Here is a 144,179-nt window from a genome sequence, read left to right as displayed (position 1 = left end):
GCCGGGTGGAGATTATAACAGAACATGGCCAAGATGTTCAAATGTTCATAAATGACCAGCATGGTCGAATAATAATAAGGCAGAACAGTTGAAACTGGAGCAGCAGCACGGCCAGGTGGACTGGGGACAGCAAGGAGTCATCATGTCAGGTAGTCCTGGGGCATGGTCCTAGGGCTCAGGTCCTCCGAGAGAGAGAAAGAAAGAGAGAAGGAGATAATTAGAGAATGCACACTTAGATTCACACAGGACACCGAATAGGACAGGAGAAGTACTCCAGATATAACAAACTGACCCTAGCCCCCCGACACATAAACTACTGCAGCATAAATACTGGAGGCTGAGACAGGAGGGGTCAGGAGACACTGTGGCCCCATCCGAGGACACCCCCGGACAGGGCCAAACAGGAAGGATATAACCCCACCCACTTTGCCAAAGCACAGCCCCCACAACACTAGAGGGATATCTTCAACCACCAACTTACCATCCTGAGACAAGGCTGAGTATAGCCCACAAAGATCTCCGCCATGGCACAACCCAAGGGGGGGCACCAACCCAGACAGGATGACCACAGGCCCTCTCTCTCTTCACTAGGACAATGAACCAAGGCCCCCTCTCTCTCTTTCCACTAGGACATTGAACCAAGGCCCTCGCTCTCTCTCCACTAGGACAATGAACCAAGGCCCTCTCTCTCTTCACCAGGACAATGAACCAAGGCCCTCTCTCTCTCCACTAGGACAATGAACCAAGGCCCTCTCTCTCTTCACTAGGACAATGACCCAAGGCCCTCTCTCTCTCCACTAGGACAATGAACCAAGGCCATCTCTCTCTCCACTAGGACAATGAACCAAGGCCCTCTCTCTCTCCACTAGGACAATGAACCAAGGCCCTCTCTCTCTCTCCACTAGGACAATGAACCAAGGCCCTCTCTCTCTCCACTAGGACAATGAACCAAGGCCCTCTCTCTCTTCACTAGGACAATGACCCAAGGCCCTCTCTCTCTCCACTAGGACAATGACCCAAGGCCCTCTCTCTCTCCACTAGGACAATGACCCAAGGCCCTCTCTCTCTCCACTAGGACAATGAACCAAGGCCCTCTCTCTCTCCACTAGGACAATGAACCAAGGCCCTCTCTCTCTCCACTAGGACAATGAACCAAGGCCCTCTCTCTCTCTCCACTAGGACAATGAATCAAGGCCCTCTCTCTCTCTCCACTAGGACAATGAACCAAGGCCTGTATCGAGGAGAACACCCCAAAGTCAGGTGAAAACTAAACAATCTTTACGACCGTAGATCATCATCCAACCAGTCTGGTTCCTACAAAAACAGATCTGTGGGCTTTCCATCTCTGTTACTAGAGAGATTCCTTCCTGTAGGTTTACATCAGGGCTTTCCATCTCTGTTACTGGTGAGATTCCTTCCTGTATAGGTTTACATCAGGGCTATCCATCTCTGTTGCTGGAGAGATTCGCTCCTGTAGGTTTACATCAGGGCTTTCCATCTCTGTTGCTGGAGAGATTCGCTCCTGTAGGTTTACATCAGGGCTTTCCATCTCTGTTGCTGGAGAGATTCCCTCCTGTAGGTTTACATCAGGGTTGTCCATCTCTGTTGCTGGAGAGATTCCTTCCTGTAGGTTTACATCAGGGCTTTCCATCTCTGTTGCTGGAGAGATTCATTCCTGTAGGTTTACATCAGGGCTTTCCATCTCTGTTGCTGGAGAGATTCCTTCCTGTAGATTTACATCAGGGCTTTCCATCTCTGTTCCTGGAGAGTTACCCTCCTGTAGGGATTTTGCTCCAACCCCAGTTGTAACTAACCTGGTTCATCTTATCAACCAGGTAATTATTTGACTCAGGTTCACTGGGTTAGGATTGGAGTGAAAACCTACAGGACGGTATCTCTCCAGGAACAGGGTTGGAGTTAAAACCTACAGGACGGTATCTCTACAGGAACAGGGTTGGAGTTAAAACCTACAGGAGGGTATCTCTCCAGGAACAGGGTTGGAGTTAAAACCTACAGGACGGTATCTCTCCAGGAACAGGGTTGGAGTTAAAACCTACAGGAGGGTATCTCTACAGGAACAGGGTTGGAGTTAAAACCTACAGGAGGGTCTCTCTCCAGGAACAGGGTTGGAGTTAAAACCTACAGGAGGGTATCTCTCCAGGAACAGGGTTGGAGTTAAAACCGACAGGAGGGTAGCTCTCCAGGAACAGGGTTGGAGTTAAAACCTACAGGAGGGTATCTCTACAGGAACAGGGTTGGAGTTAAAACCTACAGGACGGTATCTCTCCAGGAACAGGGTTGGAGTTAAAACCTACAGGAGGGTATCTCTCCAGGAACAGGGTTGAAGTTAAAACCGACAGGAGGGTAGCTCTCCAGGAAAATGGTGGAAAGCCCTGGTAGACTAATTAGTAGCCTGACACTTCCCCCTGCTGGTGACTGGCTGGTATTACATGAGTTATCTTACCTACGTCTCAGTGTGTCATACTTAATGAAAGTATCGAAGGCAAGAGAACAGCTTTACCATGTTACATTTTCACACTCTTACTTTGTAAGTATGTACGGTTGTTTTATTGGTGTTTCATAGGGTGTGTTATCAGCTACCTCAGAACTCTCTCTGTGTGTGTGTTTATCTCTGACCAGGGCAGAGGGAACGATGGTACAGGACATCTCTGAGACGGCACATTTCTTCTGTACGCGTCTAGATGTCGCTGATATACAAGACAAAAAATATCATAATCAACACATACAGTACTAGTGTGTAGTATTTGAATAGAGGAAATTAAACTGTGTGTGAGAAGAGAGAGAGAGAGAGAGAGAGAGAGGCATAAAGACAACCTTATGGGTTTTCCCTTTAACATTAACATTTTGATTGTTACATCATCGATCGTGTTGTTGTCATAGAAACACATGTGTTTAAATGTAAACACATTCCCTTTAACATTAACATATTGATTGTTACATCATCGATCGTGTTGTTGTCATAGAAACACATGTGTTTAAATGTAAACACATTCCCTTTAACATTAACATATTGATTGTTACATCATCGATCGTGTTGTTGTCATAGAAACACATGTGTTTAAATGTAAACACATTCCCATTAACATATTGATTGTTACATCATCGATCGTGTATGTATCATAGAAACACATGTGTTTAAATGTAAACACATTCCCATTAACATATTGATTGTTAAATCATCTATCGTGTTGTTGTCATAGAAACACATGTGTTTAAATGTAAACACGTTACCTTTAACATTAACATATTGATTGTTACATCATCGATCGTGTTGTTATCATAGAAACACATGTATTTAAATGTAAACACGTTACCTTTAACATTAACATATTGATTGTTACATCATCGATCGTGTTGGTATCATAGCAACACATTTATTTATTGATGTATCTGCTTGTTTGGCATATCGGTGGTATAACACAGAGGCTGTAGTTCTTGGGGCACCACCAACCTGATCAGGCAGGGCCTGGTGACTGATGCTTTCTGGGTCACTACCAGAACTCACAGGCCCAGTCCCAGTCTCTCTGCTCTGGGTCTGGCTCAGCTTCTTCCTCCAATGCTGCTGCTGAGGCCTGTCTGCATTCTCTGCCTGTCAAAGAGTCAAAGCACACAGAGGTTGGCTGGAAACAAGGGGGACTGGGGACTGTCTGTCTCAAGTCAAAACACACAGAGGTTGGCTGGAAACAAGGGGGACGGGGGACTGTCTGTCTCAAGTCAAAACACACAGAGGTTGGCTGGAAACAAGGGGGACTGGGGACTGTCTGTCTCAAGTCAAAAGACACAGAGGTTGGCTGGAAACAAGGGGGACGGGGGACTGTCTGTCTCAAGTCAAAACACACAGAGGTTGGCTGGAAACAAGGGGGACATATTTTCTGCCTATCAACTAGTCAAAACACAGGCATACGGCATGTCAGCACACAGACATTCACAGAGACGGACATAAAGCACGTCATAAACATTCCATACATACGGTTGGATGGAAACGAGTGTCTGTCCCAAACGCCTGGTTTATTTAGGGCATCAGTATGGACACAAAGACAATGGACTGATTTAGTAATCAAATCAAATCAAATGTTATTTGTCACATGGGCCTGTTGTTGGTTAAGGCCCATGTGACACATAACATTTGATTTGATTTGATTACTAAATCAGTCCATTGTCTTTATATACAGGGGGTACTGGTACAGAGTCAATGTGGAGGCTATATACAGGGGGTACCGGTACAGAGTCAATGTGGAGGCTATATACAGGGGGTACCGGTACAGAGTCAATGTGGAGGCTATATACAGGGGGGTACCGGTACAGAGTCAATGTGGAGGCTATATACAGGGGGTACCGGTACAGAGTCAATGTGGAGGCTATATACAGGGGGTACCAGTACAGAGTCAATGTGGAGGCTATATACAGGGTATTACGGTACAGAGTCAATGTGGAGGCTATATACAGGGGATACCGGTACAGAGTCAATGTGGAGGCTATATACAGGGGGTACCGGTACAGAGTCAATGTGGAGGCTATATACAGGGGGTACCGGTACAGAGTCAATGTGGAGGCTATATACAGGGTATTACGGTACAGAGTCAATGTGGAGGCTATATACAGGGGGTACCAGTACAGAGTCAATGTGGAGGCTATATACAGGGGGTACCGGTACAGAGTCAATGTGGAGGCTATATACAGGGTGTTACGGTACAGAGTCAATGTGGAGGCTATATACAGGGTGTTACGGTACCGAGTCAATGTGGAGGCTATATACAGGGTGTTACGGTACAGAGTCAATGTGGAGGCTATATACAGGGTGTTACGGTACAGAATCAATGTGGAGGCTATATACAGGGTGTTACGGTACAGAATCAATGTGGAGGCTATATACAGGGGGTACCGGTACAGAGTCAATGTGGAGGCTATATACAGGGTGTTACGGTACAGAGTCAATGTGGAGGCTATATACAGGGTGTACCGGTACAGAGTCAATGTGGAGGCTATATACAGGGGGTACCAGTACAGAGTCAATGTGGAGGCTATATACAGGGGGTACCAGTACAGAGTCAATGTGGAGGCTATATACAGGTGGTACCGGTACAGAGTCAATGTGGAGACTATATACAGGGGGTACCAGTACAGAGTCAATGTGGAGACTATATACAGGGGGTACCAGTACAGAGTCAATGTGGAGGCTATATACAGGGGGTACCAGTACAGAGTCAATGTGGAGACTATATACAGGGGGTACCGGTACAGAGTCAATGTGGAGGCTATATACAGGGGGTACCGGTACAGAGTCAATGTGGAGGCTATATACAGGGTGTACTGGTACAGAGTCAATGTGGAGGCTATATACAGGTGGTACCGGTACAGAGTCAATGTGGAGACTATATACAGGGGGTACCAGTACAGAGTCAATGTGGAGACTATATACAGGGGGTACCAGTACAGAGTCAATGTGGAGGCTATATACAGGGTGTACTGGTACAGAGTCAATGTGGAGGCTATATACAGGTGGTACCGGTACAGAGTCAATGTGGAGGCTATATACAGGGTGTTACGGTACAGAGTCAATGTGGAGGCTATATACAGGGTGTTACGGTACAGAATCAATGTGGAGGCTATATACAGGGTGTTACGGTACAGAATCAATGTGGAGGCTATATACAGGGGGTACCGGTACAGAATCAATGTGGAGGCTATTTACAGGGGGTACCGGTACAGAGTCAATGTGGAGGCTATATACAGGGTGTTACGGTACAGAGTCAATGTGGAGGCTATATACAGGGTGTTACGGTACAGAATCAATGTGGAGGCTATATACAGGGTGTTACGGTACAGAGTCAATGTGGAGGCTATATACAGGGGGTACCGGTACAGAGTCAATGTGGAGGCTATATACAGGGTGTTACGGTACAGAGTCAATGTGGAGGCTATATACAGGGTGTACCGGTACAGAGTCAATGTGGAGGCTATATACAGGGGGTACCAGTACAGAGTCAATGTGGAGGCTATATACAGGGGGTACCAGTACAGAGTCAATGTGGAGGCTATATACAGGGGGTACCGGTACAGAGTCAATGTGGAGGTTATATACAGGGTGTACTGGTACAGAGTCAATGTGGAGGCTATATACAGGTGGTACCGGTACAGAGTCAATGTGGAGACTATATACAGGGGGTACCAGTACAGAGTCAATGTGGAGACTATATACAGGGGGTACCAGTACAGAGTCAATGTGGAGGCTATATACAGGGGGTACCAGTACAGAGTCAATGTGGAGACAATATACAGGGGGTACCGGTACAGAGTCAATGTGGAGGCTATATACAGGGGGTACCGGTACAGAGTCAATGTGGAGGCTATATACAGGGGGTACCGGTACAGAGTCAATGTGGAGGCTATATACAGGGTGTACTGGTACAGAGTCAATGTGGAGGCTATATACAGGTGGTACCGGTACAGAGTCAATGTGGAGGCTATATACAGGGTGTTACGGTACAGAGTCAATGTGGAGGCTATATACAGGGGGTACCGGTACAGAGTCAATGTGGAGGCTATATACAGGGGGTACCAGTACAGAGTCAATGTGGAGGCTATATACAGGGGGTACCGGTACAGAGTCAATGTGGAGACTATATACAGGGTATTACGGTACAGAGTCAATGTGGAGGCTATATACAGGGGGTACCAGTACAGAGTCAATGTGGAGGCTATATACAGGGTATTACGGTACAGAGTCAATGTGGAGACTATATACAGGGGGTACCGGTACAGAGTCAATGTGGAGGCTATATACAGGGTGTTACGGTACAGAGTCAATGTGGAGGCTATATACAGGGTATTACGGTACAGAGTCAATGTGGAGGCTATATACAGGGGGTACCGGTACAGAGTCAATGTGGAGGCTATATACAGGGTGTTACGGTACAGAGTCAATGTGGAGGCTATATACAGGGGGTACCGGTACAGAGTCAATGTGGAGGCTATATACATGGGGTACTGGTACAGAGTCAATGTGGAGGCTATATACAGGGGGTACCGGTACAGAGTCAATGTGGAGGCTATATACAGGGGGTACCGGTACAGAGTCAATGTGGAGGCTATATACAAGGGGTACCGGTACAGAGTCAATGTGGAGGCTATATACAGGGGGTACCAGTACAGAGTCAATGTGGAGGCTATATACAGGGTGTTACGGTACAGAGTCAATGTGGAGGCTATATACAGGGGGTACCGGTACAGAGTCAATGTGGAGGCTATATACAGGTGGTACCGGTACAGAGTCAATGTGGAGGCTATATACAGGGGGTACCGGTACAGAGTCAATGTGGAGGCTATATACAGGGGGTACCGGTACAGAGTCAATGTGGAGGCTATATACAGGGGGTACCGGTACAGAGTCAATGTGGAGGCTATATAGCAGGTTTTCCTACTTACAAAGCATGTAATCAAAGCATGTCTGTAATTTTTATGATAGGTACACTTCAACTGTGAGAGACGGAATCTAAAACAAAAATCCAGAAAATCACATTGTATGATTTTTAAGTATTTAATTAGCATTTCGGCTCTCACAGACCTTTAAGAAGCCCTCCTGTTCTCCACTCATTACCTGTATTAACTGCACTTGTTTGAACTCGTTACCTGTATAAAATACACCTGTCCACACACTCAATCAAACAGATTCCAACCTTTCCACAAAGGCCAAGACCAGAAGGCTGTGTAAGGACATCAGGGATAGAATTGTAGACCTGCACAAGGCTGGGATGGGCTACAGGACAATAGGCAAGCAGCTTGGTCAGAAGGCAACAACTGTTGGCGCAATTATTAGAAAATTGAAGAAGTTCAAGATTCTCAACAGGCTTTGACTTGGGCGGGAGGTCCTTGATGATCTTCTAGGTGGTAGCGGGATGAACAGGCCGTGGCTCGGGTGGCTGAGGTCCTTGATGATCTTCTAGATGGTAGTGGGTTAAACAGGCCGTGGCTCGGGTGGCTGAGGTCTTTGATGATCTTCTAGGTGGTAGCGGGGTGAACAGGCCGTGACTTGGGTAGCTGAGGTTCTTATTGATCTTCTTGGCCTTCCTGTGACACTGGGTGATGTAGATGTCCTGGAGGGCAGGCAGTGTTCCCCCGATGATGCGTTGGGCTGACCTCACCACAGGATGCTCTCAATGGTGCATTTGTAGAAGTTTGTGAGGGTCTTACCCCACATTACTACTGGCTGTTACTGAATACCCCACATTACTACTGACTGTTACTGAATACCTCACATTACTACTGGCTGTTACTGAATACCTCACAGTACTACTGGCTGTTACTGAATACCCCACATTACTACTGGCTGTTACTGAATACCTCACATTACTACTGGCTGTTACTGGATACCCCACATTACTACTGACTGTTACTGAATACCCCACATTACTACTGGCTGTTACTGAATACCCCACATTACTACTGGCTGTTACTGAATACCTCACATTACTACTGACTGTTACTGAATACCCCACATTACTACTGGCTGTTACTGAATACCCCACATTACTACTGACTGTTACTGAATACCCCACATTACTACTGGCTGTTACTGAATATCCCACATTACTACTGGCTGTTACTGAATACCCCACATTACTACTGACTGTTACTGAATACCCCACATTACTGAATACCCCACATTACTACTGACTGTTACTGCATACCTCAGATTACTACTGGCTGTTACTGAATGCCTCACATTACTACTGGCTGTTACTGAATACCCCACATTACTACTGGCTGTTACTGAATACCTCACATTACTACTGGCTGTTACTGAATACCCCACATTACTACTGACTGTTACTGAATACCCCACATTACTACTGGCTGTTACTGAATATCCCACATTACTACTGGCTGTTACTGAATACCTCACATTACTACTGACTGTTACTGAATACCCCACATTACTACTGGCTGTTACTAATGGCCTTGGTGAGGGGAGTCAGAGGGGATGGGCGGGAAGAGACGGAGAGGTGAGGGGAGGGGCGGGAAGAGGCGGAGAGGTGAGGGGAGGGGCGGGAAGAGACGGAGAGGTGAGGGGAGGGGCGGGAAGAGGCGGAGAGGTGAGGGGAGGGGAGGGGCGGAGAGGTGAGGGGATGGGCGGGAAGAGGCGGAGAGGTGAGGGGAGGGGCGGAGAGGTGAGGGGAGGGGCGGGAAGAGGCGGAGAGGTGAGGGGAGGGGCGGGAAGAGGCGGAGAGGTGAGGGGAGGGGCGGAGAGGTGAGGGGATGGGCGGGAAGAGGCGGAGAGGTGAGGGGAGGGGAGGGGCGGGAAGAGACGGAGAGGTGAGGGGAGGGGCGGAGAGGTGAGGGGAGGTGCGGGAAGAGGCGGAGAGGTGAGGGGAGGGGCGGGAAGAGGCGGAGAGGTGAGGGGATGGGCGGGAAGAGGCAGAGAGGTGAGGGGAGGGGCGGGAAGAGGCGGAGAGGTGAGGGGAGGGGCGGGAAGAGGCGGAGAGGGGCGGGGAGGGGCGGGAAGAGGCGGAGAGGTGCGGGAAGGGGAGGAGAGAGGCGGGGAGGGGAGGAGAGAGGCGGAGAGGTGCGGTTAGAGGAGGAGAGAGGCGGGGAGGGGAGGAGAGAGGCGGGGAGGGGAGGAGAGAGGCGGAGAGGTGCGGGGAGGGGAGGAGAGAGGCGGAGAGGTGCGGGGAGGGGAGGAGAGAGGCGGGGAGGGGAGGAGAGAGGCGGAGAGTTGCGGGGAGGGGAGGAGAGAGGCGGGGAGGGGAGGAGAGAGGCGGGGAGGGGAGGAGAGATTCGGGGAGGGGAGGAGAGAGGCGGAGAGGTGCGGGGAGGGGAGGAGAGGTGCAGGGAGGGGAGGAGAGGTGCGGGGAGGGGAGGAGAGAGGCGGGGAGGGGAGGGGAGGAGAGAGGCGGGGAGGGGAGGAGAGAGGCGGGAGGGGAGGGGAGGAGAGAGGCGGGGAGGGGAGGGGAGGAGAGAGGCGGGGAGGGGAGGAGAGAGGCGGGGAGGGGAGGGGAGGAGAGAGGCGGGGAGGCGAGGGGAGGAGAGAGGCGGGGAGGGGAGGGGAGGAGAGAGGCGGGGAGGGGAGGGGAGGAGAGAGGCGGGGAGGGGAGGAGAGAGGCGGGTCATGGTAAACAATACCATGATTGAGATTTCACAATGGAGTTACAGTTAGAACCTTGATGTCATTCTAAATGTCACCCTGTTCCCTCTATAGTTCATTACTATTGCCCAATGCCCTATTGGCCTGGTCAAGAGCAGTGTGCTTCATAGGGAATAGGGTGCCATTTGTTCCTCTGTACCGGACTGGCAGCATCATGTCATTGCAGATACTGTACAGTACAATAGAGAGAAAACTAAGGCTTGGTACACAAATGTGCGCACATACACACGCACACACACACACACACACACACACACACACACATACACACAGCTGGCTTGGTACAGACAGGACACTCTGCTAGCCATGACGCCATATCTGATAAATTACTTCCATTCGAGGATTTCATTATCAGACCCAAACTCCTCCCCCTCTATCCTGAACAGCATGTTGTTATGAGTCCATAGGCTAGGGTTTACACTCCCCCACCCTGAACAGCATGTTGTTATGAGTCCATAGGCTAGGGTTTACACTCCCGCCCCCCCTCTCTATCCTGAACAGCATGTTGTTATGAGTCCATAGGCTAGGGTTAACACTCCCCCCCGCCCCCCCTCTCTATCCTGAACAGCATGTTGTTATGAGTCCATAGGCTAGGGTTTACACTCCCCCCCCCCCACCCTGAACAGCATGTTGTTATGAGTCCATAGGCTAGGGTTTAGACTCCCCCCCCCTCTCTATCCTGAACAGCATGTTGTTATGAGTCCATAGGCTAGGGTTTACACTCCCCCACCCCCACCCTGAACAGCATGTTGTTATGAGTCCATAGGCTAGGGTTTACACTCCCCCCCTCTCTATCCTGAACAGCATGTTGTTATGAGTCCATAGGCTAGGGTTTACACTCCCCCACCCCCCCTCTATCCTGAACAGCATGTTGTTATGAGTCCATAGGCTAGGGTTTACACTCCCCCCCCCCCCCACCCTGAACAGCATGTTGTTATGAGTCCATAGGCTAGGGTTTACACTCCCCCCCGCCCCCGATCTCTATCCTGAACAGCAAGTTGTTATGAGTCCATAGGCTAGGGTTTACACTCCTCCCCCTCTACCCTGAACAGCAAGTTGTTATGAGTCCATAGGCTAGGGTTTACACTCCCCCCCCCTCTCTACCCTGAACAGCATGTTGTTATGAGTCCATAGGCTAGGGTTTACACTCCCCCCCCCCTCTCTACCCTGAACAGCATGTTGTTATGAGTCCATAGGCTAGGGTTAACACTCCCCCCCGCCCCCCCTCTCTATCCTGAACAGCAAGTTGTTATGAGTCCATAGGCTAGGTTTTACATCCCCCCCGCCCCCCCTCTCTATCCTGAACAGCAAGTTGTTATGAGTCCATAGGCTAGGGTTTACACTCCTCCCCCTCTACCCTGAACAGCAAGTTGTTATGAGTCCATAGGCTAGGGTTAACACTCCCCCCCCCCCACCCTGAACAGCATGTTGTTATGAGTCCATAGGCTAGGGTTAACACTCCCCCCCGCCCCCCCTCTCTATCCTGAACAGCAAGTTGTTATGAGTCCATAGGCTAGGGTTTACACTCCTCCCCCTCTACCCTGAACAGCAAGTTGTTATGAGTCCATAGGCTAGGGTTTACACTCCCCCCCCCCTCTCTACCCTGAACAGCAAGTTGTTATGAGTCCATAGGCTAGGGTTTACACTCCCCCCCCCCCCCACCCTGAACAGCATGTTGTTATGAGTCCATAGGCTAGGGTTTACACTCCCCCCCGCCCCCGATCTCTATCCTGAACAGCAAGTTGTTATGAGTCCATAGGCTAGGGTTTACACTCCTCCCCCTCTACCCTGAACAGCAAGTTGTTATGAGTCCATAGGCTAGGGTTTACACTCCCCCCCCCCTCTCTACCCTGAACAGCATGTTGTTATGAGTCCATAGGCTAGGGTTTACACTCCCCCCCCCTCTCTACCCTGAACAGCATGTTGTTATGAGTCCATAGGCTAGGGTTAACACTCCCCCCCGCCCCCCCTCTCTATCCTGAACAGCAAGTTGTTATGAGTCCATAGGCTAGGTTTTACATCCCCCCCGCCCCCCCTCTCTATCCTGAACAGCAAGTTGTTATGAGTCCATAGGCTAGGGTTTACACTCCTCCCCCTCTACCCTGAACAGCAAGTTGTTATGAGTCCATAGGCTAGGGTTAACACTCCCCCCCCCCCCCCACCCTGAACAGCATGTTGTTATGAGTCCATAGGCTAGGGTTAACACTCCCCCCCGCCCCCCCTCTCTATCCTGAACAGCAAGTTGTTATGAGTCCATAGGCTAGGTTTTACATCCCCCCCGCCCCCCCTCTCTATCCTGAACAGCAAGTTGTTATGAGTCCATAGGCTAGGGTTTACACTCCCCCCCTCAATAAAACTCTATGGTTACGTAATATATATTTTCTATTGTGTTATTGACTGTACGTTTGTTTATTTCATGTGTAACTCTGTTGTTGTTGTTGTTTTGTGTCGCACTGCTTTGCTTTATTCTTGGCCAGGTCGCAGTTGTAAATGAGAACTTGTTCTCAACTAGCCTACCTGGTTAAATAAAGGTGTTCTCTACTAGCCTACCTGGTTAAATAAAGATGTTCTCTACTAGCCTACCTGGTTAAATAAAGGTGTTCTCAACTAGCCTACCTGGTTAAATAAAGGTGAAATAAAAAAAAGACAACTTATTAAAAAAAATAAATGTAACCTTTCAGCCGAACCAAATCGAGGTCTGACCGGCTGTAAAGATTGAATTAGCTGAAGTGTTGATGGGGAAAAAAACGGTACTTTCTGTTCATTTATTTTCTTATGAAAGGAAAGGATTCATTGTTTTTACTTTTCTAATTTAACTAGGCAAGTCAGTTGAGAACACATTCTTATTTACCATGGACTATGCCTATCTATTGTACCCTGATAACTCACTCCGTTCTTCTGCTGCTCTGCCCGTTCGCTACATAGGCCTGTGGTAAGGAGGCGAAAGTTGTTTGCGGTAACGAGGGGCACGAGGGGTTGTCACTAGTTACCACAGACACAAAGTCAAAATGGGCTATACAGTCTATGCGCCGAATACAACAACCTTACCATGAATGGCTTACTTACAAACCCAACAGTGATTTAAGAAGTTAAGAAAAAATGAGGGGGAAAAAGTGTTAAGAAATAGTAGAAAAATTAAATCAAAGTAAGCAATAATTAAACCGCAGCAGTAAAATAACAAGCGAGACTGGGGCACCGGTTAGTTGAGGAAATATGTACATATGAGTTAAATATGAGTTAAAGTGACTATGCATAGATGATAACAACAGAGAGTAGCAGCAGTATAAAATAGGGGTCTGGGTAGCCATTTGATGAGCTGTTCAGGAGTCTTATGGCTTCGGGGTAGAAGCTGTTTAGAAGCCTTTTGGACCTCGACTTGGCGCTCCGGTACCGCATGCCGTGCGGTAGCAGAGAGAACAGTCTATGACTAGGGTGGCTGGAGTCTTAGTCTGTAGTGCCTTGCGGTCGGAGGCAGAGCAGTTGCCATGCCAGGCGGTGATGCAACCAGTCAGGATGCTCTCGATGGTGCAGCTGTAGAACTTTTTGAGGATCTGAGGACCCATGCCAAAGCTTTTCAGTCCCTTGAGGGGGAATAGGCATTGTCGTTCCCTCTTCACGACTGTCTTGGGGTGCTTGGACCATGTTAGTTTGTTGGTGATGTGGACACCAAGGAACTTGGAGCTCTCAACCTGCTCCACTGCAGCCCCGTCGATGAGAATGGGGACGTGCTCGGTCCTCCTTTTCCTGTAGTCTGCGATCAGCTCCTTTGTCTTTCTCACGTTGAGGGGGAGGTTGTTGTCCTGGCACCACACGGCCAGATCTATGACCTCCTTTCTATAGGCTGTCTCGTCGTTGTCGGTGATCAGGCCTACCACGGTTGTGTCATCGGCAAACTTGATGATGGTGTCGGAGTCGTGCCTGTTCTCATTCGGTGAAGGGTCGGGGCAGGTATTCAGATCCAGACTCGTTGTGGAGAAGATAGAAACATCCGTGGGCGTGGCTTAGCGTTTGGAAGGAGCAAGGAGTCTGGGTAGCCAGGCAATATCTATTGATGTTAATTTGCATAATGACTTCTTCAATTCTAGCTGCCCTATACGTATTCTATTATCTAATCAGCCTAGGCTACTTCTTGAGGCAGGATGGGCATTTATTTGTATTTATTTTTTACATTAGCAGATATTACAGTCTAACAACAATGTGCGGAAAAACGTACTTTCTCTCTCAGGAATTTAACAAATCAGAGTCGTAAACATATGAAGAAATGCCTTTTTGACGATTATATTATCCTGAATCAGCATTCAGTGTGACATTACACAACTGTCCTTATAGCAAAAACCGGGGATAACTGGTCTGTTTAATGTCTGTGTTTAAAGAGTAGTTGCCATGATACCAATAGACCCTACTCAATTGTTTTGACTAGATGGTATACAGCTACTGTCAGAAGATACTTTTTGTAGCAGGTTAGGAGTATTAATGTAGCAGATTATGAGAATTTACGCAGCAGGTTATGAGAATTAATGTAGCAGATTATGAGAATTAATGTAGCAGATTATGAGAATTAATGTAGCAGATTATGAGAATTAATGTAGCAGATTATGATAATTAATGTAGCAGGTTATGAGAATTAATGTAGCAGATTATGAGAATTTACGCAGCAGGTTATGAGAATTAATGTAGCAGATTATGACAATTAATGTAGCAGGTTATGAGAATTTACGCAGCAGATGATGAGAATTTACGTAGCATATTACGGTTAGGAAAAGGGTTGGGGTTAGGGTTAGCTAAAGTGCAAACATTCTCCCCAACGTGACTCGCTTTGACACAAACTGTATTCCGTCTAGCCATGACCCTACTCAATAGGCCATATTCAACAAGCTCCTCCTGAGTGGCCCTTCTCTCTTGCCAACAGCAGGCCCACACAAATCCCCTCTCTCTCGCCATCCGACCAGTTCTACAACACCATCGGCTGGCTACATGATTTTGGCCCGATGGCTTAATGTCAGTAATGGGGTGATGTATCCGATATGATAGCATTAAAATACATTTTGTTCAGCTGAAAACATGTTGATTGACACTAAAAGCCTTTGTAAGCTATATATTGACTGAATCAATGGCTTATAGGCCTAATAGCATTATTGCATGTACTGCACAGCAATGGTTTGGCAGTTTGACAGCGAGGTGCTGTGCAACGAAAGCTCTCTGACAACTCTGATTAACGCTCAGTCTAGTAAAGGCTACGTTTTACACAGTCAGCCAAATTCAGATATTTTTTTTCACTTAATTGGTCTTTTGACCAATCAGATCAACTCTGAAAAAGATCTGACGTATAATAATCGGATGTGATTGGTCAAAATACCAATTAGTGGAAATCATCATAATTGGACAGCTTGTGCAAACGCTGCCTTTGAATCTTATTTTCTTCTACACATGCATTGCTTCCTGTTTGGGGGTTTTAGGCTGGGTTTCTGTACAGCACTTTGTGACATCGGTTGATGTAAAAAGGGCTTTATAAATACATTTGATTGATTGATATTTAATTAGAGCCCAAATGACTCAAGGTAGGATATACAAGTCACTCTGTGAAACCTAAGCTTTCAATGACACCTGAGTCTTGTCGTTCTCGACCTTTGACCCAGGACAGGGGCTAAGAATAGCCCATAGAAATAAGGTTAATGAAAAACACATATATACACTATACACACACACACACACACACACACACACACACACACACACACACACACACACACACACACACACACACACACACACACACACACACACACACACACACACACACACACACACACAGGCTATCTCTGAAACTCACTTAGATTAACTCCTTTGGGGTGCTGCTATAGTCAGTATTTGGATAATATGTGTGCAAAATGCTTGTTAACAGTGAGATCTATTTTCTGGGTGACCTAAACATTGATTGGTTAGCAACTAGCTGTCCTTTCGAGGGGAAGCTTCTAACTGTGACTAATAGAAGCATATCAATGATTCAGGTTATATCCATCAACCAATAAGAGTGTAAACCAATAGCTTTGGATCTGTGACATCCACTTGTATTGATCGTATCTTCACTAATGCTGCAGAGATTTGTTCCAAAGCCTCATCAGTTCTCATTGGCTGTAGTGACCATAACGTTGTGGCAATAACAAGGACCGCCAAAAAGTGCCAAAGGTTGAGCTTAAAGTCAAACAAAATAAATAAATACAAATTCAGGACTCTTTTTGTTGAAGATGTAAAGAAGAAAGAAGAAGAAAAGGAAGTGAATCCAAAAGCAGGATGTTGTAAATTGAGACGTTTTGTGACTAAACTTAACAAAAAATGTAAATAAATTATATTACCAAACCGTGATAAATGACATAGAACACAATGGGAAAAGACTGGAGTAGATTATTATAATAATTTTTTAGTACATTTATGCGCACACTAATAATTTGATATTAAACTGATTATGGCAGTGTTACCACTGATAAATCCACTATCATTGAGAATTTCTCTACGGCTGGCCATGTTTTCCACCTGGCTACCCCTACCCCGGTCAACAACCTGGCACCCTCCACAGTAACTCGCCCAACCCTTCCCCATTTCTCCTTCACCCAAATCCAGTCAGCTGATGTTCTGAAAGAGCTGCAAAATCTGGACCCCTACAAATCAGCCGGGCTAGACAATCTAGACCCTCTCTTTTTAAAATGATCTGCTGAAATTGTTGCAACCCATATTACCAGTCTGTTCAACCTCTCTCACCGTACCTATGCAATCTGGTTTCAGAGCTGGTCATGGGTGGTCATGGGTGCACCTCAGCCACGCTCAAGGTCCTAAACGATATCATAACCGCCATCGATAAGAGACATTACTGTGCAGCCGTATTCATCGACCTGGCCAAGGCTTTCGACTATGTCAATCACCACATTCTTATTGGCAGACTCGGCAGCCTTGGTTTCTCAAATGATTGCCTCGCCTGGTTTACCAACTACTTCTCTGATAGAGTTCAGTGTGTCAAATCGGAGGGCCTGTTGTCCGGACCTCTGGCAGTCTCTATGGGGGTGCCACAGGGTTCAATTCTCGGGCCGACTCTCTTCTCTGTATACATCAATGATATCGCTCTTGCTGCTGGTGATTCTCTGATCCGCCTCTATGCAGACGACACCATTCTGTATACTTCTGGCCCCTCTTTGGACACTGTGTTAACTAACCTCCAGACGAGCTTCAAAGCCATTACAACTCTCCTTCCGTGGACTCCAACTGCTCTTAAATACAAGTAAAACTAAATGCATGCTATTCAATCGATCACTGCCTGCATCACTACTCTGGACAGCTCTGACAACTACAAATACCTAGGTGTCTGGTGAGACAGTAAACTCTCCTTCCAGACACACATTAAGCATCCAATCCAAAATTAAATCTAGAATTGGCTTCCTATATCGCAACAAAGCATCCTTCTCTCATGCTACCAAACATACCCTCGTAAAACTGACCATTCTACCGATCCTCCACTTCGGCAATGTCATCTATAATATAGCCTCCAACACTCTAGTCAACAAATTGGATGCAGTCTATCACAGTGCCATCCGTTTTGTCACCAAAGCCCCATATACTACCCACCACTGCGACCTGTATGCTCTTGTTGGTTGGCCCTCGCTTCATACTCGTCGCCAAACCCACTGGCTCCAGGTCATCTACAAGTCTCTGCTAGGTAAAGCCCCGCCTTATCTCAGCTCACTGGTCACCATAGCGGCACCCACTCGTAGCACACGCTCCAGCAGGTATATCTCACTGGTCACCCCCAAAGCCAATTCCTCCTTTGGTCGCCTTTCCTTCCAGTTCTCTGCTGCCAATGATTTGAACGAACTGCAAAAATCACTGAAGCTGGAGACTCATATCTCCCTCACTAACTTTAAGCACCAGCTGTCAGAGCAGCTCACAGATCACTGCACCTGTACATAGCCCATCTGTAAACAGCCCATCCAACTACTTCATCCCCATACTGTATTTATTTATTTATCTTGCTCCTTTGCACCCCGGTATCTCTACTTGCACATTCATCTTCTGCACATCTACCATTTCAGTGTTTAATTGCTATATTGTAATTACTTCGCCACCATGGCCTATTTATTGCCTTAAATCCCTCACTACCTCATTTGCACTCGCTGTATATAGACTTTTTGTTTTCTTTTGTTCTACTGTATTATTGACTCTATGTTTCCATATTTTGCAGGAGTGAAATGATTTGGGAAAAACTGAAAGAATTCATCTTAAAAAATAGTTTTCACATACAAACTTTATACTGTATGTCTAAACTCAGAATGAAATAGCTTTCACAAAAATAACATGGTTGCCGTGGTTAAAGCCTCTATTTTGAATGGTGATTTCCTGCATTTATCAAAGTCCCATCAGGCAGCTTGATTTCAGATGTGTCCATGGAAACAGGATTGTTAGGGAAAATCGGTCTTCTTGCAAAGCATGTAAACGTTTAAATGTAACTACAATATTAATCTGACGAATCACAATCGTTGTATTATTGTGTGCATGTAACCGTACTCCATGATATCATGGGCGGAAAACACAATTCATCTCCGTCTTTCATTGATGTTTATGGGTCATTTATAACAAAACCTTTCAATAAAGTCAATAATTCCCACGACTGTTTCGCCAGTAAAGTGGAAAAACTCAGAAGAGAAATGACAACATTGAACAGTATGAAAGACCTAATCATGAAAGAGAGGGATTTTGCTGTTTTGCATTTGGTCAAGTTAGTGTGGGAAGAGAGTGTAAAAACTATTGTTATCCATCAATAATGATAAGCCACCAGGTATAGACAACCTATATTTCGAAAACTATTGAGCATAGTAGCAGACTGTATTGCCACACCCCGTTTGTCAGGTATTTAACCAAAGCCTAAAGGAGAGTGTGTCCCCACAGGCGTGGAAGGAAGCTAAAGTAATTCCACATCCTAAACATAGTAAAGCACCCTTTTTGTTGGCTCTAACAGCCGCCCAATCAGTTTGTAGCCTGTTCTTAGTATACTGTTGGAGAATTTGTTGATCAAATACAATGCTATTTTTCAGAAAACAAGTTAACTACTGACTTTCAGTATGCATATTGGATAACAGGATGACAGTTGGAGCTGTAGTGTTAGATTTCAGTGCAGTCTTTTATGTTACTGATCATACATTGTTATTCGGAAAAACTCACTTGCTATGACTTTACATCACCTGCCATCACATGGTTGGAGAGTTACTTATCCAACACAACTCAGAGACTGTTCTTCAATGGAAGCTTCTCTAACATCAGATATGTACAGTGCAGTGCGGTGTCCCTCTGGGCAGTTGCCTCGGGCCGTTACTCTTCAACATTTTGTTACAAATTATTTGGTCACTGGTCTTACATGAAGCTACAATGACCGTGTATGAAGATGATTCCACGCTCTACATGTCAGCACCCGAAGCCAGTGACATCACTGACGTTCTAAAGGAAGTTACAGTCAGTGTCAGAACGAATGATCAATAATAAACTTAAATACATCTACAACTAAAAACATTTTATTTGGTTCAAAACATTCTCTAAGACCTAAACCAGAGTCGTACATAAAGGGTGTGACCAGTAGGCATGTTGAGGAAGCTAAGTTCATAGGTATAACATTAGATGGTCAATTATAATGTTCAAGTCACATTGACAAAGTTATTGTGAAGATGAGGAGGGCTATGTCTGTTATTTTAAAAAAAAGACGTTCTGCGTTTTTGACACAGAAATTGTTAATATGTACGGATGTCAGATAACATGTTAATATGTAAGGTAACATGTTAATATGTAAGGTAACATGTTAATATGTAAGGTAACATGTTAATATGTAAGGTAACATGTTAATATGTACGGTAACATGTTAATATGTAAGGTAACATGTTAATATGTACGGTAACATGTTAATATGTACGGTAACATGTTAATATGTCAGATAACATGTTAATATGTCAGATAACATGTTAATATGTACGGTAACATGTTAATATGTACGGTAACATGTTAATATGTAAGGTAACATGTTAATATGTACGGTAACATGTTAATATGTAAGGTAACATGTTAATATGTACGGTAACATGTTAATATGTACGGTAACATGTTAATATGCAAGGTAACATGTTAATAAGTAAGGTAACATGTTAATATGTAAGGTAACATGTTAATATGTACGGTAACATGTTAATATGTACGGTAACATGTTAATATGTAAGGTAACATGTTAATATGTAAGGTAACATGTTAATATGTAAGGTAACATGTTAATATGTCAGATAACATGTTAATATGTACGGTAACATGTTAATATGTAAGTTAACATGTTAATATGTAAGGTAACATGTTAATATGTAAGGTAACATGTTAATATGCAAGGTAACATGTTAATATGTAAGGTAACATGTTAATATGTAAGATACCATGTTAATATGTAAGGTAACATGTTAATATGTAAGGTACAGGATCGCATAGAACTCAATTCCATCTCCTATTACTGAAGCAAACAGCAAAATGACCTTTAAATATACGGATTAGACAACAAGTAGGAGCTGCTTCTAAAAATAAAAAGCTAATGGGGATCCTAATAAACAAAACAGAGACTTGTTGATGGAGCAGAATCAATTTGGTTACAGTTGTCATAGCAACAGACCTTCATTCAAGTAATTGTATACAGGAGGATATTGCTATCATTTGGATAAGCCTGTAGATGGTGTACTAGACACTGCATTCATGTCTAATTCCTGCCATACAGGACCTCCATACCAGGCGGCGTCAGAGGAAGGCGCACATGTTTTGGGGGTCAAAGACTCCAGCCACCCTAGTCATAGACTGTTCTCTCTGCTACCGCACGGCACTACAGACTAAGATTCCAGCCACCCTAGTCATAGACTGTTTTCTCTGCTACCGCACGGCACGGCACTACAGACTAAGACTCCAGCCACCCTAGTCATAGACTGTTCCCTCTGCTACCGCACGGCACTACAGACTAAGACTCCAGACACCCTAGTCATAGACTGTTCTCTCTGCTACCGCACGGCACTACAGACTAAGACTCCAGCCACCCTAGTCATAGACTGTTCCCTCTGCTACCGCACGGCACTACAGACTAAGACTCCAGCCACCCTAGTCATAGACTGTTCTCTCTGCTACCGCATGGCAAGTGGTACCGGAGCGCCAGGTCTAGGTTCAAAATGCTTCTAAAAAGCTTCTACCCCCAAGCCATAAGACTCCTGAACAGGTAATCAAATGGTTACCCAGACGATTGATATTGCCCCCCCCCCTACCCCACACACATTTTACGCTGTTTCTACTCTCTGTTTATTATCTACGCATAGTCACTTTAACTCTACCTACATGTACATATTACCTCGACTAACCTGTGCCCCCGCACATTGACTCTGTACCAGTACCCCCTGTATATAGCCTCCACATTGACTCTGTACCGGTACCCCCTGTATATAGCCTCCACATTGACTCTGTACCGGTACCCTCTGTATATAGCCTCCACATTGACTCTGTACCGGTACCCCCTGTATATAGCCTCCACATTGACTCTGTACCGGTACCCCCTGTATATAGCCTCCACATTGACTCTGTACCAGTACACCCTGTATATAGCCTCCACATTGACTCTGTACCGGTACCCCCTGTATATAGCCTCCACATTGACTCTGTACCGGTACCCCCTGTATATAGCCTCCACATTGACTCTGTACCGGTACCACCTGTATATAGCCTCCACATTGACTCTGTACCGGTACCCCCTGTATATAGCCTCCACATTGACTCTGTACTGGTACCCCCTGTATATAGCCTCCACATTGACTCTGTACCGGTACCCCCTGTATATAGTCTCCACATTGACTCTGTACCGGTACCCCCTGTATATAGCCTCATTATTGTTATTTTATTGTTGCTCTTTAATTATTTGTTATTATTCTATTTTATTTTTATCTTTTTTTTTAACTTCAGTTTATTTTAGTAAATACTTTAACACTTATTTTTCTTAAAACTGCACTGTTGGTTAAGGGCTTGTAAGTAAGCATTTCACTGTAAGGTCTACCTACACCTGTTGGTTAAGGGCTTGTAAGTAAGCATTTCACTGTAAGGTCTACCTACACCTGTTGGTTAAGGGCTTGTAAGTAAGCATTTTCACTGTAAGGTCTACCTACACCTGTTGGTTAAGGGCTTGTAAGTAAGCATTTCACTGTAAGGTCTACTACACCTGTTGTGACAAAGCACATGAAGCATGTGACATATAAAATACAATTGGATTTATTTTGATTTTGTATTGTGTTTCTTAATCACATAACTGTCAGAGGTCATTTCTATACTAATGAAATAAATCAAATGTTTATTGGTAGTGAATGTAGATTGCATAAGAAATATCCAAGTAGAAGGAAACATTTGAGTGGATACAAACATAACCCCTGTCCCTCATAATAAATACTGTACAAATCTGATCCACCATTAAAACATGTTTTACTTTACTTTTCCAGACAATGCAACAACAAAAAACAACATTTGCCTCTTCTGAGAGGGTAAAATAAAAATAGAAACGGTCATTTATTTATATAAATGCACAAAGTAACCCTGTCGTCGCAGTTGACAGCTATTGTTCTTGGACACAAAGGAACTGGGTCCATGGATCGCAGGCCGCTCATTCAGACCATTCCGTCAGATCCCATAACCACCCAACCAACGAATAAAAACGCCTCAATAAAATAAAATAAAAAACACGTGCAAAAGAAGAGAACACAGGATTCTGCCCGTGTCAACATTAAAAGGGTATTCAATTCTGCCATTAGAAATAGACTCGTAAAAAACAGCATTCCCATTGGTGTGGAAAGTGTTCGCCGTGCGTAACGGTGAGCTGTGTCAGTGGACAGGCTACAAATTGATCCATGTCCTTTGTGTAGGCGACAATGTGTAATGTTCATAGCTTTTCATATCACATCATATCACAAGTCCTATAATATCACAAGCGGTAGTCAGCAGCTTTTTAGGTGCGGAAGGGCAGATATTTTGTCCACTTTTACAAAAGCAGAGGCGCTTTCAACTCCTTTCAGCCATTCTTTGCATTTCCTCACCACCGTCTCATCCACATTTCCATCTTCTTCTTCATATTCCACGTCATCGTATTTATATTGATCGTTTAGTAAAGAGATTTTTACTATGGATGTAATGTCCTTTGCGTGTTGCAGATTGGCGACGGGAATGGTCGAGCTTTTGGAACCACCTTGAGTGCGTTTGGATGGAAAGACTCGCCTGTGCCGAAAGTCCACGGACGCACAACACTTCTGCTGTTTGGCTAGTATCTGTTTTTCTAAACTGCGCTTTTGAATAACGAGAATGGCCTCCGGTGTGAGGCTCAGAGAGAATTTAATCTCTCTTTCTTCTCCTGCCTCGTCCTTTCCCACGGAACTCCGCGAGGACTGCTTACTCCTGTCCGGGTGAGGGGTGGCTTCCACCGAACTGGAACGCGGAACGCTCTTGCACGAGTCCTGAGATTGTTTGGGTAAAGTTAGAAGGTCTAAAGAACTCCTGGCTGTCTCCTGAATCGGGAGTTTGCATTTCTGTTGCTGGGGTTTTCGCCCCAAATTCCTCAGATTGGCTGTAGTCCAAGACCTCGACATCTTTTCCTTCTCCGAGTCTTTTTCCTCCGTCTGTTTCTTTTTCCGGAACAGCTCTCTGCCAGGAGACGAGATTCGTTGGAGATTTATCGGTGGAAAAGGCATTATTGGGATTTAAGTGATCCGAAGACAACAACAACGTCGCCTTTTAATAGACAAAATAAGAATACACTCGTAGACTGTGAATAAATATACTGTATTCTAATTGCATTATCTGATTCCCCCCAAAATATTATATGTCTCTAGATCATTAGAAGCACCTTTGCTGTAGGCCGTTCTGTAATTCAACTGGCGTGAAGGCGAAAAGCTGCCTGTTGTCTGGAATTTATACAGCTCGTCGGTGGGAGGCGTGGCCGTGGTGAGACCGGCGAGCAGCAGCACGCGGCTAAACAAAGACCGTATAAAAACAGCTCCTGCGGCTGCATCTATGATAGTGATGTCATCGATACAGTCCTTCAGATGTAACGGTACGCCTGTTCTTGTTGAATGCATAAAGAGAAAACGGACCAATGACATGTTAGGCTTACACCTAACGTAGACGTATTTATAGGGCTATAGTAGTTTTGTTTATGGGGGACTGTTAAAATAGGGACGAGGTCACCCCTAATTGGAATTCCAGTGGAAGAATGGTCACATTTTTGTTCATTCTTGAACAGGAAATTCAGTTCATCCACAAACAAACTAAAATAAATGAAAGACATTTAGAGGTCATATGAAATAGCACGTTTTTCTTTCTTCAATGCTCCATAGACATTGTTATGTCAGGCGTCTCTATAAACATTGTATTTAAGTACAATACAATTGTATTGGTCGCATACACATGTTTAGCAGATGTTATTGCGGTTGTAGCGAAATGCTTGTGCAAAGTTGCTTAGGAGCCTGAAACAAGGCGGTCATGTCTATCTGCATCATCTTAGACACAAAATGTATCTAAACTATATATTGTATATATATATACACACACTATACATATATACACACACTATATATATATATACACACACTATATATATATACATATATATACATACACTATATATATATATACACACACTATATTTACATATGTATATATACATACACTATATATATATATACATACACTATATATATATATACACACACTATATATATATATACACACACTATATATATATATATATATATATACATACATACATACTATATATATATATATATATATATATACACACACACACACACACTTGTGTGTGGACACCCCTTCAAATCAGTGGATTCGGCAATTTTAGCCACCCCCGTTGCTGACAGGTGTATAAATATCGAGCACACAGCCATGCAATCTCCATAAACAAACGTTGGCAGTGGAATGGCCCGTACTGAAGAGCTCAGTGACTTTCTGCCCTGCTAGAGCTGCCCCCGGTCAACTGTAAGTGATGTTATTGTGAAGTGGAAATGTCTAGGAGCAACAACAGCTCAGCACTTGAAGTGGTAGGCCACACAAGCTCAAAGAACGGGACCGCCGAGTGCTGATGTGCGTAACAAGTAAAAAATCGCCTGTCCTCGGTTGCAACCCTCACTACCGAGTTCCAAACTGCCTCTGGAAGCAACGTCAGCAACAAGAACTGTTCGTCGGGAGCTTCATGAAATGGGTTTCCATGGCCGGGCAGCCTCACACAAGCCTAAGATCAGCATCTGGCAGTCCGACGGATGAATCTGGGTTTGGTGGATGCCAGAAGTGCTTCCAACTTTGTGGCAACAGTTTGGGGAAGGCCCTTTCCTGTTTCAGCATGACAATGCCTCCGTACACAAAGCGAGGTCAATACAGAAATGGTTTGTTAAGATTAGTGTAGAAGAACTTGACTGGCCTGCACAGAGCACTGACCTTAACCCCATCGAACACCTTTGGGATGAATTGGAACGCCGACTGCGAGCCAGGCCTAATCGCCCAACATTAGTACTCAACCTCACTAATGCTCTTGTGGCTGAATGGAAGCAAATCCCCGCAGCAATGTTCCAACATCTAGCGGAAAAGCCTTCCCAGAAGAGTGGAGGCTGTTATAGCAGCAATGTTCCAACATCTAGTGGAAAGCCTTCCCAGAAGAGTGGAAGCTGTTATAGCAGCAATGTTCCAACATCTAGTGGAAAGCCTTCCCAGAAGAGTGAAGGCTGTTATAGCAGCAATGTTCCAACATCTAGTGGAAAAGCCTTCCCAGAAGAGTGGAGGCTGTTATAGCAGCAATGTTCCAACATCTAGTGGAAAAGCCTTCCCAGAAGAGTGGAGGCTGTTATAGCAGCAATGTTCCAACATCTAGTGGAAAGCATTCCCAGAAGAGTGGAGGGGGGCTGTTATAGCAGCAAAGGTGGGACCAACTCCATATTAATGCCCATGATTTTGGAATGAGATGTTCGACGAGCAGGTGTCCACATACGTTTGGTAATGCAGTGTAACTGAACTAAATGATTATAGCTTCACTTCTGTTACTTAAGGATCATATCACCGCCACCTTACCCAACCCACTGCAATTTGTATACCGCCCCAATAGGTCCACGAATGACGCAATCGCCATCGCACTGCACAATGCCCCATCCCATCTGGACAAGAGAAATACCTATGTAAGAATGCTGTCCATTGACTACAGCTCAGCCTTCAACACCATAGCTTTATGATTAAGCTCAGGGACCTGGGTCTGAACCCCGCCCTGTGCAACTGGGTCCTGGACTTCCTGACAGGCCGCCCCCAGGTGGTGAAGGTAGGAAACAACACCTCCACTTCGCTGATCCTTAACACAGGGGCCCCACAAGGGTGCATGCTCAGCCCCCTCCTGTACTTCCTGTTCACCCATGACTGCGCGGCCACGCCTGTCTCCAACTCAATCATCAAGTTTGCAGACAACACAACAGTAGTGGGCTTGATTACCAACAATGACGAGACAGCCTACAGGGAGGAGGTGACAGCCCTGGTGGAGTGGTTGCCAGGAAAATACCCCCTCCCTCAATGTCAACAAAACAAATGAGCTGATCGTGGACTTCCGGAGACAGCAGAGGGAGCACGCCCCTATCACATTGACAGGGTCGTAGTAGAGAAGGTGAAAGCTTCAAGTTCCTTGGCGTACACATCATTGACAATCTGAAACGGTTCACCCACACAGCGTCTCTTCAACCTCAAAGACGCTGAAGAAGTTCAGCTTGGCCCCCTAAGATCCTCACAAACTTGTACAGATGCATCATTGAGAGCATCCTGTCAGGCTGTATCACCGCCTGGTACGGCAACTGCACCGTCCAGAATTGCAGAGCTCGTCAAGAGGGTGGTATGGTCTGCACAACGCGTCACTGGGGGCAAACTGATTGCCCTCCAGCACATCTACAGCTCCCGGTGTCACAGGAAGGCCAAGTGGTGGCCAGGTGCATAAATGCTAGGACAGAGACTGAAAAACAGCTTCTATCTCAAGGCTGTCAAGACTGTTAAATAGTCACCACTAGCCTGCCCTTAACTTTAGTCACTGTCACTAGCCAGCAACCACCAGGTTACTCCACCCTGCACCTTAGAGGCTGCTGCCCTATATAGACATGTAACACTGGTCATTTTAATAATGGAACGCTGGTCACTTTAATAATGGAACACTGGTCACTTTAATAATGGAACACTGGTCACTATAATAATGGAACACTGGCCACTTTAATAATGGAACACTGGTCACTTTAATAATGGAACGCTGGTCACTTTAATAATGGAACACTGGTCACTTTAATAATGTTTACATACTGATTTACTCTATTCTAGTCAAGGTCATCCTATTCAACTATTGCTGTACATATACTATTCTTCAGATATACTAAATATTATATCCATATAAACTCAGCAAAAAAAAAGAAACATCCTCTCACTGTCAACTGCATTTATTTTCAGCAAACTTAACAACAACAGACAAACTGAACAAGTTCCACAGACATGTGACTAACAGAAATTGAATAATGTGTCCCTGAACAAAGGGGGGGGGGTCAAAATCAATAGTAACAGTCAGTGTCTGGTGTGGCCACCAGCTGCATTAAGTACTGCAGTGCATCTCCTCCTCATGGGTTGTACCAGATTTGTCAGTTCTTGCTGTGAGATGTTACCCCACTATTCCACCAAGGCACCTGAAAGTTCCCAGACATTTCTGTGGGGAATGGCCCTAGCCCTCACCCTCCGATCCAACAGGTCCCAGACATGCTCAATGGGATTGAGATCCGGGCTTTTCGCTGGCCATGGCAGGACACTGACATTCCTGTCTTGCAGGAAATCCCGCACAGAATGAGCAGTATGGCTGGTGGCATTGTCGCGCTAGAGGGTCATGTCACCATGAGCCTGCAGGAAGGGTACAACATGAGGGAGGATGATGTCTTCACTGTAACGCACAGCATTGAGATTGCCTGCAATGACAACAAGCTCAGTACGATGATGCTGTGACACACCGCCCCAGACCATGACGGACCCTCCACCTCCAAATCGATCCTGGTCCAGAGTACAGGCCTCGGTGTAACGCTCATTCCTTTGACAATAAACGCGAACCCGACCATCACCCCTGGTGAGACAAAACCGTGACTCGTCAGTGAAGAGCACTTTCTACTAGTCCTGTCTGGTCCAGCAATGGTGGGTTTGTGCCCATAGGCGACGTTGTTGCCGGTGATGTCTGGTGAGGACCTGCCTTACAACAGGCCTACAAGCTCTCAGTCCAGCCTCTCTCAGCCTATTGCGGACAGTCTGAGCACTGATGGAGGGATTGTGCATTCCTGGTATAACTCAAACAGTTGTTGTTGCATCCTGTACCTGTCCCGCAGGTGTGATGTTCGGATGTACCAATCCTGTGCAGGTGTTGCTACACGTGGTCTTCCACTGCGAGGACGATCAGCTGTCCGTCCTGTCTCCCTGTAGCGCTGTCTTAGGCGTCTCACAGTACGGATATTGCAGTTTATTTCCCTGGCCACATCTGCAGTCCTCATGCCTCCTTGCAGCATGCCTAAGGCACGTTCACGCAGATGAGTAGAGACTGGGCATCTTTCTTTTGGTGTTTTTCAGAGTCAGTAGAAAGGCCTCTTTAGTGTCCTATGTTTTCATAACTGTGACCTTAATTGCCTACCGTCTGTAAACTGTTAGTGTCTTAACGACCGTTCCATAGGTGCATGTTCATTAATTGTTGATGGTTCATTGAACAAGCATGGGAAACAGTGTTTAAACCCTTTACAACGAAGATCTGTGAAGTTATTTGGATTTTTACAAATTATCTTTGAAAGACAGGGTCCTGAAAAAGGGCCTTTTTTTTACTGAGTTTAGTCTATACATCCCATCCCAGCCCACACACACACACATTGCTCATCCAAATATTTCTATATTTCTCAATTCCACGATTTTACTTTTTAGATGTGTGTATTGTAAGATATTACTGAACTGTTGGAACTAGGAACACAAGCATTTCACTACACCCGCAATAACATCTGATAAATATGTGTATTCCGACCAATACAATTTTAATTGATTTCATTAGTTAAATACGCTTATTGTGACAATGACCATAGAAGTTGCGAAGACAACACAAACAGATCTGGGACCAGGCTAATATTAAAAATGTCACGCGGTAGTATAGTATGTTAGTAGGTAATGTCCAGATTACAAGAAGCAGAATGAGCCAGAAGGACTCAACTGCATCTCAATTAGAGAAACAAAGAGAGCTCATTTTACAGGCAATTGGGCTTTGAGCTTTAAGGGGTAAGAGGGGACATTTTGTATGTCACTCACTGCACACATGCGGATCTGGGTCATGTTCAATGAGCACCAAATAGAAGAAAATGGACGGAAATAGAGAGGGATTACAGGGTTATATCCAATAAGAACTGTAGATTTTTCCTCATTGCAACACATTTTTTTTAATTTTTTTTAAATGTGTTGCTAAAGTGTGCCCTAATGAACACAACCTACTGGTACAGTAGCTCCTTTCTCTTTGTTGTCTTTGGCTGAGAAAAGGGAAGAGTGATCGTCTGTCTCCCCCAGGCAGAGATCTGGGTTTATTGTGGTGTGATGTCTGTCTGTCTCCCCAGGCAGGGATCTGGGTTTAATGTGGTGTGATGTCTGTCTCCCCAGGCTGGGATCTGGGTTTAATGTGGTGTGATGTCTGTCTCCCCAGGCAGGGATCTGGGTTTAATGTGATGTCTGTCTGTCTCCCCAGGCAGAGATCTGGGTTTATTGTGGTGTGATGTCTGTCTGTCTCCCCAGGCAGGGATCTGGGTTTAATGTGATGTCTGTCTGTCTCCCCAGGCAGGGATCTGGGTTTAATGTGATGTCGGTCTGTCTCCCCAGGCAGGGATCTGGGTTTAATGTGATGTCTGTCTGTCTCCCCAGGCAGGGATCTGGGTTTAATGTGGTGTGATGTCTGTCTGTCTCCCCAGGCAGGGATCTGGGTTTAATGTGGTGTGATGTCTGTCTGTCTCCCCAGGCAGAGATCTGGGTTTAATGTGATGTCTGTCTGTCTCCCCAGGCAGGGATCTGGGTTTAATGTGATGTCGGTCTGTCTCCCCAGGCAGGGATCTGGGTTTAATGTGATGTCTGTCTGTCTCCCCAGGCAGGGATCTGGGTTTAATGTGATGTCTGTCTGTCTCCCCAGGCAGGGATCTGGGTTTAATGTGATGTCTGTCTGTCTCCCCAGGCAGTGCACGGTGGGGTACTGTAGTTTATTAATTTAGTAACATAACTCACTGTGACTGGCTATCAGCCATATTACTTCCACATCACTGACTTAGACACGTGAGGTAAGGAGATTCAATTATGTTTTAAGGAATCCCTTACATAAGCATGCTCGCACGTGCAAAGACAGATGTGTCTGCTTCTACATTTTAGGAAATTCTCTCTTTCTCTCACACACACACACACACGCGCCTCTGCTCCTAGAAAATGATAAGCATGCCGCCAACATTTGAGGGTGAACTAAGTTAGTTTACTGAAAGGAGCGCAGTTTCAAAATGAAATGAAAACGGTTAATGATGTCATTCATCAAAAATAGTCTTCCCGTTCTTGTAAAGTCTCAGCAAGTCTGATTTTCATTGGACAAAATCCAAAAGCAGAAAAGGCATTGAGTTGTATTCTCAGATTTACAGGCATCACACTGTGAATGTCTATAGGCTTTAGCCTGCTCTGAAAGAACAAGATAGGACATTATATATTTATTTGAGGGTTGGTGTCAATTCAAATTTAAAAGCAGAAAAACAAAAATTCCAATTCAATAATTGAACAAATGTAATCTATTTGAATGACTTTTCCATTAACAACCATAAAAGCTATTTATTTCGAGAGTTTTTTTATTTATTTGAAATCTAAATAACTTCTGGAACAGACCTGCCTTCAATTCTAATTGACCCCAACCCTGTCTTCATGAATATTTTAATTTCATCTCTCACTTTCACCAGAAGCACTTAAAAAAAACAACAGACAGAATTTGAGTGTAAAAATATGAGATTTTGCAGATGAGAGCATCAAGCAGGTTCAATTCCATTTCAACTCAAGTCAATTCAGGAAGTAAACTGAAATCTCGTCAATGTTTCTCAATGAAGAACAATAGAACTAGAATTTTAGTCAACTTCCTGAATTAAATACATTTCAAATGGAATTGACCCCAACCCTGGTAAGCATAATATGAACACTTTAGTTTCAGATACCCGTTATACAATTATTGGAAATATTAATGATTCATAGTATGAAACAGCAATGAAAATATATATTAGAAAATAAAATGGAAAAACAATTCCAAAAACAAAATATTTGACATATATCCACTCTGTCCACTTTTACATGAGAAGACAAGTATGCAGTCTGGAAACATTAGACCTGGGTTTAAATACAATTCGAAATTTTTCAAATACCTAGACAAATTGCTCCAGCTTTCCTGGAGTGTTAAGTGGGTGGGGTTTGCAGTTGTGCAATTTTCTATTGGTTCCATCACGCCAGGCATGCTCAATCAAGCTTAGCTAAACTGATCTCAAATAGTGTTTGAACCCACGTCTGTTCTCCTAACTCAGACAGCTGGTGAAGACCTTCATCACGGCGTCCCTGGAGAAGAAGGGACAACAGAAGTGTTAGGAGAATCGGTGATAAATGACAACAGACTTCATGAAGGGTGTTTACATGAACAATCCAGTAGGCTTTATTTATCTGAAAATCAGAAGAACAAAAACGTAAAAAAATAACGAGGAAAGCAATAGTGGATAACACAGTGATTTCTTTCTCGTTCTATCTAGTATTTTAAATAATTTTTGGGTACCCACCACAGACATTTTACCCTTTCTTGATAACAATTACAGTATATCACCCGAAAGGTACTTTACAGCATTGTGATTGCGTTTTTTTGTTGTTGTTATAGGTGTGGCTCACGCATATTTAAATTACGTTTTGGCGGGAAAGCAGCACAGTGATGCCCCTCCCCCTTCCACACTCCAGGTATTGGAATGATGCATCACAACCAGAAGTTACCACAGCAACAGCAAAACAAGGTCACTCTTCCATCTTAATTCTCTCTCTTCCGCTCTTCCTGCATCCCCCTCATTCTTTCTTTCTCTCCATCAACCGCTCTCTCTCTCTCTCTCTATCCATGTGTTGCTAGGCAGACTTTCCTTGGCTGCCAGCCTCAACACCTACTGATGGAGCTGTGAAGCTGAACCAGTAAAGGGTTAAAAGAGGGCGGGATGGAGGGAGGAGACAGAGAGAGAGGAAGTACGAGGGGGTTGGTGGAAAAGACTGGTGACTCTCCTGCTTCTCTGACTTGCAGTGAGCTCACCCACTTCACATAAAGGCGTGCGCGCGCACACACACACACACACACACACACACACCTTTCCTCTATCCTTATTGGCTCTACGCTGGAGGCAACAGACTGCTATTTTAACAACCGGCTTCCTAAAACACACCACATAAATAAATGATAATTGACTGAAATGATGACACCCAAGTCTATTCTAGGAAACCCGAGATAAGGTATGTCTCAAAGGGCACCCTATTCCCTATGAAGTGCACTAACTTCGACCAGAGCCCTATGGGCCTTGGTCAAAAGTAGTGCACTTTATTAGGGAAGAGGGTGCCGTTTAGGACACAACAATAGTTCCCTGAGCTGTCATTTAAAAAGAGCAGATACAGGTTCAACCAGGGACTGGGGGAGAGCAGATACAGGTTCAACCAGGGACTGGGGGAGAGCAGATACAGGTTCAACCAGGGACTGGGGGAGAGCAGATACAGGTTCCACCAGGGACTGGGGGAGAGCAGATACAGGTTCAACCAGGGACTGGGGGAGAGCAGATACAGGTTCAACCAGGGACTGGGGGAGAGCAGATACAGGTTCAACCAGGGACTGGGGGAGAGCAGATACAGGTTCAACCAGGGACTGGGGGAGAGCAGATACAGGTTCCACCAGGGACTGGGGGAGAGCAGATACAGGTTCAACCAGGGACTGGGGGAGAGCAGATACAGGTTCAACCAGGGACTGGGGGAGAGCAGATACAGGTTCAACCCCAGGGACTGGGGGAGAGCAGATACAGGTTCAACCCCAGGGACTGGGGGAGAGCAGATACTGGTTCAACCCCAGGGACGGGGTGAGAGCAGATACAGGTTCAACCAGGGACTGGGGGAGAGCAGATACAGGTTCAACCAGGGACTGGGGGAGAGCAGATACAGGTTCAACCAGGGACTGGGGGAGAGCAGATACAGGTTCAACCAGGGACTGGGGGAGAGAAGATACAGGTTCAACCAGGGACTGGGGGAGAGCAGATACAGGTTCAACCAGGGACTGGGGGAGAGCAGATACAGGTTCAACCAGGGACTGGGGGAGAGCAGATACAGGTTCAACCAGGGACTGGGGGAGAGCGGATACAGGTTCAACCAGGGACTGGGGGAGAGAGGATACAGGTTCAACCAGGGACTGGGGGAGAGCGGCAGGTTCAACCAGGGACTGGGGGAGAGCAGATACAGGTTCAACCAGGGACTGGGGGAGAGCAGATACAGGTTCAACCAGGGACTGGGGAGAACTGGGAGAGCGAGACGGCCTATATATAGTATCAACAGAGTAAAACACATTAAAGGATTAGCTTGGTCTACAGTAGTCTGGGGGAGTGATGTCCTCAGCCTGGTCTACAGTAGTCTGGGAGTGACGTCCTCAGCTTGGTCTACAGTAGTCTGGGGTAGTGATGTCCTCAGTCTGGTCTACAGTAGTCTGGGGGAGTGATGTCCTCAGTCTGGTCTACAGTAGTCTGGGGGAGTAATGTCCTCAGTCTGGTCTACAGTAGTCTGGGGGAGTGATGTCCTCAGTCTGGTCTACAGTAGTCTGGGGGGAGTGACGTCCTCAGTCTGGTCTACAGTAGTCTGGGGGAGTGATAGTCTGGGGGAGTGATGTCCTCAGCCTGGTCTACAGTAGTCTGGGGGAGTGATAGTCTGGGGGAGTGATGTCCTCAGTCTGGTCTACAGTAGTCTGGGGGGAGTGATGTCCTCAGTCTGGTCTACAGTAGTCTGGGGGGAGTGACGTCCTCAGTCTGGTCTACAGTAGTCTGGGGGGAGTGACGTCCTCAGTCTGGTCTACAGTAGTCTGGGGGGAGTGACGTCCTCAGTCTGGTCTACAGTAGTCTGGGGGGAGTGACGTCCTCAGTCTGGTCTACAGTAGTCTGGGGGGAGTGACGTCCTCAGTCTGGTCTACAGTAGTCTGGGGGGAGTGACGTCCTCAGTCTGGTCTACAGTAGTCTGGGGAGTGACGTCCTCAGTCTGGTCTACAGTAGTCTGGGGAGTGACGTCCTCAGTCTGGTCTACAGTAGTCTGGGGGAGTGATGTCCTCAGTCTGGTCTACAGTAGTCTGGGGGAGTGATGTCCTCAGTCTGGTCTACAGTAGTCTGGGGGAGTAATGTCCTCAGTCTGGTCTACAGTAGTCTGGGGGAGTGATGTCCTCAGTCTGGTCTACAGTAGTCTGGGGGGAGTGACGTCCTCAGTCTGGTCTACAGTAGTCTGGGGGAGTGATAGTCTGGGGGAGTGATGTCCTCAGCCTGGTCTACAGTAGTCTGGGGGGAGTGACGTCCTCAGTCTGGTCTACAGTAGTCTGGGGGAGTGATAGTCTGGGGGAGTGATGTCCTCAGCCTGGTCTACAGTAGTCTGGGGGAGTGATGTCCTCAGTCTGGTCTACAGTAGTCTGGGGGGAGTGATGTCCTCAGTCTGGTCTACAGTAGTCTGGGGGGAGTGATGTCCTCAGTCTGGTCTACAGTAGTCTGGGGGGAGTGACGTCCTCAGTCTGGTCTACAGTAGTCTGGGGGGAGTGACGTCCTCAGTCTGGTCTACAGTAGTCTGGGGGGAGTGACGTCCTCAGTCTGGTCTACAGTAGTCTGGGGGGAGTGACGTCCTCAGTCTGGTCTACAGTAGTCTGGGGGGAGTGACGTCCTCAGTCTGGTCTACAGTAGTCTGGGGGGAGTGACGTCCTCAGTCTGGTCTACAGTAGTCTGGGGGGAGTGACGTCCTCAGTCTGGTCTACAGTAGTCTGGGGGGAGTGACGTCCTCAGCTTGGTCTACAGTAGTCTAGGGAGTGATGTCCTCAGTCTGGTCTACAGTAGTCTGGGGGAGTGATGTCCTCAGTCTGGTCTACAGTAGTCTGGGGGAGTGACGTCCTCAGTCTGGTCTACAGTAGTCTGGGGGAGTGATGTCCTCAGTCTGGTCTACAGTAGTCTGGGGGAGTGACGTCCTCAGTCTGGTCTACAGTAGACTGGGGAGTGACGTCCTCAGCCTGGTCTACAGTAGTCTGGGGGAGTGATGTCCTCAGTCTGGTCTACAGTAGTCTGGGGAGTGACATCCTCAGTCTGGTCTACAGTAGTCTGGGGAGTGACATCCTCAGTCTGGTCTACAGTAGTCTGGGGGAGTGATGGCCTCAGCCTGGTCTACATGTGGTCTGGGAGAGTGACGTTCTCAGTCTGGTCTACAGTAGTCTGGGGAGTGACGTTCTCAGTCTGGTCTACAGTAGTCTGGGGGAGTGACGTCCTCAGTCTGGTCTACAGTAGTCTGGGGGAGTGATGTCCTCAGTCTGGTCTACAGTAGTCTGGGGGAGTGACGTCCTCAGTCTGGTCTACAGTAGTCTGGGGAGTGATGTCCTCAGTCTGGTCTACAGTAGTCTGGGGGAGTGACATCCTCAGTCTGGTCTACAGTAGTCTGGGGGAGTCATGGCCTCAGTCTGGTCTACATGTGGTCTGGGAGAGTGATGTCCTCAGTCTGGTCTACAGTAGTCTGGGGAGTGACGTCCTCAGTCTGGTCTACAGTAGTCTGGGGAGTGACGTCCTCAGTCTGGTCTACAGTAGTCTGGGGAGTGACGTCCTCAGTCTGGTCTACAGTAGTCTGGGGGAGTGACGTCCTCAGTCTGGTCTACAGTAGTCTGGGGGAGTGACGTCCTCAGTCTGGTCTACAGTAGTCTGGGGAGTAATGATGTGACGAACACAGATCAACACCAAAGTTAGCGTGACGGACCATAGTGACTGTAGAGTGGCTGGAGTGGAGAGGGGAGGTACTTCTGTAGGAGTCAGGGTTAATAATTGTAAATAACCATTTTTCTTGGTTAAATAAAATAAATAATGCCTGTATGATGTGATTCAAAAGAGAAACGGCTCCATACTATAGTTAGGATGTTGATTAACCCTGGCTGTCAATGTAAATAAGAATGTGTTGTTAACGGACTCAACTTGGTTAAATGTTATGCTCTAAGGAAAACTATAATCATTTCAGAATTGAAATATTACTCAGGCCGCGTGATAAAACAATAGAGGGCCAAATAAATAATAAAATGTCTACGAAATGAAAATGCATTTACATTCGACTTCATTCATTCACTGATATGTACTTTGGATGGCGTCCATATTGAGCTTTGCCCTGCTTGCAAATATCTGGGCATCTGGATAGATGAAAAGTCATCTTTAAAAAAACACATACTGCTGAGTTAATTAAGAAGTTGAGAATAAAACATTTTTAAAAAGGGGCTTCTTCTATAGAAATAGGTCAAGCCTCACTAAATGGTAGAAATAATATCATTCAGTCAACGTTCCTTCCTGTCCTAGACTATGGCAACATCATTTATATGAACACAGCTGCCACTTCATTGCAGCCGTTAGATGCGGTTGATCATAAGTACTCACCACCGCATTCTCTACCAGAATGTTGGCGGGTCCTCTGTGACGTCATCACCACATTCTCTACCAGAATGTTGGCGGGCCCTCTGTGACGTCACCACCGCATTCTCTACCAGAATGTTGGCGGGCCCTCTGTCATGTCATCACCGCATTCTCTACCAGAATGTTGGCGGGCCCTCTGTGACGTCATCACCGCATTCTCTACCAGAATGTTGGTGGGCCCTCTGTGACGTCATCACCGCATTCTCTACCAGAATGTTGGCGGGCCCTCTGTGACGTCACCACCACATTCTCTACCAGAATGTTGGCGGGCCCTCTGTGACGTCATCACCGCATTCTCTACCAGAATGTTGGTGGGCCCTCTGTGACGTCATCACCGCATTCTCTACCAGAATGTTGGCGGGCCCTCTGTGACGTCACCACCGCATTCTCTACCAGAATGTTGGCGGGCCCTCTGTGATGTCATCACCGCATTCTCTACCAGAATGTTGGCGGGTCCTCTGTGACGTCATCACCACATTCTCTACCAGAATGTTGGCGGGCCCTCTGTGACGTCACCACCGCATTCTCAACCAGAATGTTGGCGGGCCCTCTGTCATGTCATCACCGCATTCTCTACCAGAATGTTGGTGGGTCCTCTGTGACGTCATCACCACATTCTCTACCAGAATGTTGGCGGGCCCTCTGTGACGTCACCACCGCATTCTCTACCAGAATGTTGGCGGGCCCTCTGTCATGTCATCACCGCATTCTCTACCAGAATGTTGGCGGGCCCTCTGTGACGTCATCATCGCATTCTCTACCAGAATGTTGGTGGGCCCTCTGTCATGTCATCACCGCATTCTCTACCAGAATGTTGGCGGGTCCTCTGTGACGTCATCACCGCATTCTCTACCAGAATGTTGGCGGGCCCTCTGTGACGTCACCACCGCATTCTCTGCCAGAATGTTGGCGGGCCCTCTGTGACGTCATCACCGCATTCTCTACCAGAATGTTGGCGGGTCCTCTGTGACGTCATCACCACATTCTCTACCAGAATGTTGGCGGGCCCTCTGTCATGTCATCACCGCATTCTCTACCAGAATGTTGGCGGGTCCTCTGTGACGTCATCACCGCATTCTCTACCAGAATGTTGGCGGGCCCTCTGTGATGTCATCACCGCATTCTCTACCAGAAAGTTGGTGGGCCCTCTGTGATGTCAAGTAGGTTGATACATTGCTATGTTTTCATTTATTAAACCCTTTTACAAATATCTCCACTGTGACATGACGACGACGTGAGGAGCTCTTTCTAGCCATGACGACGACGTGAGGAGCTCTTTCTAGCCATGACGACGACGTGAGGAGCTCTTTCTAGCCATGACGATGACGTGAGGAGCTCTTTCTAGCCATGACGATGACGTGAGGAGCTCTTTCTAGCCATGACGACGACGTGAGGAGCTCTTTCTAGCCATGACGACGACGTGAGGAGCTCTTTCTAGCCATGACGACGACGTGAGGAGCTCTTTCTAGCCATGACGACGACGTGAGGAGCTCTTTCTAGCCATGACGACGTGAGGAGCGTTTTGTAGCCTCGACGACGTGAGGAGCGTTTTGTAGCCTCGACGACGTGAGGAGCGTTTTGTAGCCATGACGACGTGAGGAGCGTTTTGTAGCCACGACGACGTGAGGAGTGTTTTGTAGCCTCGACGACGTGAGGAGCGTTTTGTAGCCATGACGACGTGAGGAGCGTTTTGTAGCCATGACGACGTGAGGAGCGTTTTGTAGCCATGACGACGTGAGGAGCGTTTTGTAGCCATGACGACGTGAGGAGCGTTTTGTAGCCACGACGAAAGATTTCAAAAGATGCATACCTCCTTTTACTAACTTTAAAGCATTTGTTTCAGTTTGTATCTTTCACTTTGCGTTGATTGGAACCGATTAGTGGTCATTTTGTGATAACTACACTGATTAAAATTTTGTAAAAATGTTATGTTTATTTAAACCTTCTTCGGGTTGAAACATTTTTTTTCTTCCTTCGAAACATTAACAATTCCAAATGTCATTTAAAACGTTTCCACCCATAGGGTCCTCTGGGTCGAGGTATGGGGTGGGGGAGGAGGGGGGTGAGACAGGCATAAAACGTTTCCACCCATAGGGTCCTCTGGGTCGAGGTATGGGGTGGGGGAGGAGGGGGGTGAGACAGGCATAAAACGTTTACACCCATAGGGCCCTCTGCTTGTCAGGGGTCGAGGTATGGGCTGGGGGAGGAGGGGGGGGGGTGAGACAGGCAGATCAGATGTAGACGCTGTTACTCTTCCATATGGGAATATTTCACATCACCATTGTGTTGTACAGAGATGAATGCAGGGGGAGACCCATTTGAGCTGATTTTATGACCCATTTTTAGAGGGAGAGAAATCCCACTAAAGTGAAAAACAAGGGAGAGAAATCCCTGACTCAGTCACAGCTGGGCAGAACAAGCCATGCCTTTGGGGCTGAGGATTGGGGGGGGCTCAGATTGCATGTGTTTAATCCTCCCAGAACTTCAGAGAGAGGGAATCCAAGACAGAAATCACCACAACAATCCCCCAAAAGCCAACTTGCAGGGCGGTCAATCAGAGGTTATCACTGATAATAACATGAATACTACACAACAACAACAAAAACGACATATTAGCAAGTTTTCAAAAACTGGAAGCCTGGAGCAGGGAAGGGTGGGTGAGAACAAACCAATAGCTGGCCACCTTGACTATTTACATTGACCCCCTTCTTTTGTTTTTACACTGCTCGCTGTTTATCATCTACGCAGTCACTTTTCAAATTACCTCGACTAACCTGTACCCCCAGGTACCTCGACTAACCTGTACCCCAGGTACCTCGACTAACCTGTACCCCAGGTACCTCGACTAACCTGTACCCCAGCACAATGACTCGGTACCGGTACCCCCTGTATATAGTCTTGTTGTCGTTGTCGTTGTTATTATTATTATTATTATTGTCATTTTCTTGTGTCACTTTCTGATTACATTTTTTGGATTACTTTAGATTATTTATTCAATATTTAGCAAACTATTTCTTGAACTGCATTGTTGGTTAATTAAAGGCTTGTAAGTAAGTCATTTCACAGTAAGGTCTACACCTGACAAATAACATTTGATTTGGAGAGGGCGGGGTGGGTGAGCTGCCATTTGCATGGCTCTGTATGGTGAGCTCCGTAAGGGTTAGGGCTTTGGGCTGTGTTCAAAATGGCACCCTATTCCCTATATAGTGCACTACTTTTGACCAGGGCCCATAAGCCAGGCCCATGAGGTTACTGGTCTAAAGTAGTGCACGATGTAGAGAATAGACTTCCGTTTGGGACACCTCCTAGAGGGGATTAGGCAACATATGGTGGAACCAAACAGCGGGGTGTTTAGAAGTAAATAAAAACATGTTTTCATTCAGGGACCAGTGTGTGTGTGTGTGTGTGTGTGTGTGTGTGTGTGTGTGTGTGTGTGTGTGTGTACTTAGTTCAGTTGGCACTCTGCCATTTGTCGATGGACCACTGCTGCTCTCAAAGATATAAATCTGTGCGTGTCTCTGAGATTGTCATTATTCCTTAAAAAGGGCGACTGCACTTCCTTATTTCGGCGGCCTCATTTTGAAGATGGGCTAAAACTGCTTCTCCAATAGAAATCTCAGATCACTCTTGTAGGCGATGTCATGGCGACGTTGGCCAGCTAAGCGTACGCGTAGAAACACGTCGTCGTGACTATCGGTTGTCTGGCGCCAAACTGCAGCTCTGGGTTTAGAAACTGAATGAACATTAAGAAATGCTTAGCAGCAGCAGCAGCAGCAGCAGCAAGGCCCCCCCCCCCACCCCCCCACCCCCATCGATGCCACAATGAACCAACTTCTCTGTTTTTAAACGGCTTAAGGGGCAGTTGACCTTTAACCTTGTCCATGAGGTTTGTGTCAACTAAAGAACGTGCCAACTGAAATCTCACACAGACACACACACACACACACACACACTAGAACATAGAACCCAGGGCTCTAAAGTGCGACCAATGTGGTCGCATCAAAATATTTTGCTGTGCGACCATTAGTTTTATTTTTGGAGCCCTGTGAGCCAAAACAAATCTAGTACTGATAAAGCGTCGTTGTACCGTTGTTTCCCCGGTGTCCTGGAGAAAGTAGTGAGTGCAGATTCAATAGCGCCATTGGTTGGACCATTACTACAGCGGTTTCCTTCCCTTAGTACAGGCTCACCATTACTAGAGCGGTTTCCTTCCCTTAGTACAGGCTCACCATTACTACAACGACTTCCTTCCCTTAGTACAGGCTCACCATTACTACAACGACCTCCTTCCCTTAGTACAGGCTCACCATTACTACAACGACTTCCTTCCCTTAGTACAGGCTCACCATTACTACAACAACTTCCTTCTATAGATCTGACCCATAGCACAGGCTCACCATTACTACAGCGACTTCCTTCCCTTAGTACAGGCTCACCATTACTACAGAGACTTCCTCCCTTAGTACAGGCTCACCATTAATACAGCGACTTCCTTCCCTTAGTACAGGCTCACCATTACTACAACGACCTCCTCCCTTAGTACAGGCTCACCATTAATACAGTGACTTCCTTCCCTTAGCACAGGCTCACCATTACTAGAGCGACTTCCTTCCCTTAGTACAGGCTCACCATTAATACAGCGACTTCCTTCCCTTAGTACAGGCTCACCATTACTACAGAGACTTCCTCCCTTAGTACAGGCTCACCATTACTACAGAGACTTCCTCCCTTAGTACAGGCTCACCATTACTACAGAGACTTCCTCCCTTAGTACAGGCTCACCATTACTACAGAGACTTCCTCCCTTAGTACAGGCTCACCATTAATACAGCGACTTCCTTCCCTTAGTACAGGCTCACCATTACTACAACGACCTCCTCCCTTAGTACAGGCTCACCATTAATACAGCGACTTCCTTCCCTTAGTACAGGCTCACCATTACTACAGAGACTTCCTCCCTTAGTACAGGCTCACCATTAATACAGCGACTTCCTTCCCTTAGTACAGGCTCACCATTACTACAACGACCTCCTCCCTTAGTACAGGCTCACCATTAATACAGCGACTTCCTTCCCTTAGTACAGGCTCACCATTACTACAACGACCTCCTCCCTTAGTACAGGCTCACCATTACTAGAACGGCTTCCTTCCCTTAGCACAGGCTCACCATTAATACAGCGACTTCCTTCCCTTAGCACAGGCTCACCATTACTAGAGCGACTTCCTTCCCTTAGTACAGGCTCACCATTACTACAACAACTTCCTTCTATAGATCTGACCCATAGCACATTTTTTTCTTCCAATAGCGGATCAGCCAGGAACCAGATTTGACATTCATAAACATTGCCGTGGGCCGTTCTAAAACGACTTGTTATTTTGATGTTAACAAACTGGTAACTTTAACCACTATATTCACACGTCTGGAAGCAGAGAAGGAAAGGACAGGGGGAATCTCCTTCAGGAAGTCGACGATCACACGAATGAATGAACCACAGATCTCTTGCACGACATCGTCACAAACCTGACTTTTTTTTTTTTTTTACAGTGTTACAATGTTCAATGTAATGCATCTCAATAGGAAAAATAGTGATTTTACACAATGTAGAAACCTAATATCTATGACAGCTTTTATAAATCAACTAAAAAATGTCTTCAGTGTTACATTTCAGTTTCTCGGGCATACCATGTGCTTCAAAAGCAGCTAGAATTCATATGGGCCCCAATACAGGCTGTATATCAGTCAATTTATACAATCTTAACCTCATGTGGTGCTCCTAACTTATTTTTATTTATTTTTTTTAACTTAGGAGCACCACTTGCTATAAATTAGAGGCCTGGGTGCACCTTAGGTACGGAGCGTTGACTGAAATCACACCAACAGACAGTGTGATCAGACAGAGGAATAAAGGGACACTGAACGTTAAGTTGCTCTTCTACCTGTGAAGTAAGACACTAATAAACAAAATGTGATTATTACAGTTATATACTTTGTTATTTTTTTTTTTTTTTTTTTTTTTTTTTTTTTTTTTTTACCTTTATTTAGCCAGGCAAGTCAGTTAAGAACAAATTCTTATATATACACACATACCAATGTTGTGAAGTTACAACCCCCCCCCCCATTGATCCAAACCTAGCCCATAGGGCACAGGGTGGTGGCAGTCAAGGCCCTGGGTTCCACAAATAACACCAGATAAGGTTAAGTTGGTTAGACTCATTAGGTTGAGTTGGTTAGACTCATTAGGTTGAGTTGGTTAGACTCATTAGGTTGAGTTGGTTAGACTCATTAGGTTGAGTTGGTTAGACTCATTAGGTTGAGTTGGTTAGACTCATTAGGTTGAGTTGGTTAGACTCATTAGGTTGAGTTGGTTAGACTCATTAGGTTGAGTTGGTTAGACTCATTAGGTTGAGTTGGTTAGACTCATTAGGTTGAGTTGGTTAGACTCATTAGGTTGAGTTGGTTAGACTCATTAGGTTGAGTTGGTTAGACTCATTAGGTTGAGTTGGTCAGACTCATTAGGTTGAGTTGGTCAGACTCATTAGGTTGAGTTGGTCAGACTCATTAGGTTGAGTTGGTCAGACTCATTAGGTTGAGTTGGTCAGACTCATTAGGTTGAGTTGGTCAGACTCATTAGGTTGAGTTGGTCAGACTCATTAGGTTGAGTTGGTCAGACTCATTAGGTTGAGTTGGTCAGACTCATTAGGTTGAGTTGGTCAGACTCATTAGGTTACGTTGGTCAGACTCATTGGGTTACGTTGGTCAGACTCATTAGGTTACGTTGGTCAGACTCATTAGGTTACGTTGGTCAGACTCATTAGGTTACGTTGGTCAGACTCATTAGGTAACGTTGGTCAGACTCATTAGGTTACGTTGGTCAGACTCATTAGGTTACGTTGGTCAGACTCATTAGGTTACGTTGGTCAGACTCATTAGGTTACGTTGGTCAGACTCATTAGGTTACGTTGGTCAGACTCATTAGGTTACGTTGGTCAGACTCATTAGGTTACGTTGGTCAGACTCATTAGGTTACGTTGGTTAGACTCATTAGGTTAAGTTAGACTCATTAGGTTACGTTGGTCAGACTCATTAGGTTACGTTGGTCAGACTCATTAGGTTACGTTGGTCAGACTCATTAGGTTACGTTGGTTAGACTCATTAGGTTACGTTGGTTAGACTCATTAGGTTACGTTGGTTAGACTCATTAGGTTACGTTGGTTAGACTCATTAGGTTACGTTGGTTAGACTCATTAGGTTAAGTTAGACTCATTAGGTTACGTTGGTTAGACTCATTAGGTTAAGTTAGACTCATTAGGTTACGTTGGTTAGACTCATTAGGTTACGTTGGTTAGACTCATTAGGTTACGTTGGTTAGACTCATTAGGTTACGTTGGTCAGACTAACTGGATCCACAAAAGGGTTAATGTCCTGTAGTTTGAAACAATCCTCTTACCTGGCAAATGGAATGTAAGAGATGCTGTACCTGAAAGAGAAAACAAGAAAAACAGACTGAGTATAAACACCATACAGGTGAACCATCCAAGTATAGTACATTATCAGGTAGCGTAATATTATACAGGTACATTATCAGGTAACCTATATCATAATATACAGGTATAGTATCAGGTAGCCTATATTATAACATACAGGTATACTATCAGGTAACCTATATTATAATATATTATAATATACAGGTATACTATATTATACAGGTATACTATCAGGTAACCTATATTATAATATACAGGTATAGTATCAGGTAGCCTATATTATAACATACAGGTATACTATCAGGTAACCTATATTATAATATACAGGTATAATATATTATAATATACAGGTATACTATTTATACAGGTATACTTTCAGGTAACCTATATTATAATATACAGGTATAATATATTATAATATACAGGTATACTATATTATACAGGTATACTATCAGGTAACCTATATTATAATATACAGGTATAGTATCAGGTAACCTATATTATAATATACAGGTATAGTATCAGGTAACCTATATTATAGGCCTAGGCTCATGGAGTGCAAGTGAGGATACCCGAGGTAGGATAACAAAGACTTAACAACGTGCTGCTGCTCCCGAGACCAGCAAGTCAATCTGGAGACCGATTGAGTTAGTCTGTAATAATCCATGTTAACGTCATCGCTACATTTATCCAGAAGTGTGATCAGTATTATACAGATTATGTTGTGAAGCATGACGAGAGGAATTTAAAAATCGGCATGAAAATGTTAGAAAATTAATCTTCCATAAATGGGAGTCTTTCCTGTGACATAGATAAAATAGGTGGAGTCAATGTAAATATTATATCCATATAAACTCAGCAAAAACAAAAAGAAATGTCCTCTCAATGTCAACTGCGTTTATTTTCAGCAAACTTAACACGTGTAAATATTTATATGAACATAACAAGATTCAACAACTGAGACATAAACTGAACAAGTTCCACAGACGTGTGACTAACAGTGTTTAAACGATGTAAGCTGTTAGTGTCTTAACGACCGTTCCACAGGTGCATGTTCATTAATTGTTTATGGTTCATTGAACAAGCATGGGAAACCGTGTTTAAACGAAGATCTGTGAAGTTATTTTGATTTTTTGTCCCTGAACAAAGGGGGGGTCAAAATCAAAAGTAACAGTCAGTATCTGGTGTGGCCACCAGCTGCATTAAGTACTGCAGTGCATCTCCTCGTCATGGACTGCACCAGATTTGACAGTTCTTGCTGTGAGATGTTACCCCACTCTTCCACCAAGGCACCTGCAAGTTCCCGGACATTTCTGGGGGGGAATGGCCCTAGCCCTCACCCTCCGACCCAACAGGTCCCAGACGTGCTCAATGGGATTGAGATCCGGGCTCTTTGCTGGCCATGGCAGAACACTGACATTCCTGTCTGCAGGAAATCACGTACAGAACGAACAGTATGGCTGGTGGCATTGTCATGCTGGAGGGTCATGTCAGGATGAGCCTGCAGGAAGGGTACCACATGAGGGAGGAGGATGTCTTCCCTGTAACGCACAGTGATGAGATTGCCTGCAATGACAACAAGCTCAGTCCGATGATGCTGTGACACACCGCCCCAGATCATGACGGACTCTCCACCTCCAAATCGATCCCGCTCCAGAGTACAGGCCTCGGTGTAACGCTTATTCCATCGACCATAAACGCAAATCCGATCATCACCCCTGGTGAGACAAAACCGCGTCTCGTCAGTGAAGAGCACTTGCCGCCAGTCCTGTCTGGTCCAGCGACGGTGGGTCTGTGCCCATAAGCGACGTTGTTGCCAGTGATGTCTGGTGAGGACCTGCCTTACAACAGGCCTACAAGCCCTCAGTCCAGCCTCTCTCAGCCTATTGCGGACAGTCTGAGCACTGAGAGCTGAGAGACTATACAACACAGCGAGTGTCTGTCCAGCTGACAGACTATACAACACAGCGAGTGTCTGTCCAGCTGACAGACTATACAACACAGCGAGTGTCTGTCCAGCTGAGAGAGACTATACAACACAGCGAGTGTCTGTCCAGCTGAGAGACTATACAACACAGCGAGTGTCTGTCCAGCTGACAGACTATACAACACAGCGAGTGTCTGTCCAGCTGACAGACTATACAACACAGCGAGTGTCTGTCCAGCTGACAGACTATACAACACAGTGAGTGTCCAGCTGACAGACATACACAACACAGTGAGTGTCCAGCTGACAGACTATACAACACAGTGAGTGTCCAGCTGACAGACATACACAACACAGTGAGTGTCCAGCTGACAGACTATACAACACAGTGAGTGTCCAGCTGACAGACATACACAACACAGTGAGTGTCCAGCTGAGAGACTATACAACGACATCCTAATCAGAGTAGTATTGAGAAGACCATACATCTAATGAAGTATAAGAGCTCTGTCCATCTATCCCCATCTCCTCCTGATAAGAATATCACAGCATATACTATAATAACAGTGTTTCATCTATAAAAAATGATTTTGGTCTGTAAACAAAACAAAACATTCTTACGATGGCCAAATTGAACATAAAATCGTCGATGAAACTGTAGGATGTAGGCGGAGTTAGAGAAATAAGATAGTAACAGCTGGTCTTCTACTTTGTAGTGGCTGAGCTCAACTCAAAAAAGGATAACAGTCAATGATCCAGGGCAGCCAGGTGGTATCCAGGGCAGCCAGGTGGCATCCAGGGCAGTCAGGTGGCATCCAGGGCAGTCAGGTGGCATCCAGGGCAGTCAGGTGGCATCCAGGGCAGTCAGGTGGCATCCAGGGCAGTCAGGTGGCATCCAGGGCAGTCAGGTGGCATCCAGGGCAGTCAGGTGGCATCCAGGGCAGTCAGGTGGCATCCAGGGCAGTCAGGTGGCATCCAGGGCAGTCAGGTGGCATCCAGGGCAGTCAGGTGGTATCCAGGGCAGTCAGGTGGTATCCAGGGCAGTCAGGTGGTATCCAGGGCAGTCAGGTGGTATCCAGGGCAGTCAGGTGGTATCCAGGGCAGTCAGGTGGTATCCAGGGCAGTCAGGTGGTATCCAGGGCAGTCAGGTGGTATCCAGGGCAGTCAGGTGGTAAAGGACTAATAGAATACAGGTGTGTGGGGATGTTATGACATCATGCAAATGTACTAAGGCATTTGGCCGTAAACACCCCCCCCCCCCCCCCCCAAACAAAAGAGCCATGCCTTGTGGCATATATAGTAATACGAGCAACAACAACAAAAAATATACATCGCCATTCGTAACGTCCGATTGAAACGACATACACGGATTGAATCTAGGCCTAAATTGCACTGTAAGTGGAGTGTTTACCTACCATGTCATAGCCAAGAACTGTAGAATGTAAGTGGAGTGTTTACCTACCATGTCATAGCCAAGAACTGTAGAATGCAGAAGATGATGGCCAACCCCTTCTTTCCCCACTACAGAGAACAGAGAGAACTGTGTTGTAAATTTGTTATAGCGCATTAGGCCAGTGTGTCGTCCCCCCCCCCCCCCCCCAACTCAGTCCTGGGGTTCCCCAAGGAGTGCACATTTTGGGGGGGGGGGGTAGTAGTACTACACAGATGATTTAAATAAATCAATTCATCGTCGAGCTTTAATTTACAAGCATTTCGCTACACTACGCTACACTGCATTAACATCTGTTAACCACGTGTATGTGACAAATACAATTTGATTTGGATCAGCTGTGTAGTGCTACGGCAACAACAAATAATATATATATATATATATAAACACATTTCTGCCCCCCAGTGGGGACCCCTAAAAATGAGTTTGGGGAAACGCTGCCATAAGGTCACGATGTAGGCTACTGTTTCAGAGGCTTTCAGATACTTACCCAGAAAACTGCACAAAGAGTCAAAATGAGACAGAGCTGGAGGCAGAAAGAGGAAAAAATAAATTAAAACAACTTTAAAAAAATATTGATTAAATTAATGAATTATCTGATTAATCTTCTGTGGAGGGATTTACTTCAGATTACCACTCAGCTTTGTGCCTTAAAGGCAGATTAACTTTAAAAGATTGAAATCCGCTTTAGTGAAAACGCCGCCCCCAAAAAAAGATGCAATGTAATATTTAACAGACACATTGTTGTTGTGTCATTTAAAATAATATTTATCAATTCATTTTTGACAAATACAGACTAACTTAAGAAATGCCTAGCGCTTAGCAACATCGATCCAGCCACATCCCTCAGTTATGGGACTACTTGCAATGATTGTGATACGTGTGGTTGTTTAACTTACATTAGTTGACTAGGACGTTAGAGTACAGTAGGTAGTTACCAGCATAACACAGGTGGCTATCAGTCTGGTGGGCTCAAACATTCTCCTGGTTGTTTAATTTACATTAGTTGACTAGGACGTTAGAGTACAGTAGGTAGTTACCAGCATAACACAGGTGGCTATCAGTCTGGTGGGCTCAAACATTCTCCTGGTTGTTTAATTTACATTAGTTGACTAGGACGTTAGAGTACAGTAGGTAGTTACCAGCATAACACAGGTGGCTATCAGTCTGGTGGGCTCAAACATTCTCCTGGTTGTTTAATTTACATTAGTTGACTAGGACGTTAGAGTACAGTAGGTAGTTACCAGCATAACACAGGTGGCTATCAGTCTGGTGGGCTCAAACATTCTCCTGGTTGTTTAATTTACATTAGTTGACTAGGACGTTAGAGTACGGTAGGTAGTTACCAGCATAACACAGGTGGCTATCAGTCTGGTGGGCTCAAACATTCTCCTGGTTGTTTAATTTACATTAGTTGACTAGGACGTTAGAGTACAGTAGGTAGTTACCAGCATAACACAGGTGGCTATCAGTCTGGTGGGCTCAAACATTCTCCTGGTTGTTTAATTTACATTAGTTGACTAGGACGTTAGAGTACAGTAGGTAGTTACCAGCATAACACAGGTGGCTATCAGTCTGGTGGGCTCAAACATTCTCCTCAGCTGCTTCAGAGGTCCCATCAGGAAACAGGTGCTGTAGACACACGAAGGGAAAACACACCGAGTTTTAAAAAAATAATTTTTTATCGTAGAAATAATGTCACATGGATTTGAATATCTATGATTTATAAAAGTTGTAAAAACGACTACGTACTGATCAAAAGAGCCTGGGGAAATTAAAAAAAACATTTTGTTGTTGCAGATATTAAAATTGATATGAGAGACCTTGACAAAGATAAAATAGACCAGCACAAATAACACCTTCTCATTTCAAATGAGGGTTTCTGTGGCTGGCATTATATAATAAGCCATGTATACTGGAAAAAAATATATCTAAAAAACACGCAAACATGCAACCACAAATGATACCGAGTTACAGCTCATAGGAGGAAATTAGTCAATTTAAATACATTAATTAGGCCCTAATCTATGGATTTCACATGACTAGGTAGGGGAGTAGACATGGTTGGCCCAGCCACTGGGGAGCCAGCCACAGCCACTGGGGAGCCAGGCCCAGCCACTTAGAATGAGTTTTTCCCCACAAAAATACTCCTCAGTTTCATCAGCTGTCTGGGTGGCTGGTCTCAGACGATCCCGCAGGTAAAGAAGCCGTTGGTGGAGAATGGGCAGTCTCTGTACTGGGATCAGTTTATACACTGGCCACCGTCACACTCTCTTTTCGAGGTCAGGAGACTAACGTCTATCTCATAATGCTACATCATCACTAACAGATACACAACGTATATATATATACACGGTTTGTTTGTTTGTTTGTTTGTTTGTTTGTTTGTTTGTTTGTTTGTTTGTTTGTTTGTTTGTTTGTGTGTGTGTGTGAGTGAGTGAGTGAGAGAGAGAGAGACATTCCAGGGTCGTTTAATTAAGTTTCAGGAAAATACGAATCACAGACGCATTTTGTTCTTATGATTAACTTGATCAAAATGTATTAATTTTCTAATAAAGTTCAACACATTTTTTGAATTACGTTTTAATGTCTGGATTCCGTGATTCTGTCTGCAACACAGGTCTTACCAGAGCCCTGCTGGTAGGCCTAGGATATTTATATACCCTCACACAGTACCAGTCAACAGTTGACACCTAAACCTACTCATTCAGGGGTTTTTCTTTATTTTTACTATTTTCTACATTGTAGAATAATATCGAACATCAAAACTATGAAATAACACATATGGAATCATGTAGTAACCAAAATAATGTTAAACAAAATCTAAATATTTGTTAGATTATGTTGAAGTCAGAAGTTGACACACACTGAGGTTGGAGTCATTAAAACTCTTTTTTTCTTCCACTCCACAAATGTCTTGTCAACAAACTATAGTTTTGGCAAGTCGGTTAGGACATCTACGCTGTGCATGACACAAGTCATTTTTCCTTGAAAATAAAAAGAGAGCCGCACACTCTAGGAGCTCAGATGCAAAAATTGAATTTCTAACATTTCGACAGCCAAGCTGTCTTCATCAGGGTATAAGGGTACAATAAATTGTTTCACTTATAATTCACTGTATCACAATTCCAGTGGGTCAAAAGTTTACATACACTACATTGACTGTGCCTTTAAAAAACTTGGAAAATTCCAGAAAATTATGTCATGGATTTAGAAGCTTCTGATAGGCTAATTGACACCATTTGAGTCAATTGGAGGTGTACCTATGGATGTATTTCAAGGCCTACCTTCAAACTCTGTGCCTCTTTGCTTGACATCATGGGATAATCAAAAGAAATCAGCTAAGACCAGAGAAAATAAATTGTAGACCTCCACAAGTCTGGTTCATCCTTGGGAGCACTTTCAAAATGCCTGAAGGTACCACGTTCATCTGTACAAACAATAGTACGCAAGTATAAACACCATGGGACCACGCAGCTGTCATAATGCTCAGGAATTAGACACATTCTGTCTCCTAGAGATGAACGTACTTTTGTGCGAAAAGTGCAAATCAATCCCAGAACAACAGCAAAGGACCTTGTGAAGATGCTGGTGGAAACAGGTACAAAAGTATCTATATCCACAGTAAAACAAGTCCTATATCGACATAACCTGAAAGGCTGCTCAGCAAGGAAGAAGCCACTGCTCCAAAACTGCCATAGAAAAGCCAGACTGTGGTTTGAAACTGCACATGGGGACAAAGATTGTACTTTTTAGAGAAATGTCCTCTGGTCTGATGAAACAAAAATAGAACTGTTTAGCCATAATGACCATCGTTATGTTTGGAGGATAAAGAGGGAGGCTTGCAAGCCGAAGAACACCATCCCAACAGGGAAGCACAGGAGTGGCAGCATCATGTTGTGGGGGTGCTTTGCTGTAGGAGGGACTGGTGCACTTCATAAAATAGATTGCATCATGAGGAAAGAAAATTATGTGGATATATTGAAGCAACATCTCAAGACAGGAAGTTAAAACTTGGTCACAAATGGGTCTTCCAAATGGACAATGACCCCAATACATCCAAAGTTGTGGCAAAATGGCTTAAGGACAACAAAGTCAAGGTATTGGATTGGCCATCATAAAGCCCTGACCTCAATCCCATAGATAATGTGTGGGCAGAATTGAAAAAGCGTGTGCGAGCAAGGAGGCCTACAAACCTGACTCAGTTACACCAGCTCTGTCAGGAGGAATGGGCCAAAATTCACCCAACTTATTGTGGGAAGCTTGTGGAAGGTTACCTGAAACATTTGACCCAAGTTAATCAATTTAAAAAGGCAATACTACCAAATACTAATTGAGTGCATGGAAATGTCTGACCCACTGGGAATGTGACAAAATAAATAAATTGTTCTCTACTATTATTCTGATATTTAAATTACTTAAATAAAGTGGTGATCCTAACTGACCAAAGACAGGGAATTTTTACTAGGATTAAACATCAGGAATTGTGAAAAACTGAGTATAAATGTATTCAGCTAAGGTTTATGTAAACTTCTGATTTCAACTGTATACGTGTCATGACGTTGCCCTCTTTGGGTACAGCGAGCACCCTCCCCCTCTCTCTGCACCATCTCCCTCTCTCTCTTCCCCCGACACCAGGCTCTGTTAGGCAGGTCATAAATTCCTGGAGGAGATTCTTCCTCATGGCCAGACAGTATAGAGAGAGAGAGTGAGTTTTCATAGAGGAAGGAACCTCACAGAACTTGAGAACTGAAAAATATTAATGTTCTGGAGAAAGTATACACGGTCGGTGAAGTAGCCAGCTAAGAACTGGTCCGTTTGGTACAATTTGGTGAAACTCATGAGACATAATACAGCCACATTACCATAACCCGGTTTATACAAGAGTCTCAGTTTTGAGGCTTGCATCTAATTGTTGTATAAAATTAATGAGTAAAGATGAAACTATGCAAAAAATATTTAATGTGATTTTAAACTGTTTAATGAAGGAAACTCCAATTCCCTTTGGAGTTGAATTAAATCATAGGCCCACCCCATGAGCACAGACATTGATCTGGCGTCGTGGGACAGCCCCTTTCTGCTCTTCCAAATATTCCCACCGTGGGAATTTATCTTCAGACCATGCTTCTCTCAATTATGAGCGGGCTAAGGTTAAAGTAGAGACCAAGCTTACCTCAATTACGAGAGGGCTAAGGTTTGAGCCCATTGCTGAATTCTTAACCATACCACGTGGTTCAACTCTGAGATTATCGAACCGACAGAATAAGAACAAGTCTTTGATATTAATTACTTGTCTGCAGCTAGGAATTCGGTATCATTGAACGCGAAGACCGACAACCGCCGAAACACCTATTCTATAACAACATCGCTGAATGTTACTCTGAACTATCTATTCTAACCACGGCAGAGAGAGAGAGAGAGAGAGAGAGAGAGGGCGGACAAACTCTCCAACAGAAACAAACTTTCCAACAGAGATCACGACGACAAACTGAGCGTAAATATATATATATTGATTGCAATTATTCCCGAATGACTGAGCATTCATGTGCAAAGGATTAGCATTTCAATTGTTATAATTATCAACTTTGTCGTGTCTCATCTCAGTCGACCCACACTTCCCTTTTGTCCACCAAGCCGCCATGCCGGTTTTGCCCCACTAGGGCACATTCCCCTATCATTTCTTGTAACCATATTTACTTGTTTGTTTGTGTGCATTTCTGTGATTGATTATTTAGTTAGTAATTAAATGATTTAAGACAATTGATGTATGGATGACTCATAGTGAAGACTGAGTTCGTGCAGATAACCAACAATTTACGCCGTTTGGAATGAGACTAACGTGAGGCAAAATAATAATTCATTAATTAGAAGACTAATTGATCAGATATTAAAATATCTGAAAGTTATATTAGGAAAATTATAACTTTGTAATCTGAATATTTTCCTTGGTGGCCCGACTTCCTAGTTAATTACAGTTGCATGATTAAGTTTGTTTAAATCACATAATAATAATTACAGAGAATTTATTTGAAAAATAGGTCTTCAGTTTAATGATGCCAAAGACAGGACACATGTATTTGTATAATGGTTTTATAGGGACCGGCTGGTGGGCCTTGGTATAGATTATGCAACATGAAACGCATGGTTACTTATACACCTGCCTACCTGAATATACGACCTCAAATTAAAATATGACGGTCTGAGCACTTCAAGTTACTGTGTGGACAAAAGCCCTTGTCTGCATTACAAATGGAACACTATTCCCTACGTAGTGTACAATAGGCCCTAGTCAAAAGTAGTGCACTACATAGGGAATAAGGTGCCATTTGGGGGAAAAGGCCCAGTGTAAACATGACACTACTGTTTGTGGTTCAGAACAGTAACCAGGAGTTAGGACACACTGAACCAGTTTCTTTCTTTCGCTGTGGGAACACAGGACGACACAAAGAGATGTCACAGTTCACCGTCCGGTAGGAAAATGATAGCGTGTCAAAAGACAGCCACACAAGGTTGTGACGACGCGACACCTGTCTGTGATAACCAATCAAATTCATTTCAGCAAGTAGAAACACACTGGCATGGAAACACTCCCAAATAAGGAGAGAAAAAAAATAAAGAGAGAGAGGAGGAACCAGGCAAGAAGTGTTGGTCCCATGTTTCATGAGTTGAATCACAAAAAGCTTATTTCTCTCAACTTTTGAACACAAATATGTTTACATCCCTGTTTTGTGAGCATTTCTCCTTTGCCAAGACAATCCATCCACCTGACAAGTGTGGCATATCAATAAGCTGATTAACCAGCATGATCATTACACAGGTGCACCTTGTGCTGGGGACAAGAAAAAAGGCACTCTAAAATGTGCAGTTTGGTCACAACAACACAATGCCACAGATGTCTCAAGTTGAGGGAGCATGCAATTGGCATGCTGACTGCAGGAATATCCTGACGAATATTTCTGTCTGTAATTGAGTTTTTCCTCACAAAAGGGCTCTTTCTGATTGGCTAGGCCTGGCTCCCCAGTGGGTGTGCCTGGCTGCCAAGTGGGTGGTCCCCATGGCTACACCCCTGCCAGTCATGTAAAATCCATAGATTAGGGCCTAAAACTTAAAGAGAGAGGGTACCTCATGATAAAATGTAGACCACACGATCTACCAATCAATCTCCTTTATGCTGAGTGCCAAGCAAGGCATTGGGTCCCATTTTTAGAGTCATATATATATATATATATATATACACATACTCGAATCTTGGAGAGAGTCACGTGTAATGCATTTATCTGACAGCTCAAGCCGCTCTTGATTCTTAGATGGAGAACTAAACCCTCTTGATTCCTAGATAGAGAACTAAACCCAACAGACCTGTTCCATCATCAGGAATTCAATCAAAAGACATTACTGAACTGTGCAAAAACGTCCTGAACCATAGAAACCCTATACCACAATGAATCATAGACAGCTGTACATTGTGTCCAAAGCAACTTACTTACAGTACAGTGAGTGCATGGGGACAAAAAAAATGGTGTGTGTGTGATCCCTGTGGGAAATGAACCTATGACCTTGGTGCTTGTTAGTGTCTTACCTGCTGAACCACACAGGACTACTACACCAAGCTCAATGGGGAACCCGTCCACCGTGCTTCTGTTCTATCTCAACATTTAAAACAACTACTGCATAGTATGACAGACAAACCAAGTGGTCTTACTGACACCTGAAACATAGAAATAGAACCGCTGGGAACAGGGAAAGAATTCTGAATCTAGAACAGAAGTCTAATTCTAGAACAGGGACAGAATTCTAATTCTAGAACAGGGACAGAATTATAATTCTAGAACAGGGACAGAAGTCTAATTCTAGAACAGGGACAGAAGTCTAATTCTAGAACAGGGAAAGAATTCTAATTCTAAATTCCGTGACTTGGAACAGCCCTCGACAATGAACTGAAATGAGACTTTGGCAGCTACTTTACGGACTGCTACTGAGCACACTCCAAGCTGAGCGACGGGGACAGGAGATCAATAATTGATAGGTCATTTGTAAAGTGTGGACAAAAAAAAGGTCAGGCTCCCCATCAATCACGTTAGCGGAGTAGTATTTACCATTCACATCGACACACAGGTGTTAGAAAACACCAACAACTCCATGTGTCTGTAAATGGATAGGAGGGAACTTACAGTGAAATAACCTCACAATAAATTAGAATTGAAGTGTAATGTAATTTTAAAAATGTAAAAAGTATGAAATAAGTATGCATTTAGTATAGCTTAATTCCTGAATTTCTTGTACTGGAAATAGCTTTGTCGCTAGCTCTGGTAGTAACAACGGTATTGGTAGCAGACCATGAACAAAATGAGTGACTAGACTCACCTGGAGAGTGCAGCAAGGTTACCTAGTGTGTAGAACACAGCAAACAGCTTGGTGCCGTTGGGTAAGAACAGCAGTGCAGTGCCCTTGTTAAAACACACAAAAATGAAATTATTACTACGTCCATCTAGGCATCATCCTACCATCAGTTTGTATGAGCAGTCTGATCAGCTATAAAACTCCTGGAAGACAAGAGGAGAGGTACGCTAGATCAATGTTACCTGGAATTAGGCTATTGGGTAAATAAATATCAGGGAAGTCTAATCATTTAAAATTATAATATTTGTATTGCTTTTGTTGTTTATTTTGAACAAGAACGATCTGTGGGCCTAAGGAAAAGGGTTCCCTGAAATGTTACACGTACAATGTTACATGATCGCCACCTAGTGGTGAAACACCATATCACTTTCTACACATGGACATGCTGGTTCAGAAAAACAGGATCTTTGACTCATTTAGCAATTAATTTTTTTTAAAGTTGATCATATAGTCCAGGGCTCTCCAACCCTGTTCCTGGAGAGGGACCCTCCTGTAGGTTTATATCAGGGCTCTCCAACCCTGTTCCTGGAGAGGGACCCTCCTGTAGGAACAGGGTTGGAGAGCCCTGATGTAAACCTACAGGAGGGTACCTCTCCAGGAACAGGGTTGGAGAGCCCTGATATAAACCTACAGGAGGGTTCCTCTCCAGGAACAGGGTTGGAGAGCCCTGATATAAACCTACAGGAGGGTACCTCTCCAGGAACAGGGTTGGAGAGCCCTGATGTAAACCTACAGGAGGGTCCCTCTCCAGGAACAGGGTTGGAGAGCCCTGATGTAAACCTACAGGAGGGTTCCTCTCCAGGAACAGGGTTGGAGAGCCCTGATGTAAACCTACAGGAGGGTACCTCTCCAGGAACAGGGTTGGAGAGCCCTGATGTAAACCTACAGGAGGGTACCTCTCCAGGAACAGGGTTGGAGAGCCCTGATGTAAACCTACAGGAGGGTTCCTCTCCAGGAACAGGGTTGGAGAGCCCTGCTGCAGGCTATTAGATAAAGGCTCTGTTCTTGTGGAATTAACCCATGGTGTTTAACACCAACCTGACCTGATCCATCTCCTAATGAAAGACTAATGGTGAATACAGATACATGATTCATGTTAGAACATTCCTGAACTAGTAGAATCAATGATGAACAAAAGGGAAATATATATATATATTAGAACAGGGATAGAGATATATATATATATATATGGCCTCTTATGAATGGCTGTTACCAGTTTTGTTAACACGGTGTGAATAATCAGTCTCCAGAGTTGTTATCAGTACAATCCTTCTGTAGGCCAGCCCATAACCACACTAACAGAGGAGACAACTGTTCTGTAGGCAGGCCAGCCCATAACCACACTAACAGAGGGGTAAGTTGCAGATACAGTGTGGGCAGCACTGTCCACTGTGAGTAAGGTTTTACTTTCGTTTCTCTGACACAGAGACTGAATTCATGGACCTACTCACATGGGGGTGAGATCACCCACAGAAATAAGAAAAGGTAAACAAATCACGTCAACCAGCTGTCCAAACAACGGTGGGAATGGACTCTAGAACAAGCTCCAGGTTAACTTGGTTGGACAAGGAAATGCTGAATAACCTTATGGCTTGATAGAGGACACTGCTGTGGTTTACTGTAGAGTACAGTCATCACTGGTATCATGATGTGGTTTACTGTAGAGTACAGTCATCACTGGTATCATGATGTGGTTTACTGCAGAGTACAGTCATCACTGGTATCATGCTGTGGTTTACTGTAGAGTACAGTCATCACTGGTATCATGATGTGGTTTACTGTAGAGTACAGTCATCACTGGTATCATGATGTGGTTTACTGCAGAGTACAGTCATCACTGGTATCATGCTGTGGTTTACTGCAGAGTACAGTCATCACTGGTATCATGATGTGGTTTACTGCAGAGTACAGTCATCACTGGTATCATGCTGTGGTTTACTGCAGAGTACAGTCATCACTGGTATCATGATGTGGACAGATACTTGTTTGTTGAGGTGGATGGCAGAAGTAGAATACTGTAGTGTGCACGAGGAAGAAAATCTGATAAGAAAGTGCTTTGTGGACGGAAACAGCCGTGGGCATTGGAAGGGAAAGGGGGGGGGGGGGGGGGAATGTGCAACCAAACATTACAGAAAGTGAAACAATAATAACTATTTTCTAGAACAAAGTTGCTTTACTAAAAAAAAAATGTCAACAACACACAAACTCACGAAACTAGCGCCGTGGTTCAGACAGACAAGCCAGGAGGGCCTGTAAAACAGTCTCAGAGTAGTATTGATCTCTGATCAGTTTGGCCTTTTAGATTAGAATTTATGCGGTTATATGGACGGGGGGGGGGGGGGCTCCTATAGGCTGGTTAGCTGACGTCGTCACCAAAATGATGCGTGCCAAAGCGGCAGAAGACCGTGTGTGTTGTTATGGTTCCGGATGGCCAGATAGCTAGCAACAATAACAAAGACGCTGTCATGTTGGGAATGGTAAGTGATCTCCTTCCAGCTAGTCTTGTTCTTGATGCCATGTCTTGTTTTGAATGATGTCACGTCTAAGCTAATATGGCTAAAAATTAGCTAGCTAGTCAACTACTGTAACAATGTATTTGTTAAAGACAAGTAGTCATTGTCTAACTTTATGTTTTCAATAAAAACATTAGAAATTAAATAGTTTAAATTGGGGGCGGCAGATAGCCTAGTGGTTAGAGCGTTGGACTAGTAAACGGAAAGTTGATGGATCGAATCCCCGAGCTGACAAGGTTAAAGATCTGTCGTTCTGCCCCTGAACAAGGCAGCTAACCCACTGTTCCTAGGCCGTCATTGACTGATTTGCTTAGTTAAACAAATAAAAAAAATATACCATCAATAATCTAAGCCAAACCCCTGTCTCTTTTGTCCCACGCATCAGTTTTGTTGCTAAACAACCAACCCATCTACAGGTCTATAGAGTACAGGCCAGGTCAAAAATTGTGCACTATATTAGGGAAAAGGGCACCGTTACAGACTCACAGTAACACTGAAATCTCACCAGTATGGAGCACAGGATGCCTGACGCGAAGCATATGACGAACCACTTCACCCGGGTGCTGTAGCTGAGCGTCGAGGCATCCAGAACCTGAGGAGAGAACAATGGCAGGATGTCACAAGACAAGACGGGCAACGACCCAAAGCACAGACCCAGGGTCTCTCTTCCTACTGATTGTTCTACCATGCTGACCAGTGGCAAAGGAGATAAAGTTAGTTAAAGTAAGGGCCATTTTTGTACACACAAAAACATCCAATTACACAAACAGTTACACAAAAACAACATAGTTAAAAAACAAACAAGGGTCGTAGGTTAATTTCTATGACACCAGCGCTAATCAATATTTGTTTCAAGACATCGGATAACACAAGACAGGAAAAGGAAAGCTGTGGTTTTAATGTAAATCAGTGGAGTAGCATTGTTTTTTGAACCAATGTACTGTTTTTGAAGTGTGCATTACTAGTAAGGGGAAATAAACACAATGTCTGCACGTCTTCAACTAAGTGTATCACTAAGTGAATGAATTAGATACAGCCGGTCTTCTTGTGGACGAAAACCAGTGTTCCAACACAAACCTTACCTCATCTGATCCACCATCTCCTTATGAAAGCATGTAAAGGAGCAGTGATGCATACAAATACACAGGATTAACGAGAAGACATTATTAGTTGTCAAAGCCACACAATTCATTAAGATCTCTAAGGTCAAACCTCTAGTTTTCACCTGAGCAGCATCGGCGCATGCGCGGCTTTACTCCTACTACCTAGTCACCAAACTATTTCAGCACAGTCGACATACACTCAACATAATGTGTATCAATTATGACAAGGTATAGTGTTAGTTTAAATACTCGTGGCGACTAAGAACAAGAAAAGTATGCCTTTTATATCGTCCACGGAAATACACCGCTCGACTCATATGTCAAAGCCAATGTTTCGCATTTAGCAAGTTAGATAGCTAGCAAGCTAATGTAAACTTAGATAAAGTACAACAACATGCTGTGTTACCTGCGCCGTGAGCCCTGCTTCCTCGTTGTCTTCTCGTCCCCCTATCATACTACGAAGCTTGTCCATCGTTGACAATAAATATGTATAAGTGTATTATATTGTTTGGAGCTAAATGAGATAGCTAACTAACTTCCGGAGACTTCCCGATTGGGCGTGTCTATGTGTTACCACCTGACAGGAAGCGCGTCCAGCAAAACAGACCGGTTCTTATTTTACCGCAGTGAGCCTTACCAGTCTTGGTTTTATTGTCTATATGCTGTCACGAAAAGTGGCCTCTGCATTTTACACTGATCCAAGACTGGCAGTGGTGAATCGGAAACGTGAAAGTGACATCGTTGCGACGTCCAATTCTGACGTCTGCCTGTTTAAGTTGACGTTTAAATCCGTAGGGAAAGAGTTACGGGACCGGGACATATTTTTTTTTTCACGCCACTTCGATGAAGAGTGATTTTCGTAGCACGTTATTAGATAATTTTCGCTAAACCTAACCTCAGTCTCCTAACCTGCTACTTTAACTGTACTATCCTTCGGCGTAAATTCTCCTAACTTGCTACGAAAAAGAGTGTTTTCCATTTATGGTTAAGGCAGAGAGGAAGAGGTGTATGGAAGCATTTAGGTGCTTATTGATAATTCCAATTTCCTTTCATCTTGTCAAGGCTGGAGGAGGGCACTGTATGGGGGGTTCAGAATTTTCCCGCTGGAGGACGCAGTATGGCGTCTGAGCAGATCATCATTAACTTAATCCGGTTACATCAACCAATACAATAAAAAAAATACGCCTTTTTATTGGTGTGGGCATAATTCACAAAAACCTCTTTTCCTGCTTACTGAAAGGCAAATGTAGAAAAGGCATAATGGCGAGGATACTACATGAATTGACATGACAAATGGCCTACTTTTCTTAATGTATACCTACCGCCTTTCAGGGGAGCTGATGATCAATGATGCAGAGAAAGTCTGATATTACTTGATGTTGGAACTTGAAGCTTAAAGCCCATTTCCAGTTGGGTTGGGCTCAGTAAAACACACCAATCCCTGTCCTAATTTCAACAATGGGTACAAATGTGGTATATTTTGTATTTTTTTGTAGTAAATCTCACTAATTTGTGAGATTGGAAACAGGTCATATATATATATATTTTTTAACACCTTTCCAACTTCAATATCCAAAATGTTCTGGCTGCTCCCATAGGATATAGTAGTTTCAAAAATGTATAACTCTGAAAGTAGGGCTTTGGTGTTTGTCATTATAATTTTGGTGAGCACTATGCTGGCCAGCCCAAAGGTTCCATGGCCACAATCAAGCTACCTTATGAATCAGAATGTCATGGGAATTTTCTACCACAATTAATATGACCAAGAAAAGAGGACCGACTGCCAGATGCGTCTGGAGATAGAGAAGATATTGGCTCAACACTCACCAGCCCAATGAGTAGGTGCAGGAGGTTTAGACTTGAGATCCAAAAGCCTTGAATTCACACAAAATGTGCCTCTAATCCAGTGTTTCCCCAAACTCGGTCCTCTGGACCCCAAGGGCTGCACATTTTATTTTTTTGCCCTAGCACTACAAAGCTGATTCAAATAATCAAGCTTTGATAATTTATCAACTGAGTAGTTGGTTAATTGGTTAAGAACAACTTCTTCTTCTTACAATGACTGTCAAAACCAGACGACACTGGGCCAATTGTCTGCCACCCTATGGGACTCCCAATCACGGCCAGCTGTGATGCAGCCTGGATTCGAACCAGGGGATGCAGTGATACCTCTTGGAGCCGCAGTGCCTTAGACCACTGCGCAACTCGCCACTTAAGACAAACACCAAAACATGCACCCCTTGGACTGAGTTTGGGAAGCACTGCTTTATCCATATGGAGCAGCACAAGAGCCATTTACTAAGTGTTGAAGTCTTTAAACCCGCAGCTTGAGGGCCATTTACTAAGTGTTGAAGTCATTAAACCCACAGCTTGAGGGCCATTTACTAAGTGTTGAAGTCATTAAACCCACTGCTTGAACTGCCATTACTCAGTGTTGAAGTCATTAAACCCACATGCCTGAAACATTTTACCTGCTGTGCTCAGTTCACTATACTATCAACCTGAAGTGCAGCACATCCTCCTGTTTTGTAAAAATAAGTTTGAACGCTGAGCAGTTTACAAGCTACATGTAAAATATAACACCAGAATTGGATGATATAAAATCGACACAAAAATAACAAAACACTATAGAACTGGAGAAAAGGTGACTTTGACAAATGAGAAGTCAGTATGTAAACCTGCGTTGGAAACACTTCATTAATCATAACAGATAGGCATTGCACCATTCTACACTGTATCTACAAGTGATATCAATGCGTTGACAATACAACAGAATGTACTGTCAAAGAAAGCAGAGAGAGAGAGAAATAGAGACAGAGACAGAGAGAGAGAGGGAGAGAGAGAGAGACAGAGAGAGAGAGACGGAGACAGAGAGACAGAGAGAGACAGAGACCGATTGAGAGAGAGAGAGAGAGACAGATTGAGAGAGAGCGAGAGAGAGACAGATTGAGAGAGAGAGACAGAGAGAGAGACTACTGAAGATGCAGCTTCATCCAACTCACTGTAGTTAGCCAGTAGGTTACCTTGTGCTGCTGTTGTTTCAAAGCTTTTATACTCTATGAAACATGGTTTGAAGTTGAACTGTGGTACAATACTGTACCGAGTCCACCGTCATATGGAATAAGGGTCTATTAGACATACATGGAGTAAGTCATGGTCAGAGCTGACAGGTCACCACTGAACAACGCATGTCATTTTGTTAATCTGCGAGTGATGTCACAGAGCTTGTCACAAGTTGGAAATCTAAAAATTCAACAATGAGTGGTTTGAAAGGAATCAGTGGCTAACTGCAAGCACTGCAAAGCAATCATTAGCCTGCTATTCAGTGGAGTGGCTGTGTGGTCCCAAATCTAAGATTAAGGGACTCTTTTTTTCCAAGTTTAAAAGGATAAACATTCAGCATTGGCCATGTTGTCAATGAAGCATGATTTGTGCCTCGCTCAAAACAACTTAACTCGGAACTGCAAAATCGGACTTTAGTGAGTTCAAGATAACTGGGAACTCGGGAAAAATGAGCTACGGCTGGGAAAATACGCTTTGAACTTTCATCCAACTCGGATTTGTAAAATCGGGAACTCGGGCTTCTCTAGAGCTACAACCTGAAGATCACTGACGTCATCATGATTCAACCCCCCCCCCCCCCCACCCCACAGAGTTCCCAGTTGTCTTGAAAGCACCATAAATCCAGAGAATGCCAGACATTGATGACAACATTTGCCAATGTAGGACCGCCGTGCAACCTTCCTGTTCAAGCGAGCTTAGCACGAGGTGAGTCCAAAAATGTATTGTATGCTGCTGCATAAATGATGTAATATGCCAGGGAGATATGTATACTGTAGCTAAGAAAGTAATACTAAGTATATGTTGTGTAGTAAGATGTTAATAGCCCATGTGCCTCACCCTAATAATTTGGTCTATTTTCACCTATTAATTTTGCCTACTGTTCTGACTCGGTCGTGCACATGTTGTCTATAACCTGATTTTAGAGAAATGTAGTCATTGAATATTGTAAGAGCTTTCATTGTCTGCTTATATGCCCCCTTTAGTTATCCTGCGGTTCTGACTTGGTGTACAGGCTGTAAGAACGACCCATGTTCTAAATTCTGTCTCTGTACAAAAGTGCAGAACAAATAGTATTATTGACTACGTCCATCCTAGCTCGCTCATTAATGTCTTAACCAAAATTACGGATAGCCTCTTATCTGCTTATGCCATAGTTAGTACATCTCAATTGTCAAATAGAAACCACACGTTTAAGCAAGTCATCCATATCAGCTGTTTTTTTTTAAAGGCTGAATTAACTTTCTCGTTGCCACACAAGGCTCCACTGATAGCCAGGTGTAGCAGTGGTAAAGTGTTGGGACTCTGGTGTTGGGACAGCTTTATCTAGGCCCTAACAGTTTGTGGGCACCGTTTGTCACCGATATAGTGCAGTTAATGTGTTGTTTATTGTTGTGTAGTGGATTATTTTCAGTTTTTCACAACTCAGTTTTTCCTGACATTTAATCCTAGTAAATATTCCCTGTCTTAGGTCAGTTAGGATCACCACTTTATTTTAAAAATGTGAAATGTCAGAATAATAGTAGAGAGAATGATTTATTTCAGCTTTTATTTATTTCATCACATTCCCAGTTGGTCAGAAGTTTACATACACTCAATTAGTATTTGGTAGCATTGCCTTTAAATTGTTTAACTTGGGTCAAATGTTTCAGGTAGCCTTCTACAAGATTCCCACAATAAGTTGGGTGAATTTTGGCCCATTCCTCCTGACAGAGCTGGTGTAACTGAGTCAGGTTTGTAGGCCTCCTTGCTCGCACACGCCTTTTCAGTTCTGCCCACACATTTTCTATGGGATTGAGGTCAGAGTTTTCTGATGGCCATTCCAATACCTTGACTTTGTTGTCCTTGTCAGGATGTGGCCACTAGGTGCCCCCATTGTGCTTTTTTGACCCTTTTGTTTTTCCCTTGTTCTAGTTATTAGTTGCACCTGTGCCTCATTTCCCTTGATTGTATTTAAACCCTTAGTGTTACTCAGTTCTTTGCCCTGTGTTTGTATTTTAGCACCCAGCAATGCTGTGAACTTTTGTTTCTCTAGTTGGATTTTCTTGAGGTACTCTGGTTTTGTTCTTGTTTATTTTTGATTATTCTTTTGAGGTTTGTTTTTTTTCCCTGCTGTTCCTACCACTTTGTGGATTTTCCTTGGGTGTGGCTTTTGACTGTGCACTAGTTACCATAAAATGAAGCTATCGTCATGTTTGGAGGAAAAAGAGGGAGGCTTGCAAGCCGAAGAACACCATCCCAACCGTGAAGCTTGGTTGGGAACCGGGTCCTGACAGTCCTTAAGCCTTGTGTCTTGGAGGATATACATTTTTTCTCTTGGAATTACTTTTGACGTTGTGGATTTATATTTTTGCCTGAAGATCCTTTTCCTTTTTTCTTTATTAAATCACCGTCTCTAGTACTGCTGTGCCTGCCTCATCTTCTGGGTTCTGCCTCATCTTCTGGGTTCTGCCTCATCTTCTGGGTTCTGCCTCATCTTCTGGGTTCTGCCTCATCTTCTGGGTTCTGCCTCATCTTCTGGGTTCTGCCTCATCTTCTGGGTTCTGCCTCATCTTCTGGGTTCTGCCGACTATTAGTGGCTCAGTTTACTAAGTGACTGTTTCTCACACCGGAGACCCGAGTTGGTAACCGGGTCCTGACAGTCCTTAAGCCATTTTGCCACAACTTTGGAAGTATGCTTGGGGTCATTGTCCATTTGGAAGATCCATTTGCGACCAAGCTTTAACTTCCTGACTGATGTCTTGTGATGTTGCTTCAATATATCCACATAAATTTCCTCGCATCATAGGGCTTTTGGTTCCTCACATCTATTTTGTGAAGTGCACCAGTCCCTCCTGCAGCAAAGCACCCCCACAACAGGATGCTGCCACCCCTGTGCTTCACGGTTGGGATGGTGTTCTTCGGCTTGCAAGCCTCCCTATTTTTCCTCCAAACATAACGATGGCTTCCTTTTATGGTAACTAGTGCCCAGTCAATAGCCACGCCCAAGTGAATAGACATTGGTTGGAAATGATGAGCCAACCCCTTTTCCACTCTCAAATAAAAGCCTTAGTTCCAAATACAGTGAGGAGTCATGTTTAAAAAGGGCTAATTCTAATTTCAACTGTACAGGCCAGAAAATGTGAGAGCTTGCGCCACACGTAAAATGGTATGAAATCTGGACTATTGATCACTCAAAAAGAAGTGAGTCCTAGTAAGAACATTGACCAACGCAGAAAACTGTACATCTCACTGCCACAACGACCCGGAAGAATCTACAAAGGACAATGGCAACCTCGACTGGGCAAACCAGAGCCTCACACCACCAGCTCAACTATCGACGCTAAGCTCCACGTAAATACAATGCATTACCTTTCTCAGAACGAGTGATCATTAGTGGCATATGTATTTATGTGAGAATAGCTTTCCATGCCCGATAGAGACCCATGTTCCTTAGTCTTCCTTCCAACCCCCCCCCCCCCCCCCCCCCCCTCTAAATCTATCATGTTATAACCAAACTGTTTTTGTTTAGTCCACTAGGGACCGTATCTACTGTATAATGTTATGCATTTTGTATTCTGTAATTGTTTAATTAGTTAGTAAATAAATAATTGAGCCAATTGGTGTATGGGTGATTCATAGTAAAGGCTGGGTTCGTGCAGATAACCAAGAATTTTGAGACGTTCAGATGAGACTGATATTAGGTAAAGAATAATGAATGACTGACTGCTATTGATATAAAAGATCTTCAGATCTTTAAGAGTGGATTCGGGAGATAGCCGCTCTATATAAACTAACTCTTCCGTGGTGCCCCAGGTTATTAACGAGTTAATTGTTGAATGGTTTCGTTCCAATCACGTAATCAATCAAATAATAGGCAAATCGATTTGACAAAATAGCTTGTCATCACATTAAATAAGTCAGAGACACGACACGATGTATGCTTGGAATCAGCATAAAAGGGCTGTTGACAACAACTCATCAATGTTAGAAGTCATAAATGAGGATCGGAAAAAGAAAGTGGAGGAAAACTGTATTTACATTAAAACAATTGCAGATGTGCTCCTATTAACTGCCAGTCAAAACATAGCGCAGAGAGGTGATCTAGAGTCTGATGCGCAGAGAGGTGATCTAGAGTCTGATGAGCAGAGAGGTGATCTAGAGTCTGATGAGCAGAGAGGTGATCTAGAGTCCGATGAGCAGAGAGGTGATCTAGAGTCTGATGAGCAGAGAGGTGATCTAGAGTCTGATGAGCAGAGAGGTGATCTAGAGTCTGATGAGCAGAGAGGTGATCTAGAGTCTGATGAGCAGAGAGGTGATCTAGAGTCTGATGAGCAGAGAGGTGATCTAGAGTCCGATGAGCAGAGAGGTGATCTAGAGTCTGATGAGCAGAGAGGTGATCTAGAGTCCGATGAGCAGAGAGGTGATCTAGAGTCTGATGAGCAGAGAGGTGATCTAGAGTCCGATGAGCAGAGAGGTGATCTAGAGTCTGATGAGCAGAGAGGTGATCTAGAGTCCGATGAGCAGAGAGGTGATCTAGAGTCTGATGAGCAGAGAGGTGATCTAGAGTCTGATGAGCAGAGAGGTGATCTAGAGTCTGATGAGCAGAGAGGTGATCTAGAGTCTGTTGACTCTCCTAACAAAGGGTAAAAAAATGTTTTTACAATCTTAGAAGAAATAGCAAAGCATGACCCTCTCATAGAGAAAAAGATAAATTAATGTGGTAATGCTAAGTAGACAAGCCACCAAATCAAGAAGGAAGTTCTTGAAGGGTTTAGCTGAGATGGTACAAAGTGAACTAATAAGAGAAGTAAAATAAAGTGAAGTTTTTAGTGTAATTGAAACCAATGTCTTTAGTTGTGAGGTACTATTACAACAGAGTTTTTTTTACACTTTTCATTCATCTGAAAGCTTGGATATACAGCAGGTCTCAGAAAAATTATAATTGATTGCCTTGAAAAACATGGTCTGGACTACAGAAATAATCTGGTGGGGCAAGGTGGTGACGGTGCATCCGTCATGAGCGGAAAGCATTCTGGTGTGTCTGCACGGATTTAAAAACAGTGCAAGATTGGCATTTTTATGTGCACTGTAATACACATTGTTTGAATTTGGTTCTTTTCGATGCTGTAAAATCACTTTTTATTGCTCTCCTGTAGAAGCTTTATAAAACTTTGTATCTGGCTTGTACGTTCATCTCAAGTGGCTTGCAGTTCGGAAAGAGCTGTATTCACAGCAGCAGCCCGGGGAACTACGGAGACTTACGTAGTAAGGTGTGCATGCAGATACATGGCATGCCGTAATCTGAGGGACAGGCTTCCAGCAGTTCAGAGAGTGCTACAGGATATCACACTTGAAAAGAGTGGTGATAGATCCGTGGAGGCATGGGGCCTTCTTTCTCAGATAAATGTACATTTCATAGGGCCTTTGGTTACCTTTTGTAAAGTGCTTGGTGATGCCAAATGTCTTTCTGACATGCTCCAATCAAGCTCTCTTGACCAAGCAATGGCTGTGGGTCTAGTAGGTGTCCTACAGACACATTACAGGACTACAGAAGTGAGGGTTACTATGGAGAACTATGGGAAGGGGTTGAAGAGATTGCAGAGCTTTGTGAAATAAGTGTACAAACAGTGTGTAAAAGACAGCCTAAAACAAGCTTAAGATTCCAAGACTCATTGATAAACACTGTAGGACAGAAACATAGTGACCAAAGTGATGGTGAGAGCTTCCATAGAGCTGTCTTTTATCAGGTGCTTGACAGTCTCACAGTTTAGCTGCAGAGGCGTTTTTCAAAGAAGAATTGTGAGATAATGCATGGGGTCCAGTCTCACCACAACCCAGAGAGTACAACATTCTTCAATGAGGAGCCTCTGTTTGCCTTTGCTCAGACCTTTGAGGTTCATCAAGGTGGAAGGGACAGACCGTCTCCTCTCCTAGACTTTGTTGTGTTTCTGGAACCTTCTAAAGAGGTCTTCCATGAGCTATTTCGACTTTGTAAGATTTCTGTTGCTACACCAGTCAGCAGTGCTTCCTGCGAGAGAAGCTTCTCAGCTTTAAAACTGATTAAAACCCACCTTAGGACAACAATGGTTGACGACAGGTTGTCACCTCTGAATTCTCAGTGTTGAGTCAAGGAGGGCACGCTCCCTCAACATGGATGAGGTTGTGAAACATTTTGCCAATTTAAATCTACCTAAAAATAATTTGGCACTTATGCGCTTTCCCTCTAGAGATGATTAACACCTGCAACAGTGTACTAGCTAATACACAGACATCTTAAAATGATAAATCCAAAGGGTATCATGTCACACAGATTTAGTTTGGTCTTAAATAAAGGCCAATTCCAAAATGTTTCTTTGCTATTACTTAACATAATACAAATGAGTATAAATATGATACTGTAAGTTTGTAATATTGACGGGCGCCCAAATTATTTTGATTTTTCAAGTCCATTTCTGCTTGATACCCGGTATGTCAAATTGCAGTGGTTTGTTTTGTAAATAAACTATACATTTTATCTTATCTCCTTGGTGCTTGAGCTTTATTTTCTGAAAATATTTTGGGATGTTCAACACTTATAGACCCAGATTAAATATTTATAAAAACAGAGTGACCTAAGTCTCTCCCGTATGTGAGTACAGTGTGTGTGTGTGTGTGTGTGTGTGTGTGAGAGAAATGGAGCTGCAGTTCGGAGGTAGAGACACTGACTATTCATAGTATGTTAAAGAATTCTAGTGAAGTAACCCTTATGGACCTCACTATCTGGCACATTGAATTCTAGTGTAGTAACCCTTATGGACCTCACTATCTGCCACATTGAATTCTAGTGTAGTAACCCTTATGGACCTCACTATCTGGCACATTGAATTCTAGTGCAGTAACCCTTATGGACCTCACTATCTGTCACATTGAATTCTAGTGAAGTAACCCTTATGGACCTCACTATCTGGCACATTGGATTCTAGTGTAGTAATCCTTATGGACCTCACTATCTGCCTCATTGAAGAACTCCGGGTTTCAGTGAATTATCACTTCTACCTCTATTCAGCAATCAAAGGATTCATTCATGCTCCTTAGATGCCAGGTTAGGGTTACACACACATTTTCTGTCATGGTCTATGGGGCCCCTGAAGTAGCCCTGGCCACCCCATGTAGAAAACTAGTTCCACCATTGCTTCCTATGTTCTGGCCTTTCTAGGGAGTTTTTCCTAGCCACCGTGCTTCTACACCTGCATTGCTTGCTGTTTGTTTTTTTTGGCTGGGTTTCTGTACAGCACTTTGTAACATCAGCTGATGTAAAAAGGGGCTTTATAAATACATTTGATTTGATTGAGATATCAACATAAAAAAATGGTAGGTGCGTGGGGTCAGAAAACCAATCAGTGTCGGGTGTGACCATGATTTAGCCAGCAGCATACCACCCTGCATACCACTGCTGGCTTGCTTCTGAAGCTAAGCAGCGTTGGTCCTGGTCAGTTCCTGGATGGGAGACCAGATGCTGCTGGAAGTGGTGTTGGAGGGCCAGTAGGAGGCACTCTTTCCTCTGGTCTAAAAAATATCCCAATATCCCAGGGCAGTGATTGGGGACATTGCCCTGTGTAGGGTGCCATCTTTCAGATGGGACATTAAATGGGTGTCCTGACTCTCTGAGGTCTTTAAAGATCCCATGGCACTTATTGTAAGAGTATGGGTGTTAACCCTGGTGTCCTGGCTAAATTCCCAATCTGGCCCTCAAACCATCATGGTCACCTAATAATCCCCAGTTTACAATTGGCTCATTCATCCCCCTCCTCTCCCCTGTAACTATTCCCCAGGTTGTTGCTGTAAATGAGAACGTGTTCTCAGTCGACTTCTCCATTGCATAAAGTTGATCAGGCTGTTAACTGTGGAATGTTGTCCCACTCCTTTTCAATGATTGTGTGAAGTTGATGCACTTTGGGGGAAACTGGAACACCATGTCGTACATGTTGATCCAGAATAAAAAAATGTATTTCAATGGGTGACATGTCTGGTGAGTATGCAGGCCATGGAAGAACTGGGACATGTTCAGCTTCCAGGAATTGTGTACAGATCCTTGTGACATGGGGCTGTTCATTATCATGCTGAAACATGAGGTGATGGCGGAGGATGAATGGCACGACAATGGGGCCTCAGGATCACATCACAGTATCTCTGTGTACTCAAATTTCCAACTATAAAATGCAATTGTGTTCGTTGTTCGTAGCTTATGCCTGCCCATACCCTAGCCCCACCACGGGGCACTCTGTTCACAACGTTGATATCAGCAAACCCGCTCACCCACACAACGCCATATACGTGGTCTGCCATCAGGCCGGTACAGTTAAAACCGGGATTCCTCCGTGAAGAGCACACTTCTCCAGCGTGCCAGTGGCCATCAAAGGTGAGCATTTACCCACTGAAGTCAGTTACGACACCGAACTGCAGTCAGGTCAAGACCCTGGTCAGGATGACGAGTACGTAGGTAACTGAGGGATACAATATTGAAAGCATGACGTGCTTCTACACAGGAAGTTGCAGACACTTGTAGAATCTATGCTAAAGCGCATTGAAACTTTTCTGGCAGCTCAATTAAGATCCAATCAAATTGTATTGGTCACATGCGCCGAATACAACAGGTGTAGTAGACCTCACAGTGAAATGCTGACTTACAAACACTTAACCAACAATGCAGTTTAAAAAAAATGTTTATGGTAAAAATAATAAATAAAAGTTAAACAAGTAATTAAAGAGCAGTAAAAATAACAATAGCGAGACTATATACAAGGGGTGTACCGGTACAGAGTCAATGTGCGGGGGCACCGGTTAGTTGAGGTAATATGTACATGCAGGTAGAGTTATTAAAGTGACTATGATGATAACAACAGAGAGTGGCAGTGGTGTAAAAATGGGGGAGGGGGGGGCAATGCAAATAGTCTGGGTAGCCATTTGATTAGGTGTTCATGAGTCTTATGGCTTGGGGGTAGAAGCTGTTTAGAAGCCTCTTGGACCTAGACTTGGCGCTCCGGTACCGCTTGCCTTGCGGTAGCAAAGAGAACAGTCTATGAGTAGGGTGGATTGAGTCTTGATATTTTTTAGGGCCTTCCTCTGACACCGCCTGGTATAGAGGTCCTGGATGGCAGGAAGCCTGGCCTCAGTGATGTACTGGGTCGTTCGCACTACCCTCTGTAGTGCCTTGCAGTCAGAGGCCGAGCAGTTGCCATACCAGGCAGTGATACAACCTTTTGAGGATCTGAGGACCCATGCCAAATCTTTTCAGTCTCCTGAGGGGGAATAGGCTTTGTCGTGCCCTCTTCACAACTGTCTTGGTGTGCTTGGACCATGATAGTTTGTTGTTGATGTGGACACCAAGGAACTTGAAGCTCTCAACCTGCTCCACTGCAGCCCCGTCGATGAGAATGGGGGCATGCTCGGTCCTCCTTTTCCTGTAGTCCACAATCATCTCCTTTGTCTTGATCACATTGAGGGAGAGGTTGTTGTCCTAGCACCACACGGCCAGGTCTCTGACCTCCTCTCTAAGACTTTCACTTGGTGTTTATTTTGGCTGTTACCTGTAGCAGCAGGCTACACAGAGAATGGAACAGCTGTATTGTTGGAAACCGCTTGAGTCTCGGAATATAAAAAGGAATATAACATTGCAGATAAAGTTTTGAATGAGACAATTGGTGTGTACAACATTGAAAGGTCTGCATCACTATACTGAGAGCTTTGGTGTTTGTCCGATGGGCATTATGATCTGGTTGCATGCAGATGTGCACTGAATTTAGGATTTTTTGGGTTCTGCCAGCTGTGGCCATGTGGTCAGGATTAAACCCAAGGTAAACAGTTACTGCATGGTACCCTTCATTCTGTGATGTATAATTTTTTCCTATAATCTCACCAATGAGATTTGACAAATTACAATACTTACACTTTATTGTCAATTTTAACACTAAAATAAATGTTTCTCGCTCATATCGATTCCATATAGCCCATTTTCTAAATGAAAAGTAGCTTTTTAGGGGCAGTCGCTCCAGGGTCCTAAAACTTAACTCTGGACCTCAAAGCTCGATCCACTATGTTTTTTCCTTTCCCCCCTCTAACCAGGGACTGATTTAGACCTGGGACACCAGGTGGGTGATTCACCTCTAATCAGGGACTGGTTTAGACCTGGGACACCAGATGGGTGATTCCCCTCTAATCAGGGACTGATTTAGACCTGAGACACCAGGTGGGTGATTCCCCTCTAATTAGGGACTGATTTAGACCTGGGACACCAGGTGGGTGATTCCCCTCTAATCAGGGACTGATTTAGACCTGGGACACCAGGTGGGTGATTCCCCTCTAATCAGGGACTGATTTAGACCTGAGACACCAGGTGGGTGATTCCCCTCTAATCAGGGCCTGGTTTAGACCTGGGACACCAGGTGGGTGATTCCCCTCTAATCAGGGACTGATTTAGACCTGGGACACCAGGTGGGTGATTCCCCTCTAATCAGGGACTGGTTTAGACCTGAGACACCAGGTGGGTGGTTCCCCTCTAATCAGGGACTGATTTAGACCTGGGACACCAGGTGGGTGATTCCCCTCTAATCAGGGACTGGTTTAGACCTGAGACACCAGGTGGGTGATTCCCCTCTAATCAGGGACTGATTTAGACCTGGGACACCAGGTGGGTGATTCCCCTCTAATCAGGGACTGGTTTAGACCTGAGACACCAGGTGGGTGATTCCCCTCTGATTAGGGACTGTTTTAGACCTGGGACACCAGGTGGGTGCAACGAATTATCAGGTAAAACAGAAAACCAGCAGGCTCCGGGCCTCGTAGGGTAAGAGTTGAATTCCCCTGCTCTAGGGTAGGGCTCTCCAACCCTGTTCCTGGAGAGCTACAGTGCATGTTTTCACTCCAACCCCAGTTGTAACTAACCTGATTCAGCTTATCAACCAGCTAATTATTAAAATCAGGTGTAGTAGAGTGTTGGAGTGAAGAGCTACCGTCCTGTAGGTTTCAAAGAACAGGGTTGGAGCCCAGCTGGTTTAGGGGTTAGTTAGCGACGTCCCAAGGATTCCATAAAGCACTAACTTTTGTGAATCACTACCACATACATGTAATCTCTCTTTGCATAATCCTAGCTCCCTTTCCTCCTCTCCTTAGCTTTCCTAGAACCATTTCCTCATATCCTTGTGTAACAGTATAACTTTAGACCGTCCCTCGCCCATACCCGGGCGCGAACCAGGGACCCTCTGCACACATCAACAACAGTCACCCACAAAGCATCGTTACCCATCGCTCCACAAAAGCTGCAGATCTTGCAGAGCAAGGGGAACCACTACTTCAAGGTCTCAGAGCAAGTGACGTCACCGATTTAAACGCTATTTAGCGCCCACCACTAACTAGCTAGCCGTTTCACATCCGTTACACTTGGCCTTCCTAGCTCGTGTTCGTATCTTAATTTCTAGCCTCCTTTCTTTTATCCCTCCCCCCCACCCTACCCTTTGCTCCTAGCTCTAATTTTTTCTAACACCCTTTCCTTTCCTCATATTCTAGTTTCCTTTCCTTCTTCACTTGCTCCCTTCCCTAACTGTATTTTCTCTTCTCCTTCCCTTTCCTAGATCTCAATTCAAGATTGATTTAAAAGGAAAAAATTATATTAAAAAAATATCGTGTTGATGCAGAGATTGAAGTCAATCATAGGAATGTGGGCGTATGGATAATATAATATTCAGAAATACATAGCTATCACACAAAATCACTAGATGCAAAGGTTTGTTTGAAACAGAATCAATATTTGACAGCGTCTTCTATGAGCACTTCCGGTTAAAAACAAATCAGTGAGATCAGTCTCCCGATTGGTCGAATTTAAAAATGAGACCGGGACAGTTTTGGACGACAACAGAAGACGGAATTTCGTTGCGAAACAAAAAAAGGTCTGTCACGTAAGTAGACATTAAAAACCCTAATATCATTTTTTCCCCATAATGATTAGAATATATTTGGGTAAGTTAGTGGTTTACATGTCTCTTCATTATGTTACAAAAAAAAAAGATTAACACCGCTACCTAGTTAAGTTAGCTATGTTGCCGTGGCAATAGTGGTTTAGCCAACGTTAACTAGCTGTCAGTGTAGTTACCAATTTGTTTCGTTCAAGCCGACAAAACATGTTCTACTCCGCCTGTTTTAGTGCTGTGATCTGCTTACGGTTTATTAATGTCGAAGGTGATTTGTTAGCTAGCGAGTTGCTAATGTGCGTTGGTAACTAACTAACTTATAGCCAGTGTTTTTGCTCAACACCCTGTTTCTTTGTCCCCACCACATTATATGACACCAGGATGATAGAATCAGGTTGTCACAGCACATTGGAAAACGCAGAGGAGAGAGAAATTAACGTCGACGACCTGAGGAAAGACCTTTTATCAGAGTTTCACTCACAGGAGTCGTGCCTAGGAGAGAACGAGCACTTGCAGGTGTACCTCCGCATTCGACCGTTCGCATCAACTGAAAGAGAAAATGGCGAATCGCAGGTAATTTGAACACACTGCTCTGGCTTGAAATAGTTTTCACAAGAAGCACACACGTCAGGTAACAAGAGCCTTGGATAATAACTGTTGACCAAAAGTTTTTAAATTGACCATTGACTTGTTGACCTTTGCTGTACAAATTCAAGGACTGCGTTTCCATTGAGCCCCCAGACAAGGTGCTCCTCAAGGCTCCAAGGACTTCCCTCTCAGCAAGGCTTAGTGACAAATCAGTCCCTCAGACAGCTCAACGGTTCCAGTTCTCACAGGTCATTCAGCAGGGCCTGTCAGTGCCATCCAGGGACTATATATATATATATTTTGCCTGCCAACTAAATCTGACACATTTACAGTAATGTTTATTTTAATGTGTACTGTCCCAGTATAAAACACATTTTAACAAAGTAGAACAAAAACTCACAAGAAAATAAATAAATAACCACAATCCTTATAAGGAACAGAAGATGGATCTTCTAACAACACTGTTAATTTATTTTGGTCCTCAGGTGTTGGGGCCAGAAACCTCTCAGAGGGAGATGTTTGATGGCACAGTGAGAAGTCTGGTCAAGGATGTTTTGGAAGGTGGAAATTCTCTGGTTTTCACATATGGAGTCACAAATGCGGGAAAGACATTCACATTTCTAGGTTTGATTTTCTAGATTTTTCTTTCTTGCCTTGCAGCTGTTTTGTCCTAACATCCTACTTGTACACGAGGGCTGGCCTGAGTTAGCTGTTGCACAGATTCACTGTTTGAATGACACTGAAACGCAAAACCTTTTTTAAAGTCAAATCATATGTTGACCCTTCAACCCCTTGCTCTTTATGGCCAACTCCCATTAAAAAATACACTAAGACGACATGATTCACACATTAACAAATCTTCAACACCTGTTGTTTTTTTTTAAGGTCCAGAGACCAACGCAGGGATCCTCCCCAGGTCTTTGAATGTCATCTTCAACAGCATTGAGGGCCGTGTTTACGACCAGATGACTATCAAGCCACAGCGATGCAGAGAGTTCATCAGGCTCACTAAAGACCAGCAGAGTGAAGAGGCCACTAACAAGCGAAATCTCTTCAGGCTCCTCAAGGAGGTACAGGGTTGATTTATTAACCCAAATTCATTTTTAAAAAAATAATATTTTTTTAATTTTTTTAAGCCATTGCATTACTTAACAAGTTTTTCTTTGGGTTTAATAATTTATATTATATCATTGCTCTTCCCCCATAGAGTGATAACCCGAAAAGCTCCACCAGCCAGACAAGCTCCACCAGCCAGACAAGCAAGACAACCCTGCAAGGCAAGGAGATTCATCATTTATGTGGTCTTACATCACCATGCATGTTCATGTTTTGCATTTATACATAACTGTCACCTCTCTCTCTCTCTCTCTCTCTCTCTCGTAGTTTGGTGCATTGTTTGTCATCACAATAGACCTCTATCCAACAAGAGGGTTTGTAAACAGGCTAACCCCGCCACTTGTTTCTCTGACAGGGTCCACACTAATGGACATCGAGAGGACTGTGACCGAAGACTCTTTCAGTCTGGTTGTTGACGCACACACCAAGTTCTCCGTCTGGGTGTCCTTCTGTGAAATCTACAACGAGAATATTCACGACTTGCTGGAGCCCGTACCGATCGGGGCCCTGAAGAGATCCACGCTGCGGCTATCACAGGATGTCAAAGGCAACTCCTTTGTAAAAGGTAACAGATGCATTGGAGGTGTAAAACACACACACACACACATATATATATATATATATTGCTGTATAACAAGTTCTTTATATATCTATCCCGGGAATCGGACCCACAATCCTGTTGGAGAAGCACCATGCTCTACCAACTGAGCTGCAAACACAAGTTCTTTATATATCTATCCCGGGAATCGGACCCACAATCCTGTTGGAGAAGCACCATGCTCTACCAACTGAGCTGCACAGGACCAAATGTTCCTGTGTGTGATTTTTCAGATCTGAAGTGGATACAGGTGAACAATGCGGAGGAAGCCTACAAGGTGATGAAGCTAGGGAAGAAGAACCAGAGCTTTGCCAGCACAAAGCTCAACCTCCTCTCAAGCAGGAGGTATGAGCGTTTAAAGCACGTCCGTTTCCTTTTTCAATTATTCATTTGAATGTTTCTTTGAGCTGTTCCTCACTTGCGTGAGCCAAGTTCACACAGTAGAGTAGATTGACCGCTGAGCTCTTATAAAAATCTGTTCCTATGCTCAGCCACAGCATATTTTCTGTTCGTATCCTGCGGATTGAAGATGCTCGGATTCCGCGCGTTAACTCTGTCAGCGAGTAAGTGAAATGCATATTTCATTCATTTTTTTTTTGCGCAGAGTAAATATCTTATATGAGCCCCGTGCAGTACTTGTGGGTGTCTAAAGGCAAGGCTGTTTTTGTCGTTCTGTTCAGGCTGTCCCTGTGTGACCTGGCTGGGTCAGAGCGGTGTGCTAAAACGCAGAATAAAGGGGAGCGTTTGAAAGAGGCCGGGAACATCAACACTTCGCTGATGACGCTGGGCAAGTGTATCAACGCCTTACGTCAAAGCCAGCAATCCAAGTGAGCCTTGTCTGCTTTTTGACATATGTAAAAGAGTCTACAAAACATTAGGAACGCCTTCCTAATATTGGGGGGGCATACGTAATCTTTTAGCTGAATCTTCAACTCATTTCCCAGTGCTCTGAGAAGTGTGGTTTTGTTGTACATCGTCCCTGTCCAAACGTAATAAATACAATTTATTTTCTGACCTGCCCCTTGTTGCTAGGCTACCACAGCACATCCCTTTCAGGGAGAGCAAGCTCACCCACTACCTGCAGGGCTTCTTCTGTGGGTGGGGCAAAGCCTGCATGGTCGTCAACATCAACCAGTGTGCCTCCATGTACGACGAGACGATCAACGTGCTCAAGTTCTCCGCCGTGGCTCAGAAGGTGGTGGTGCTGACATCCAAGACCGTCGTCCCCCATCTCGCCACCAAGACGTCGGCCCGGGAACTGTCCATGATCGTCGACCACGCAGACAGGAAGAACCTGTTGGGTCGGCGGAGAAGGAGCTCCCTGGTTGGCTGGGAGACCAGTCTGGAGGATGTGCAGGAGGATGTTGATGACATGGAAGAGGAGAGCACGGCAGAGGACAGCGTGATTGAGGAGACCATGCAAGAAGTGGACGATGACAAGTTTCTCATCGATAAAGATGCTTATGAGGTAAGGCTCTCCCCCTAGCTACTAGAGCTGAGTGTTGCCAGGGATGTCATTACACCGGGCCTCATTACCCCAGGCCTCAATACACCATATTGAGGGATCTCATTACCCCAGGCCTCATTACACCATATTGAGGGATCTCATTACCCCAGGCCTCATTACACCATATTGAGGGATCTCATTACCCCAGGCCTCATTACACCATATTGAGGGATCTCATTACCCCAGGCCTCATTACACCATATTGAGGGATCTCATTACCCCAGGCCTCATTACACCATATTGAGGGATCTCATTACCCCAGGCCTCATTACACCATATTGAGGGACCTCATTACCCCAGGCCTCATTACACCATATTGAGGGACCTCATTACCCCAGGCCTCATTACACCATATTGAGGGATCTCATTACCCCAGGCCTCATTACACCATATTGAGGGATCTCATTACCCCAGGCCTCATTACACCATATTGAGGGATCTCATTACCCCAGGCCTCATTACACCATATTGAGGGATCTCATTACCCCAGGCCTCATTACATCAAATTGAGGGATCTCATTACCCCAGGCCTCATTACACCATATTGAGGGATCTCATTACCCCAGGCCTCATTACACCATATTGAGGGATCTCATTACCCCAGGCCTCATTACACCAAATTGAGGGATCTCATTACCCCAGGCCTCATTACACCATATTGAGGGACCTCATTACCCCATGCCTCATTACACCATATTGAGGGATCTCATTACCCCAGGCCTCATTACACCAAATTGAGGGATCTCATTACCCCAGGCCTCATTACACCATATTGAGGGATCTCATTACCCCAGGCCTCATTACACCATATTGAGGGATCTCATTACCCCAGGCCTCATTACACCATATTGAGGGATCTCATTACCCCAGGCCTCATTACACCATATTGAGGGATCTCATTACCCCAGGCCTCATTACACCATATTGAGGGATCTCATTACCCCAGGCCTCATTACACCATATTGAGGGATCTCATTACACCAGACTGAGGGGGCCTCACCGTACCATATTATCACCATACTGAGGGGCCTCATTACACCATACTGAGGGACCTCACCGTACCATATTGTCACCATACTGAGGTGCCATTACAATATGTATTGCGATTTGGTACTGTTGTTCTCTTGCGTTCAGAACATATTGCTCTCTGCTGCAGAGGGACGAGAGGGAGTCATGATAACTAGTTTTGATCCGTTGTGGAAATAAGTGCTGAAAACAAATTGGCTCCCTATTTTTAAAAAGTGGAGAACAAGCTATGAAGGAAAAAATAGTTTTTGTGCAGGGACAGCCAACTAGCGCAAAAATAATAGCGACATTGTCAAAAAGACACAATATATTGTCAAAAATAATATCCCAATTATGTAACCAGATTGATTTGTTCCCCCATCACTACTAACCTCTGTTTAGTAGTCACCTACATTACCAGGCCCTGATTTGATTGTTCTGAAATTTGAGGAAGATTCAGGCCTACTAATAGTCTTGTAAAGAGACCAGACTTTTGCCTGATCAGGTCACGCTTTATTTAAAATAAAATGTAAAAAAATATATATAAGTCTGTCCACAAGAGAGAAATGTGAAGTAAGTATTTTAATGTCTGTTAACCCTTTCAGAGCCAACTCCTCCAGTTGAAGGAGCTCCGGGAACAGCTCCAGAAAGAGAGGTCTGAAAACCTGGCTCTGGAATCTCGGATCCGGGACGAGGTCACCAAGGAGTTCTCGGAGCTCTTCTCTGAAATGCAGACCGACTACAAGTGAGCTCTTCTCTGCCTGTTTGGTTTTAAGTAATCATTTTTGTAGGGCTGCTTTTTAAATAATAATAGATTGAATTTATATATTGCTTTTCTATCAACTTAGGTACTCAAAGCTTTACATTAGTAAGGGGGGTTTAAAGGTAAATGTTTTTGAAATGCATAAAACTGAACAAGCTGTAGCTATAATAACTTGATTTCTTTGTCTTTTTTAAAGGGAACGTCTGGCCAAAGAGAAGGAGATTGTCGAGGAGAGAGCGGAGAGGCGTCTAGAGATCCTGAAGAATCTAGTGAACAAGAACACCAGTCAAGAGGAGCTGGAAAGAACCGATGAAGAACTGGACAGAACAGAGCGAGCCACGGTAATACGGCCAAACTAGACACGTTAGCCGTCAAGCAGTGTCAACCTCCATCATAAATAGCCTTGTCTCTTCCTTCACCCGACACTGACTTTGCTGATAACTACTCTATTGAGGAATCACGTACTGACTATGACATGTGGTCTCACCTAGCGATCTTAAGATGAATGTACGTCGCTCTGGATAAGAGCTTCTGCTGAATTACTAAAAATGTGTATTGTCTCGTGTAGAAGGACAGCTCGTCGTTGGGAGGCATGTTTGACTCCATGTGCAGTGACCTGGCAGGCATAAAGATGGCGGCTGAGACGTGCAAGACATGTCTGGTGGTCGCCCACCCAAGTAGTGACACCGTCTCCAACCTCTCAGAGCAGCTGCCTGTCAAAACCAATGGTAACCAACTGGCCGGTCGCTTTATTTTAGCACGACACAATGGAGTCCACTAAGCGAAGGCTTGACGATGATTTTGAATGGGGTGTGTAATGTTAAAAACCAAGATGTTGCACCCTTTTTTGGGTCCTCGGGACCAGGATTAGGAAACACTGGTGCACTCTGTCACATTCACCTTTCAGTAGAACTCTGTCAGCAATAAACTGTTAATCAGCAGTTTTCACTATCCATCAATGACAGAAGCAGACCGGTTAACCTGATTTTATTTTTTTCAGTGTCTGTGATGGAACGTGCGCGGTTTCCTTCTGGTTGATTAGTCCGTTGTCTTCCGTTGATTTTCAGAACTGGAAAATTATTGCAGACGAGCACCGCAATCAAACGAACAGCTTGACGAGGCTAGAAAGGTACTGTCAAATGTATTTTTTTTATTTTGGATGGGGGTATTTTGCAGCAATGTGACTTATTTTTTGATTCTAACTAGTCAATCGTGGACAGACTACGTATACCACATGATGATGCTGCAGTTTTCGTTCTGTGTTAACTGAGAGTCGTACTGACAAACCTTTTTTTTTGTGTGTTTTCTCTTGTAGACTCTGGAGTCTCAGGAGCTGAAGTTCTCCGACCTCGTGGAGGTGTGTCATGAGAAGGATGAGATGATCTCCTCGCTTCGGAACACTGTGGACCAGCAGGTCAAAGACACTATCGAGGATGTAAGTTCATTTTAAATGACAAGCCATCAGCCTGTTTCATAGTCTACTGATTCTCAAGGGGGGGGGGGACCCCTTTTGTGATAGAAAATTCATCAGGGACCACCCTCATCACAACACATCAAATGTTACTGGTCACATACACATGGTTAGCAGATGTTATTGGTCACATGCACATGGTTAGCAGATGTTAATGGTCACATGCACATGGTTAGCAGATGTTAATGGTCACATGCACATGGTTAGCAGATGTTAATGGTCACATGCACATGGTTAGCAGATGTTATTGGTCACATGAACGTGGTTAGCAGATGTTATTGGTCACATGCACATGGTTAGCAGATGTTATTGGTCACATGCACGTGGTTAGCAGATGTTATTGGTCACATGCACGTGGTTAGCAGATGTTATTGGTCACATGCACGTGGTTAGCAGATGTTATTGGTCACATGCACGTGGTTAGCAGATGTTAATGCGAGTGTAGTGAAATTCTTGTGCTTCTAGTTCCGACAGTACCGTAATATCTAACAATTCCACCACAACTACCTAATACACACATCTAAGTAAAGGAATGGAATAAGAATATATAGATATATCGATGAGCCATGCAGAGCGACAGAGGCTAGATGGTATGGATGGTATGGATGGTATGGATGGTATGGAGGGTATGTAATGTACAGTTGAAGTTGGAAGTTTTACATACACCTCTGCCAAATATGTTTAAACTCTGTTTTTCACAATTCCTGACATTTGATCCTAGTAAAAATCCCTGTCTTGTTCACAACTTTTATTTTAAGATTGTGAAATGTCAGAATAATAGTAGAGAATGATTTATTTCAGCTTTTATTTCTTTCATCACATTCCCAGTTGGTCAGAAGTTTACTCAATTACACATACTCAATTAGTATTTGGTAGCATTGCCTTTAAATTGTTTAACTTGGGTCAAATGTTTCGGGTAGCCTTCCACAAGCTTCCCACAATAAGTTGGGTGAATTTTGGCCCATTCCTCCTGACAGAGCTGGTGTAACTGAGTCAGGTTTTTAGGCCTCCTTGCTCGCACATGATCTTTCAGTTCTGCCCACACATTATCTATGGGATTGAGGTCAGGGTTTTGTGATGGCCACTCCAATACCTTGACTTTGTTGTCCTTAAGCCATTTTGCCACAACTTTGGAAGTATGCTTGGGGTCATTGTCCATTTGGAAGACCCATTTGCGACCAAGCTTTAACTTCCTGACTGATGTCTTGAGATGTTGCTTTAATATAGCCACATAATTTTCCATCCTCATGATGCCATCTATTTTGTGAAGTGCACCGGTCTCTCCTGCAGCAAAGCACCCCCACAACATGATGCTGCCACCCCCGTGCTTCATGGTTGGTATGGTGTTCTTCGGCTTGCAAGCCTCCCCCTTTTTCCTCTAAACATAACGATGGTCATTATGGAAAACAGTTCTATTTTTGCTTCATCAGACCAGAGGATATTTCTCCAAAAAGTACGATCTTTGTCCCCGTGTGCAGTTGCAAACCGTAGTCTGGCTTTTTTAAGGTGGTTTTGGAGCAGTGGCTTCTTCCATGCTGAGCGGCCTTTCAGGTTATGTCGATATAGAACTCGTTCTACTGTGGATATAGATACTTTTGTACCTGTTTCCTCCAGCATCTTCACAAGGTCCTTTTCTGTTGTTCTGGGATTGATTTGCACTTTTCGCACCAAAGTACATTAATCTCTAGGAGACAGAACGCGTCTACTTCCTGAGCGGTATGACGGCTGCGTGGTCCCATGGTGCTTATACTTAGGCACTATTGTTTGTACAGATGAACGTGGTACCTTCAGGTATTTGGAAATTGCTCCCAAGGATGAACCAGACTTCTGGAGGTCTACAATGTTTTTCTGAGGTCTTGGCTGATTTCTTTTGATTTTCCCCATGATGTCAAGCAAAGAGGCACTGAGTTTGAAGGTAGGCCTTGAAATACATCCACAGGTACACCTCCAATTGACTTTATCAGAAGCTTCTGAAGCCATGACATAATTTTCTGGAGTTTTCCAAGCTATTTAAAGGCAGTCATCTTAGTGTATGTGAACTTCTGACCTACTGGAATTGTGATCAGTGATTTATAAGTGAAATAATCTGTAAACATTTGTTGGAAAAATGACTTGTCATGCACAGCGTAGATGTCCTAACTGACTTGCCAAAACTATAGTTTGTTAACAAGACATTTGTGGAGTGGTTGAAAAACTAGTGTTAATGACTCCAACCTATGTGTATGTCAACTTCTGACTTCAACTGCACATGTGAGATGTGTAATGCAAGATATGTAAACATTAAAGTGACTAGTGATCCATTTTATTGAAGTGGCCAATGATTTCAAGTTTGTATGTAGGCAGCAGCCTCTTTCTGTTAGTGATGAACATAACTGCATATGAGTTCTGCTCTGACGTTTTGCAGTGCGTCATGGCTGGACGAACCAAGTCTGACCCTGGGAAGCAACATTTTTAAAAAGCCCATGTCTTGGCATCTGAGAGAATATTGCAATGCGACACATTTTGTCACGGGGCAGAGTTTAAAAAATGTACTGTGGATACCAATATCCCTGTGAGCTGCCCAGGCCTGTGTCACTCAGGGTTAAGAATATACATTGTAAATGAATGATATTGTATTATAACCTCTTAACTTATTCCACGGATGTGTTGTCCAAAACTGTGTTTAATCTCTTAGTAGTATTCATAAACAATGTATTATATTTTGAAATCTGACCACCTGCGGTACCTAGCCGACCCCACTTTGAGTACCCCTGTCACACTGTGTGTTTGACAATACCTCTCCCATTTTTATAGCTTACTGGTGCCAATTTCCCATCCAAATGTCACTTTTTTTTTTAATGAATGCTCATATCCAGAATGTAACTGATTTTTATTCCAGCTTGAGTAGGCCATGCTAGATGTTTTAACACTGTTTTTTGGGGTTTCCCTTGTCAGAAGACTACATTCGACAGCATCAAGGATGAGCTCCGGCGTCTGAAGAGCAGTTGCACTTGCTCCGGAGGGGGGAAGCGCAGCTCTCGCACAGAGAGCCGTAAACGGCTGGTGGACCTCCAGCCGGACCTGGAGGAACAGCCCCCTAGCAAGAAAGGTATGGGTTCGGCTCCTCCCACTGCCGGGATGTCCCTGTGGGGGGGAGAGAGTAATGCCGGAGGTCGCAAAAACATCCGCTCGAAAAGGCGGCTGTCTGCGCTCCAGAAGTCATGCTGCCTCAGACTTCCTTATGTATAAATGCTTCTATTTGCCATTTGTGGGGTTAAAAAAAAAAAGTGGTTGTCGTATTCATGATTTTAAACAATAATAAATCGTTCTTTTGTTTGGTTTTCTGTACTCAGAGAGATATATATATATTTAACATTGTACAGCTGTGGAAGGTATTATTGAGGCGTCGTATCATTAGTCGAGACACCATGTTCTGAGAAATGATCTTCACTAACCATACTCACTAATATGGGCTTAGAAATGTTTATTTTTCATTATCATTTGCTGTTTAGCAAACCTCTAGCCCTAATCCCATTCCACTGGCTAAAGCTTAAGGACAGAACACCAGATTCATTCAGTTATATACTGTTAAGCATCCCATTAACCCAAACTAACATCCCACCATACTGCCGATGATTCTATTATAATATACTTTGTTTGCAATGCCTTTTTTTTTAAAAACATTTTGAAGAGATGACTCATCAGATGTCCTGTTCTTTGTTAGGATTCCATGGGGAGGGTAGTGGAGAGGAAGAGGCGAAGATGGACAGATTGCGCTGGGAGCAGGAAGTGAAATCCTCAGAAGTGGCGCGACTAGTAGACACTCTGCAGCTTGATCGGGTAGCACACGGAGAGGGTGACTGGAAAGTGCAGGAGAAGAATATCTCCTGTATGGAGGAGCTGAAAGCTGAGCTGGAGGCGCAGACGCGTGCTCACGAGGAGGCCCTGTCCGCGGTGGTGGAGGAGGAAGCGTGGAGGGAGAATGCCAGGCTACTCCAGGAACGGGGAGACTTGCAGCGGGAGATGAGCACACTCCGAGGGGAATCCCAGGATCTAACTGGGAAGCTGCAGGCCATGGAGAGGGAGGTCAGTCTGCAGACAGCCAGAGCAGAAAAAGCTGCCGAGGACCTCCAGGCCACGCATGACCACGAGCTCAGAGAGAAAACTGCCCTGATTGACTCCCTGAAACAGGAAGTGGCACGCCTAGGGCAGGAAGTCGTGGCCTCTCAAGCTGCGTCGGGAGTACAAAGGGACAGCAGGCTTCTCAGAGACAAGATGGCGGAACTGAAGAGGGAATGCTCAGAGGCCCTGGAGGAGAGGCTCCTGCTGAAAGAGAAACTGGCCCAACAGCAGATCTCAGAACAGGAGTTGGAGGAGCTGAAAGAGAAACTAGCCCAACATCAGATCTCAGAACAGGAGTTGGGGGAACTGAAAGAGAAACTGGCCCAACAGCAGATCATAGAACAGGAGCTGAAAGAGAAACTGGCCCAACAGCAGATCTCAGAACAGGAGTTGGGGGAACTGAAAGAGAAACTGGCCCAACAGCAGATCATAGAACAAGAGCTGAAAGAGAAACTGGCCCAACAGCAGATCTCAGAACAGGAGTTGGGGGAGCTGAAAGAGAAACTGGCCCAACAGCAGATCATAGAACAAGAGCTGAAAGAGAAACTAGCCCAACAGCAGATCTCAGAACAGGAGTTGGGGGAGCTGAAAGAGAAACTGGCCCAACAGCAGATCATAGAACAAGAGCTGAAAGAGAAACTAGCCCAACAGCAGATCTCAGAACAGGAGTTGGGGGAGCTGAAAGAGAAACTGGCCGAACAGCAGATCTCAGAACAGGAGTTGGAGGAGCTGAAAAAGAAACTAGCCCAACAGCAGATCTCAGAACAGGAGTTGGAGGAGCTGAAAGAGAAACTAGCCCAACAGCAGATCTCAGAACAGGAGTTGGAGGAGCTGAAAGAGAAACTAGCCCAACAGCAGATCTCAGAACAGGAGTTGGAGGAGCTGAAAAAGAAACTAGCCCAACAGCAGATCTCAGAACAGGAGTTGGAGGAGCTGAAAGAGAAACTAGCCCAACAGCAGATCTCAGAACAGGAGTTGGAGGAGCTGAAAGAGAAACTGGCCCAACAGGAACTGACCTTGGAGCAGCTTAAGGCGGAAATGGAGGCTAAAGAAGAGGCCCACGTTGACAGCAAAAACTCTGTAGCTGAGGGGCTGAGGAAACTAAACTCTAATCTGGAGGCTGAGGTTGCAACCTTGAAGGGAAAGCTGGCCTATCTGGAGGAAGAGGAGCGCACACGCCAAACAGAGAGGGAGGTGGCTGTAACCGTGTCCCAAACGGAGAGAGTGACAGAGTTGGAGAAGATACTGTTCGACAAGGAGGCGGAGGTGTCGGGCCTGCAGCGGAGCCTGAGGGAGGCGCAGGAGAGGTGGGAGGATGAGGAGACCGCTGCGGTGCAGGAGGCTCGTAGGAGGGAGGTGGAGAGGAGGAGGGAGCTGCTGGCCGTGGCTGAAGAGGCCATCGCTCAGAAGGACGCTGAGCTGAAGAAGAGAGCCCAGGACATCACCAGGTTAGTGGGCTGGCTGGCATCGTTCACTCTGACTAGTGGGGAGGCCTACGGGCCAATCCCAAATCATCCTCTAAACCCTATGCACGTGTGGAGATCTGAGAGGATATGATTGGTGTAGGCTAGGTGGAACTGTCACCGTACTGCCTTTTAGAGGGCAAGGTGCAGCTATTACAAGATTGATTACATGTGTCTTCTCAGATCTCTACAAGTGTACAGGGCACCGGGTTTAGCGTTGTTTTTAAATGAATCTCATGTGTTTGTGACCACAGATTGAAGGAGACCATTAAACTTGACTCGGACAAAGTGAAGAGTTTGAGCCTGGACCTTGAGAGGAAAGAAGATGAAGTTTCTGATCTCAAAGAGAAGTTGTCCGACTCTAAAAAACAGATACAGCAAGTTCAAAAGGAGGTAAAGGCTGAAAAGATTTATATTTTTCATTGTGGCGGCAGGGTAGCCTAGTGGTTAGAGTGTAGAGGTGGCAGCGTAGCCTAGTGGTTAGAGCGTAGAGGCGGCAGCGTAGCCTAGTGGTTAGAGCGTAGGGGCGGCAGCGTAGCCTAGTGGTTAGAGCGTTGGACTAGTAACCGAAAGGTTGCAAGATCAAATCCCCAAGCTGACAAGGTACAAAATCTGTCGTTCTGCCCCTGAACAAGGCAGTTGTTCAGGGGCCGTCATTGAAAATAAGCATTCTACTGTCAATGTCTGTCTATGGAGATTGCATGGTTGTGTGCTTGATTTTTACATTTTTTATACACTTGTCAGCAATGAGTGTGGCTGAAATGGCAAAAATCCACTCATTTGAACAGGTGTCCACATACTTTTGCAATGTAGTTGGTGAATAATTCTACACACAATCACTATTTCAATAACATATTAAACACTAGTAATACAATATGAATAACGCATTAAACACTTAATGACGTATTGAAGACTTGATAACATGTGTGACCCTTTTTTGTTATCCCTACCCAAGATCGTCTTGGAGAAATCTCTCAAACTGAAACTGCTGGACTTGGAGAAAGTGAGGAAACAGCAGCAGGCAGACTTGGCCAACAAAGACCGGACCATACAACAACTGAAATCTGTATGTTGTGTACTCTCTGGGTTATTTTCATTCTAATATATATATATATATATATATATATATATGCATGCCCTTGTTGTTGACCGGCTCGGCTCTTCCTCTATCCAGGAACATTCTGCTGACTCGAAGTCTGCGGAGAACCTAAAGCTGTATCAGAACGCCTGCAAAGGTACCCATTGCTCCGTACTGTTCTACCCTGTGTGTCTGTCTTCCATACATCAGTTTGTGTTTTGAACTCTCTTCCTCGACCACTTAGTAAAACTGTGGATTAATCACACTATAGAACACACTGTTCTAAAAAAATGTATTCCGTTTAGCAGCAAATATCAACATATGAGACTCACGCATACTGAGAAAATGCAGCGTCACTCACGCATACTGAGAATGCAGCGTCACTCACGCATACTGAGAATGCAGCGTCACTCACGCATACTGAGAATGCAGCGTCACTCACGCATACTGAGAATGCAGCGTCACTCACGCATACTGAGAATGCAGCGTCACTCACGCATACTGAGAATGCAGCGTCGCTCACGCATACTGAGAATGCAGCGTCGCTCACGCATACTGAGAATGCAGCGTCGCTCACGCATACTGAGAATGCAGCGTCGCTCACGCATACTGAGAATGCAGCGTCGCTCACGCATACTGAGAATGCAGCGTCACTCACGCATACTGAGAATGCAGCGTCACTCACGCATACTGCGAATGCAGTGTCACTCACGCATACTGAGAAAATGCAGCGTCACTCACGCATACTGAGAAAATGCAGCGTCACTCACGCATACTGAGAAAATGCAGCGTCACTCACGCATACTGAGAAAATGCAGCGTCACTCACGCATACTGAGAAAATGCAGCGTCACTCACGCATACTGAGAAAATGCAGCGTCACTCACGCATACTGAGAAAATGCAGCGTCACTCACGCATACTGAGAAAATGCAGCGTCACTCACGCATACTGAGAGAATGCAGCGTCACTCACGCATACTGAGAAAATGCAGCGTCACTCACGCATACTGAGAAAATGCAGCGTCACTCACGCATACTGAGAGAATGCAGCGTCACTCACGCATACTGAGAGAATGCAGCGTCACTCACGCATACTGAGAAAATGCAGCGTCACTCACGCATACTGGGGCGGCAGTATGGGGGCGGCAGGGTAGCCTAGTGGTTAGAACGTTGGACTAGTAACTGGAAGGTTGCAAGTTCAAACCCCCGAGCTGAGGTACAAATCTGTCGTTCTGCCCCTGAACAGGCAGTTAACCCACTGTTCCTAGGCAGTCATTGAAAATAAGAATTTGTTCTTAACTGACTTGCCTACTGAGAACACATCATTTAATGCAGTGTGTGTGTTTGTGTTTCCCCCAACAGCACACATTTTATTGTAGATCCGGACAAACTCGCCTGATTCAACTCATTGAGGGCCTGATGATGATTAGTTGACAAGTTGAATCAGGTGTGTTTATCTGGGGTTACGATAAAATGTGTACTGTTTGGGAGTACTGGAGTTGGGAAACACTGATTTAATGCGCAATTGCGTGTTTTCCTGTCGTTTGTTTTTGGTACAGCCGTTCCCTTTATCTGATTATTAGACACACGTGGATCTGAAAAGGTGCTCTTCCTCCATTAGCATCCAGAGAATTATATTACTGTGGATAAAAGTCAAAATGAGTTTGACATCCTGGCATTTTTAAAGCATTTACTTTTAAGTTTCAAAATTGCACATACCAGAGAACGTTCTATTTCCACATAACCAAAATGGCCACTATTTAGAATGCAAGTACAAGTATTGGAACACGGTCATAGTGTTGACTACACACGGTAGTTCAGCTATTGTGACACAGCCGTAGTGTTTTGACAGTACACACGGTAGTCTATTCCCATATGCTCTTCTCTGTGTGTCTCTGTCTTGTATTCATGGGGTTCATTGTGCTTCCTCAGACCTTCAGGCTAAGGAGCGTTTGATTGAGGACATGCGTCTGGCTCTGACTGAGCAGGAGGACACCCAGACCCAACAGGAGCAGGTGCTGGAGGCCAAACTGGAAGAGATTGATGCCCTCACAGAAGGTGGGATTATCAAATCACTATTTAAAGTGCATTTAAACACGTGTCAATACACTTAACAAAACTAATATATATATTAAAAATGAATAATAACAATATAATATTTAAATATAGCTGCAAACACAAGCAGCAATGAACGGGGTTCACAGGATGACAAAAGAAACAAGATCAGTCTTTGTGTAATCAGTGAAAGCATTGCCATGTTAATAAAAAATGTAATGAGTAAATACAAAATCTGGAGTGTATCTGAAGTTCATGAGGAGAAACTGATTGTAGCTGATTTTGAGAACTAATGTTACATTATGCAAAGAATAAATTGTTAGACATTTCCTTTTTTTTTAAAATTATTTTTAGATATCAATACTAAATTCAGTGTAGTTCATTTTAGGGATGTCCGTGATAGCAATGACGTGTTTTCAAATTGATAGGCCACTGGAGTGGATTTACAGTGGTTTAAAATGGACACTTAAAATCAGATTTTTATTTATCAATAACTCAGCCATCTTTTGACCAATCCCTTGGCATTTCTCCATGAGAAGATTTTTTTTTAAATGTATATTTTAGCAGTAGAGTTACATAGTCAAATAAGTGAATTGTAAATAGTTTCTTAAAGATATCAATGGCAAACTTAACATGGTTCATCGTATTAATGTCTTTGATGACACTGAACAGTTTCATAGGCCATTGTTGAGTGGTACAAAGGATTTAAATGGAAACGTAAAATCTAATTTCCTGTTGTTTTTTTTTGTATCAGTAACTCGGCCATCTCTTAACTTAGTTTGAGAAAAGCTAAGGGATTGGTTAAGAGGTGTACAATGAGCCTAGATGTCCCAAGATGGAGGAAAACAACCTATCCTGATTGGACCTTATGGGCCCTTGAGACACATTTGTTCAGCGTGAGGAAAGACGTCAACATACACCGTTTCAAGTCGCTAGGTCAAATGGGGCGGCGATATAAGCGTTTAAGTGAGACCCCTTATAACATCGCCACCTACTGGCCAATCAGTGCCATTATTATTTTGACCAAATTACTCATGACCTCTGTTTCTTTTTCTTTGTCAAATTTAGAAAAAAAATAGATTACAGGTTGGCTGTGAACCCCTAAAAAAGACGTATTTTTCCATTCAGATTTCAGCTCTTTATATTTGGTAACAAACAGTACTCAAGTGTTTTGTTGTTGTCATTTTCAGAGGTGGAGAAAGTGAAAGGACTGTTACGCTACCAGGAAAATAGAAAAGACACTGCGGCCCTGAGAGACGGCCAATCGGACGAAGCCAAATTAGCCAAACAGGAAGCCGTTCAGGCTCAAGTGACCTTGAAGGTGGGCGTCTACATGTTTAGTTGATAATGCATATTTCTGTCCCGTATTTTTTTTAGATTGGATTAAACCTCGTTTGTACGTGTTTTTCCCCCAAGTAATCATATGAGTTGGGATTATACAACCAAAAAATGACCGTGACGACTGAACAGACCTCTTATCGAGGACGTCTTTACTGATCTCGATAATTAGGATAAATAGTCTACAGCCTTCTAAATGTGATGTTTGACGGGAAATAAGTCTGCTAGTGTGGCTGGTTGGTAACGGGACAATTGCTAGCTGCAACGTTCAAACTAGAAGTAGGCGTTTTGTAAGGGTCATGTAAAAAGTAATTGAGGGGCACATTGTTAGAAATCAATCATTATTGCGTATTTTTGTCTACATTGTGTGTGTTTTCTAGCTGTGCACTGAGAAGCACCAGGCTGACAGGAGGAAGTGGCTTGAGGAGAAGATGGTTCTGATCCGGCAGGCCAAGGAGGCCGAGGACAAGAGGAACCAGGAGATGAGGAAGTTCGCAGACGGCCGTGAGCGACACGCCAAACAGCAAACCCAAGTGGTAATAGAACTCCCCCCCCCCCCCCCCCCCAGCCGTTCCGTGTATCTGAACTATTCCACAACCATCACATTTACACCTGATTTCAACTTGTCAACTAATCATCAAGCACTTAAATAGCTGAATCAAGTGGGCTACAACAAAATGGTGAAACGTCTCGGGGTCCCCGAGGAGAGGTTTTTAAAACCCCTGCCCTTGAGTTCAGCCGCAAAACAGACGGCGCCTGCTAAGGAGCCCCTCTTGTCTGTCTGTGACCCTGTAGGAAGATCTCGTGGCCCAGCTCGGTGAGAAGGAGCAGGACCTAGTCAAGTGGAGGAAAGAAAGGGACTCCCTGGTGACCGCTCTGGAGGTCCAGCTAACCAAACTCGTCTCCAACATCGCAGACAAGGATGAACAGATAGCCAGTCTCCGCTGCCACGCCACCTCTCAGCCAGCAGAGGTCAGTTCAAGCACACGCATGATGGGACTGTTAGGTTGGTTGGGGCTGTCGGAGAATGTTCTCATTTGGGATGGTACATATTAGCACTATTAAGGTTGGCTGCAGGGTTGTTGGTCATTTTCCATTTTAACTTTGCATACAGAAGAAGTGATTTGGAGTTTGCACTGTTTAGAAAACCCTTCTTTTTTTTTAAATTGTAATAGTTGGCACTGATTTTATGCACATTGAGTGTGGAAATTGCTCTCTACAAAGGTATTGTTACTGTAGGTTAATTTATTATCTATCATTTTGAAATGGAATTGTTTCAAACTCTGTCTGGATTGGGCACAGTTCACATTCCATTACGTTTTGTGGTACCTTAACAGCACGAAAATGAACACAACTTTGTACCATGAGGCTGGATGGGAGTTAATTGGTCCATTTATATCCTAATGGGTGGTTGTGTTGGTGGTGTTTGTCCTTCCTCAGAGACACCATGGCCAGGTGGAGGTTGAGGAGCTGCAGAGCCTTCTGTCTGAGAGAGACGCTGAGATCCTTCAGCTGAAGGAACAACTGATGGCTGTAGCCAAAGCAAGTGGCAACGTCTCATCCGTGCCTCCCACTAAGCTCAGAGAGACCGCCACTCTGGTGAGAGAGCCGTCTCCTTTATGAGAAATCCAAGTGTATGGGTCACGTGTACAGGATACAGGGTGTAAAAATGCTTTACTTGCGAGCTCTCTACAGTACACATTGAATAAAGTTATATTTATGCTCATCTCCCATCTATATTTTGTAAGTTGGTCTTGTTGATACAAAGGATGATGTCGGTCACTCTCTCTCATTCTCTCTCTCTCATTCTCTCTCACTCTCTCTCTCTCTCTCTCTCTCTCTCTCACAGACTAAAGCAGAGGAGTGCCCTCCCCAAGTCAGTGAGAGAACTCTCCACGACGACAACAGTGAACTAGTACATGGAGTGAAGACTGAGAAGAGGACCAGTCAGGTAACCAGTTGTCTCTCTAGACATGCGGGTTTCCTCCCCACAATGTTTCCCATGCCTTAACACGTCTGTCTGTACGTAACAGAACATCAGTTTGGCATAGAGGAAGTACGTTATCGCCTTATCTGACCTGTTGCCCCCCCCCCCAGAATGGTAGTTATCAAGATGAAGAGATCACTGAGGAGTGCATTTCTCAAGTTTAGTCTAGTTTGCATCAACTATCTTCACTAAAACCGCTGCGAAGGTTTAGCCTGCAAACCATTTTTTTTTTGACTCGCTACGTTTTGTCATGTCTGTCTTGTGATTGGTTGGGAGTAGCTGCAGTTGTCCGGTGGTAATCATGGACATTGCATCAGACAGAGCAGACAGCCAGAGATGGTGCTGAGGTGAAGGTTAACGAATGGACACAAGGTTATGTGAGCTATTGAATCAATCCAATATGGTATCCTTCCGCGCGCCAGGAGACACTCCGAGTAAAGGCTTTTCAGTTCTAAAAAAATATTCTCTCAAGGTATTGGCCTCATTCTGGTCCACGCTCATTATTTGAAGTGCGTTTTCTACTATTTTTCATGTGTCAATTTTAAACACTTCTGAACGAAGAGCTGTTTGGGGAGCCAAATTAACGTCTCTTTTTAGGTGAACATTAGTCTAGCATTGTCTTGCATTAGGAGGAACCCAGGGCCAACCGCACCAGCATATGGTCTCACAAGGGGTCTGAGGATCTCATCTCGGCGTCTCCAGACTGTCACGTCTGTCACATGTGCTCAGTGTGAACCTGCTTTCATCTGTGAAGAGCACAGGGCGCCAGTGGCGAATTTGCCAATCTTGGTGTTCTCTGGCAAATGAAAAACGTCCTGCACGGTGTTGGGCTGTAAGCAAACCCCCACCTGTGGACGTCGGGCCCTCATACCACCCTCATGGAGTCTGCTCAAACGGTCAGAAACAGACACATGCACATTTGTGGCCTGCTGGAGGTCATTTTGCAGGGCTCTGGCAGTGCTCCTCCTGCTCCTCCTTGCACAAAGGCGGAGGTAGCGGTCCTGCTGCTGGGTTGTTGCCCTCCTACGGCCTCCTCCACGTCTCCTGATGTACTGGCCTGTCTCCTGGTAGCGCCTCCATGCTCTGGACACTACGCTGACAGACACAGCAAACCTTCTTGCCACAGCTCGCATTGATGTGCCATCCTGGATGAGCTGCACTACCTGAGCCACTTGTGTGGGTTGTATACTCTGTCTCATGCTACCACTAGAGTGAAAGCTCCGCCATCATTCAAAAGTGACCAAAACATCAGCCAGGAAGCATAGGAACTGAGAAGTGGTCTGTGGTCCCCACCTGCAGAACCACTCCTTTATTGGGGGTGTCATGCTAATTGCCTATAATTTCCACCTGTTGTCTATTCCATTTGCCCAACAGCATGTGACATTTATTGTCAATCAGTGTTGCTTCCAAAGTGGACAGTTTGATTTCACAGAAGTGTGATTGACTTGGAGTTACATTGTGTTGTTTAAGTGTTCCCTTTATTTTTTTGAGCAGTGTATTTAAAAAAAATAAAAATAAATGTGTTCCATGATTTTGTAGTAGAGATTGCTTCTGGCAACGCGTGTCGCTTTAGAATCTGTCAGAACATCATGCTGAAGGATAACCCAACTGACTAGACGCTCCTGAAGGATAACCCGACTGACTAGACGCTCCTGTAGGGTTAACCCAACTGACTAGGTGCTCCTGAAGGGTTAACCCAACTGACTAGACGCTCCTGAAGGATAACCCGACTGACTAGACGCTCCTGAAGGTTAACCCGACTGACTAGGCGCTCCTGAAGGGTTAACCCAACTGACTAGACGCTCCTGAAGGATAACCCGACTGACTAGATGCTCCTGTAGGGTTAACCCAACTGACTAGGTGCTCCTGAAGGGTTAACCCAACTGACTAGACGCTCCTGAAGGATAACCCGACTGACTAGACGCTCCTGAAGGTTAACCCGACTGACTAGGCGCTCCTGAAGGGTTAACCCAACTGACTAGACGCTCCTGAAGGATAACCCAACTGACTAGGTGCTCCTGAAGGGTTAACCCAACTGACTAGACGCTCCTGAAGGGTTAACCCGACTGACTAGTAGGTTAACCCGACTGACTAGACGCTCCTGAAGGATAACCCAACTGACTAGACGCTCCTGAAGGATAACCCAACTGACTAGGTGCTCCTGAAGGGTTAACCCAACTGACTAGACGCTCCTGAAGGATAACCCAACTGACTAGGCGCTCCTGAAGGATAACCCAACTGACTAGATGCTCCTGAAGGGTTAACCCAACTGACTAGTAGGTTAACCCGACTGACTAGTAGGTTAACCCGACTGACTAGGCGCTCCTGAAGGGTTAACCCAACTGACTAGACGCTCCTGAAGGGTTAACCCGACTGACTAGGCGCTCCTGAAGGGTTAACCCGACTGACTAGGCGCTCCTGAAGGGTTAACCCGACTGACTAGTAGGTTAACCCGACTGACTAGTAGGTTAACCCGACTGACTGGTTAACCCGACTGACTAGTAGGTTAACCCGACTGACTAGTAGGTTAACCCGACTGACTAGGCGCTCCTGAAGGGTTAACCCAACTGACTAGACGCTCCTGAAGGGTTAACCCGACTGACTAGGCGCTCCTGAAGGGTTAACCCGACTGACTAGACGCTCCTGAAGGATAACCCGACTGACTAGGCGCTCCTGAAGGTTAACCCGACTGACTAGTAGGTTAACCCAACTGACTAGGCGCTCCTGAAGGTTAACCCAACTGACTAGTAGGTTGACCCGACTGACTAGTAGGTTGACCCGAATGACTAGGTGCTCCTGAAGGTTAACCCGCCCTCACTGTCATACTGTGTACCCTTGTCTTTTTAGGGGTCTGGGGGCTACCCGTCGGTGCTAGACTCCTCAGAGATCATAACGGAGGGAGGCAGGACCAGCCGCTTCCCCAAGCCTGAGCTCGAGATCTCCTTCAGCCCGCTGCAGCCCAACAGGATGGCCCTGAAACGCCAGGGAGAGGACGTGGTCAACGTCAAAATCACCCGCAAGAGGAAGAGCTCAGAGATCGACAAGGTAGACCGTGTTAAAGGCATCGTTCTCCCCCCCCCCCCCCCCCCCCCCCCCCAAATTACAGAATGACATTTTTAGTTTCCTTTACCCAGTAAGAGCTGTTTGGATATGAGCATGCTATTGCTCCCATGACTTGAATGGGATTTGTGCCACAAATGCTAAAACGTTAGCATTTGCAAACCGTGCCAGAGTAACTGAACCAAAGCATGGGTTGCTGCCATACCTTGTCCATACACTGCTTACAGGGTAAGCAAACCAATGTCATTTAGGTGAACTGTCCTGTTTTTTTTTTTTTTAAACTTTCAGCGAGGGATTGGATGTTCAGTCCGGTGTACAACTGTGCGGTCCTCCTGCCACAGCACGCCTGTAGCGTGAGTACTGTGAGTGAAGGCTGTGGGGCAGTGACGTAGGAGTGAGTGAAGGCTGTGGGGCAGTGACGTAGGAGTGAGTGAAGGCTATGGGGCAGTGACGTAGGAGTGAGTGAAGGCTGTGGGGCAGTGACGTAGGAGTGAGTGAAGGCTATGGGGCAGTGACGTAGGAGTGAGTGAAGGCTATGGGGCAGTGACGTAGGAGTGAGTGAAGGCTATGGGGCAGTGACGTAGGAGTGAGTGAAGGCTATGGGGCAGTGACGTAGGAGTGAGTGAAGGCTATGGGGCAGTGACGTAGGAGTGAGTGAAGGCTATGGGGCAGTGACGTAGGAGTGAGTGAAGGCTGTGGGGCAGTGACGTAGGAGTGAGTGAAGGCTATGGGGCAGTGACGTAGGAGTGAGTGAAGGCTGTGGGGCAGTGACGTAGGAGTGAGTGAAGGCTGTGGGGCAGTGACGTAGGAGTGAGTGAAGGCTATGGGGCAGTGACGTAGGAGTGAGTGAAGGCTATGGGGCAGTGACGTAGGAGTGAGTGAAGGCTGTGGGGCAGTGACGTAGGAGTGAGTGAAGGCTGTGGGGCAGTGATGTAGGAGTGAGTGAAGGCTGTGGGGCAGTGACGTAGGAGTGAGTGAAGGCTATGGGGCAGTGACGTAGGAGTGAGTGAAGGCTATGGGGCAGTGACGTAGGAGTGAGTGAAGGCTGTGGGGCAGTGACGTAGGAGTGAGTGAAGGCTGTGGGGCAGTGACGAGTGAGTGAAGGCTATGGGGCAGTGATGTAGGAGTGAGTGAAGGCTGTGCGGCAGTATGGGTCTCTGCTGCAGTGACGTAGGAGTGAGTGAAGGCTATGGGGCAGTGATGTAGGCATTAGTGAAGGCTATGGGGCAGTATGGGTCTACTGCAGTGACGTAGGAGTGAGTGAAGGCTATGGGGCAGTATGGCCTCCATATAGGAGGAGTATTTCTGAGGTTTAAACCTCTGCAGTTAGAGACTCCAGTAATTCACTAATGATTTCCCTGCTCACTGTCCCAGTTGTATGATAGAGAGGGGAGGAGAGTGAGACTCGGGGTGAATGTCAATTGTATTTCCTTGATTCCTCACATCCTTACCTCCCTCTCAAAATGGGTTGGTGAAGGAAGTTCGAGGGGAGGAACCTCATATCTTCTACTCCAATGTGCTTTGAGAATGAAACTGGGAGAGGAAACGAGGAGACATTCAACTGAGGACTTGGGGAAAGTGATTGCTGACAGCACATAGGCAGCCTCTGCAGAGGCTTTTGGTCAAAAGACACTACCTTTACACCTGTAGCCTTGATCCAGAACAGCTCATAGAACAGGAGCCCATCACCTGTTTCTGTAGTGAGGCAGCTTGATGTACCAGTACACCTCCTGGATAGGACACTAGTCACTAGTCTAGCTCCTCAGTACACCCCCTGGACAGGACACTAGAATACCTCCTCAGTACACCCCCTGGACAGGACACTAGAATATCTCCTCAGTACACCTCCTGGACAGGACACTAGAATATCTCCTCGGTACACCTCCTGGACAGGACACTAGAATATCTCCTCAGTACACCTCCTGGACAGGACACTAGAATATCTCCTCGGTACACCTCCTGGACAGGACACTAGAATATCTCCTCGGTACACCTCCTGGACAGGACACTAGAATATCTCCTCAGTACACCCCCTGGACAGGACACTAGTCTATTGCAGGGTCTTACCTCCAATCTATCTCCTTAATGCTGAGTGCCAAGCAGTCCCATTTTTTTTTTTCCCCCAGTCTGGTATGACACTGAGTAGGCCTTTTTAGACTTGTCCTTTACTTACCAACAGGGGAACTATTGTAACTAAAGCCCACACAGCCCAGCGGGGGAGCCCCTGGGAGCTCTGAGGTTCCTAGTCCTATTTTCTGTTATTCAGCCCCTCTGTTACATGACTCATTCACCTTTTTTTTGGGACACAAAAACAAGACTGTTTTCCTTGTGTCTTATCACATTTGACTCCCCATTGCTGGGAATAAAATCACACACATGTTGTTTGTTGAGGAGGGCGGGCGCACAGACATGAAGGCGGGCGCACCCGATAGGAGTGCGGGCACACCGACAAACCTGACCAGTGAGAGTCCAGACCCGGGTAACTGCCAAAATAAAGGAAACGCCAACATAGTGCTTTTTATTTTTAATAGGCTGTTGGTCGACCACGAGCTGACAGAACAACTTCAGTGTTCCTTATCAGATTGTCTGGAACTCTATTGGAGGGATGTGAGAAATTCCATCATTTGGTGTTTTGATGACGGTGGTAGAAAACACTGTCCTCAGTTGGGTTGAGATCTGGTGACCTTGAGACCCCTCCTTTTTTATAAATCATTGATCTCTTCTAGCCATGGTAGCCAAAATAATGTACAACTGGGCATTTTGAAACATGACCCTAAGCATGATGGGATGTTAATTGTTTAATAAACTCCAGAACCTGTGTGGAAGCACCTACTTTCAATATACTTTTGTGTCCATAATTTAGTGTTTCCTTTTTATTGTTGACGGTTACCTGTATCTTTAACAACATTGTCTATTTAGTCAAACTTTTTATTGTTGACGGTTACCTGTATCTTTAACAACATTCTCTATTTAGTCAGACACTTTTTATTGTTGACGGTTACCTGTATCTTTAACAACATTCTCTATTTAGTCAGACACTTTTTATTGTTGACGGTTACCTGTATCTTTAACAACATTCTCTATTTAGTCAGACACTTTTTATTGTTGACGGTTACCTGTATCTTTAACAACATTCTCTATTTAGTCAGACACTTTTTATTGTTGACGGTTACCTGTATCTTTAACAACATAGTATTAAGGATGAATGCATCTGAAGCACACGAGCCTTCGGTGTAGACGACTCAGGTTATTCTTCTTCCTGATGGAAGTCTTGTTGATTTCTGCCTTAAGGCGTCTTTGTATAAATGTTGTTGTTAATCCTCGCTGCCAACTGTTTCTCAGTTACTTCAGAAGGGGTTTCTTATTGTTTCCCACCACGTCTAACACCTCTTCTCTTTTCTCTAAAGAAGAAAGGTTGGCACCGTAGGGCTAAACAGAGAGCAACACATGAGCTCTCATCTCAGGTATTCAAACCAGTCAGACCCATGTCTGTTCTCATCAGTCCCATCGTACCATTTCAGCCATCTTGGGGGGTTCCATTTTTACCCTTCTTCATGACATGTTTGGTGATCGTGCATGTTACTCCGTCCATCGTCATTCTTCTCCATTTTTGTTTTGTTTGTTGTATTACTTTGTTCAGGAATGTTTAGGTTGGCGTAAATGGCAAAACTATGTAAGTTCTCTGAGAGACGATCTTGAAGGTTTGGTCGTGATTTTGAAACGCCAATTGTTTCAGCGCTGGGTATTTCCTGCTTTTGTGGTAATTTCTATAAATTAATATGTACCCTTTTGATTTCTGGATGACTTATAACTTATAAAATGCAGAAACACAAACTCCAGAGATTGTGGATAGTTTGAAACATGCTCAATGATTTTAATATCTTTATGTAAAATAAACCTATAGCAAATTTAGCACCTGTTATAGCAGATGTTATCGCGGGTGATGCGAAATGCTTGTACTTCTAGCTCCATCAGTGCAGTAATATATCTAACAATAAACACAATCTAAAATGAAGGAATGGAATTTAAGAATATAATATATATATATATATATATATATATATAAATATATGGACGAGCAATGTCCGAGTGGCATAGACGAAGATGCAGTAGGCTAGAGTGTCTATACATATGAGATGAGTAATGCCAAATATGTAAACATGATTAAAGTGACTAGTGTTTCATTTTTTATTAAAGTTGCCAGTAATTTCAAGTCTGTAAATACTGATATAATGTTGGACAGTTGTTACCAATTCACTTATTGAAGATACTTTTATTTTGGAATACACATTTATTTTTTTTATTTTTTAGATTAGGTTAACTTTTGCCATGAGTTTCTGAACTTTTCAGGCTAGATTTGTGTCGGATAGTCTTCACTGGAGCTGTGAACCATGCATTTGTTAATCTACATCAATAATTGGAAACCTACTAACTTATTTCATCTGCTATTGCATGAGACTCTTGAAATGTTTGGCATTTCTTAATTGTATTTGTTCAATTGATCTTTTGAAAATCTATACATTCATGAAATTAAATGAATATGTCCTATCTAATCCCGATCATTAGAAGGGGGAAAACTCCCTAGGCTGTTTGTTGCCTACATGTTAGATTCAATTTGACTTTGTTTTTGGCTCATACTTACGTAGCGTAATGTAGCTTTAAAAAAACCCACAGCATATGCATTTTAAATTTCTCTTCCTGGTCTGTCTCATCTCTCTCCCTCTCTGACATGTGCTGGTGTTTCTCAGGATGAGGTGAACAACGAGAACCGAAGGAACACCAGAACCCGGATGCATTCTAAACTGGCTGTACATCAAGAGGAGGTGAGGGAGACACTTTTTTTTAAATGACTGCCCCCCCCAACTCGTTTTAAACACGACCTATGTGGCATCTCTAAAGATGCATCGGCATGGTGCTTGCAACGCCAAGATTGTGAGTTCGGGCTCCCGTGGGTCAACCATACATCACATTTGGTGTTTTGTTAGGATCCCTGCTGGCTGTTGGTGTATCTTGGTGTTTTGTTAGGATCCCTGCTGGCTGTTGGTGTATCTTGGTGTTTTGTTAGGATCCCCGCTGGCTGTTGGTGTATCTTGGTGTTTTGTTAGGATCCCTGCTGGCTGTTGGGGTATCTTGGTGTTTTGTTAGGATCCCCGCTGGCTGTTGGTGTATCTTGGTGTTTTGTTAGGATCCCTGCTGGCTGTTGGTGTATCTTGGTGTTTTGTTAGGATCCCTGCTGGCTGTTGGGGTATCTTGGTGTTTTGTTAGGATCCCCGCTGGCTGTTGGGGTATCTTGGTGTTTTGTTAGGATCCCCGCTGGCTGTTGGTGTATCTTGGTGTTTTGTTAGGATCCCTGCTGGCTGTTGGGGTATCTTGGTGTTTTGTTAGGATCCCCGCTGGCTGTTGGGGTATCTTGGTGTTTTGTTAGGATCCCCGCTGGCTGTTGGTGTATCTTGGTGTTTTGTTAGGATCCCCGCTGGCTGTTGGTGTATCTTGGTGTTTTGTTAGGATCCCCGCTGGCTGTTGGTGTATCTTGGTGTTTTGTTAGGATCCCTGCTGGCTGTTGGGGTATCTTGGTGTTTTGTTAGGATCCCTGCTGGCTGTTGGTGTATCTTGGTGTTTTGTTAGGATCCCCGCTGGCTGTTGGTGTATCTTGGTGTTTTGTTAGGATCCCCGCTGGCTGTTGGTGTATCTTGGTGTTTTGTTAGGATCCCCGTTCAGCTACTCTTCCTGTGGTCCACATGACATAATACAGAGCATGAATAGACAAGAAACAGCTCAAGGACAGAACGTTTTTTTTTTTTTCTTTTCTTAAGGCACACGTAGCCTACATACACAAACTATCTAGGTCGAACAGGGGAGAGGCGTTGTGCCGTAAGGTGTTGCTTTATCTGTTTTTTGATATGAGATGGAAGGAGGTTCCATGCAGTAAGGGCTCTATATAATACTGTACGTTTTCTTGAATTTGTCCTGGATTTCGGGCTGAAAATACCCCTGACGGGGTTGTGTGTGTGTGTGTGTGTGTGTACAGTTGTTCCTCCTTTTAAAAGTTGTGTGCTTACACCGCGGGACTGAGGTACCCAGTGTCACCACTTCATTACTCCAGACCACCACAAGGGGGCGTTAGAGCACTCATTATGCATTTGGGTCCCAGGGTTTTTATTTAACCAATCGTATCGATCCCTGTTAACTTCAGCAAAGATGGCTGACAAAACATTACGGGGAAACAGATGTAATTATAACGTCATAACGAGTCAAACAAAAACATGTATAATTGAGTGGAACATATTAGTTAATGTAGAGACAAATGATTGTACATATTTTTGGTTTGTGTCATAAAGTACATTTTACAAAAATCTCCTATTTAGCCAGGCTTTTTCTCCCAGCCACATCCAATACCAGGTTTATCAAACTCACTCATTATACACTTCAACAGTGTTTACCACTCCTGCTCCTGGGACATCAGTGATTTACACATTGTAACTATGCAATAGACTGGAAACATAATTTAAGTAAAGGCTGATTTTGAAATTCATATATATACCGAATAAAAAGAACAGTTCATCCTGCCAGCACGCCCACAAGAGAGCCACTCAGGCAGAGAATGACGTGTGGAGAGGAGCGAGAAGCGAGATGAGAATAACAATCCAGGCTATTTGCTCTGAGACCGGCATTATAATGTAATGAAACGAGCAGGTTTCAAACCCTCAATATTCTAGCTTGAGGTCCAAATTTATTAATTGGGGTTGGGGACGATTTTGTGGCTAAAAACATTTTTATCAATTGGAATCTTTAACATGTGGAAAGAGGGAGAAAGTATTACTGTTAGGTTTTCACAAACCTTGCAGGATGGGCTATTAGCTGAACAATAGACCATTCAACCTTTACTAGTGTAGCAGGATGGGCTATTAGCTGAACAATAGACCATTCAACCTTTACTAGTGTAGCAGGATGGGCTATTAGCTGAACAATAGACCATTCAACCTTTACTAGTGTAGCAGGATGGGCTGTTAGCTGAACAGTAGACCATTCAACCTTTACTAGTGTAGCAGGATGGGCTATTAGCTGAACAATAGACCATTCAACCTTTACTAGTGTAGCAGGATGGGCTATTAGCTGAACAATAGACCATTCAACCTTTACTAGTGTAGCAGGATGGGCTATTAGCTGAACAATAGACCATTCAACCTTTACTAGTGTAGCAGGATGGGCTATTAGCTGAACAATAGACCATTCAACCTTTACTAGTGTAGCAGGATGGGCTATTAGCTGAACAATAGACCATTCAACCTTTACTAGTGTAGCACGATGGGCTGTTAGCTGAACAATAGACCATTCAACCTTTACTAGAGAATTTACTAAAGAATTGTTATTAATAGCTGAGCTAGGTGTGAACCCCGCCCGCCCAACTTGCAACAAATCATTTTCAGGACTACTGTATCTAGAAAAGGCAGCAACAATGGGTTTCTAAGAAGAGGCTATTCTCCACAATGTGTGGATGAAGCTCTTAATTTGGTGTTGGGGGGGGGGAAACCCGAGATGAACAGCCAGCCACAAAGATATCAGCCAGGCTCTTTTACACCCTCTTCCAAATGGTAGCATAAAGGCAGAGGATGTGCACTATGTAACAATATGATGAAGTGTGAACATTTCTGCCACCCACATACAGGAAAACGCTTCCAAATAAATGACATTATTACGTATTCCAACACCCATGTTATCTACATGATTAAAATGTCCATGCGGGCTCTGCTATGTAGGTAAAAACCTCTCGTTCTCTCAAACAGAGAATCAGTGAACATAAAAGTTCAATCAGGAGAAACGACAGGGATTATCTAGTCGCACAACATCTTAATGACCTGAAGCATGACATTTCTACCTTTAAAAAATAAAATAAAAAGATTTTGTGGCATAGAGAAAGTTAAGATATCAGAAAGGGGGAGGTGATATCAATAACACACTGAGTTAAAGGGAATGTTTTGGGGATTTTCACCCTCCAGACATTATTTCCTAAAGGTCTTAATGATGAGATGCCGATGTATGTTATGTTGTGAATTTGAACGTGAATTATGCCCCTATTTCAGATTACTCACAACAGCTCTGACGAAGGCCTTGAGGCCGATACGTAAAGCTTATTAAAGATCAGTGATACGATCAAGAGAAATGTGCGGACTCCTTCTTCGTTTTCCTCATCTTATCCGGCTGTTGCCGTGCACCTGCAAAAAAAAGAGCTCAGATGTGTGTGTGTGTGCGTGCCTTTTTTGAATTTACAAACAACGAGAGGGCTTCATTGGAGTCTATTTCTTCAGAGCCTAGGCCTATATAAAATAACTGAACTGGCTGAGGTCGGCGATGAGGTTTAACAGGCTAATAGAAGGATTTGTTTTTATTAGGTCTACTTACAATTGCACCTGATCAAAAATGTAGCATCTTACATAAAACATTCATTTCATGAGAAAAAAAAGTATTTCGAACTAAAACAATGTAACTAAAAAATAATGTGCACATTTGTAATTCCCAAACTCTAAAAGTAATTGGAAAGGTAGATGCATATTATGTGTGACATTGTGGTTACAATACAGAATGTAGCCCACCATGCAAATGTTTCCTATTAGCAGGACACTAGACTTTACTGTTGTGAAAATCCCTCAACTTGCATTGTATTTGATGCTTAAGTACTCAAGGGTTACATTTCTAACTCAAAACAGCATTTTCTTCATCAACATCTTTCGTTAATCTTCTGGATCTTCTTCCCGGTTGATTCGTCTGTGAAGATGACGTTTTTGAAAGGTCTCGTCAGCTTTTGATCCATGCCTGGGCCTGCAGAACGCAAAGTTCTGTTGTTTGTCAGACGAATCATTGGGTCGACACTACAGAACAGTACAAAACAAGCGAACACGCATGGTTAATGTTCTCCTATTCCAAGGATGTGTAACCGGAGAGAGAGAGAGTGGGTATAGAATACAATACCTTCCCGTTGCGGCCGTCTATTTCCGCACCGTTTCGCGCTGCTCTGACACCAAAATGTTCAAATATATTCCATGATATTCTTAAGATATGTGTTGACTGAATATAAGCAAATTATGTTTGCTCAATAATCAAGTTAGGTTTCTCCAGATATAAATTAATTCTAAATAACTGGCTTTATTTCCCAAAAAATAGTGAGAATGCCTCACCCCATGTTCAGGAATTTGACTTTTTTTCTCGCTCACTCTAGTTTAAATGAAAAACGAAATCTTCAAAATATTGTAACTTTTTTAAAACAAAATTAATTAATTTAGAATGATTTTAAAAGCCCCTTAGAATATATAATGGAAAATGCCCCTTAGATATGAATATAGTCCTCTAATCCTCTAAATGTAATTATAGGCGGAGAGTCAAGTCATTGGGGGGAAAATGCATATTTTTCGAGATACTGTAGGCCTACCATAGGTGAAATGAGTCTCACTAGTGTTGAGTAACGTGCTGTTAAAAATGGTGAGGGACTTTATTTATTTAAAGAGCATATAAAAGTTAGAAACAAAAGCCTACCACTATTTTAGCACTGTTTCGCGCTGCTCTGAGACGAGCATGGGGTCTGGTCTTGATAAATCAATGATATTTTTATATTCACTTAATCTCCATGTGGGTATTAATTAGGCAATAATTAGACAATTAGGGTGTAGAAATGTTATGCTCTTAGTGTAACCTTTTTTATTTAACTACGCAAATCAGTTAAGAACAAATTCTTATTTAGAAGGAGGGCCTACTCCTTCCTCGTAAATAGCCCAGTACTGTACTGCCGACCGTCATTTTCCGTCCCAGTCAAAAGTCTGGACACACCTACTCATTCCAGGATTTTTATGTATTTTTACAATTTTCCACATTGTAGAATAATAGTGAAGACATCACAACTATGAAATAAAACACATGGAATCAGTTAAGAAAAATGTCATATTTACAAGGACAGCGTACTCCTTCCTCCCCAAGGGGATTTGAAACACGGTCTCCTGCGTGCCCCGCATTCTGTATTACAGATGGCCTGCTCTCCCTTCTGTAAGGAATTAGGCAATTTCACATGTTTACTACAGTATGTATGGTGGACTGCACAGAAATATCTGATTTACAGAAATATTGGAACAAAGTTGTCAAATGAAGACAAACAATTTAGAATCCTCCAATCCTGTAGCCTACTGTCACGTTGTACAGCGCCATATTTTCCATTCCATCCGTTTTTTTCTGAATAGAAACACCATAATATTAAGCCCATATACTATGTTATTACAAAAAAGGTTTTAATGGTAATGCCAATACAGAATATCATCAAATGCTTCTCAAAGATGCCCTCTGGTGGTCAAACTAGAAATAACTTGCAGTAACAGAAAAAATGTTGCTGACAATTAGATAACGTGCCACAGAATGCTGCAGCAGCACGCAGGGTGTACCGCAGTATGACGCAACTTTTAAAGAAGCCAACAATAAGTTGACTATGCAAACAATTTGGGATTTACATGTTTCTTGTAAAAAAAAAACAAGTGAAGTCATCTCTCCTCAACTCTTAACCAAGAGAGACTGGCAGCATAGTATTTATATCAGTCCTCTGATTACAACTAAGAGCAAAACGTGCCGCTCTGTTCTGTTCTCGCAGTCGGCGTTTTCATTTCATCCCAAAGGTGTTCGATGAGGTTGAGGTCAGGTCTCTGTGCAGGCCAGTCAAGTTTTTCCACATCGATCTCGACAAACCGTTTCTGTATGGACCTCGCTTTGTGCACGGGGGGGCGTTGTCATGCTGAAACAACAGGAAAGAGCCAAACTGTTTTGTACTTCCACAAAGTTCGAAGTACAGAATCGTCTTGAATGTCATTGTATGCTGTAGTGTTAAGATTTATCTTCAATGAAACCATGAAAAACAGCGCCGGACCGTTATTCCTCCTCCACCAAACTTTACAGTTGGCACTATGCATTGGGTCAGGTAGCGTTCTCCTGGCATCCGCCAAGCCCAGATTTGTCTGGTGGACTGCCAGATGGTGCGGTGGGATTCATCACACCAGAGAACGTGTTTCCAGAGTCCAATGGTGGCGAGCTTTACACGACTCCAGCCGACGCTTGGCATTGCGCACGGTGATCTTAGGCTTGTGTGCGGCTGCTCGGCCACGGACAACAATTTCATGAAGCTCCCGACGATCAGTTCTTGTGCTGACGTTGCTTCCTGAGGCAGTTTGGAACTCGGTAGTGAATGTTGCAGCTGATTTTTACGTGAGTCCGCACTCGTCTGTCCCGTTCTGTGAGCGTGTGTGCCCTACCACTTCGTGGCTGAGCCGTTGTTGCTCCTAGGCCTTTGTGACCAACCGACTCAAATCTGTCTTATGTAGCAAAATTTGAAATTGTGTTTATTTTTTTACATTGGATAGTAGACTCGGAGCTACAACATGGTCTATCATATACTACAGTTGAGGAACATTGAGGAAAGTAATTCTGCTTTTCAAAGTAGATAATTATCTTGTAACCTCACTTTTGAGAAAAGGGCCTTTTGAATGTTTTGGTACCTACTGAAGAGCTCTCCTGTCTACACCCATTCAGCATTGTTCCCACCCACTTAAGCTTTAGCCCCACCCATCTCTTGTGCGGTCATGTGCTAAACAGTGAGTTGTGTAGTATAGTTTAAGACTTAAAGTGGTAGTAGCCTACATTAAGGAACATTTCCAGGTAAACAAAGTGTCCAGATAAAAGTATTTTATAGATGACTCTTACCCAGACACACTTGTCTAAATTGATGGGTCATGTGAAATAATTTTTCCGCTTCACAATAACAGCACTTACAATTGACCGGGGAAGCTCTAGCAGGGCAGACATTTTACAAACCGACTTGTTGGAAAGGTAGCATCCTATGACGGTGCCACGTTGAATGTCACTGAGCTCTTCATTACGGGCCATTCTCCTGCCAGTGTTTGTCTATGGAGATTGCATGGCTGTATGCTCGAATTCAGCAACGGTTGTTTTGAAGGGGTGTACACATACTTATTATTATTATTATTATTATTATTATTATTATTATTATTATAAACTGTCTGGTTTGAGCCCTGTATGCTGATTGGCTGAAAGCCATGGTGTATACCACGGGTATGACAAAACCATTTTATTTTTACTGCTCTAATTACATTGGTAACCAGTTTTTATAAAAACAATAAGGCACCTCTGGTTTGTTTATATGGCCAGTATACCGCGGCTAAGGGCTGCGTCAGCGTTGTGTCGTGCCTAAGAACAGTCCTTAGCCGCGGTATATTGGCCATTATACCACACCACCCTCGGGCCTTATTACTTAATTATATTCATGGTTTCGTAGACCTCTCCGGCGAGGGGCAGTAAAGACCCGGACTCCATTAAGCCCCAGGACTCCCAGTCCAGCCTTCGGAGCAGGAAAGAAGGAACGATGCAGAAGATCGGCGACTTCCTCCAGAGGTCCCCAACGTTTTTCGGTAGCAAGGGTAAGAGTTGACACTAACAGTAGCACAGAATGTGCTGGATACTCTATAGCTAGATTACATCATCAGACCAAAGAGCCAGAAACACAGAAACCACACTGGAGCCAAAGTACCATTTGTACCACAGTCTCTCTATCTGTCCATCCACAGTCTCTCTATCTGTCCATCCACAGTCTCTCTATCTGTCCGTCCATCCACAGTCTCTCTGTCCGTCCATCCACAGTCTCTCTGTCCGTCCGTCCACAGTCTCTCTGTCCGTCCGTCCACAGTCTCTCTATCCGTCCGTCCATCCACAGTCTCTCTATCCGTCCGTCCATCCACAGTCTCTCTCTCTGTCCGTCCATCCACAGTCTCTCTCTCTGTCCGTCCATCCACAGTCTCTCTCTCTGTCCGTCCATCCACAGTCTCTCTCTCTGTCCGTCCATCCACAGTCTCTCTCTCTGTCCGTCCATCCATCCACAGTCTCTCTCTCTCTGTCCGTCCATCCACAGTCTGTCTGTCTGGCCTCGCCTGGCCCCAGAGCTCTTTGTGCTTTTACCTACTCCATAGTCCTTGTCAAGCATGGCAATTCCATAATAATCTTGCAATAGAAGGGAAACAGACTGGAATCCCAGGCGTATTGTTTCTGGCCCACAGTAATGGCTTGCTCTGGCTTGACCCTTTTAGTGGCCTATGCTGCTCATCTTTTTTTAAAAGCCCTTACGTCCCTCTTTCTCTTTGCAGCTAAAAAGATAATGGGATTGGTGAGTGGGAAATCCCCAGAGACGGAGGAGGGCGGGGCCTCCATGAACTTCAGACCCAAGAAGTCCAAGAGGAAGCTTTACAGACCAGAGATCTCCTCCCCCATGGACTTCCCCTCCCACCCGGTGAGAACCCACCGCCAGCTGCCGTATGATTAGGCTTGGGCGACATGGCCACAACATAATAGCACAATGTTTATAATTTTAAAATAAAACAACAAAAAAATCTGAATAGTAGACTTTTTAAATATGTTTTATTGGTAGTGCAGGACGTTAGGATGGCTACAAATTAATTCCAAGTGGTTTTAATGGGCTTTATTCATTCTGAGTGATATTCAACCAAAACTTGACAGAGAAGTAGTCCAATTTGTTTTAACTTTTCATTTATGTCATATCACTGGATGAACAAATCGTTTGTCGAAGGTATTGTAATAAGTCCCCAGCTGGATGTGTGTGTATCCATCCATACGATATGTGGCTGCTCCAAACCGGGGCCAACACTGATTTATTGGGACAGTAGGGCTTCCTGTTTAGAGTTATTCACCACCCAGGGTGCTTAATCAAATCAAATCAAAGTATTTAATTTTGGCTATGTTTTATCCCAGTGTGGAAGGTGTGTGACCACATAGGAAGGTACAGACAACCCTATCAGTTCAGGTCTGATGCTGGGCAGCCTTGCTCTATGGGTAATGATTCCCATTTATATGGTGGGTGTCATGTAATGAAACGGCCCCTCGACCTTCTAGTCCGAAGTCCAGCGCGCTAAAAGCTCGTGCTCGTGCGGCAGAGTCAATATCCTCTCTTATAAACCCAGGGTCGTTTTTTTTTTTTTTTTTTTTTTAGAAGGTTTTTGTATAATTTCAGCCACTTGTTTTAAAAGTAGCGCTCGCCTGCCAAAATCGGGATGCCGAAAATGATGCACAATTTGTGTACAACGTAGATCGTTCATTCACTGCTCAAGAATGTAGTGAAGAACGGGTCAATTCAAGAGGGTGCTACTAAATCAACGTCTAAACCTATTTTTTTTTTTTATTTGCCCTATGGCATTATGAGTCGCATTCAATGAATCATTTAGATTGTTCTCTACAATATTACAACTTTAACGCACTTTTGTAGTTGACCGCGTTGATGAAATAAGAACGTTAATTTGTAGTTTACGTAGTTTACGTGCCTGTACGTGCCTGTATGACCTCCCTACAACGCCTGAGCATGCTCCCGATGAGGTGGTGGATGGTCTCCTGAGGGATCTCCTCCCAGACCTGGACTAAAGCATCCGCCAACTCCTGGACAGTCTGTGGTGCAGCGTGGCGTTGGTGGATGGAGCGAGACATGATGTCCCAGATGTGCTCAATTGGATTCAGGTCTGGGGAACGGGCGGGCCAGTCCATAGCATCAATGCCTTCCTCTTGCAGGAACTGCTGACACACTCCAGGCACATGAGGTCTAGCATTGTCTTGCATTAGGAGGAACCCAGGGCCAATCGCACCAGCATATGGTCTCACAAGGGGTCTGAGGATCTCATCTCGGTACCTAATGGCAGTCAGGCTACCTCTGGTGAGCACATGGAGGGCTGTGCAGCCCCCCCAAAGAAATGCCACCCCACACCATGACTGACCCACTGCCAAACCGATCATGCTGGAGGATGTTGCAGGCAGCAGAACGTTCTCCACGGCGTCTCCAGACTGTCACGTCTGTCACATGTGCTCTGTTGAACCTGCTTTCATCTGTGAAGAGCACAGGGCACCAGTGGCAAATTTGCCATTCTTGGTGTTCTCTGGCAAATGCCAAACGTCCTGCACGGTGTTGGGCTGTAAGCACAACCCCCACCTGTGGACGTCGGGCCCTCATACCACCCTCATGGAGTCTGTTTCTGACCGTTTGAGCAGACACATGCACATTTGTGGCCTGCTGGAGGTCATTTTACAGGGCTCTGGCAGTGCTCCTCCTGCTCCTCCTTGCACAAAGGCGGAGGTAGCGGTCCTGCTGCTGGGTTGTTGCCCTCCTACGGCCTCCTCCACGTCTCCTGATGTACTGGCCTGTCTCCTGGTAGCGCCTCCATGCTCTGGACACTACGCTGACAGACACAGCAAACCTTCTTGCCACATCTCGCATTGATGTGCCATCCTGGATGAGCTGCACTACCTGAGCCACTTGTGTGGGTTGTAGACTCTGTCTCATGCTACCACTAGAGTGAAAGCACCGCCAGCATTCAAAAGTGACCAAAACATCAGCCAGGAAGCATAGGAACTGAGAAGTGGTCTGTGGTCCCCACCTGCAGAACCACACCTTTATTGGGTGTGTCTTGCTAATTGCCTATCATTTCCACGTGTTGTCTATTCCATTTGCACAACAGCATGTGAAATTTATTGTCAATCAGTGTTGCTTCCTAAGTGGACAGTTTGATTTCACAGACGTGTGATTGACTTGGAGTTACATTGTGTTGTTTAAGTGTTCCCTTTATTTTTTTGAGCTGTGTGTGTGTGTGTGTGTGTGTGTATGTATATATTTATATATATGTATATATTTGTATATATTTATATATATATATTTATATATATATATTTATATATATATATTTATATATATATATTTATATATATATATTTATATATATATTTATATATATATTTATATATATTTATATTTATAAATATATATATTTATATATATATAAATATATATATATATATATATATATATATATATATATATATATATATATATATATATATATATATATATATATATATATAATTTTTGCACGCCCAATGTTTCAGTTTTTGATTTGTTAAAAAAGTTTGAAATATCCAATAAATGTCGTTCCACTTCATGATTGTGTCCCACTTGTTGTTGATTCTTCACAAAAAAATACAGTTTTATATCTTTATGTTTGAAGCCTGAAATGTGGCAAAAGGTCGCAAAGTTCAAGGGGGCCGAATACTTTCGCAAGGCACTGTATATATTATATATATTTATATTTATTTATATATATTTATATATATATATATATATATATTTATATATATATATATATTTATATTATATGTGTATATATATGTATATGTATATATATGTGTATATATATGTATATATATGTATGTGTGTGTTCAAAGGTTAGACGATTTACTCAGAGAATTTAGCATGATTAAAGAGAATAGATATTTAACATATACAGTCGTGGCACAGTTTTGAGAATGGTACAAATATAAATTTTCAAAGTCTGCTACCTCAGTTTGTATGATGCCAATTTGCATATACTCCAGAATGTTATGAAGAGTGATCAGATGAATTGCAATTAATTGCAAAGTCCCTCTTTGCCATGCAAATTAACTGAATCCCCCCCCAAAACATTTCCACTACATTTCAGCCTTGCCACAAAAGGACCATCTGACATCATGTCAGTGATTATTTCGTTAACACAGGTGTGAGTGTTGACGAGGACAAGGCTGGAGATCACTCTGTCATACTGATTGAGTTCGATTGAGTTCTGCAAAAGGTACAGGGATCAGACTGCTGAGGACTGGGGTAATGTCATTTGCTCTGATGAATCCCTTTTCTGATTGTTTGGGGCATCTGGAAAAAAGCTTGTCCGGAGAAGACAGGGTGAGCGCTACCATCAGTCCTGTGTCATGCCAACAGTAAAGCATCCGGAGACCATTCATGTGTGGGGTTGCTTCTCAGCCAAGGGAGTGGACTCACTCACAATTTTACCTAAGAACACAGACATGAATAAAGAATGGTACCAACACATCCTCCAAGAGCAACTTCTCCCAACCATCCAGGAACAGTTTGGTGACGAACAATGCCTTTTCCAGCGTGATGGAGCACCTTGCCATAAGGCAAAAGTGGCTCGGAACAAAGCATCAATATTTTGGGTCCATGGCCAGGAAACTCCCCAGACCTTAATCCCATTGAGAACTTGTGGTCAATCCTCAGGAGGCGGGTGGACAAACAACAAGCTACAAATTCTGACAAACTCCAAGCATTGATTATGTAAGAATGGGCTGCCATCAGTCAGGATGTGGCCCAGAAGTTAATTGACAGCATGCCAGGGCGGATTGCAGAGGTCTTGAAAAAGAAGGGTCAACACTGCAAATATTGACTCTTTGCATCAACTTCATGTAATTGTCAATAAAAGCCTTTGACACTTACGAAAGGATTGTAATTATACTTCAGTATTCCATAGTAACATTTGACATAAATATCTAAAACACTGAAGCAGCAAACTTTGTGAAAATTTATGTTTGTGCCATTCTCACGACTGTGTCTAAAGATAGATGTGTGTGTGTGTGTGTAGAGACAGGGTTTGGACTATTGTTTTTCTGATGCATTTCTCTATTGAATGAACATACACATTTCTGACATAACAATTACAGTAAGTGCTTAAGATCCTGTTCATTCTCCTGACCTGTTGACCTCTGTCTCAGATCATCAGTGGAAGTCCAGACGAGAGAGAGGGGGACCATCTCATCATCAAGAGAGAACTCCGGACTAGGACGGCTAAATGACTTCTCTGTTCCACAGCGACGATGTCATCCATGCTGCTCTTTATGGTAACAGGGGGAATGAAATAATCGATGTTGTTGGTGTAATGAAGGATAAAGTTGACTTAATATCGGTTAGGTAGTTATCAGTTTTTGTTTTCGTATAGCCTTCATTTATCACTTTAATTTATATTTGATTTTACTTCTATATATTTTATGTTGCACATAGTGGGATTATTGCTTTCATTTGTGTGATTTAACACTATCATTTCTGGACCAAGTATGTTTTATTCTCAGTCCAGAACGTTTTGGTAATGTACTCCTCTGAAGATGTACACGTCAAGGATATTCATGTAAAAATAAACACGAGATGTTTTTTTTGTTGTGCATATTGAATGTCTTACTAGGGACAACCACTACCGAATCCTATGTTGGTGTTGATTAATGCATGGTGTAACATAGATAGAGAGCCCCTGTTCAATCAGCGTCGTGTCTGGGCCAAGACAGAACATCATTACAAACTGCTCTTTTGGTTTCACACTGGAAACATTTTAATTACTACATTTAATCTAAATACAGTAAATGTTTATCCCAGAATCTACTATTTTTTTATTTAACCGAACCCTTTGACTGCTATTTATATATATATATATATATATATATATATATATATATATATATATATATAAAAAATACTGTACTGCTAACATATTCTACGGTGAGTTAATAAAAAACACTACTTTTCCTCCAAATTATTCCAGTGTCTCGAGGATAACTTCAAGTAACAAACGATCTTCTAGCCACGTCATCCGTATTTATACTCTGAAATCCCCTCAGCAGTCACTGTATTGCCTTTTCACTTACTCATAGAAATATTTTAATTGCACCCGAATAAGCAAAAAATTATGAAGTGAAAAATCAAGGCAAGGAAGCTGTCTTGGTGAGGGGGGGGGGAAGGCTTGTGACACCCAGAGCTCTGTTCTGGAACGGACATCACCTTTATGGCAGTTCAACAAGCAGGGACTAAGTGTTCTTATGTTTTTTTACTTTCTCTGCAAAGGTGTTTGTTTGTTTGTTGTGTGGAAGTGATATAAGGAGCCTGACAATCATGGTCTTCACTGTGTTTTTTTTAATGAGGAAGATAGTCATCTGGCAGAATTCTGGGTTTGTCAGTTGGCATCGGCTCAGAACTAGAGATATAGTCCTCAGTCAGCAAGTGATGTATTACTGCACAGTCGACTACTATCTTAACCGGCAGATTTTCTGAGTGCTTTGTGACCCAGGAGAGGAGGAAAGGGGTGTAAAAGGGATAGTTCACCCAAATTACGTTTTGGTATCTTTACCCTTTAAATCCAAAGGCCTCATTAGGAAGCGACACAATGGCACATACAGCACTGTAAAGATAAGACCGACAAGCTACACCACTGTAGAGGTAAAGAGACAGGCTACACCACTGTAGAGGTAAAGAGACAGGCTACACCACTGTAGAGGTAAAGAGACAGGCTACACCACTGTAGAGGTAAAGAGGACAGGCTACACCACTGTAGAGGTAAAGACGACAGGCTACAGCGCTGTAGAGGTAAAGATGACAGGCTACACCACTGTAGAGGTAAAGAGGACAGGCTACAGCGCTGTAGAGGTAAAGAGGACAGACGGGCTACAGCGCTGTGGGGGTAAAGATGACAGGCTACACCGCTGTAGAGGTAAAGACGCCAGGCTACAGCGCTGTAGAGGTAAAGAGACAGGCTACACCACTGTAGAGGTAAAGACGACAGGCTACAGCGCTGTAGAGGTAAAGAGACAGGCTACACCACTGTAGAGGTAAAGATGACAGGCTACACCACTGTAGAGGTAAAGAGGACAGGCTACAGCGCTGTAGAGGTAAAGAGGACAGACGGGCTACAGCGCTGTGGGGGTAAAGATGACAGGCTACACCGCTGTAGAGGTAAAGACGACAGGCTACAGCGCTGTAGAGGTAAAGACGACAGACAGGCTACAGCACTAGAGGTAAAGACGCCAGGCTACAGCGCTGTAGAGGTAAAGACGACAGGTTACAGCGCTGTAGAGGTAAAGACGACAGGCTACAGCGCTGTAGAGGTAAAGAGACAGGCTACACCACTGTAGAGGTAAAGAGGACAGGCTACACCACTGTAGAGGTAAAGAGGACAGGCTACACCACTGTAGAGGTAAAGAGGACAGGCTACACCACTGTAGAGGTAAAGAGGACAGGCTACACCACTGTAGAGGTAAAGAGGACAGGCTACAGCGCTGTAGCGGTAAAGACGACAGCGCTGTAGCGGTAAAGACGACAGACAAACAGGCTACAGCGCTGTAGCGGTAAAGACGACAGCGCTGTAGCGGTAAAGACGACCTAGATGTGTGACTGGAGAGCATTCGTAAATCTCCCAATCAATGCTGCTTGAAGTCCCCCATGTACTCGGAGTCAAGTCAAAGACAAGTTTTCTCTCGATAATCACAAGCCTGTATTGTTTGATTTAGCTATGCTATCACTTCCCCCAAAGCTGTACCATTGTACCATCTAAAATGTCAGTTCCAGCTTTCTGTTCTCCAAAAATGGTAAATCTGGTGCAGTCCATGAGGAGGAGATGCACTGCAGTACTTAATGCAGCTGGTGGCCACACCAGATACTGACTGTTACTTTTGATTTTGACCCCCCCCCCCCCTTTGTTCAGGGACACATTATTCCATTTCTGTTAGTCACATGTCTGTGGAACTTGTTCAGTTTGTCTGTTGTTGAATCTTATGTTCATACAAATATTTACATGTTAAGTTTGCTGAAAATAAACGCAGTTGACAGTGAGAGGACATTTTCTTTTTTTTGCTGAGTATCTATGTTATGTTACATTTGGTATTAAGGCAAAAACGAAAGTAGGATGGGTAGGCGTATAATGTGAATGTCTGGCAATGTGTTCGAATCTCATCACGGACATCTTCCTCATTTTAGCAACTTTGCGACTACTTAGCATGTTAGCTAACCCCCTTTAATCTAATTCCTAACTTTAACCCCTAGCTGGGCATTGTGTCAAGAAGCAGTGCGGCTTGACGGGGTCGTGTTTCGGAGGACGCGCGGCTCTCGACCTTCGCCTCTCCCAAGTCCGTACGGGAGTTGCAGCGATGGGACAAGGCTGTAACTACCAATTGGATACCACGAAATTTGGGAGATTTGGTATAACATTTTTAAAAAGGTAACATATCACACTAATTTCAGTGTCCCAGATTTCCATTTACTATGTTACGTTTACCCCTGAGTCCAGGTTGGTTGAATCAGATTGAGTGCCTTCATGGTTCAAAGCCCCTGCAGGAAGGTGACATTCAGGCACATTAAGCAGGAAAGAGATGTCAGATTCGCTTTTCTCCTCCACTTGTTTCAGAGGAAACCACAGCTGTTTGTTCCCATCTTTTCAGAAACATGCCTTTACCCCCTTTTACACACAAAAAACTTATTTCTCTTCATTCTTGTGAACAAATTTGTTTACATCCCTGTTAGTGAGCATTTCACCTTTGCCAAGATAATCCATCCACCTGACAGGGGTGGCATATCAAGAAGCTGATTAAACAGCATGATCTTTACACGGGTGCACCTTGTGCTGGGGACAAAAGGCCACTCTAAAACGTGCAGCTTAATCACACATCACAATGTCACAGATGTCTGAAGTTTTGAGGAAGCGAGCAATTGGCATGGTGACTGCAGGAATGTCCACCATAGCTGTTCCCAGAGAACTTAATGTTCATTTCTCTACCATAAGCCGCCGCTTTCATTTTAGATAATCTGGCAGTACGTCCAACCGACCTCACAACCGCAGATCATGTGTATGGCGTCATGTGGGCGAGCGGTTTGCTGATGTCAACGTTGTGAACAGAGTGCCCTGTGGTGGCGGTGGGGTTATGGTATGGGCAGGCACAAACTACGGACAACAAACACAATTGCATTTTATTGATGGCAATTTGAATGGACCAAAATGCTGTGACCAAATCCTGACACCCATTGTTTTAAACACCCATTGTTTTAAACACCCATTGTTTTAAATATTTGTATTCCCAGTTAAGGGAAATCCATAGATTAGGGCCGAATGAATGTATTTCAATTGACTGATTTCCTCATTTGAACTGTAACTCTGTAAAATCAAAGAAATTGTTGCATGTTGCGTTTTTATATGCCCAGCTAGCTCATAACGTTCTGAGAACCATACTGTGTGTTTCTTAGAGCTTGGTGAGCGTGTGGTTGTCCTAATGGTTATTTTGCATACAACCTTCCCACAACCTTCTGGGAATGGTTTAGGATAGTTGCATGGTTTGGGAACAGTCTCAGCACATTTAAGGTATTGGTATTTTAAATACTTTAACAGAACGTTTCCTAAATGTTCAAACATGGTGACATTTCATTTACATTTTGGTAATGCTCTATTAATGTTGTCCAACTGGTTTGGCATTGGCAACGTTCTCAAATAGTTCAGAGAACGTTCTTCTGTGGGAATTTCAGTACTTCAGCATAACGTTTCCTACAGGTTTTCTCATGGTTCTATTTAAAGTTGTGTTGATGCCATGCTGTGTTGACTTAGGTCTCTCTCTATGTAGTGTTGTGGTGTCTCTTGCCGTGGTGTGTTTTGTCCTATATTTTTAATCCCAGGCCCCCGTCCCTGCAGGAGGCCTTTTGCCTTTTGGGAGGCCGTCATTGTAAATAAGAATTTGTTCTTAACTGATTTACCTAGTTAAATTACGGTTAAATAAATAAAAAAAACATTGTTTTGAGAACGTTAAGAAAACGTTCCAATAAAAACCACAAGAAAACGTTAACATTCAGAGAACGTCTAAGAATGTTATTTAAAAACATTCTCAGCACGCCAACAAAACTCTATTCTCTATCTTGTTTGGTGTCTTCGGTTGTCTTGGCAGAGCCACTAATTGGTTAATTAATGAATTACACACCTGATCTTAATTAGTTTTTGTTTACTTTGAAATTGGATCTGTTTTAATAGACTAAAATCAACAGCTCTGTATGAGTAAAAAAAACAAAAAAAACATGGCATGCTAGCTGCATCCTGGTGGTGCAGTGGACTAATTCCATGGATAGAGAACAGAAGATCATAGGTTTGAATCTCACTGACGCTGTGCCACAGTAAAAGACAAATGTGAGAAATGTTCTCAGAACCTCCCTGTAACCAAAAAAAAAAAACTTTCCCAGAACAGTCAATATTTTCTCTTACGTTCTCAGAACCTTTAAAAAAAACATTCAATTTTACTGGTCAGGAAAGTTATGTCTTCGTTCCCAGAACCAATGGGAAACCAAAAACGTACGTTCCCACAACTTTGAAGGAACCAAATGTGCTAGCTGGGTGTAGATCAGCAGTGTAGCTGTAGGCCAAGGTTAGCAGGGAGCTACGCAAGTCAAATGAGTACAGCTGCGGGCTAATTTCACTGTCTCGTGAAAAAAGAAAGAGACCAAGCCAATTCTCTGAGGAGAACCATGCGTTTGTCTACCAGCTGGCCACAACTGGGCTTTAGTTCTACCACCACAACGAGGCAATTACTATTTTACTGTTATAAACACAATGATGCAATTACTGTTTTAAAGGGGATTTAAACCAACATGGCAGCAAATCAACAAAAACACTTTTCCTCCAGCCCAATGAAAAGACATGTTAATGACTCTGTGTTTGTATGACAGCTAAACTCAATGCTGTTTCTCAGGCCTACTGAGACCCGTTTTAGGGTGTGGGATTCCATTTTTTTAATAGAATTTATTTGGGTCAAAAACAAGATGTACAATGTATTCCCAGAGGATAGCACTTAAAAGTATTAATTCATTAAAACTCTTGTTTCCAAAGTGGTCCTCAATCAATGGTAAAAAAAGACCCACATTTAGTGATCAAAAGACAAGACAACATTTCAAAACAACCAACGTTATAATTCATATTGACACACCAGAAAAAGTGGCACTATACATCGGATGAATCTGTTGAATGATAATACACAGATACAACCCAGCTAGCAGATAACGTTCTGAGAACCATTTTGTTTCTTAGAGCTTGGTGAGCGTGTGGTTGTCCTAATGGTTATTATGTATACAACCTTCCCACAACGTTCTGAGAACCATTTTGTTTCTTAGAGCTTGGTGAGCGTGTGGTTGTCCTAATGGTTATTATGTATACAACCTTCCGACAACGTTCTGAGAACCATTTTGTTTCTTAGAGCTTGGTGAGCGTGTGGTTGTCCTAATGGTTATTATGTATACAACCCAGCTAGCAGATAACGTTCTGAGAACCATTTTGTTTCTTAGAGCTTGGTGAGCGTGTGGTTGTCCTAATGGTTATTATGTATACAACCTTCCCACAACGTTCTGAGAACCATTTTGTTTCTTAGAGCTTGGTGAGCGTGTGGTTGTCCTAATGGTTATTATGTATACAACCTTCCCACAACGTTCTGAGAACCATTTTGTTTCTTAGAGCTTGGTGAGCGTGTGGTTGTCCTAATGGTTATTATGTATACAACCTTCCCACAACGTTCTGAGAACCATTTTGTTTCTTAGAGCTTGGTGAGCGTGTGGTTGTCCTAATGGTTATTATGTATACAACCTTCCCACAACGTTCTGAGAACCATTTTGTTTCTTAGAGCTTGGTGAGCGTGTGGTTGTCCTAATGGTTATTATGTATACAACCCAGCTAGCAGATAACGTTCTGAGAACCATTTTGTTTCTTAGAGCTTGGTGAGCGTGTGGTTGTCCTAATGGTTATTATGTATACAACCTTCCCACAACGTTCTGAGAACCATTTTGTTTCTTAGAGCTTGGTGAGCGTGTGGTTGTCCTAATGGTTATTATGTATACAACCTTCCCACAACGTTCTGAGAACCATTTTGTTTCTTAGAGCTTGGTGAGCGTGTGGTTGTCCTAATGGTTATTATGTATACAACCTTCCCACAACGTTCTGAGAACCATTTTGTTTCTTAGAGCTTGGTGAGCGTGTGGTTGTCCTAATGGTTATTATGTATACAACCCAGCTAGCAGATAACGTTCTGAGAACCATTTTGTTTCTTAGAGCTTGGTGAGCGTGTGGTTGTCCTAATGGTTATTATGTATACAACCTTCCCACAACGTTCTGAGAACCATTTTGTTTCTTAGAGCTTGGTGAGCGTGTGGTTGTCCTAATGGTTATTATGTATACAACCTTCCCACAACGTTCTGAGAACCATTTTGTTTCTTAGAGCTTGGTGAGCGTGTGGTTGTCCTAATGGTTATTATGTATACAACCTTCCCACAACGTTCTGAGAACCATTTTGTTTCTTAGAGCTTGGTGAGCGTGTGGTTGTCCTAATGGTTATTATGTATACAACCTTCCCACAACGTTCTGAGAACCATTTTGTTTCTTAGAGCTTGGTGAGCGTGTGGTTGTCCTAATGGTTATTATGTATACAACCCAGCTAGCAGATAACGTTCTGAGAACCATTTTGTTTCTTAGAGCTTGGTGAGCGTGTGGTTGTCCTAATGGTTATTATGTATACAACCTTCCCACAACGTTCTGAGAACCATTTTGTTTCTTAGAGCGTGTGGTTGTCCTAGCGTGTGGTTGTCCTAATGGTTATTATGTATACAACCTTCCCACAACGTTCTGAGAACCATTTTGTTTCTTAGAGCTTGGTGAGCGTGTGGTTGTCCTAATGGTTATTATGTATACAACCTTCCCACAACGTTCTGAGAACCATTTTGTTTCTTAGAGCTTGGTGAGCGTGTGGTTGTCCTAATGGTTATTATGTATACAACCTTCCCACAACGTTCTGAGAACCATTTTGTTTCTTAGAGCTTGGTGAGCGTGTGGTTGTCCTAATGGTTATTATGTATACAACCTTCCCACAACGTTCTGAGAACCATTTTGTTTCTTAGAGCTTGGTGAGCGTGTGGTTGTCCTAATGGTTATTATGTATACAACCCAGCTAGCAGATAACGTTCTGAGAACCATTTTGTTTCTTAGAGCTTGGTGAGCGTGTGGTTGTCCTAATGGTTATTATGTATACAACCTTCCCACAACGTTCTGAGAACCATTTTGTTTCTTAGAGCTTGGTGAGCGTGTGGTTGTCCTAATGGTTATTATGTATACAACCCAGCTAGCAGATAACGTTCTGAGAACCATTTTGTTTCTTAGAGCTTGGTGAGCGTGTGGTTGTCCTAATGGTTATTATGTATACAACCTTCCCACAACGTTCTGAGAACCATTTTGTTTCTTAGAGCTTGGTGAGCGTGTGGTTGTCCTAATGGTTATTATGTATACAACCCAGCTAGCAGATAACGTTCTGAGAACCATTTTGTTTCTTAGAGCTTGGTGAGCGTGTGGTTGTCCTAATGGTTATTATGTATACAACCTTCCCACAACGCTCTGAGAACCATTTTGTTTCTTAGAGCTTGGTGAGCGTGTGGTTGTCCTAATGGTTATTATGTATACAACCTTCCCACAACGTTCTGAGAACCATTTTGTTTCTTAGAGCTTGGTGAGCGTGTGGTTGTCCTAATGGTTATTATGTATACAACCTTCCCACAACGTTCTGAGAACCATTTTGTTTCTTAGAGCTTGGTGAGCGTGTGGTTGTCCTAATGGTTATTATGTATACAACCTTCCCACAACGTTCTGAGAACCATTTTGTTTCTTAGAGCTTGGTGAGCGTGTGGTTGTCCTAATGGTTATTATGTATACAACCCAGCTAGCAGATAACGTTCTGAGAACCATTTTGTTTCTTAGAGCTTGGTGAGCGTGTGGTTGTCCTAATGGTTATTATGTATACAACCTTCCCACAACGTTCTGAGAACCATTTTGTTTCTTAGAGCTTGGTGAGCGTGTGGTTGTCCTAATGGTTATTATGTATACAACCCAGCTAGCAGATAACGTTCTGAGAACCATTTTGTTTCTTAGAGCTTGGTGAGCGTGTGGTTGTCCTAATGGTTATTATGTATACAACCTTCCCACAACGTTCTGAGAACCATTTTGTTTCTTAGAGCTTGGTGAGCGTGTGGTTGTCCTAATGGTTATTATGTATACAACCCAGCTAGCAGATAACGTTCTGAGAACCATTTTGTTTCTTAGAGCTTGGTGAGCGTGTGGTTGTCCTAATGGTTATTATGTATACAACCTTCCCACAACGTTCTGAGAACCATTTTGTTTCTTAGAGCTTGGTGAGCGTGTGGTTGTCCTAATGGTTATTATGTATACAACCCAGCTAGCAGATAACGTTCTGAGAACCATTTTGTTTCTTAGAGCTTGGTGAGCGTGTGGTTGTCCTAATGGTTATTATGTATACAACCTTCCCACAACGTTCTGAGAACCATTTTGTTTCTTAGAGCTTGGTGAGCGTGTGGTTGTCCTAATGGTTATTATGTATACAACCTTCCCACAACGTTCTGAGAACCATTTTGTTTCTTAGAGCTTGGTGAGCGTGTGGTTGTCCTAATGGTTATTATGTATACAACCTTCCCACAACGTTCTGAGAACCATTTTGTTTCTTAGAGCTTGGTGAGCGTGTGGTTGTCCTAATGGTTATTATGTATACAACCCAGCTAGCAGATAACGTTCTGAGAACCATTTTGTTTCTTAGAGCTTGGTGAGCGTGTGGTTGTCCTAATGGTTATTATGTATACAACCTTCCCACAACGTTCTGAGAACCATTTTGTTTCTTAGAGCTTGGTGAGCGTGTGGCTGTCCTAATGGTTATTATGTATACAACCTTCCCACAACGTTCTGAGAACCATTTTGTTTCTTAGAGCTTGGTGAGCGTGTGGTTGTCCTAATGGTTATTATGTATACAACCTTCCCACAACGTTCTGAGAACCATTTTGTTTCTTAGAGCTTGGTGAGCGTGTGGTTGTCCTAATGGTTATTATGTATACAACCCAGCTAGCAGTTAACGTTCTGAGAACCATTTTGTTTCTTAGAGCTTGGTGAGCGTGTGGTTGTCCTAATGGTTATTATGTATACAACCTTCCCACAACGTTCTGAGAACCATTTTGTTTCTTAGAGCTTGGTGAGCGTGTGGTTGTCCTAATGGTTATTATGTATACAACCCAGCTAGCAGATAACGTTCTGAGAACCATTTTGTTTCTTAGAGCTTGGTGAGCGTGTGGTTGTCCTAATGGTTATTATGTGTACAACCTTCCCACAACGTTCTGAGAACCATTTTGTTTCTTAGAGCTTGGTGAGCGTGTGGTTGTCCTAATGGTTATTATGTATACAACCTTCCCACAACGTTCGGAGAACCATTTTGTTTCTTAGAGCTTGGTGAGCGTGTGGTTGTCCTAATGGTTATTATGTATACAACCTTCCCACAACGTTCTGAGAACCATTTTGTTTCTTAGAGCTTGGTGAGCGTGTGGTTGTCCTAATGGTTATTATGTATACAACCTTCCCACAACGTTCTGAGAACTATGTTTCTTTGGTGGGAATTTCAGTACTTTAGCATTACATTTCCTACAGCTTTCTTCATTGTTCTACTTCAAGTAATGTTCTCAAATTGTTCCCGAGAACGTTAACAATGTTCATCTGTGGGAATTTCAGTCATGTTCAGAGAACGTTAAGAAAACGTTCCATTAAAACCACAGAAAACATTTGTAATGTTTGAAAGATGTTCTGAGAATGTTCTATAAAAACATGTACGTTCCGTTCTCAGCGCCAACAAAACTTCTATCTTCTTAAGTGTGTTCAGGTGGGTTGGCCACACCCACTAATTGGCCACACCCGATTTTAATGAGCGCTGGTTTCCTTTGAAATAGGGTCTGTTTGAATTAACAGCTTTGTATGAGTTTTTAAAAAACATGTCATGCTAGCTCCATCCTGGTGTGCAGTGGACTCATTCCATGGACAGAGAACAGAAGATCATAGATTCAAATCTCACGGACTTTGTGACAAATTAAAAAATGTGTTTGCATGATTTAACGCGTATCTGATTTGGAGATCAAATCAATTAAATTAAGCTAGCAGTGTTATTAAAAGTCTTATTGAAACATGTCATTGTTATTTAATTATCTTCAAATAACCTATAATATCTATTATCAGAATGTTAATAAAAACCACCAAGGATTACTTTCAGGGAACCAATAGTAAAACATTCTCAAGTCCTGAGAGCAACTTAAAAATGTATGTTCCCAGAACAGGCAGAGTTTAACCGGTCAAGGCACTTTTGGCTTCATTCCCAGAAGCAAAATGCCTTCCTTACCATCTTAAAAATTCTAAATCTTAAAAACATCTTAAAAGAAAGGCATTTAAAAATGCCTTCCTCACCATCTTAAATAAGCATGCACCATTCAATAAATTTAGAACCAGGAACAGATATAGCCCTTGGTTCTCTCCAGACCTGACTGCCCTTAACCAACACAAAAGCATCCTGTGGCGTTCTGCATTAGCATCAAACAGCCCCCGTGATATGCAACTTTTCAGGGAAGTTAGAAACCAATATACACAGGCAGTTAGAAAAGCCAAGGCTAGCTTTTTCAAGCAGGAATTTGCTTTCTGCAACACAAACTCAAAAAAGTTCTGGGACACTGTAAAGTCCATGGAAAATAAGAGCACCTCCCAGCTGCCCACTGCACTGAGGATAGGAAGCTCTGTCACCACTGATAATTCCACTATAATTGAGAATTTCAATAAGCATTTTTCAACGGCTGGCCATGCTTTCCACCTGGCTACCCCGGTCTGAAGATGTTCTGAGATGTTCTGAAAGAGCTGCAAAATCTGGACCCCTACAAATCAGCTGGGCTAGACAATCTGGACCCTTTCTTTCTAAAATTATCTGCCGAAATGATTGCAAACCCTATTACTAACCTGTTCAACCTCTCTTTCGTGTCGTCTGAGATTCCCAAAGATTGGAAGGCAGCTGCGGTCATCCCCCTCTTCAAAGGGGGGGGGGACACTCTTGATCCAAACTGCTACAGACCTATATCTATCCTACCCTGTATTTGTAAGGTCTTTGAAAGCCAAGTTAACAAACAGATTACCGACCATTTCGAATCCCACCGTACCTTCTCCGCTATGCAATCTGGTTTCAGAGCTGGTAATGGGTGGTCATGGGTGCACCTCAGCCATGCAAGCTATGCAGATGACACCATTCTGTATACTTCTGGCCCTTCTTTGGACACTGTGTTAACTAACCTCCAGACGAGTTTCAATGCCATACAACTCTCCTTCCGTGGCTTCCAACTGCTCTTAAATACAAGTAAAACTAAATGCATGCTCTTCACCCGAATGCTGCCTGCACCTGCCCGCCCGTTCAGCATCACTACTCTGGACGGTTCTGACTTAGAATATGTGGACAACTACAAATACCTTGGTGTCTGGTTAGGCTGTAAACTCTCCTTCCAGACTCACATCAAACATCTCCAATCCAAAGTAAAATCTAGAATCGGCTTCCTATTTCGCAACAAAGCATCCTTCACTCATGCTGCCAAACATACCCTCGTAAAACTGACCATCCTACCGATCCTCGACTTCGGCGATGTCATTTAGAAAATAGCCTCCAATACCCTACTCAATAAATTGGATGCAGTCTATCACAGTGCCATCCGTTTTGTCACCAAAGCCCCATATACTACCCATCACTGCGACCTGTACGCTCTCGTTGGCTGGCCCTCGCTTCATACTCGTTGCCAAACCCTAAGGCTCCAGGTGATCTACAAGACCCTGCTAGGTAAAGTCCCCCCTTATCTCAGCTCACTGGTCACCATAGCAGCACCCACTCGTAGCACGCGCTCCAGTCTCTAGTCACCCCGAAAACCAATTCCTCCTTTGACCGCCACTCCTTCCAGTTCTCTGCTGCCAATGACTGGAACGAACTACAAAAATCTCTGAAACTGGAAACACTTATCTCCCTCACTAGCTTTAAGCACCAGTTGTCAGAGCAGCTCACAGATCACTGCACCTGTACATAGCCCATCTATAAATATCCCATCCAACTACCTCTTCCCCTACTGTATTTATTTATTTTGCTCCTTTGCACCCCAATATTTATACTTTGCACATTCTTCCACTGCAAATCTACCATTTCAGTGTTTTACTTGCTATATTGTATTTACTTTGCCACCATGGCCTTTATTTTGCCTTTACCTCCCTTATCTCACCTAATTTACTCACATCGTATATAGACTTGTTTCTACTGTATTATTGACTGTATGTTTGTTTCACTCCATGTGTAACTCTGTGTCGTTGTATGTGTCGAACTGCTTTGCTTTATCTTGGCCAGGTCACAGTTGTAAATGAGAACTTGTTCTCAACTAGCCTACCTGGTTAAATAAAGGTGTTCTCAACTAGCCTACCTGGTTAAATAAAGGTGTTCTCAACTAGCCTACCTGGTTAAATAAAGGTGTTCTCAACTAGCCTACCTGGTTAAATAAAGGTGTTCTCAACTAGCCTACCTGGTTAAATAAAGGTGTTCTCAACTAGCCTACCTGGTTAAATAAAGGTGTTCTCAACTAGCCTACCTGGTTAAATAAAGGTGTTCTCAACTAGCCTACCTGGTTAAATAAAGGTGTTCTCAACTAGCCTACCTGGTTAAATAAAGGTGTTCTCAACTAGCCTCCCTGGTTAAATAAAGGTGTTCTCAACTAGCCTACCTGGTTAAATAAAGGTGTTCTCAACTGGCCTACCTGGTTAAATAAAGGTGTTCTCAACTAGCCTACCTGGTTAAATAAAGGTGTTCTCAACTAGCCTACCTGGTTAAATAAAGGTGTTCTCAACTAGCCTACCTGGTTAAATAAAGGTGAACAAAAATATATATATAAAACAAAAAAAAATGGGAAGCCAAAAAAACATACGTTTCCACAACTTCCTAGGAACCAAATGTGTTAGCTGGGAATACTCTCAGCAGTCTGGGTTGTAAATGTGATTTATTGGGGATAACACTGCAGGGAGGAAAATTCACAATGTGGCTTATCAGTGTCCCCAGGTTGTCTGTGTTGATCGCCTTCCAGTTCTTCGCTGTTGGAAAACTGAATAGCATCGTTCCACTTGAATAAATGTGCCTATGTTTTCCTGAAACACGTCATAGGGAGGTACAGAGAAGATAAACCTTTGAGTTGAGGTACAATGGGGAATTTGAGCAATGGCTCAATCTAATGAAGACCTACTGTATATCAGATAAGTTGCTATTTATGACTTCATCCTTTATAATGAAGGCTGCTTTGTGATTTACATTTTTTATGAGGATCCCGTTAGCTGACGCCATGATTTCAGCTTATCTTCCTTGGGTCCAACATAGAACTAAAAATGACATTACACACAATTACAATTTAATGAAGACCTACTGTATATCAGATACGTTGCTATTTATGACTTCATCCTTTATAATGAAGGCTGCTTTGTGATTTACATTTTTTATGAGGATCCCGTTAGCTGACGCCATGATTTCAGCTTATCTTCCTTGGGTCCAACATAGAACTAAAAATGACATTACTCACAATTACAATGTATCTTTTGTAATGCATTACAAACATCTAACAAATAGACAGTCGATCAATGGCAAAGAGTATGAAGTAATGGAAAGTTAGCTAAAGAGACTACTCTCAGGCTATCAGTCACTTGTTACTCTTAATCTTCATTGTTGACACCAGACTCTTAACTCTTCCCTTACCTTAAGTCAACTCCCACTATTGAGGTTGTAGTTTGCACACTGGGAATAAGAATCATTAGTGTCAACAATTGGTACGAAAATATAAAACGAATAGCTTGATGAGTTGTTTTTGTTGATCCAGCTTTGCTAACTTTTTGGCACTCGGAATGAGGTAAATTGCGCAAAGGGATTTTTTTGTTTGTTATTGCTGAGCCTCCTCTTCATTTGCCATGCTCTACAGAGCGTGAATGAGGATAAATATTCGATACAGACCAGTAAAAGGCTATTTATGGCCCTTTATATTGTATTTTCTTAAGGTCAAACAATAATAAAAAGCTCATATGGAATTCTAGTTCTAAGGGGGAAGGGCTTCAGGAGCAGACAGGAAGAGAGGCGGGGTTGGACTGCTCCATGGAAACCAAGCAACCACGGCAACAGAAGTTTACTCGAAAGGCACTGCGATATTACAAACTTCAATTAAACTCAGTTCACTTTTGAAGTGTGTTGGTTTTTACTACGCCATTGCCTCAGCTCCCTTAGCAAAGGCAACAAATCCACCCAAACCAACCCTCAAAGCAGGCTCTGATCAACAACGGCAAGGACAAACTACTTTCATGTTTGAAAGACAAAATGAAGACACCTTGAATACTGTGTACTGTATGTTTCATTTAATGAATAGAATAGTGGCTCTTTTGAGTGCTGACAAGGACAGGTCCATAAATCTAAAAGGTGATTTTCAGGTGTTTAAATCATTATCTTCCAGACAGCGACAGCATTCATCATGCTGTGAAGACTGGAAATGTAATTCTGACACTTTAATGCTAAATTATTTCAAAGAATTAACCTTATTGTAAATCATCTTGGAACATTGTGCTATTGTAGTCACATCCCCCCTTCTGACATCTTGGAGAGAAAATAGCCTATTATTGTGCAACACTTAGCAAATCCACCAACACTTAGCAAACCCACCAACACTTAGCAAATCCACCAACACTTAGCAAATCCAACAACACTTAGCAAACCCACCAACACTTAGCAAATCCACCAACACTTAGCAAACCCACCAACACTTAGCAAACCCACCAACACTTAGCAAATCCAACAACACTTAGCAAACCCACCAACACTTAGCAAACTCACTTAGCAAATCCACCAACACTTAGCAAACCCACCAACACTTAGCAAACCCACCAACACTTAGCAAACCCACCAACACTTAGCAAACCCACCAACACTTAGCAAACCCACCAACACTTAGCAAATCCAACAACACTTAGCAAACCCACCAACACTTAGCAAACCTACTTAGCAAATACACCGACACTTAGCAAACCCACTTAGCAAATCCAACAACACTTAGCAAACCTACTTAGCAAATACACCGACACTTAGTAAACTCACCACACTTAGCAAACTCACTTAGCAAATCCAACAACACTTAGCAAACCCACTTAGCAAATACACCAACAATTAGCAAATACACCTAACACTTAGCAAACCAGCTTAGCAAACCCATCAACACTTAGCAAACCCGCGTAGTGAACCCACTAACACTTGGCAAATCAACTTAGCAAATCCACCAACTCTTTGCACACCCACTTAGCAAACCCACCAACACTTAGCAAACCCACCAACATGCAAAAGTAACACAAATAAGAATCAACAAAGGGTTGTATTGGGTACATATAAAATAGAAATGACATAATTATCTATTTTTATTTTATTTATTCAGTTTGATCAGCTTATATTCATAGCTATCAGTTTTTACCTAAGCATACACAAATAAATGTAGTCTCAGGGTCATTTGTATTATTCTGTACAAAAATCTGTGACACTCCATTTAGTTTGAGATGTTATGTTACTTTAGGTTACATTATGAATGGAATAGCGGTCGTACAATATAAAATTAATTAGAGGACGTATAGTATCATACGTCTTACCCAATCGTACAATAACATACGAATTGTAAGATGTAATTCATCATATGTCTTGGAGGATGTATAGTATTGCATGTCTTTATGTGAGACCAGGTTGCTTGTTGCGCTGTAACAACAAAGGATAATTACTGGGAGAATTGATGAACTAATGACAAAGGTCAGGAGAACTAAAATGCCAAAAGTTAGGTGAATTTATGTAGCAGGTTGGGTGGATTGGTTTAAGTTTAGAATAAGGGTTAGGGGTAAAATGCTACAGTTGTTCCTGACGCAACTCGAACATGCGACCTCTGGATTACTAGACTGTCGTGGATTACGCTCACCCATCCTCCCCAACCAATGTCCCTACTTTCTGTCGTTTCTGCCTCAGAAATTCGTAAAGTATGTTTCACATGGCTCTGAGGCCAGGCTGGTATCTGAAATTCTTGACATAACTGTTAAAAATACGTAATAGTTGACCACTCTCTCAAGTGCTGTTACTGTGAAGTGTAAACGTCTAGGAGCAACAACGGCTCAGCCGTGAAGTTGCAGGCCGCACACAGCTACACACGCGCCTAAGATCACCATGCGCTATGCCAGACGTCGGCTTGAGTGGTGTAAAGCTTTCCGCCATTGGACTCTGGAGCAGTGGAAACACGTTCTCTAGAGTGATGAATCACACTTCACCATCTGGCAGTCTGACAGACGAATCTGGGTTAGGCGGTTACCAGGAGAACGCTACCTGCCCGAATGCATAGTGCCCACTGTAAAGTTTGGTGGAGGAGGAATAATGGTCTGGGACTGTTTTTCATGGTTCGGGCTAGGTCGCAGTGAAGTGAAATCTTAACACTACAGCATACAATGACATTGTATATGATTCTGGGCTTCCAACTGTGTTGCAACTTTCCTAATTCAGCATGACAATGTGGCTGAAAGGACGCAAGTCCCCTCAGCAATGTTCCAACATCTAGTGGAAAGCCTTCCCAGAAGAGTGGAGGCTGTTATAGCAGCAATGTTCCAACATCTAGTGGAAAGCCTTCCCAGAGGAGTGGAGACTGTTATAGCAGCAATGTTCCAACATCTAGTGGAAAGCCTTCCCAGAAGAGTGGAGGCTGTAATAGCAGCAATGTTCCTACATCTAGTGGAAAGCCTTCCCAGAAGAGTGGATGGAGGCTGTTATAGCAGCAATGTTCCAACATCTAGTGGAAAGCCTTCCCAGAAGAGTGGAAGCTGTTATAGCAGCAATGTTCCAAATCAAATCAAATCAAAATTAAATCAAATCAAATCAAATTTATTTGTCACATACACATGGTTAGCAGATGTTAATGCGAGTGTAGCGAAATGCTTGTGCTTCTAGTTCCGACAATGCAGTAATAACAAGTAATCTAACTAACAATTCCAAAACTACTGTCTTGTACACAGTGTAAGGGGATAAAGAATATGTACATAAGGATATATGAATGAGTGATGGTACAGAGCAGCATAGGCAAGATACAGTAGATGGTATCGGGTACAGTATGTACAAATGAGATGAGTATGTAAACAAAGTGGCATAGTATAGTATAAAGTGGCTAGTGATACATGTATTACATAAGGATACCGTCGATGATATAGAGCCGTCGATGATATAGTGGAAAGCCTTCCCAGAAGAGTGGAAGCTATTATAGCAGCAATGTTCCAACATCTAGTGGAAAGCCTTCCCAGAAGAGTGGAGGCTGTTATAGCAGCAATGTTCCAACATCTAGTGGAAAGCCTCCCCAGAAGAGTGGAGGCTGTTATAGCAGCAAAATCATTCCATGATTTTGGAATGAGATGTTTGGACGATCTGGTGTCCACATACTTTTGGTCATGTAGTGTACCTCGTGTTTGACCATCCTCAAAAGGTGCCACAAATTTAAACAGAATTTGATATCCTCAATTGCCATCAGCTTTTGATATATGGAGATTGGATTTTGGAAGTAGATTTGAACTTATCTAGATGTGGTTTAGGAGTGCTGAGATCAGCTTCTTCCCCTCCTCCACTATTCATGCAAGCCAAGTGGAGAGAGGAGGGAGGGAGTCAATTGATGGAAAGATCTAACCGCTCAATAAAGCTGTCAGTAGTGGAACTAAATGAAACACGTTGTCATGGTGTCCACGTTCCCCCAGACAGAGAGAGAAAGGGAGCTGGGGAACACATTTGGATGTCCCAGACAGAGAGAGAAAGGGAGCTGGGGAACACATTTGGATGTCCCAGACAGAGAGAGAAAGGGAGCTGGGGAACACATTTGGATGTCCCAGACAGAGAGAGAAAGGGAGCTGGGGAACACATTTGGATGTCCCAGACGGAGAGATAAGGGGAGCTGGGGAACACATTTGGATGTCCCAGACAGAGAGAGAAAGGGAGCTGGGGAACACATTTGGATGTCCCAGACAGAGAGAGAAGGGGAGCTGGGGAACACATTTGGATGTCCCAGACAGAGAGAGAAAGGGAGCTGGGGAACACATTTGGATGTCCCAGACAGAGAGAGAAGGGGAGCTGGGGAACACATTTGGATGTCCCAGACAGAGAGAGAAAGGGAGCTGGGGAACACATTTGGATGTCCCAGACAGAGAGAGAAAGGGAGCTGGGGAACACATTTGGATGTCCCAGACGGAGAGAGAAAGGGAGCTGGGGGAACACATTTGAATGTCCCAGACGGAGAGAGAAAGGGAGCTGGGGAACACATTTGGATGTCCCAGACAGAGAGAGAAAGGGAGCTGGGGAACACATTTGGATGTCCCAGACAGAGAGAGAAAGGGAGCTGGTGAACACATTTGGATGTCCCAGACAGAGAGAGAAAGGGAGCTGGGGAACACATTTGGATGTCCCAGACGGAGAGAGAAAGGGATCTGGGGACACATTTGGATGTCCCAGACGGAGAGAGAAAGGGATCTGGGGACACATTTAGATGTCCCAGACAGAGAGAGAAAGGGAGCTGGGGAACACATTTGAATGTCCCAGACGGAGAGAGAAAGGGAGCTGGGGACACATTTGGATGTCCCAGACAGAGAGAGAAAGGGAGCTGGGGAACACATTTGGATGTCCCAGACAGAGAGAGAAAGGGATCTGGGGAACACATTTGAATGTTTTAAGTTTGATAAACTACATTACCTTTAATGACCTTCACAGAAACTTCATCACCTTCATGTTTCCATACCAAGATACCCCAATCAAATCCAAACATTTTAGTTTGAAGCGTTGAAGCGTTAATCTGAGTTAGTCATCTCCATGGTGCTAATTCATCCCCATGGTGATAATTCATCCTCATGGCGCTAATTCATCCTCATGGTGCTAATTCATCCTCATGGTGCTAATTCATCTCCATGGTGATAATTCATCTCCATGGTGATAATTCATCTCCATGGTGCTAATTCATCTCCATGGTGCTAATTCATCTCCATGGTGCTAATTCATCTCCATGGTGCTAATTCATCCTCATGGTGCTAATTCATCTCCATGGTGCTAATTCATCCCCATGGTGCTAATTCATCCTCATGGTGCTAATTCATCCTCATGGTGCTAATTCATCTCCATGGTGCTAATTCATCCCCATGGTGCTAATTCATCCTCATGGTGCTAATTCATCCCCATGGTGCTAATTCATCTCCATGGTGCTAATTCATCCCCATGGTGCTAATTCATCTCCATGGTGCTAATTCATCCCCATGGTGCTAAATCATCTCCATGGTGCTAATTCATCCCCATGGTGCTAATTCATCCTCATGGTGCTAATTCATCCCCATGGTGCTAAGTCATCCCCATGGTGCTAATTAATTTAATGTTTTTTTACACTTAGTGTAGTTGGCACAAAGGTAAGATCTAGAGAGTTATGTTTACAGCTTGACATTCATAACTAGTCCTGCTTGAATCATTTTTACATGGTCCTCTACACCAAAAAGGCTAAAGTACAGGTAGCGAAAAGGCTAGTAACGTCGTCCGGGAGATCAGGCAATAGGTTGATAACAGGGAATCCGATAGGCTAAAGTACAGGCAGGGAAAAGGCGTCGTTAGTTTTTGCCTGCCTCACTGAAAATACACAGGAGGATTAATGTGGAGACAATCACAAAGACAGGTGAGACAGATCAGGGTGTGACATAAGTATTCAGACCCTTTACTCAGAACTTTGTTGAAGCACCTTTGGCAGCGATGACAGTCTTCTTGGGTATGACGCTACAAGCTTGGCACACCTGTATTTGGGGAGTTTCTCCCATTCTTCTCTGCAGATCCTCTGTCAGGTTGGATGGGGAGCGTCGCTGTACAGCTATTTTCAGGTCTCTCCAGAGATTTTCGATCAGGTTCTAGTCCAGGCTCTGGCTGGGACACTCAAGGATATTCCACTCCTACATTGTCTTGGCAGTGTGCTTAGGGCTATTTTCCTATTGGAAGGTAAACATTTGCCCATGTCTGAGGTCCTGAGTGCTCTGGAGCATGTTTTCATCAAGGATCTCTCTGTACTTTGCTCCGTTCATCTTTCCTTCAATCCTGACTAGTCTCCCAGTCTCTGCCGCTGAAAAACATCCCCACAGCATTGATGCTGCCACCATCATGCTTCACTGTAGGGATCGTGTAAGGTTTCCTACAGACGTGACGCTTGGAATTCAGTTTAAAGAGTTCAATCTTGGTTTTGGAATCTTGGAATCTTGTTTCTCATGGTCTGAGAGTCCTTTAGAAGCCTTTTGGCAAACTCCAAGCGGGCTGTCATGTACCTTTTACTGAGGAGTGGCTTCCGTCTGGCCACCATAACGGCCTGATTGATGGAGTGTTGCAGAGATGGTTGTCCTTCTGGAAGGTTCTCCCATCTCCACAGAGAAACTCTGGAGCTCTGTCAAAGTGACCATTGGGTTCTTGGTCACCTCCCTGACCAAGGCCCTTCTCCCCTTGCTCAGTTTGGCCGGGCGGCCAGCTCTAGGAAGGGTCTTGGTGGTTCTAAACTTCTTCCATTTGAGTTTGATGGAGGCCACTGTGTTCTTGGTGACCTTCGATGCTGCAGACATTTTTTGGTACCCTTCTCCAGATCTGTGCCTTGTCAGAATCTTGTCTCAGAGCTCTACAGAGAATTCCTTTGACCTCATGGCTTGGTTTTTGCTCTGACATGCACTGTCAACTGTGGGACCTTATATAGACAGGTGTGTGCCTTTCCATAATTATATTAAAACAAACCTGGGTCTGGGGCCCTACATTTTCCAAATCATTCCAAATGTTCTGGACACGTCATTGCGTAAATCTAACTGTTAGAGAGGATGTGTTATCAATAAGAAATAACCCTGAGGACCTCTTGTCACGTCCTGACCTCAGTTCCTTTATTATGTCTTTGTGTTAGTTTGGTCAGGGGTCATGAGTTGGGATGGGTAGTCTATGTTCTTTTTTTCCTATGTTGTATTTCTGTGTTTGACCTGGTATGGGTTCTCAATCAGAGGCAGCTGTCGATCGTTGTCTCTGATTGAGAATCATACTTAGGTAACCTGTTTCGCCCTGTGTTTTTTGGGGCATTGTATTTTTGGTGTCATATTAAAGTGCCTTTCTCCCTTTTGGAACTCTCTGCTCTCTGCGTCTGATTCTTACCTCACACACCCTCGTGACACCTCTAGTGATAATATCTCATTTACATCTACGTGGTCGTTAACCCAGCCTTGGGTTTGTCACATTCTGTCGCAGTAATGAATTTAAATAAAAAAATAAAAAAGTGTTTTTACCATTGGGCAGGTGACCAATCAGGGCAGACACTTGGACATCTGGCCACTCAACAGGAGTGTGTGTGTGTGTGTGTGTGCATGCATGCCTGCGTATGTTTGGCGCTGACGGGGCTAGCCTGGATTGGTTAGGGTGTTACATGATGCATAAGAAATGTGTTTAATTGTGTTATACAAGTGTAGAACACTACGCACCAGAAGATTCACAGAGCTCAGGGCATGTTAAGTATAACTGTGTCCTTAAGGTGGCGGATCACACCAGTCTTTCAGAATAACATGCTAATGAGTTGAGAGAACACAAGAAAACTGGAGACTTTTCCTCAAAGAGAATTGAAGAATGCTACAAACAGGAAATACCCTCTTTATATACATTCACCCTAACTGTGGTGAGGGTTCACCCTAGGGGTATAAGCATTTTTGGACAGACAATTTATAATTGATTTATAATTTATAATCGGTCTCGTAGATCGGTGCGTTGCACACTTTTTGTTTATAATAAATCCCTCCCGCATAAACTTGAATGTATTGTAATGTTTTTAAAACTGTATAACTGCCTTAAGTTTGCTGGAACCCAGGAAGAGTAGCTGCTACCTTGGCAGGAACTAGTGGGGATCCATAATAAACTCCAGGAAGAGTAGCTGCTTCCTTGGCAGGAACTAGTGGGGATCCATAATAAACCCCAGGAAGAGTAGCTGCTACCTTGGAAGGAACTAGTGGGGATCCAAAATAAACTCCAGGAAGAGTAGCTGCTTCCTTGGCAGGAACTAATGGGGATCCATAATAAACTCCAGGAAGAGTAGCTGCTGCCTTGGCAGGAACTAATGGGGATCCATAATAAACCCCAGGAAGAGTAGCTGCTGCCTTGGGAGGAACTAGTGGGGATCCATAATAAACCCCAGGTAGAGTAGCTGCTGCCTTGGGAGGAACTAGTGGGGATCCATAATAAACCCCAGGAAGAGTAGCTGCTGTCTTGGCAGGAACTAATGGGGATCCATAATAAACTCCAGGAAGAGTAGCTGCTGCCTTGGCAGGAACTAATGGGGATCCATAATAAACCCCAGGAAGAGTAGCTGCTGCCTTGGCAGGAACTAATGGGGATCCATAATAAACCCCAGGAAGAGTAGCTGCTGCCTTGGTAGGAACTAATGGGGATCCATAATAAACCCCAGGAAGAGTAGCTGCTGCCTTGGTAGGAACTAATGGGGATCCATAATAAACCCCAGGAAGAGTAGCTGCTGCCTTGGCAGGAACTAATGGGGATCCATAATAAACCCCAGGAAGAGTAGCTGCTGCCTTGGCAGGAACTAATGGGGATCCATAATAAACCCCAGGAAGAGTAGCTGCTGCCTTGGCAGGAACTAATGGGGATCCATAATAAACCCCAGGAAGAGTAGCTGCTGCCTTGGCAGGAACTAGTGGGGATCCATAATAAACCCCAGGAAGAGTAGCTGCTGCCTTGGCAGGAACTAGTGGGGATCCACAATAAACCCCAGGAAGAGTAGCTGCTGCCTTGGCAGGAACTAATGGGGATCCATAATAAACCCCAGGAAGAGTAGCTGCTGCCTTGGCAGGAACTAGTGGGGATCCATAATAAACCCCAGGAAGAGTAGCTGCTGCCTTGGCAGGAACTAGTGGGGATCCATAATAAACCCCAGGAAGAGTAGCTGCTGCCTTGGCAGGAACTAATGGGGATCCATAATAAACCCCAGGAAGAGTAGCTGCTGCCTTGGCAGGAACTAATGGGGATCCATAATAAACCCCAGGAAGAGTAGCTGCTGCCTTGGCAGGAACTAGTGGGGAACCATAATAAACCCCAGGAAGAGTAGCTGCTGCCTTGGCAGGAACTAGTGGGGATCCACAATAAACCCCAGGAAGAGTAGCTGCTGCCTTGGGAGGAACTAATGGGGAACCATAATAAACCCCAGGAAGAGTAAACCGATCTCTCCTGCTGCGCTGCGATGTCAGGATTCCAGGCATATGAGGGGGTTGAGACAGGAGTTGATGGACAGTCACATTCTGACCTTTATTTCTTTTGTTTTGTCGTTATTTAGTATGGTCAGGGCGTGAGTTGGGGTGGGCAGTCTATGTTTGTTTTTCTATGTTTTGGGATTTCTATGTTTCAGTCTAGTATGGTTCTCAATCAGAGGCAGGTGTCATTAGTTGTCTCTGATTGAGAATCATACTTAGGTAGCCTGGGTTTCACTGTTCGTTTGTGGGTTATTGCCTATGTTAGTTGCTTGTGTCAGCACAGTTCTCATTATAGCTTCGTTTACTTCGTGTTTTTCATCATCTATTAAATGATGCATTCACACCACGCTGCGCTTTGGTCCGCTTCTTACGACGATCGTGACATGGACAGTCGGAAGAGCAAATGAAATGGTATGAGGGACATCCCAGCTTCAAGTTGTGTCAGATTTCACATCCTGCTTCACACAGGCAAAAGAGACATAATCATCCATTTTGATCTATGGTGTCCGCAGATCGATTTTATAAGTAAAAACGTTAAAATGACCACGCAGGTCCCCAAAACAGGGAACTTTACATCTAAGAATGAACAGATGAATAAACATTATGCCTGTTTTAACCTTAGGGCTCTATTCAATCTTTATTGCAGAAGTTCAGCTTTACAACGTGATTGAAATGTAAAAGCAATGTTCCCGTGTTAGAGGAGAATGCGCTGCGGCAAATGTCAACTCAATCTGTGTCATTTACTGTTCAATACACTGTTAATCAGAGCAGGGATGATAATCGATGCATCAGTTCAGTAATATCTCTCAAATATCTCTTAACGAATTCATTTGCAAAGTCTTTGAGAAGAAACAGTAAAAAAAAAGATTATTCAAAAATATTATTGGAAGCTCTTTCATATGTAAATTACCCCCCCCCCCCCCCACCCCCCAACAAAAAAATAAATGATCTACTGGAAAAGGTGGAGGTGTAAAACAACAGCATCATATCTGCTAGTTTGATAACTCGATCATGTAAAAGGGTCATGTGACAGAACTCAAAAACACCAAAACATTTGGATTTGTTTTCCTTTAAGTTTTATTTTATTTATTTTATTATTTATTATTTTATTATTCAATTACGGAAAAATAAAAATCTTATTTACAATGATGGCCTGGCAAGAATAAATAAAAAGGCCTAAGTTTAATAGGACAATAAATGAATAGGCCTACGTTTAATAGGAGAAAAAAAATGAATAGGCCTAATCATCACTGAGCCACCATTTTCTTTCAGGCCCCATGTCTATGATCTGTACTGAGAGAAGGGCTCTTAGAGTAGGTCTATTTCTTTCACATAAGGCCTTTTCAGGGAATTGCTTTAACAAAAGCCTCCATTTTATCTGCTAAGTGCATTACCACGTTGACTGAATACTGAATTCTGTGAGTTTGGTCAAGTCCAGAAATATGAATGTAGAGATGAATCATACCCACTGCAACATAAATGCACTTGCCTCCTCATTATATTTTCATTATAGCTTAAAGATACAGGATATAATGGCCCATAGCTTTCTACACTAAAACAAATCCAATATATTTTTTTTCCACGGTTGGATAATTCTACGTTGTTTCCCTTAGAGACATGGCCATCATAAACGTTGCTAAGTGGGTGACTTTGGGTCCATGTTGGATTTAGACAGGAAATAGATCGTCACCCTAATCCCTTTTTTTCTCCCTCTCCTTCAGCTGTCTTGGTTTTGACTCACAATAAGACATTAAGAGGACTTTGCGACGTGTGATTCAGTGTTGTTCGGTGCGTAGGATTGCCTCACACCTCTAGGTGTTCATGTCCTTCACTGGGCATTGCTTCACGTGTGATAGAACATATGACTGAGCCAATACTCCACATTTTCACTTTGTTTCACTAAACAATTACGAGCCATCAGACAACAAAGGTTTTGCCACACTGAGCAATTTAACTGAGAGAATACTGACAATATAGTAAGGGAAAAAAAACAAAAAAACAAATTGTGACTTAACTGTAAACATATGGAAAAACTATTCATAATGCCATCTAAATTAAACAATGTTATTGCCATTTTTATAAAAACCGAGAAAGGTTCACAGAATACCCTCAGATTCTATTTACACTTTGAGTCTGTATGACATCACAATCAAAATCATGCAATTCTGTTAAATCCTTAATGATGTCACTTCTCATAAAAAAAAAAACAAATGAAATAATGACTGGTCAATCACATTTATATATGTATGTGACGTCATTCAACAAACACACGTTCAACGTAAATTAACAGACGTTGGGGAAGAAGAAGAAGAATGAAAATAATAATGTTTTATGCAATTGAAAGGGCATACTCACAGGAAGTCAAATGCCACGTGTAGGTTGTATTGTCCAATGGGCACGTCCAACATGTCACAATGAAACATTTGCAGTTAAGAGCCTGCATTACACATAACCATGGAACAACGTCAACACACCATGGTTGATTTTTTTTTTGACAAAGTCACAACGTTGTTGCCCGTGACGTACAGAACACGTTCAGACGTGTTTTTGTTTACATTTACTTTGTTTACAAACAAGATTATATTTTGGTTCTGATGGGGTACTACAGTGCTACTACTACTACTAAGCTCATTAGGCATTTATAAGTTATATTCTTCAAGAATCAAATGAGTATATACAAAGTTGGAAGCACAGAATTGTGTACAATGTCATTGTATGCTGTAGCGTTAGGATTTCCCTTCACTGGAACTAAGGGGCCTGATCCATGAAAAACAGCCCCAGATCATTATTCCTCCTCCACCAAACTTTACAGTTGGCACTATGTATTGGGGAAGGTAGCATTTTCCTGGCATCCGCCAAACCCAGATTAATCTGTCGGACTGCCGGATGGTGAAGCGTGATTCATCTCTCCAGAGTCCAATGGCGGCGAGCTTTACACCACTCCAGCTGACGCTTGGCATTGCGCATGGTGATCTTAGGCTTGTGTGCGGCTGCTCGGCCGTGGAAACCCATTTCATGAAGCACCCGATGAACAGTTCATGTGCTGATTACGTTGCTTCCAGAGGCAGTTTGGAACTCGGTAGTGAGTGTTGCAACTGAGGACAGGCGATTTTTACGTACTACGCGCTTCAGCACTCGGCGGTCCCGTTCTGTGAGCTTGTGTGGCCTACCACTTCACGGCTGAGCCGTTGTTGCTCCTAGACATTTCCACTTCACTATAACAGCACTTACAGTTGACGGGCAGCTCTTGCAGGACAACTGGCTTGTTGGAAAGGTGGCATCTTATGACGGTGCCACATTGAAAGCCACTGAGCTTTTCAGTTAGGCCATTTTAATGACAATACTCGTCTATGGACAGTGCTTGGCTTGGGCTAGATTTGATACACCTGTCAGAAACGGATGTGGCTGAAATAGCCAAATCCACTAATTTGAAGGTGTGTCCACATACTTTTGTTAATATAGTCAACAACAACAAAATGGATGGATCAGCTGTAGATTGCCCCATCAAGAAACAGCTAACCATCATGGCTTGTTCTGAGGCATCGTGTTTGTGCAAATGTAGCCGTGTGATGTTGTTCCCCTAGATTATGCACCAAATTACCAGATTATGCAACAAGGACCAATTCAAATAGGCCAGGTCAAGAGGGGATGTTAATAATTTGATAATAATAATAATAATTCAGTGTATTTTATAGTTAATTACAGCTGCATAGCTAACGTTTTTCTTTGGTGTTCAAACACTTTTTCATATCAATATTGTACATACATGTGATTGTAGTACATACATGTGATTGTAGTACATACATGTGATTGTAGTACATACATGTGATTGTAGTACATACATGTGATTGTAGTACATACATGTGATTGTAGTACATACATGTGATTGTAGTACATACATGTGATTGTAGTACATACATGTGATTGTAGTACATACATGTGATTGTAGTACATACATGTGATTGTAGTACATACATGTGATTGTAGTACATACATGTGATTGTAGTACATACATGTGATTGTAGTACATACACGTGATTGTAGTACATACATGTGATTGTAGTACATACATGTGATTGTAGTACATACATGTGATTGTAGTACATACATGTGATTGTAGTACATACATGTGATTGTAAAAGTGTTGTATATGTTGGTTTGGTCCATCGCGGGTTATCTGTATTTCCATACCCCCTTATTGTTCTCTTTTGCCTGACCTTCGGCATAGCAAGGTACGTTGTCCTTGGCTCCGAAATTGTTCAATATAAAACCGTCCTAATGTTATACAATATACTGTTATGCTACCATAAGTTTGTTACAATGTGGACAACATAAAGATTTATGTTAACAAGTTTCACAAAGCTCCCTAACTAGGGTATCTATTGTAACTTGTGAGTACTTGGGACACTGTTTGAGTGAGTGTCCGTGTGCTTGCGCAGGTGCCTGAGAGCTAGGACCGCGCCAAGGGTTAACATAATGTGTGTTGTCTCTTCGTGTGCAGGTATGTCTTTATTTTGTCTGAATTATGTACGGTATCATTTTGCTTGTATTGTATTGTGTGCTGTTGTGAATTGAATGTGTGCACGCAGAACCTGTTATTTCATTTTGCCTGACCTTCGGCTAGCAAGGTGCCTGAGAGCTGTAACTGTGCCAAGGGTTAACATAATGTGTGTTGTCTCTTCGTGTGCAGGGCAAATAAAAATAATTCAATCAGCAGACCTCCAGTTGTGGCAGCGTCCTAATTAAAAGTACACAACGCAGAACGAACCACGCTACACAACCACAGCACAACTGAGAAATGCCCAGGGTAAAAGCACCGTAACGTCACGGACACAAAGCCAATGACCATGGACTCACATTCAGATGGAAGGATAGATTCTTAGTTGTTTCATAAATCAGACCTGACCAATAAGGTCTAGACTGTGTCTGGACATGCACAATCTTAAGTAGAGGACCAGGCAGGCAGATAACATTGACCTGTTGTCATTGAGAGAACGTGGTCGACTCTAGTGCTCAGTGTGGCAGCTCCCACAACACCACAACAATAACACCATTTAGATAACAGAGTCTGTCTTATCCACCCGTTTGAGGGCTTGTTGCATCCCGACGGCGGACAGCTTGCGGTTGATGTTGCGATAACGACAGCGCAGCAGGTTGCTGTAGGTGGTCCTCAGGTCCCTGTTGAAGAAGGCGTAGATGAAAGGGTTGAGGAGGGAGTTGGCATAGCCCAGCCACAACAGGGTCCTCTCCACCCACAAGGGCACACAGCTAGGGCAGTCCGCCCTGCAGATGAAGGGTCTGGCCGTGGACAGTAA

At 43.8% G+C, this 144,179-nt stretch overlaps 4 protein-coding genes across 5 annotated transcripts in view; 1 reads left to right on the top strand and 3 right to left on the bottom strand.

Annotated features, from left to right (window-relative positions):
* Positions 1-23,171: 23,171 nt before the first annotated feature.
* Positions 23,172-23,928, bottom strand: LOC139375738 (proline-rich protein 18-like). The gene has a single exon (XM_071117552.1). The coding sequence runs from the start codon at positions 23,926-23,928 to the stop codon at positions 23,182-23,184; it is 747 nt and encodes a 248-aa protein (XP_070973653.1). The 3' UTR covers positions 23,172-23,181.
* A 6,820-nt stretch (positions 23,929-30,748) lies between these two features.
* On the bottom strand, positions 30,749-60,592 carry LOC139377001 (vesicle transport protein SFT2A-like). Of its 2 annotated transcripts, XM_071120051.1 has the most exons (9): positions 60,448-60,492; positions 60,287-60,415; positions 59,283-59,369; positions 56,229-56,311; positions 49,415-49,496; positions 48,355-48,390; positions 47,877-47,935; positions 44,451-44,480; positions 30,749-31,879 (listed from the first exon to the last, which is right to left on the bottom strand). In XM_071120051.1, exons 2-9 carry the CDS (start codon positions 60,350-60,352, stop codon positions 31,840-31,842), a joined length of 483 nt encoding a protein of 160 aa, XP_070976152.1. In that variant the 5' UTR covers positions 60,353-60,415; positions 60,448-60,492; the 3' UTR covers positions 30,749-31,839. The 2 variants fall into 2 exon arrangements, with proteins under 2 accessions (XP_070976152.1, XP_070976151.1); XM_071120050.1 differs by having other exon boundaries at positions 60,287-60,592.
* A 14,653-nt stretch (positions 60,593-75,245) lies between these two features.
* Positions 75,246-115,107, top strand: LOC139377004 (kinesin-like protein KIF20B). Its single transcript, XM_071120057.1, has 32 exons — positions 75,246-75,437; positions 75,581-75,700; positions 75,938-76,076; positions 76,338-76,522; positions 76,660-76,729; positions 76,924-77,133; positions 77,400-77,511; positions 77,658-77,729; positions 77,847-77,993; positions 78,199-78,634; positions 80,284-80,423; positions 80,638-80,782; positions 81,010-81,169; positions 81,509-81,570; positions 81,757-81,876; positions 84,847-85,000; positions 85,616-87,461; positions 87,731-87,869; positions 88,432-88,542; positions 88,651-88,711; positions 90,487-90,612; positions 91,800-91,930; positions 92,328-92,483; positions 92,743-92,919; positions 93,388-93,546; positions 93,797-93,898; positions 96,782-96,979; positions 100,402-100,458; positions 101,743-101,817; positions 109,314-109,455; positions 110,176-110,318; positions 114,620-115,107. The coding sequence occupies exons 1-32, from the start codon at positions 75,246-75,248 to the stop codon at positions 114,698-114,700; spliced, it is 6,168 nt and encodes a 2,055-aa protein (XP_070976158.1). The 3' UTR covers positions 114,701-115,107.
* A 28,442-nt stretch (positions 115,108-143,549) lies between these two features.
* LOC139375737 (5-hydroxytryptamine receptor 7-like) overlaps positions 143,550-144,179 on the bottom strand; it is a 3,160-nt gene continuing 2,530 nt past the window's right edge. The window contains exon 2 of the mRNA XM_071117551.1: positions 143,550-144,179. This exon is cut by the window's right edge and continues 544 nt beyond it. Within this exon, the coding sequence (XP_070973652.1) occupies positions 143,919-144,179 (261 nt within the window). The 3' untranslated portion in view covers positions 143,550-143,918.

Source organism: Oncorhynchus clarkii, chromosome 20 (genome assembly GCF_045791955.1).
Source record: "Oncorhynchus clarkii lewisi isolate Uvic-CL-2024 chromosome 20, UVic_Ocla_1.0, whole genome shotgun sequence".
In the NCBI taxonomy this organism is placed as follows: Eukaryota; Metazoa; Chordata; class Actinopteri; order Salmoniformes; family Salmonidae; genus Oncorhynchus; species Oncorhynchus clarkii.
The sequence above is the reverse complement of the archived record's forward strand: the minus strand, read 5'-3'. Positions and strand labels throughout refer to the sequence as shown.

What these genes read in the sequence shown, in the direction of transcription:
- LOC139375738 (XM_071117552.1), bottom strand. Translation starts at nt 23,928, where the DNA reads ATGCCTTTTCCACCGATAAATCTCCAACGAATCTCGTCTCCTGGCAGA.
- LOC139377001 (XM_071120050.1), bottom strand. Translation starts at nt 60,352, where the DNA reads ATGGACAAGCTTCGTAGTATGATAGGGGGACGAGAAGACAACGAGGAA. An exon ending in CTCTTTGTGCAGTTTTCTGG is followed by an intron (nt 47,936 to 48,354) that starts GTAAGTATCTGA and finishes TGTTCTCTGTAG; the next exon opens with TGGGGAAAGAAGGGGTTGGC. An exon ending in TCTTACATTCCATTTGCCAG is followed by an intron (nt 31,880 to 44,450) that starts GTAAGAGGATTG and finishes CTTCTTCTCCAG; the next exon opens with GGACGCCGTGATGAAGGTCT.
- LOC139377004 (XM_071120057.1), top strand. Translation starts at nt 75,246, where the DNA reads ATGATAGAATCAGGTTGTCACAGCACATTGGAAAACGCAGAGGAGAGA. An exon ending in CGTCAAAGCCAGCAATCCAA is followed by an intron (nt 77,994 to 78,198) that starts GTGAGCCTTGTC and finishes CCTTGTTGCTAG; the next exon opens with GCTACCACAGCACATCCCTT. An exon ending in TGGCTGTACATCAAGAGGAG is followed by an intron (nt 101,818 to 109,313) that starts GTGAGGGAGACA and finishes ATGGTTTCGTAG; the next exon opens with ACCTCTCCGGCGAGGGGCAG.